The 141942-nt window shown below is 42.4% G+C and overlaps 5 protein-coding genes across 10 annotated transcripts; 3 read left to right on the top strand and 2 right to left on the bottom strand.

The window, feature by feature from the left end:
* Window positions 1–675: 675 nt before the first annotated feature.
* Window positions 676–41414, top strand: ano8b (anoctamin 8b). Of its 2 annotated transcripts, XM_026146450.1 has the most exons (20): window positions 676–1233; window positions 21059–21169; window positions 22221–22353; window positions 25316–25454; window positions 25546–25642; window positions 25793–25909; window positions 25997–26124; window positions 26215–26376; window positions 27871–28023; window positions 28278–28404; window positions 29060–29115; window positions 29200–29274; window positions 29364–29498; window positions 31664–31911; window positions 32200–32359; window positions 32442–32816; window positions 35432–35623; window positions 35789–35920; window positions 37180–37290; window positions 37611–41414. In XM_026146450.1, exons 1-20 carry the CDS (start codon window positions 1056–1058, stop codon window positions 38358–38360), a joined length of 3579 nt encoding a protein of 1192 aa, XP_026002235.1. In that variant the 5' UTR covers window positions 676–1055; the 3' UTR covers window positions 38361–41414. The 2 variants fall into 2 exon arrangements, with proteins under 2 accessions (XP_026002235.1, XP_026002236.1); XM_026146451.1 differs by lacking the exon at window positions 29364–29498 and having other exon boundaries at window positions 681–1233.
* Window positions 41415–41470: 56 nt separating this feature from the next.
* Window positions 41471–45123, bottom strand: dda1 (DET1 and DDB1 associated 1). 3 transcript variants are annotated; one of them, XM_026146454.1, is made up of 6 exons: window positions 45041–45123; window positions 44769–44895; window positions 44134–44214; window positions 43981–44032; window positions 43794–43855; window positions 41471–43375 (listed from the first exon to the last, which is right to left on the bottom strand). In XM_026146454.1, exons 2-6 carry the CDS (start codon window positions 44775–44777, stop codon window positions 43271–43273), a joined length of 309 nt encoding a protein of 102 aa, XP_026002239.1. In that variant the 5' UTR covers window positions 44778–44895; window positions 45041–45123; the 3' UTR covers window positions 41471–43270. The 3 variants fall into 3 exon arrangements, with proteins under 3 accessions (XP_026002239.1, XP_026002238.1, XP_026002237.1); XM_026146453.1 differs by having other exon boundaries at window positions 44769–44960; XM_026146452.1 differs by having other exon boundaries at window positions 44769–45123.
* Window positions 45124–54478: 9355 nt separating this feature from the next.
* abhd8b (abhydrolase domain containing 8b) lies at window positions 54479–62859 on the top strand. The gene is made up of 5 exons (XM_026146056.1): window positions 54479–54689; window positions 57608–58417; window positions 60123–60293; window positions 60724–60940; window positions 61998–62859. Exons 2-5 carry the CDS (start codon window positions 57618–57620, stop codon window positions 62235–62237), a joined length of 1428 nt encoding a protein of 475 aa, XP_026001841.1. The 5' UTR covers window positions 54479–54689; window positions 57608–57617; the 3' UTR covers window positions 62238–62859.
* A 1867-nt stretch (window positions 62860–64726) lies between these two features.
* Window positions 64727–82252, bottom strand: ptprc (protein tyrosine phosphatase receptor type C). 3 transcript variants are annotated; one of them, XM_026147168.1, is made up of 32 exons: window positions 81989–82252; window positions 78920–78934; window positions 78720–78731; window positions 77323–77598; window positions 77050–77169; window positions 76840–76869; window positions 76348–76602; window positions 76024–76251; window positions 75811–75930; window positions 75559–75699; window positions 75308–75451; window positions 74748–74903; window positions 73774–73985; window positions 73611–73671; window positions 72435–72543; window positions 71956–71993; window positions 71162–71271; window positions 70874–70964; window positions 70710–70786; window positions 70585–70621; window positions 70405–70502; window positions 70115–70240; window positions 69840–69997; window positions 69433–69568; window positions 68546–68695; window positions 68163–68253; window positions 67940–68079; window positions 67642–67773; window positions 67444–67560; window positions 67174–67337; window positions 66266–66401; window positions 64727–65746 (listed from the first exon to the last, which is right to left on the bottom strand). In XM_026147168.1, exons 1-32 carry the CDS (start codon window positions 82047–82049, stop codon window positions 65429–65431), a joined length of 4059 nt encoding a protein of 1352 aa, XP_026002953.1. In that variant the 5' UTR covers window positions 82050–82252; the 3' UTR covers window positions 64727–65428. The 3 variants fall into 3 exon arrangements, with proteins under 3 accessions (XP_026002953.1, XP_026002954.1, XP_026002955.1); XM_026147169.1 differs by lacking the exon at window positions 77323–77598 and having other exon boundaries at window positions 81989–82251; XM_026147170.1 differs by lacking the exons at window positions 77050–77169; window positions 77323–77598 and having other exon boundaries at window positions 81989–82250.
* Window positions 82253–110672: 28420 nt separating this feature from the next.
* Window positions 110673–137158, top strand: LOC113008698 (receptor-type tyrosine-protein phosphatase C-like). The gene is made up of 18 exons (XM_026146314.1): window positions 110673–110721; window positions 110790–110967; window positions 111192–111385; window positions 128594–128608; window positions 128797–128808; window positions 131533–131808; window positions 131962–132081; window positions 132262–132291; window positions 132529–132777; window positions 132874–133105; window positions 133426–133568; window positions 133676–133819; window positions 134224–134379; window positions 135145–135356; window positions 135459–135519; window positions 135761–135860; window positions 136033–136064; window positions 136988–137158. Exons 3-18 carry the CDS (start codon window positions 111301–111303, stop codon window positions 137035–137037), a joined length of 1917 nt encoding a protein of 638 aa, XP_026002099.1. The 5' UTR covers window positions 110673–110721; window positions 110790–110967; window positions 111192–111300; the 3' UTR covers window positions 137038–137158.
* Window positions 137159–141942: the final 4784 nt, after the last annotated feature.

Genomic DNA, 141942 nt, shown 5'->3' on the forward strand with positions numbered 1-141942 from the left:
CACAAGCACTCCTAACATATGCTTTAGCAACTCCCCCACAGGTTGAAAAGGGGCAGACACAGCAATTTAAGACAAAGCACATATTTTACCTGCAGAGGATCATCTGACTGGCTCTGCTGTAACAACATTTATTTTGAGGGCCGTGTGTCTCTTTAGGGTGGAGGACTGCTCTTTGCTCTCTTTTCAAGACAGTGTGACCATGTAAACTGGCCTTAGCGATACAGTGATGGAATGACCAAGCTTATTAAGCAGCAAAGCAAACATTACACAGCCCCACGCCGTGTTTACTGTAGAGTGTTTGACTGAGAAGCGATATTACCGGTAGCCACACCCAAGTGTCACTAAAAATTTAATCCATGAAGATATTTTTTGCACAGCTTCTTCAGTTTTCCCATCATAGTCAAAGAAGAGTGATAGTCTATGAAAGGATTATCAAAGGCGTGCACATTAAAAGCACCAGATCATCTGATTGGGCATCTTGCCTGTGAAGTAATGTCATCACTGTGAAAACCATGCATTTTGAATGAGTTTTCCTTTAATGTAGCCATTTGGATTCTATTTTTGGCCTCGATCTGCAGCCTGCGAGGTGATAAAAATACACTTCTCTCAGAGATGGAGGAACCGCTATTACATGCATGCATAAAATGATCCTAACAGACAGATTCTTTTAATTCCTACAGCGTGCGTAGTGCGGGTTTGTTACATTTAACATTTTTGGTAATGTAATCTGAGACAACAATCAGTCAGCGACCGTGAAGGTGCATGTGTGTCACACAGCCCCCTCCATCCACCCCTCCCTCCCTCTCTTTGTCCCTCCTCCTGTAGTGGTTGGAGGAGCGCTCTCCATCTAACCGCGCATCCTGCTCCAGAGTACCACCAGGATGATCCGCCGCTGCGCCAACGCCAACAACCTTCACTTCACTTTCATTCTCATTTAACCCCCACTCTGACCCCCACGCTACACCCATGCTTTGCCTTCCTCTTGAGATGCGACACCGCTGCACGATTTCCCGGAGAATACCTTTATCCTCAGTCGCTCCTCGCTGATAGAGAGCATGCCCGACACGGGGACGGCAGCGGCGGGCGCTGCTGCAGCCGGGGCGGCCGCCGGTGGCGCGACCACCTCCGGGGACGGCCCCGAGAGTTCCCGGCACCGACACCGAGCGCCGCAAGGAGACGCAGAGAGGCCGGATCCAGGCTCGGCTCCGCCACAGACCTCCTCCGGCGTGCTGGGTGAGTGAGAGGAGGCGGAGGGGAAGGACAGGTGAAGGCGACGCTGTTGGAAAACGAGACAAGAGGCGCACTGCCGTCGCGCACCTCGCGGTGGCACGGTTCTTTTGTCTCCACGAGGGCGTCCCAAAATCAACACCTGGTCAGGCAGCAGGCCTGTAAACGATGGCTCTGACTGGCATTTCGTGCTGTTTCCAAAATTCACTGCTGTGATAATAGGTGTTCAGGAAAAATGGCCACTTTGGCACATCCGAGTTATGACCTTCTGGTCGGTTATTGTCTGTTTAGCCCATTAGCCTGCCTCCTGTTATGAGCCCATTTGTTCCCTCTGGGCAGCTGTTGTTGTCCATACTATCCTCACACGCAGCTCACGGGCCTTGATTGGCTGATAGTTAGCCTATTTTTATTGAAGGGGGTTCTCTCTTGTCAGTCATCTCCTCTGGTTTAAGGTTGTTTACCTTCGAGATCACTTTCCTCGGGATTTCCGAACTATTGCAGGTGGACTGCACTATTGCACACCGCGTCGTGCACCTCAGTGTCAGTTTCCATGCTATTGGACAGACTCGAGGACAGGTGCATGTTTAATCTGCTTTGAGCTCGCAGTGTTTGCCTTTTCTCGGTTCACACCTCCTCACATTTCATTGTATTTTGGTCTCCGGTGCTGTTCTTGTATTGGAGGCTGCAAGAAAAAAGTACATCATAAAATCGACTTTTCCCTCCTTCTTCTTTACAAAGGATAATCAGAACCAGCCTGCTTCATGTTAATACTCCGTGCCTCTGACAGTGGATTTGAACAGCCCATATCTTAGTTGTCTCTTTGCAAGATTTACAAGTGAGGCTATTTTTGGATCAGACCACAATATTAGCTGGGACAGGGAGCCTCAGCTGCCAAGGCAGGATTGTTTTCCTGCATGCGGGGTGCAGAGACAGCCTGTGCCTCCTGAGTGCTGCTGCAGAGTGATGCAGTGGAGCAGTGGGCTGTCAGCAGATGAGACCTTCTTTCCACTCTTGGTCGAGGTAACCTGAGCAGGCAGCTGCCGAATGGAAGAGCAGCCTGTCATCCAGTTGAGAGGGTGGCACCCAGTGGTCCTTGAATGGGTTACAGGCTGTTGGAGGGCCAGTGAAATGGAGATGAGTTCAACTTTACGGTGGCTCGACTAGCTAGAGGCAGCGCCGGGGCAAAGAGAAGAAACCAGGGCTTTAAGGCTGGCTAGACACACATGTGTAGGACAAATCTAAATAGTGTCAAGTATGCAGAGCTGTGCAGAAAGCATTGAATGCTTGATCAGACATCTAACACTGTGTTTTTAATCGTCAGATCAGAGGAATCCCAGTTTTATTCAGATGTTGGCTTTGTTTGACTCGATATGTTTATTAAGTTTAATGAAAGAAGAGATGAGTTTATAGAAAGTCCCCGTGCTTCCCACAGTGCAGGGACAGTAACTTAACAGCAGACATAATAGCCCAATGCTTCCAAAGGTTTCTGTGACATGAACTAGGCTGTGAGATGTTTATTGTTCCCATCTGTGCTCGAGAATATTATGTGTAGAAATAAACATCAACATGCGTGGCAGGTGGTGTGGTGGTTAGCACTGTTGCCTCACAGTAAGGAGGTGCTGGGTTTGAATCCAGGTTTGTCCTGTTTTGTTTGCACATTCTGTCAGCGTGGGTTCAGCCTGGTGAATCTCAGGACGCGAGCGAGCGATTGGTGACCTGTCCAGCGAGCTCGCATTGCCTGAATTAAATAAGCATAAGATCATAAATGGATGGTTAAACTTCAAAACCATCTACAGTGTGGGAATCTACATGAAAACAGATGCTTTTGTGTAATAGTTTCGCCCAGCATTACAGAAACACGCATGTAGAGATGCAAATAGTGGGAAAGGATTTTCAGCACATCTGGCTCTACTATTACACCTGCAGTCGTTCAGTGAATCAAGACTGTTTCACCCATAGCAGCGATGATGAAATGATGCAGTGACGTTTCCATGAAGCAGTTCTTAAAGGGGTAGTTCACCACGAAATCCAGGGTTTTTCCTCTGAGCTGTGCTGCTGTTTATCGACACTGTTTCTGCTGTGAGCTCCCAGTGTTGGAGTTATCAGAGATGTCTGCTTTCCCTTAAATATGATGGAGCTATCTTCGAGAATGTGAACTGTACCGCTGTGCAGAAGCAAGGGTGCTTTCAACCATGAGGAGGGGCTCGCGCTCATGGCAGTGTGACACGATGTAAACATTAATGCTGCTGCCCTAAGCTGAGCTTAAATTTCAGCTTGCTGCCAGCTTCCATCAGCTGTTAGGTGAGAGAAACTCGTTCCTACGTGAAGGTTTGTGTATTTTCTTTGAGTAACTGGTTCAGGATTTCTGAAAAGAGACACTGCTGCAGAGTTTTATGTATTTTTCTGCAGATTTGCAATTTTGTTCTCCTATTTTTATATAAAAGCTGAAATAACTATAAGATTTTGGAGTGACCTGCCCCATTTACTTATAATAAATACTTGTTAATTATATACACAAAGGGAAAAGCCTTGAGGCCAATAGCTCAGGGGTGTCCAACTGTCCTGCAGGTTTTACATGTGTCCTTGATCCATCACAGCTGATTTAAATGACCTCCTCAACATGTCTTGAAGTTCTCCAGAGGCCTGGTAATGAACTAATCATGTGATTCAGGTGTGCTGACCCAGGGTGAGATCTAAACCCTGCAGGACACCGGCCCTCGAGGCCTGGAGTTGGACACCCCTGCAGTAGCCACTGTGTTTTTAGGGAACCAGCTACATTTTTTGTCCTAACGTTCTCCTTTAGTTTGGTGCATAAACAACATGCATGCTTACGAAACTCATAATCACTCACATCTGTCACAAACTACGAAATCAAAACAACAACCCGCTGTCAGTAGTTACTGCAGCAGTAACTCCTTCCTGTGTCTGTTCTCCTGCATGGGTTACGAAAAAGAGGCTCTGGGACTTCAGTGGGATTACTACGATATCACATAACGCCCTCGCACGTGTCAGTGTCAGTCAGCGAGCAAAGCACAAGGGCAGGGTGACTTCTTCGTGCAGCCGGGGTCTTGGTTGTGCTCTGGAACCGAAAGGCTCGGATGCTCGATTGTCTCCGTGCCTCCACCGTATTTTGCTAATCTCTCCCACCGCAGCAGACTGGAATGACTTTGATCCTCGCAGCCATCCTCCTTTGTAGCCTCAAAACTCAAAAGCCCGCGTCTCAAGGATTAATTAGACACCCAACGTTAACGCCTCAGCAATTAGTTTGTGTTCCCTCTGAGGCCAGTGTTGATAAGATTTGTCATGGAAATTAGGCCATGCAATTTGTGGTTTAGGATTAAGGACACGTATGTGCTGAGGTTATTCCTGCACTGATAACGGTTCACTTTTTTCACGGTGCTGTTAAAAGCTTCTTTTGACCCAAAACACCAGTTAGTGGATTGTAGATGTGGATGTTCTTCATAAGTTAGCCCAAAACTTGGGAATAAAAATAAATGTAACTTTGTGATCACAGGAAAACCTGTGTGATCCTTTCTCTGATGTAAAATCTAAATAAATTTGACAATAAGTTCACAGGTGATAGTCCGAAACCATCCTTGGACCCCTGCTTCTTTCTGCAACTCATTTCTATCCCTGTAAACTTGTCTGACCTCGTCCTCATGAGAACAACATTAAGCAGTCACCCGTGCACTCTTTGCCAGAGCGCCGCTCTCTCTGTATCTCCGGCTCTCTCGCCTCTTCAGCGAGTTGAATGCCTCAGCTTTGCCTCAGACAGATTTAGTCAGGTTGAGTGTCACACAGGCTGCTTTAAATACAGCAGCGTGAGGGGAAAGCATCCCACTGAACTTCCTAAAAGAAGAGCTGCTTTTCACAGCAGCGGCAGACGAGCCTCTGCTTTTGTGCCCTCCCACGGCTTCGTAATGAAAGGGCTGATGAATGTCGTGCAGTATGATATAATGACACATGTGTTGTGCCTAATGACTCTGAACTTAATGTCTCTCTTGCATCTGCCTCCTCGCCTGTGTCCCCCGATATTCATCGCACGCTCCGCAGAGATGTATTTCCTGTTCCTCCCTCTCTCCTCGCCTTCTGGTGTAAGCGCTGAGCTGCACATTAGCTGCATTAGCAATCAAGGAAAAATGCCTCTGTGTGGGGTGACCTTGCTGCTGTAGCTTTATCAGCCTTTCCCCGACACGTCACACGCACAGCTGACTGATCGCTTTGGCGACTATAAAATGAAACGGCCCGCTCTTTAGACGAGCAGCTTGCCTTCAAATTGTGAAGTCAAGCTGCCGACCAGATGATATTAAACACTGCAGTTAATGCTGCAATGATTTTCTGTCGATGGTGACAGCGGTGGTGTGTTTGTGGGGACAGTGGATCTTTGTGTGTGCCAGAAAAATGTCAGACTACAAAGCATCCCTGTGAGTTCCAACAAAGGGAGCTTCCCCAGATTGTTAAAGGAGCTGAGCTGAGCACAGGTCTTAAATTTGGCATCAGGAGATGAACCGAGTTATCCATGCTGACTGTTCACTGAACAGATCTGTTTTCTCAATTTATTCTGATCATGCAAACCTGCGGTGTCCAACTCCAGGCCTCGAGGGCCGGTGTCCTGCAGGTTTTAGGGTCAACGCACCTGAATCAGATGATTAGTTCATCACCAGGCCTCTGGAGAACTTCAGGACACTTTGAGGAGGTCATTTAGGTAAAGATCAAGGACACGTCTAAACCCTGCAGCACACCGGCCCTCGAGGCCTGGAGTTGGACACCCCTGATGTAAACAATATACAGAAAGTCATTTAGCAAAAAATCTATACAAGATAAAGCAAAATACCCTCTAACTATCCTCAGTTTACATATCCAAAAGCATTGGGAAGAAGTGCACACTTATTTAATTCCATCCTCGTCCATAATCTGTCAGCAATAGACATATTTCTAATAACACTGACTATTAAACTGCTTAAAATACAAATTATTATCATATTATTTAATTTTAACAACTCATAACTCCACACATTAAAGCCAATGACCTCCAGTTGTGGAGCATTCACTGTAAAATCTGAATAAGAACGAAGCAGCAACTTACTGAACCGAGACATTTACTTTTCCTCTTCTGTGGATTTCCTCTTTTTGAAGTGCTTTATGTTTGGACATTGTTTTAACTCCACACTCAAACTGTTCCACACACAGAAATACAAAAACGTTCCCTGATAGCCGCACGTTCACAGCTAAAGTCGGAAAAACGACTTAAAAGCACCTTAAATGATAAGTTGCTATAACTCTTTAGTGCACTGGCCTGATGACGCAGCCGCCTTTGCTCTGATTCTGCACTGCATGAAAGGAACAGCATCATTATTGGACCTTCGTGACAGGATGAGTTTATGATGGACCTGAGAAAACAGATTGTTTCTGTTTCTTTTTTCTAACGCAGGCTTTCGGAGGTGTCCTTTAAATATGTGTGCTGGTTTTACTGGCCCAGCCCCCTGTAGGTCATACTGGGACCAGCCCATGAGCTAAAGTCAGTAATATGAACTGAAACATGAACTAAAGAAAATCTAAAACAAACTGAGAGCGATCTGCTGTGATGAACGTGGTCAGTGTAGCCCCGCCCTTGGTCAGTGTAGCCCCGCCCTTGGTCAGTGTGGCCCCGCCCTTGGTCAGTGTAGCCCCGCCCTTGGTCAGTGTAGCCCCGCCCTTGGTCAGTGTGGCCCCGCCCCCACCTTCTTGTTACCTGCTTGTTGGTTGCTTTTTCTAAACTGCAGAGATGCTCCAGAACACACAAACTTGTGTTATCAGGCTTCCTGCTGCGTAGGTGTTTGTGTGTATCCAGCAACATTAGATGATATGTTTTAGGAAGTTACAGATAATTTCCCAGAGCTGCGATAAACCGTCTGTCTTGCCAGCAGTGATTCACTTGCCCTACATTCTCAAGTTTTTAATGGCTTAATCATATCCTCCATAATGCCTCTTTGCTTCTAGCCAATCGACTTCGAAAAACTCCATTCATGGCCTCTGGAAGTTTACACTCCTCCATTTATAGCCATGAAGATTATCGTTCCTGCACGCAGAAAACGATAATGCACACTCCAGAGCTTAATGCGCGTGAGGCGCGCAGAGCTGCTGGTGTTGCCCGTCCGCCTGTTTGTGTGGAAGCAGTGACACAATGCAGAAACCTTATCAGCGGGTTTAGGCTCCACTCTGTGATCAAAGCACGGTCCTGTGCAGGCTGATAGCTCGTTCCTGAAAGGAAAAAACAGAAATACGAGGACTGAGAGGAGTTGGGTCAGCGCACCCTTTATCCTGTGTGACTGCACTGACTAGGCCTGGATTTGATTCCCTTCTTTTTTCATCAGTTGCTAAGCAAAGCCAGGAGAAATCCAGTGACCATGGTGAAGAATGCTGTTTCCTGTCGCAGTCGTAGGAAACCGCTCTACATTAGCTGCTCCGCAGTGTCCACAAAGACCAAAGGTTCGTCAGAGCGTCGTGTACGACTCACCAGGGAGGGATGCTCTTTCTCCTGAAGCTCATAACCGGACATATCCGTGTCAGTGTTAGCACGGAGACAGTTTTAAAGCACAGTAACGTTGGTTCTTGTCCTATTTATCACTCACGGTTCTCAGTAAATACCCTCCTGTGACTCGTTTTGTTTCAGCCACTAAGTTTGATTTTTTTGTGGGTAGCGAGGTGCAATCAGTCCTCGCGCTCGTGTCCTTCACCCCTCTGAAGCAGCCTGAATGCAGACAGCGTCTGTCTGACGCACTGTCAGAAATGTTACAGCTCCCTGTGATTGCTTGTCTGGTTTTTCTTCGAGGTGCTTGTCACCCTGGTTGTCTGACGCGGCTCCGTGTGCATGTATATGATTTGGTTTCGTGTAAGGGAGACACGGAGCTAGTTTAGTGCAAATGAGGATCAGAATCAGGGTTTGTTGTTCCAAACTGAAGCAGCTGCATGTGTGAGTGTAAAAAACAATGTTTTTTTGCTTTGATATGAGCACAAAGCTCAGAGCTGTAGATGACAGATTACAGCGTCGCTCTGGGCTTTTCTTTGAATGTCCTCTTAAAATGCTCCACTTTTGTTCTTGGCAGAGAACTGCTGCTCATTGGATAGTTCGTCTTTCTCCTCCATTGTGGCGGAGTCACCAGGTTGGACTTCGGCAGGCCGTCTTGGTCATGTTTACATCCCTGAATGTCCCAAATTCCTGCAACGTGACTCGCTCATTAGATATTTGATGATATGAGCCTTTGAACAGATGTACCTAACAAACTGGCTGGTGATTCCAACCAGCAATGAAACCATTATATGTCTTTTAAGCCTCCATACGCTCACAGCTGTATTCTTCAACAGGATGGAAATATTCTTTATTTATGTGTTACTGTTTGTTTCCTGCGATACAAGTTGATATATTTGAAGTCTTTAAAGGTTTCTGACCTCCACCCGTGTTTGAAACGATGTTCTGTGAGATGTGATGAAGCTCGGCCGTGTAGCGTGAGTCTGTACAGCCTGATGGGCTTGTGGGGTTGAAGAGTGTGTAACGAGGTCTTTTTCATTCCTCGTTCTTTGTTTGCGTCCTTTGTTCCTTATCTGAAAAACGTGAGTCAGATCTTGGCCGGGGCCTTTAATGTGAACTTGAATGTGGTGAAAGTCCACAGCTGAACAGGAACACACAGTTCCAGGTGTGATGCAGCAGAGGTTTCTTCCTCCTCCGTTTTCTTCTTTCTCCTTGCTTATCTTTACTCTTGAGTCTACATCATCACGATATATATATATATATAAAAGGACACAAACTCAGCGTGTCCTCTGCGGCTACGCGCCCTTTGTCTTCCTGGTAGCTTTTACTCCAGCTCGTTCGATGTGGAAAAGCGCGCTGAGGGACAGGATCTGCATTGCCACCGCTATAACACCCGTATGTGGCTGTGAGAGAGGGTGATCTCCCGTTTCCACGTTTCTCCTGATCACTGTTTATTCAGGCAAAGCAGCTGAGCGCCTAACGTTTGCTTTAAGGTCTTTGAGTGCGACTATGTGGCCTCCTTCTAACAGAAGAGGATTCGCCAGCTCAAAGATGCTGCGACTTTGAATTAGGCCTCACGCCGACCATTTCCATGAGTTCAGCTACATCTGTTTAAACTGTGTTAGCTTCTTGTAGCGTGCACGGTGGCGTAACCGACCATCCCAACATCTCTCTCTCTCTGCGCGCGCTGCCAGGCTAAATGAATTATGATGATTTGCTGCATTTCCTCCTTTTGAAAAAGCTGAAGAAATCAAAGCTGACTAAGTCATTAATGATATCCTCATGGGAGGAATGGTGTCGTTATGTCCAATAATCACTGGTTCCTCCGGGGTATTGATCCGACTCGGAGCCTCCTTTCCGGCTTTCCTGTCCAGGAATAGATTATGGTACCATCGTACAGACAGAGCTCCATCAGACTGACTGACTGTAGTACCTTTTCTCCAAATTATTTAATTATCCTCCCCTTATGCTTTCTGACATGAATAAAAGCGCCCAGTTTGCCCAGTGTTTACTGGGATCTCTCACTGCACCACAGTATCTGATTATCAAATGATTAATAGTGTTTTCTGATCTCCCAGGATGCTGGTAGGAGCTGGATCCTCTGAGTCATTGCAAATACGACGTCAGAGGATCTGACAACAATTCAATCAACCTTCCCAAATAGCTCGGTCCAACCGCAGTCCCACTGAAACGACTGCTAAACTCTAAGCTTAGTAAAGTCAGTCCCTTTCACGATAACAGAGCTTGTGTACTTTGGACACTAATGCACTAAAAGCTTTTTAAAAATGCATGAGTCTGTTTTCTCTCCGTGCCTCAGCTGTTCAGTTGTCCACACTCTGCACGATCTCTGAATAAAAGGTCGTGTTGTTGATTCTCCGTGAAACTAGGGCTGCTCGATTATGGCAAAAATGATAATCACGATTATTTTCACTGAAATTGAGATCACGATTATTTGACGATATTTATTTAACCCTTTAAGACCTACCATAGAACCAAGTCCACCAGAGCTTATATTATTTTTTTACATGCTGTAGTGCCATTTGTGGGAGCATTTCAAGTTGCTATACATCAATACAACTGTTATAGCCCATATTTTAATAATATGTATGCATTAAGTGCATAGTAATTACATAAATTGCAAAAAAGTGCAATAAACTACAAAAAAAATTGAAAATCGCTTTTGTTTTGTTTACATATATTTCTACTTGGAGAAGTTTAAGAGGCTTATCCCTCAAAACTTTAAATACAATAAAGTTGCAAAAAATAGTTTCCCACCACAGGAAATTTATTTTGAGTGTCTTCATAGTTTTATTTTGGAGATACAGCAATTTTTATATACTGCAGGAAAAACAAAAAACAATCCTATGATGCAAATTTGCAAAGAAAACAGCAGGTGCATCATTTCACTGTGGGAAGTGTTACGAACAGCTGATCGGATCGGCAAAGCGTGTTTCTGGAATATTATGTTTTTGTTCCTGCAAGCGCTTTTTATGCAATTTTTGCAAAGCTATATGTGGAAGGAAACCGTGACCGAGGACAAGCTGATGGCATCAGATGTAAGTACAACTCCTCCGGTTTCATATGCAAAACAAATTATTGCGCTAGCTTACACGGTTCAGATTCTACAGGGATTTAAAAATAGTTACGCAAAACGGAGCGTGCTGCTCTGACCGGCTTTAAAGGGTTAACAATGACTTTTAAAAAAATAATATAAAATAGTGTGCAACACCACTGAAGTTTTTTTTTTTTTTTTTTTTTTTAACTCTTTTCAACCAACAGCAGTCACTCTCCAAATAACTTCTGCTTAGCTTTCCGAGCTTCCCTCGGGTCCTCTTAATCAGCGGTCTCCAACCTTTTTTGCGCCACGGACGGTTTATGCCCGACAATATTTTCACGGACCGGCCTTTAAGGTGTCGCGGATAAATGAGGGAGGGGCTAATAATCGGCTCAGTCATTTTTAATGATCGTTGAAAGCCCAGATCGTAATCGTGATTAAAATTCGATTAATTGAGCAGCCCTACGTGAAACCATCACCAGCAGGACTTTGTCCAGATTTCACTTTGCACCTCATTTAGATAAGCTGATGGCTTTTACTAGAGGTGCAACGATACACAAAATTCACGGTTTGGTTCGGTTCTTTGGTGTCACGGTTCGATATTTTTTCGATACAAAAAAATATTCATGCCTTTTTAATTTGTCATTTATTAAAATTGTAAATATATATTTTAACTCAAAAGTACAGTTTTTAAATTTAATGTTGCTGAAACCACAAAGTAATAAAAAAAAATCTGATTGAGGAATCCCTCATCTTTGGAAAAGAGAGTTTATTACAGAGAAATGGCTCTTTCAAAATAAAAGCTCTACTATACGCTTCTTCTGGGCTATATTCTCAGCAGCACATTAAACATATCAGGTCCCCATAATGAGGATCACGTGCTAACGGCTGTCTAAATGACTCGGGTAAAGTTTGTAGCATGCTGCTTGTTGTTTTTGTCTGCTTCCACTTGTCTTTGCACTAGGATGATGTCGGAGTAAATGTGCAGTCATACTCGTTGTGTTCCCACTAGTGCTGTCAGCGTTAATCTGAAATGACGTTAACGCCACAACACGGCAAATCTCCGTTAACGAGCTACCGCGGATCGCCCCGTGCGTGGGGCTGGACAGTGTCAACAAGCTAACTGCGCTAACGCGCTAGTTCCCAACAATGTAATTGAGCATTGCGTGGCACATCCGACATGATGTTTTATTTTTGTCCATGACGCGCTTACCTTCAGGGTCATACTTCACCTGAAGACCAAAATAGTTCCAAAGGCCAGATCTGAATGAGGGTGGGGGAGGTTCAATTTGCCATGTTGCAACGAGCTTAGCTTCTGTCTTGCTAGCTTGCGCTGCGCTCAGTGGATCTGCGCTCGACAGTGCAGCCTAGGCGGAGTAGTCGAACGCAGATCCACTGAGCGCTCAACACAGACAGCATCGTCAGAAGAAAAGTTGATAAAATTAATTTAAAAATGTTGTATTGTTCGATACATATGCGTACCGAACCGAAAGCACTGTATCCAACGGTTGCACCCCTAGCTTTTACACACCAAGAACTCGTATCCGTGACGTTTGTGACGTGTCCAAACGAAGCGAATCGATGTGTTTTCTCAAATAACATCTCTGAATATTTTTCTTCCACGTCAAGCTCTTCGCCAGAAACTAACAACGTTGTCAGTTCTTAGCAAGTTTATTGTTTATTTTGTGATCAAATGTAGCCAGAACTACATCTAATCTGTCACTGAAGTGAAAACGTTGCTGCTCAGAAAGGCCCGCTTGCCCGCGTTGCCTTTTTGCCCCCCAGAAAAGCCTTCCTCCACACTGGCAGTTGTCCACTGCTCAACAAGGAGGTTTGTTTGCTTCACAAAGGCTGCTATTCAGTCCACTATATTCATCATCACCACTCAGTTATTCATGATTCGTAATCCTTGCTTGACAATGTTCAGTTCATGCAGTTAGATAACCAGTCTGTGGTTGTCTGAAGGCGTGCTCTGCACCGACTGGGCACAAGAGGGATTCTGTTTATGATTATTACCTGATGAATGCACACAGCCCCTAGTTTTATATTGTAAACAACAGCCGAGGCCCTGCTTCTCTGCTTTTTCGCTGCGGTTGCTCATTTAAATTAACCAGCTAACCTGAAATGAACCAGCGATCAGCCCACTTGGCAGAAGAAAGAGAGTTGGAAATAAAGGCGTCACATTTAGAGAGACTAGGTTTGAAGTGCAGGGAAAAAAGTGATGTAAAGGGTAGAAAGACGCTGGGATGGGAGACGCCATGCTTTGATTATTCTGCCATGTGAGCGGTGGGGCTCTTTTCTTGCCTCGTCCTCTTGGCTCTCAGCCACAGGCGGCTCCAGTGTCATAAGCAATCATTGTCATTTTGAAGCCGAGTCTCTGTTATCCTCCCTGCGTCTGTTAATGAGGAAACCAGAGTTCTAACATCCACGGGCATTCGCGTCTTTATCCCATTTGTCACAAACGTGTAACAAACACAGAAATCTTAATCCGAGCGACGTCATCGATACGTGCTTTTATCTCAGGACAGCTCTCTGCACTTCTGTCTCTGTTGGAACCAATTTGTCACGAGTTTCAACAACATTTTATGGAAATTGCTTTCAATAAAACAACAGTATTGCAAATAAACACTGAAGGTTTTTTTCCTGAATATTCTCACGCTAAATATTTCATACTTGTAGTTTTGAATTAGATGTCCTAATAACTGTAATTCAGCATTAAATATGAATGTCCTTGGTGTCAGTGAAACACAGTCATTCTAATTTTAATCCAGCATCAGGAGACTGTGTCACTGGGTCAAGATAACATTAGATATTTTATTTATCCCATATTTGGAAAATGCTTTGGTGCAAAAACACGCTGCTAACACTAGCACGTTATCACTGTCACTACGAGTAGAAACGAATGAAGCTGCCTTTCCACAGTCAGTAGCTCTGCTCTCTGTTTGATGTGTCTGTGGCTGGAATTGAACCAACAACCTTTTACTTGTGCAGGTGTTGGAGATACATAAACTGTCTGATATATTGCTATCAGCATTAAGAACCGATGGGAGAGACACCATTCAACTATGTTATGAGCATTGATGTTGCGAGGTTTATCCACCAGAGGGCGCTCTACAGACCCCCGATGGCAACAACCAGGGACTGTTTAAAATATAGTGATAATTTAGCTAAGCACCATGTTTTAACAGGTATGCTGATATTAATTAAAAAAACCTCTTTACTCTTTACTTAATGACGACATGTTAAGATGTGGGAATTTCAAAGTATGAATCTTAGCTGTTGTAATTATTGTGTCTTAATGCAGCGGTCTCCAACCTTTTTTGCGCCACGGACCGGTTTATGCCCGACAATATTTTCATGGACCGGCCTTTAACGTGTCGCGGATAAATACAACAAAATAAAACTAGTACCGGTACCGAAAAAAAGAACATTTATTCATAACACACGTGAAAAGACCCAGGAAAACCGAGTTAACAATAAAAACGATAACAAAATAACGCTGAAAACCGATAAAAACCCTGAAAACCAGACATTTCACAGCTGAGCCTCAACTCTTGCGGCCCGGTACCAAACGACTCACGGACCGGCACCGGCCTACCGCTGTCTTAATGGGTCTTTTTCCTTCTGGTTGTAGTGCAACCAGCAGGAAAATGTCCAGGCTACGTAAAAGTTAAGAGGGGGTTGTACTGACGAATGTCTGTGGGTGGGAGTTTCATACCACGGCTCCACCCGTGGTTACTACTGCGCAGATCCTGGCTTCAAATTCAAGAAGGCGTCTCCCAGATCCGGGATATTTTAGCTTCATTTATACAAAATGGGAGGAGGTGGAGCCGCGTCATCCATGTTCCTTACAGTCATTGGCAACAACCAGCAGAGCGTAAAGGAATTAATCCACGACTTGTTTGAATTAAAACAGATTTAGTTTTAAACTGCATTGTTGTGCTAGCTAGGGACGGACTCACAAATAGCTACACGTAAAACAATGTCAGAAAAATCTGTTTGTGGGCGGAGCTCAGGGGGCCACGTTCAAGTCTGACCTGGAGCCCGTTAGCTTTCACTGCTCCTCTATCCAAGGAAGCCGAAAATGTAAAAAGAGATGTGTCTGAAAGAAAAAAATCTATCAGCTGATTTTAAATGATTAAATATGGGTGCTGAAAATGCTACATCAGCTCTAACTGTGAGCATGGTAGGACTTATCCCAAAGTAACATCCTGTGGTAACGGCTGTAAAAAGACGATGGCTCGTTGTCATTGGGCCTGGCTGTTTGAAACCTTAGCTGGTGCGTTTGTGTGTTTTAAATAAAACGGCGTGATCTTCCTCGCGTACCTTCAGTGATGAAGAAGGTTTAGGGTGAGGGTAATTTCGAAGGCAAGCTCTCTCGTAGTATTGGCTCCTGGAGTAGAGCACACTGCCTGTGTGAAGGCATCAGCCCTAAGAGCTCTGTGTACACAATGATGACAAATATCTCTTGAGACGACTGAGAGAGGAGGCAGGAGAGCTGAAGGAGAGAAACGGATAAAACGGAAGCATGGCGGGAAGGAGGGATTGATAGATTCTGCCTTGAGGGGCTGGAAAGAGAAGATTTAGATGGAGGAAAAGAGACGGTGGTGCCAAAAAGATATGAAGAGGAGAGAGAGCAGACTGAGGGGAAAGAAAGTGAGAGACTGCAGGAAGGCTGTGCTGCTTTGGGATGAGGGCCTTTCATATCCTCTAAACACATCTGTGTATGCAGCTGCCAGAAGGACGTGGTGTACGAGAGTCGATGTCGGTGTCTGTACGTGTACCTTGCGGTACAGAGAGGTGGCCGCTGCCACAGCGATGGAGTGAGTCAGTGTTTGGGAGCAGGAGGAAGCAGGACGGATCTGGTTTCTATCCCTTTCCTCGAGACGCGCAGGATCATTTTGTGCTCGGGCGAAATGATCGAATGTTTTATTTATTCCAAACGTCTCGGCGCCACGATTTGATTTGACGACTCGGTGTAAAAATGCTGTCAGTCTTTGTGTTGGGGTTACAGATCAGCTCTGGGTCCTCTGTGGCTGTTTGTGGACTCGTCTACACAGGATGGCAACAAGTCAGGAACATAAATGAAACTGTTGGGTGTTTGAACCCGATTAGGCTCGCTGTCCCACTTACTGATGTAATCGTTGTAACAGGGTCATTTGCACACTAGATGTGACAGTACAAGTATTTTCTGCCTGTTTTATATTTTGCCGTCCTTCCTCTGTCTGCTGGGAGCTGTGTCTGTCTCTCTGCCTTTATTACTTTATGTCTGTCTCAGGCTCTCTGTTGAATAGACGAAAACATCCAGTCTTCAGAAGCTCAATGCAGACTTTCATTAAGCTGATTTTACAGATTTCATCACCTGCAGCGAATCACCAAACCTGCTGTTTTCTCAGGATGTGATTTTTGAGGAAAATAATTCAGATTCACGGTGACAGAATCTCTCACGTGTACAATCTTTGATAAAGACTACATAATATTGTTACAGATAGTTTATTATGATGATGAAGGCTGATTGTGTGTGCTTTCTTTTGATGCTTTCTGTTTAAATGAAACCTGTTTATAAGTCGACGCTTCACCGAACTTCCTCCTGTGTGAAGCACAGAAGCTATTACTGCTAAACCATAAATGTGTTCCTGGTTGTTACTTAAAGCGACACATTTTATTTCTGTTCGGGACGTCTGTGACCATATTTTCAGGAATGTGGTTTGAAGCGATGAGCTGAAAGTTCGTGAAGAGAAATGTGCGGTCATCAAATGTCCTGTGGTTCATCATAGGACCTGAAAGCTGCAGTAAAAGTTTAATGAGATTTCTAAGGATGCTCATTAAGGACCTCTGTAGTTCTGCCACTCAAAGCTTTGCACCACAAGGTAAAAGCATCTTCGTTTAGGTTCATATTCCCACATTAATCAGCTTTATCAGTCGTAGGCTCCCAGCAGCTCTGGATGTTGGGGTCACATGACACCGTGTGCATATTGGTCAAGAGTTGTCTGCCATATTGGAAATTATACAACCTCCAGTTGCTAGGTAAAGATGTGTCGGTTGGGTGTGGTTCCTGGAGGTTGCGCCGGTTGCACAGAAGGTGCTGCAACAATAATCTGTGATTTCTTTAGTTTGGAGCCAATTTTCCGTGTCTCTCTGTAAATACTCATGAAATATCCCAGCAGTAGTGAAACTTGGAAACGTGCATTTTTAGAGTAACTGTTTGTAAAGTCCGGCTCTTCCATTCAAACCGATGCAGCAAAACAGTCACTGGGAGGTTTTGGCCAACTGGTTGGGGAAGGCAGGTGGTTGCCAGGGGTTACTGTAGGCCTCTGTGACGAGCCTCACCAAACATTTTCACTACAACTGCCATCAACTTCCAGCAACCGCTGGCCAGCGCTTGGGGACTCATTCAGTCATTTTTCACTCATGATCAGAAATTGCCAGCCGAGCCGTCTGCAGGCTGTGTGGGCCCTTATTCACTTATTCGTTGTCACTTGTTTATTTGACATTGAAATGAGGTTTTCAAGGACTTCAAACTGAAATCTGCTTATTCAGACAGTTTAATGAGGCTTATTTTTCCATAGCACGTTCATTTGATCTTTTTCCTGAATGCACATCTTTTGGCAGAGAACAAAAAAACCTCATGTCTAACCGGACTGAGTGAGAAACGAAAGAACATTAATTATTTGTGCACAAACTCAATAACACATAAAAACATATTATTATCAGTTTGCTGGCTTATGGAGTTTGAAGGCTTAACTTGTGCTGTGACCATGTTTGGTACCTGATGGAGTCACTGTTGCCGGCTTCATTTCTCAGGCTCGCAGGTTGCTGCTTGCTTTCAGTCCCAGCTTTTATCCCACGTGGAAGAAATAAGTTCATAAAACTTTAAAAACAAACGTGCTTTTACCTGGCAAAGCAAAATCTTTAAAGGAGGCTCAAGGTTACATAAATGGCAATCAGTTATCAAACTGCTCACAGAGAAGACACATCAGGTCTGTGACCTTCATTTAAAAGCTTTGCTTGACTTTCATGACTGAATTACACCCCATTAATCTCATACTTTATATCTCATGTTCACACACACACACACACACACACACACACGCACGCACGCACGCACACACACACACACACACACACACACACACACACACACACACACACACACACACACACACACACACACACACACACGCAGACGTCCCAGAGAAACACTTCAGCGAGCGTCTCAGATCACAGAACGACGCCCTGCTTGTTATGTCTGCCTGGCTGCTGTCTGATAAGCCCCACAGCAGCCGCCTGACTCTGAAGGCCGTGAGTGATGCAGGATTCATCTGTACGACTGCGAGTCCTGGACCAGCCGAGTCCACACTGACCTGGTTTCTGTTACGAGGCCAAAGGGGCTTTCAAGCTCAGACTCACCGACCAAAATGACATCCGGGATCTTTTGTTTTTCTGTGTAGCTGCTCCACAGTCTTTACCGAGATGTTGTTTAAAGATAAATATGGATCAAAAGAGTAAACAAACACACGACCCTCACTGCACAGGTCCTGTTTAATACCGTTATTATTTGCTGCTGTTTTACAAACCGTTACCTCAAAACACTCCAAAAATAGCTGCTTATCTGGCCGTGCTCTCATTTGTGCTGCTTGATGAAAATACATTTCTATGAAACTGACAACAACTTATTCCCAGAACATGAGAGGCGGGTTATTTCTATAGCAAAGGGGGGACGTGCAAACACAAAGCTGCAGCACGAGCCCGTCTGTGCATTCAAGCCTTGACGGGCGACGTATGAATCAAACATCGGGACACATGAAGTGAAGCTTTGTTGAAACCAATCTGTTAGCTGCTCCAAGTGTGTGTGTGTGTGTGTGTGTGTGTGTGTGTGTGTGTGTGTGTGTGTGTGTGTGTGTGTGTTGCCTTCAGCGATGAATACAGGACTCATTAGAATTGCTGTCATGTTGCAGCGCTGCCTGCAGCATCTCCTCTAAAGCACAGTGGAACAACCAGTCACATTTCAGTATCCAGGAGAAGCACTGAAGAATAAAAAGACAAACACCTCCGTCTCCTGTTTGGCCTGTTGAGATGTTTAAAAATGTTCTTCAGAGGAAAATCAGCGTGGAACCAGATAAAGCGGTTGCAGCCTCTTCGTAAGTACTCGAGGGACTCTTTAAATACTGATGTTGGTACTGAAATCATTATTCTCGACAAAAGACACCAGATAGGAGGCAGACAAATCTTTAGATTTCCTGGATATATTTGATAAATAATAATAATAATGGCCTTAATTAATAAAAACAGTAAAAAAGTAGGTGTTGTTCCTACAGCGTAACCTTAATGCTGTTATTTATATTTCATAATATCCAACTATGGTGGATCCATCCATTCTTAATAATACCAAAGAATGTTTCCTGCTTGCAGTGAAACGTGCTGCTCGTTATCGTCTTCGTCCGCGACGTTACTTGTTGCTTTCTGTTCAATTTGCACAAACTGAACTTGACAAAAGAGCTTTTGTCCATTTAGCATCCTCAGCTTGGAACGAGCTGCCGAACGACCGGAAAACGTCAGAATTCATTTCATTAAGTGCTTTTAAATCAAAACTCTGAATCCTGGAGGATTTTTGTAACTGCGAGATACTCGCTGCTGCCATCTTGGCCAGTTTTTAATCTCAGTGGGATTTTCCTGGTTAAATAAATTTTTAAAAATCACCCAAAGCTTCCTGTTCATACGTCTTACACATGTGCAGTGTTGTAGTGTATTTGTTGTAGTTAGCCCAGCACAGTGTGCTGCGTGCATGATGTGTGACTCACAGAGGGTTTTATCGGTGATCTGTCCGACATGAACAAACAGCTCGAGTGCCTGTAACACCTGCGTGGTGCACCTGGTAATTTGCTCTTTTTGTTTAAAAAAATAAATCTGCATTAATAGAGCTTTAAACACTGAGGGACTGTACCAGCAGATCTCATGACCTTTCATGAATACAGAGATGACTTCATAGTGCACGTTGATCCAGTGCTGATGCGCATACATAATGTGAAGGTGAAAAACAAATCTAGATGTGCAAATACACTCTGTGGCTTTTTCCCCGAAGCCCCACCGGGCGTCCCTCTGTTCACAGTTCCAGGAAGCAGGATGACACGCTGACTGGCAGCAGCGCAGAGATGCATTAATGTGACACTTTGAGTTAAAGCACCGTAATAAAATTAGCAGCCACTTCCCTGTTTGCCACATTTTAAAAGCATTTAAGTGATATCTGAACTGATAAGACTGACGAGCTTTTACATTTGTAAGATTCATTTTACTGCTTCAAACATACAAAAATAAACTTTTCATGACTTCGATTCCACCTTTCTTGACTTTGCTCTTCATTAAGGGGGGGATGCTGTGGGATGGCCTCTCCACGCTGCTGTCGTTGTTATTTAGGACTCGTAAACAGTTTACACAGACGGTCCTGTGACAGCTGAGCAGGATGTGAGCTTACGCCCATCGCAGTTCACTCGGCTTTCTTTTGACTCTTTGCACTGGCTCCGATTTTTCAGCGAGGTTGTTGAAAGATGAGCGAGGTGTCAGGGACAGCAAAGATTGCAGCGATGTTACAGGATCCAGGGAGGAAAATTTATTGTGTTGGTCTTCCTTCAGCCCGCCTGGAGTTGGCAGCGTTTTGAATGTCACATTACTGTGACAGTCGAGCTATTTCCAGTTTGCTCTGGACTTCAGGGACCAGAGATGAAGTAAATGTACACAGACCGAGTTCATGCATGTGTGTGTGTACAGAGCATTGCATTGTCTCTGAGACTCATTACATATCACAGCACTCAGAAATAACCGCTTTAAGTGTGTGTGTGTGTGTGTGTGTGTGTGTGTGTGTGTGTGTGTGTGTGTGTGTGTGTGTGTGTGTGTGTGTGTGTGTGTGTGTGTGTGATAAATCATAGCAGAGGGTGGTGAACAATGTGTGGCCTCTGGTCTTGGCAGGGCAGGATTATTTCAGTCAGTGTCGTGTTGTGAGTCAGAGCGGTGTGACATTTAAATCTGTCCTGTCAAGAAAGACAGTTGTGTGTGTGTGTGTGTGTGTGTGTGTGTGTGTGTGTGTGTGTGTGTGTGTGTGTCTTTGTGTTGTGGCAGCAGGGGTAAGGGTTTGGAGAAAGTGGGGTCAGGTGGCGGGGGTGTGTGAAAATGTTAAAAATGCCATTTCTGCTTACACCCTGTCTCTTTGAAAAGGTGACTGTCCCCCTCTCCGTGGGTCCGTCTGACTGTCCGTCTGTCTCTCCGTCTTTCAGATAAGCTGTTCGGGAAGCGGCTGCTGCAGGCTGGAAGACACATCATGTCTCATAAGTCTTGGATGAAAACGGTGCCCACAGAGAACTGCGACGTCCTCATGACATTTGCAGGTCAATCAAACACACACATTCCTGCTGCTTTCATACGTGTGAGAATCCTGACTGACAGCTTTCATATCACAAACACAGAACTATGTCTGCAGTTAACCCTCAGTGTGGAGCTGCTGCTCATCATCACTTTTTAATTTGCTTTTCATGTAGGAAAAGAGGGTAATCCCCGTGTTTGAAACGCTGGAACAATTTTCTGTTCTATCACAGAGGATCTGTGTCCTTTTTGTATTGTTCGGCCCATTGTGATGTCCTGGGAATGTCTTGAGGAAACAGTTTTGGCAGAAACAATCACATGGACCCAAAAACTGAAATAATTCATGTTCAGGGGACAGACACTGTCTCTGTTTTTAAGATGAGGCTTGCAGCGCTCCTTTTCAATAAAGCTTAAAGTTAAACCTGGATCAGATCTAACTTAGACTGCTGAGGGCTGCACTGTTTCTTCTTCTACTCTCTGTATGTTTAAACACAATTTGGCATTTAATCATTAGTTATTATTCCTCTCTGGCTCTCTTCCACGGGCGTCTTTAGTCTTGCCTTGCTCCCCTCACTCCCAACCGGTCCCAGCAGAGGGCCGCCCATCCCCGAATCTGATTCTGCTTTAGGTTTCTTCCTGTTACAAGGCAGTTTTTCCTTCCCACTGTCACCAAGTTCCGCCTCACAGAGGATCATGTGATTGTCGGGGTTTCCATGACTGCAGGGTCTTTACTTACCATGATGACTGTTGGGAGCTGATTGGCGGTGGCATACAATATGACTTATGTTACATGTTAACTTTGCAATAACTGCAGTGAACACGAGCTTTTACTGTGACGCTCAGTCAGTCACTGTAGTGTCGGTGGAAAAATGTTAGATGCGCTCTTATTTCCTAGTTTCACCTTCAGCTGTAAGCTTAGGCTGGCGCCCTGCAGGCCGAGAAGAACGTGATGATTCAGTAGTATGACCTCACACCTCCAGCTGCTGCTCAGAGATAAAAGCAAAGACTGTGGGAGTACTCGGCAGATCCTACGGGGGCGTCAACACGAACTCTTTGTTTTTCCACTTCCTGTTACAGATACTACAGATGACCACACGTTACTATGGCTACTGAACCACATCCGACTGGGAATCCCAGAGCTCATCATCCAGATCCGACATCATAAACACACGCGAGTCTACGCATTCTTCATCACCGCTACGTATGAAAAGTAAGAAATCAACCAATCAAATCAGAAAGGAGCCTCTGGTTCGTGCTTCTGTTCATTTTGCCTCTGTCAGGGCGCCCCAGGGTGGCTGTGGCAGCAATGTAGCTGCCATCACCAGTGTGTGACTGGATGTGTAAAGCGCTTTGGGGTCCTTAGGGACGAGTAAAGCGCTATAAAAATACAGGCCATGTGTTGGCTGATGCTGCTGACAGTAGGACCGCAGCACTGATTATCAAACTGTTCTTTTAGTTAATCAGTTAGTTCAATGTTTCACTCTCTCCTTTAAAATGATTAGAATATTCCAGCTTTATGATCGAACTTGCTTGTTCTCACCTTCACTGCTTCTTCAGACATATCATAGTTCGGGATGTTGGTGCTGTTTTAACTGTGATCAATAATTAACAAACGACCCATCGCAGATATTACTTAATATCGCCTCTTCCTCCACTGGCTCGAGGGGTAGTTATTTTTGAACGTTACTACGGGAGTCGGGATGTAAAAGGCGAGAATAACCCTGCTGTGCTGTGTCGGTGTGAAGCAGCGCCTCCGTTTATCATAGTTTTAAATGTAGTTGCAGCTTATAGTAGGCGCAGCAGTTTAGCTCGTACACTGTGAATCACGAGTGAAGCTGATGCCTGGTGAATCAGCATTGCTCCTCTGCTGCTGGTCTTTCAAGTTTTCCAGAGGCTTTAGCATCATGCTAACCTCTGTGTAGTGGATTTGCTGTGATTTCACTCCCACTGTCACAGACAGTCACAGGTGAGTGCAGGGTCACTTTAATATCAGTGCTGACTTTGACGTATAAATACAGAGAAATACAATCTGGGGATCAGGGCGGCAGCTGCTCCCGTGCTGCATTTCACCACAAATGTTGAATCCTCTGTGCTGACTGCGCTTTTAGACGACGGGCTTATCTAACATAAACCTTTTACCTGTGAATGCAGTAAGAGCGGACAGATTGTGGGAAAGAAGAGAGAGAGACAAGCGGGCGTGACAGAGAGAGAGAGAGATAAAAGCAGAAAGGATGCAAGGTAAAGAAACGCAAAGAGGAAGCAGTGAGGAAAGGTGGTGAGGAAGGATGGACTGAGTGCTCTTCTTAAAAGTGTGCCAGTGGGTTTTGGATGAAAAGCTCAAAGAAAGTGCTGCTTGACCACACACACACACACACACACACACACACACACACAAACGTGTTTTCATATCGTTGTGGGGACATCTCATTGGGATAATGCTTTCCCTAGCCCCTACCGTAACCATGAAAAATCAATGCCTAATCCTAACCGTAACCCTGACACTAAAACCACATTTTGAGTCTCAAACTCATTTGGTCCTGACAAAGATATGTAAACACACACACACACACCTGCTGTGGGGTCGGTTGACCTACATTTTATGTGGTAGAAATCATAACCCAGAAAGTGCTCCACGTCCTCTTGAATTCCCCTCGGATACTGATTCCCGGTCCACCATGAAGCAGCGTGAAAAATCCTTTCCTGTTTTAGTTTTGTTGGATATGTTCAGCTGTGCCATTTGTTCAGTATGTTTTCATATCGTCACATGATTTATAGTTGTGTTGTTATCATCGCTGAAAGAGTCAGGATGGAGCTGTACGTGTGGGAGTGTTTTGTGCGTTTTTTCAGAAAGGCTTCATTCATTTAACTGAAAGCAGCAAATTCAGCTGTAACAGAACATTTTCTTACCTGACATGTCATCAGTTACTCATTCTGCTGCTCTGACGGGCAGTTTACGGTTTGCCATTTGGATCTGCTGAGTTTCTGCATTACCTACATTAGCATAAACACGCAGAGCTCTCCATCAGCAGTGTTACTTTACAAGGTTAGCTTTGTCCACGCTTTGCGTACAGCCTCACTGTCAGACTTTCTCTCTTTGTGTTTTTGTATTTTCTTGTTAAAAAGCTGAACACTTTTTGATGAAATAAGAAAAGAGAGAATCTCATTAAGATTCCTGGCAGCAGCTGCTCACCTCTAAAAGGCCTCCTGGTTTTGGCTTCGATTACTAAACAGTTGGTTTAAACAGATAAAGCCTCGTTTTTTTCTTCCTCACACAAGCACCTTTATTGTGACGGTTCTGCGCTGTAAGCAGTATTCAGGCGTGAAACACAAGCTTACACCTCAGATTTCTGCTGTAATCCATCAGGTGCCGTCCGTGCTTCTTTGTGCTGCCCCTGCGAGTACATGGAGCTGCATGATGGATGGCTGTTACACATCGGCCGTACGTCTTTGTGCGTGCGTGTAAAGACTATATATACATGTGAGGGCGAGGTGAGCTCTTAGCCTGCGGGGAACAGAGAGGGAGCTGCATTATTATTGAGATTTCAGCACAAGGCCGGCGGGAAGGACAGACGGAGATGGAAAAAAGGATGATGGGATAGAAGGAGGGGAGGAGAGCGATGGATGAAGAGGGGAGGCTGAGAGAAGACAGCGTGGGCATGAAAGAGGACGAGAGCATGGGGATAGAAGATGTGCAGGAAGGCATGATGGGAAATGAGATGAGGTTCAGACATTACAGCTGAAGGACAAACCACTGTTTTTTTTAGTAATGTGGAAAAGTGGCCAAACAGAAGTGCTGCAGTGTTGTGAATTAAGATAAATCAGGTGATTATTGGGATTATTTTTAGTGTCAATCATCAGTTTAACCAACATGTTAGAAGAAAAAAGGACCATCCCAGCATGCAGGCATACATGTTTATAGCTCATAGCTGTAAAAAGAGAGACAACACCGCGTGTTGCTGTTACTATGCAATTACTCCCATTATTCCTCTCGCCGCCTCCATAATGTGCGGTGTTACCACCAGCAGAGTGAGAGCCCGGGCGTCGCCGCGTAGGCAATTAGAAACAAAAGATTTAATTAGACGAGATTAATGCACTGCAGATGACACAGATTACACGTGTAGCGTGGGCGTCTGAGGCCGGCTTAAAAAAACCTGCCCGATGTTGTCGTGCAGTTTGCTGCGAGGCGCCGAGGAAATGGGACTGAGGAAAGCAGTGAAGCCCGAGTTTGGCGGAGGAACACGGAGCTTCTCCTGCGAGGAGGACTACATCTACGAGAACATCGAGAGCGAGCTGTGCTTCTTCACCTCGCAGGTCAGTGCGACTCCAGTTATTCCCAGGTACCTACACTGGGAAAAGTTTTTCTCACGTTGCTTCCTCCTCCTCCTCTTCCCGGTGGCTGCAGGAGAGGCAGAGCATCATTAAATACTGGCTGGACAACCTACGTGCCAAACAAGGGGAGGTGCTTCATAACATCAGCTTCCTGGAAGGCCAGCCAATCAGTAAGTGATCAGAGCTAAAAGCTCCGTTGTCTTCAGCGGGCCGCGGCGTGTGTGATTGATGGTTTCCTCTCCTCGAGTGCTTCTCTCTCTAACTAAATAAAGTAAATCATCTGCTTAAATATGTTTTGCTGCTCGCTTTACTCTCTGCAGTCCCGGAGCTGAGTGCGAGAGGTGTGATCCAGCAGGTGTTCCCTCTGCATGAGCAGAGGATCCTCAGCCAGCTGATGAAGTCTTGGGTCCAGGCTGTTTGTGAGAAGCAGCCGTTAGGTTAATAAATCAAAGCTCGCTTTTACGCTGTTTCCATCTCTGACTTTGCTGTTTGCCTCACTGTTATCTTATCGATCTCACAAACAGATGATATCTGTGACTACTTCGGGGTGAAGATTGCCATGTATTTTGCCTGGCTGGGTTTCTACACCACCTCCATGTTATATCCCGCCGTGATCGGTTTCGTGCTTTGGATGCTCACCGAGTCCGATCAGGTGAGCAGAGATGAGCCGTGTGCTTGTGTAGGAAAAGGAAACAATGACACCGCCCAGTCAAACCGATAAATGTCTGCATGCTTGCCTCAGACGAGCCGGGACATCTGCTGCGTGGTGTTTGCCCTCTTCAATGTGGTGTGGGCCACTCTGTTTCTGGAGCGGTGGAAGCGGAGGGGGGCGGAGCTGGCGTATAAGTGGGGAACGCTGGACGCGCCTGCGGAGTCCCTGGAGGAACCACGGCCTCAGTTCCGGGTGAGAGAAATTAAAATCTGATTCAGTCAAGGTGCTTTACAGCGTTAGATAAAGACAATGCAGCAGAGTAACACTGAACAAAGCTTTGCAACAGGAATTAAAGGCGAACGATGTGGATTCAGTTCAGTTATAGCTGATGAGAAACAGGAGGACAGATTTAAAGCAGAGCATGGAGCAACAAATAGTCCAACGTGTAAGGAAGCTGAGTGATATTTGCTCTATAGTGGGCAAATATCCAGATAATATTTAAAAATGAAGAAGCTCCCAGTATAACACACTGGAGAAACTGGTTACATGCTGTCCTTGTTATGGGAAAACATCCCTGCAGGACTACAGCTGAAAATAGACGACCTGTTGTTAAATGCTCACCAATGATAGCGAGCGAATCAGAATGATGCTGACAGCTGCACAGTTTCCTTTTTTCTTCTGCTTTATTCACAAAAACTTTAATTATGTACTTTGGGAACAGCTTTAGTTACTCTTCCATTACAAGGAGATGTCAGAACAGAAGTGGAACTGAGGATTGATTGATTGATTGATTGATTGATTGATTGATTGATTGATTGATTGGGGTGGCTGTAGCTCAGGAGTCGAGCAGGTCGTCCACTAATCGCAGGGTCGGTGGTTTGATCGCTGGCTGCTCCAGCCTGCAGCCGAATCCTCGGGAAAGAAAATAATGAAGTATGACTGTTAGATAGAAAGCACTTCAGTACAAAAAGCATAAACAGTGTTTGTGAGAATTTCACTTCAAAAACAACATCACAGCTGATCAACGTGCTGTACCAAACTAAGAGAACAAAAGAATAAATGGGTACACAGGGCAAAAACAAAGACGACAACTCACACGGGCCGAGGAGGACAGGTGTGTTTTTAAATGAGCTTTAAAAGCAGCGAGGGATGGAGCCTGCCTGAGCTCCAGAGGAAGCTCATTCCACATTTTGGGAGACAAAGCTGCAAAGACTCGGTCTCCTCGGGGTTTCTAAAATGTTTCTGGGACAGCTAGCTGATCTAAGAGCACGAGACGGAACTTAATGGAAGCCAATGAATTGCAGTAAATGCTCAGATCAGAGTGTCAACAGGACGGGTTTAATGTTTGACGGCTGCCTCAGCTGAAAGAAGGAGAACTTCACCACAGTGTCGATGTGAGTCAATGAGGCGAGTTGTTTAAAGTGCTTTGAGCAGTGAGAGTAGAAAACAGTCCGTTTATGTGAAACGTGCAAATGCAAAGAGGAGAAAAAGCACAAAACAAATATGTTACTGTGATTATCTAACAGCGTCACTAATGTGGGGTCCAGGGTCTCCTGACCCACCCCTAAAATATTGTCTTTATCAAAAAGGAGCATTTAAAGCCAACAACAAAGGCAGCGAGTCTCCTGTGTGACGGCTGGCTGAAGGCTCCGCTTCACATTTTACCTTTGAGAACTCAAATGAGTGCTTTGTGCGTTTTCCCTCCAGCCTCTCCTCTTTACGCTGTTTCATATCCTCTGTCTGCAGGGAATCAAGCGCTGCAGTCCTATAACGGGATGCGAGGAGTTCTACTATCCTCCGTGGCGGAGGCGTCTATTCAGGTGGCTGGTCAGCCTGCCCATCTGTATCCTCTGTCTCTGTTTTGTCTTCCTGGTCATGCTCATCTGCTTTGAGCTGCAGGTCAGTCCAGCTGTCAGCATCTGTTCTCTTTGTTGTGTCCCGCTTTGATGAATACAGCAGCAAATTTAACGCAAGAAAATCATCTTCTTTTGTCAGATTTCTTTTAGAGTTTGACGTAATGAAGCATTTTAAAGAAGCTACGAAACCAAAAACCACAGACAGTAACTAATAATAAACAAATAGACTCCACGCTTCATAGAATGGGAGTGTTTATTGCCTTTGGGGGCTGAGAAGTTGTATTTGTGTCTCTGCAGGAGTTTGTGATGGGGATCAAGGAAATGCCTCGGCTGGCTCGCTTCATCCCCAAAATCATGCTCGCTATCACTGTGACTGCGTGTGATGAGGTGTACAGGAAGATCGCCTGCTGGCTCAATGACATGGGTGAGCGCCGAGCTTCTAGGCCAGCAAAACGTAACCGCAGATTCAGAGCAGAGCGTCTCTTACTCAAGATGATCTCCTGAAAGTCGCGTCCTTAATATTAGTTATTAATATTAGTTATTAATATTAGTTATTAATATTAGTTATTAATATTAGTTATGGATCGCTGGCAATTCCTTTTGAGCGCTGAGCTGGCTGTGGCTCGAGAGGTCGAGCAGGCTGCACGAATCAGAAGGTTCCTGCGGTCTGGACACGATGTGTCCATCAGTGTGTGTGCGAGTGTGTGAGTGTGTGTGAGTGAGTGTGTGAGTGTGTGTGAGTGTGTGAGTGTGTGTGTGTGTGTGTGTGTGAGTGTGTGTGCGAGTGTGTGTGTTTGTGTGTGTCAGTGTGTGTGTGTGTGAGTGTGTGTTTGTGTGTGTGTGTGTGTCAGTGTGTGTGCAAGTGTGTGTGTGTGTGTGTGTTTGTGTGTGTTTGTGTGTGTGTGTGTGTGTGCGAGTGTGTGTGAGTGTGTGTAGAAGTGCTTTGAGCGCTCAAATAAAGGGGTGAAGCTCTACGGTTCATTAGTTACTAATTAAGCAGTCAATGATTGAAGCTTTTACTGTGCTGCATGTTTTTAATGGCTCGCCAGGTGTGTTACGCTGATGTTGTGTTTCCACAGAAAACTATAGACTCCAGAGTGCCTATGAGAAAAATCTCATCATCAAAATGGTTCTTGTAAGTGTCGTCCTTTGCTGTGGGATTGGGTGGAGCTAATTCCTCTTCCTGTTTAATCACACCTGGCCTTTCTGTCTCTTGCAGTTTCAGTTTGTAAATTCCTATCTCAGCCTTTTTTACATCGGATTCTACCTCAAAGACATGGAGCGCCTGAAAGAGGTGAGACGTTTCCGCCGCTCAGACACTCGCACTCACTCGTCGACGTCGTCATTAATCCGCACATCCGTGCGTTTGTCCGTTTGTGGAAGATGCTGCTGGTGTTGTCTCTGATCAGGAGTCTGCAGCGGCAGGTCCGGGTCAATGTGCTGCCTCACGTCTCCCTGAAGATCAAGATGCTGGTGGTCTCTGTTCCCTGGTTCTTCAGGGCTTTGCTCGGGAACAAAGTACGATCCCTGTTACGCGTAGGGAAGGTCAGAGGTCTGTTTCTGACCACCTCCGTTATGCCTTTGCATGCCAGCTTGGTGCCAATCGGTGAGCAGGTGTGCTTGGAAAGAACGTGTGCTGGAGCTCCAAACCTCCACGCTGTTAAATGGCTGCAGGGCTGTTTTCATTACATCTCTGTATTTGGGAGACTTGGGACTTTGTAGCTGTCAGCAGATACTGTCTGATTATCTAAAACCAACTTTATATTCAATGACATCAACTCTCAAAACGCGCCTCTTCTTACTTCTTCTATTGGGTCCTTTCATCTGAAGATCGGTCTTCCTGGTATTCCTTGTGATGGGAATTGTGGATTTCTTTCTTGGGCTTTTTTCCCTCTGTGAGTCATCTTGTCCCTCAGCTTCTCACCATCTGCTCCACCTTTCGGACTCTCGATGTCAGCTGACTTCCCAGTTTTCCCAGTTTACACCAGCACAGCTCAGGCTCTCCACATGTCGGTAAAGCTTTCTGATTTACTGGAAGTACCATGAAAGGCTAAAATCATTTAAAACACGTGAGACTTTTCTTGTTTCCAGTTGATGAGAGAGACGTCAGCTGTTACGTGACTGAGATGTTAGCAATCAGAGAGCAGCGTCTCCGCCTCTCAGTCCCTGTGCTGTCCATTATTGATTATGTCCTGTATGCTCTCTGTTTCTGTGCTGTAGCATCTTCTGCGCAGCGTGTTGTGCATCAGCGTTTGACCTGAAGGAGCTGCTTTCAGATTAAAGGCAACAATGGATCATGAGCTTTGTGGTGATGCAGTCGCTGTCTAACCTCTGCGTGTGTGTATTATATGATTGAAGACATATTAAACTCTTGGCTTTGACTGTTAAAGCTCAGTTATGGTTTGATGCAACTCGGTTTCTTTTTCTGTGCTTATTGACAAGATCAGAGAAACAAAGAAACATTTTTTGTTGTAGAAACCAGGAGATCACTGAGTTTGACCAGATTAAACTCTTAAGAAACTTTATTTTGTAAAGCTAAATAAATACTTTGTGCACAGAGACACGTTCACATGAAGGTTTATTAAAAAATGGTAATGAATCCCAAAATGATAAGAGTATAGTTGTGTTCAGTTACCCGTTTAATCTTAATCTCTGTACTTATTGTCATGCATAATGTATATGTCTTCTTCCAGATGACTTTTTCAGAAACAAAGAACTGTGTCTGTGTTGGACTCAGCATGAGATTTTATTTGTAGCCGTTCTGCTTCCCGTCAGTTCCTGTTCTGGACGCCTCCCGTTCGCCCACAGGTCAAAGTATTTGGACGAGGGACCGGGCCGTGGGTGCCGCAGCGTCTCCTGTTGCATGAAGCGTCCGTGACAGAGCCGGGAAAACATGACAACTTTGAGGTTTCTAGTCAGCTGTCCACAAATAAGCCCGTCGCACGTCTTGACTGCTGCGTCTAAAGAAACTTTAGTTTCAAGACTGATGAACTTTTCACTCGAGCCTGTCACAGGGCGGAGGTGTAATTATTGTGCGTCGCTTTGTGTCTCGGCTTGGTGGAGCAGTTTAGTTGGTTCGTTCGTGTCTGCCGTGTGCAGCGAGGCCACCATCGACACGGTGGCCTCTTTTAAAAAACAGCTTAAAACTCATCTGTTTAGACAGGCATTTGGGTAATGTTAATGCGTAATATGTTGTTTTATTTTATATTTATATTGTACTATTGCTTGTTTGATATGCTTTTATACTTCCTTTATGTTGCTATATTGTTTGTTTGACATGTCTTCTTGTGAAGCACTTTGTAACAGCGTTTTTGTCTTAAAAAGTGCTATATAAATAAATTTTACTTACTTACTTACTTACTGTAGGTGAGAGGCTGCTGTGCTTTTTAGAGTTCGAATGTGACACAGCGATTGCTGCCTAACACCTCAGGACCCCCGATTACAGGGTCCCTCCTACTGCTTGGAATAGGGAACCATTCAGGCGGAGCTTGCCTTGAGCACACAGTCTGCATACATGTCTCTTTATTTTAAATGTTTTCACCTTATTTTATTAAGTCCTCTCTCGCTGCTCCTCCTGCGCTCTGTCCACTGTCATCTATCCTGTCTTGTTTCTTTTAAATGCTCCAATCAGTGCGCTGTGATCTGTGGGTGCTGCAGCTGTTTCTCTGCCTTGTGTTTGTCAGATGCTGGCCACTCTACTCATCATACGCCAGTTCCTTCAAAACGTTAAGGAGGTGCTGCAGCCTTACCTGTATGAGCGTCACAAGCTGGGAGAGCTTACGCTGCGAGCCGTGTGGGACCTGCTGCTCTCAGTGCTGCTGAAATACGCCCGGCTGGCAGCTGGAAAAGCCATGGCGTCTCCCACTGACCAGACCATGCCAGGACCCGGACTGAGGGGCACCAGGCCTGGAGTGGGGCAGCCAGAAAGAAGGTGGTGCTCTGAGCCGTTCAGTAAAGATGATGCAGTAAAGAAAGCGTGTGCTGAAAGATCCGTGACGTTCATGTGTTTAGCTGTCATTCACACCAACACTTACTGCGTTAGTCACTACAAGCAGAGCCGCTCGGCTGCAGACAGAACGACACTTTATCGTCCTCCGCTATTGTTCACGCACCGCATGCAGTTATGATTCATAGCTATCAGACACCGAGTGCACAGACCGCCAGAACAGGTTGGCACACAGTTACTCTGACGTTTATCTGTCTCTTCACCTGCTCTCAGGGAAAAGAAGTGTCTGAACGGAGGATGTGGAGTGCCTGATGAGGAGGAGGGAGCTGAGAAGGACGAGGCTGACAGCGGGAGGTTCAGCGAAGGAGAGACGGAGGAGGAAAGTTTGATCGACTGCGGCTTGAAGCTGAGGAAAGTGAGCTTCATAGAGAAGGTACAGTGCCGCGTGACCAGCGTTAGCACGTTCACGCTTTAGAGGTTGAATCATGTAACTGATCAGCGATGTCGTGGTTAAGGTGGACAGAAAGGCGGCGTGCAGTGGGCCCCCTGTGGACAGCAGCTTTCTGGAGGAGGGAAGCCCCACCATGGTGGAAAAGGGAATGGACCCGGCCTCGATGTTCGAAATGTGCGACGACGACGACGACAACGGAATTCATGATGTGAAGGACTCGAGCGGGGGCAGGGCTGAGGCCGCTGATGCTGCCGCCGCCGCCAGCCCGCTGCCTTCTGGATCTGAGAGCAGCGCGTCGCTGCGTCACAGAAGAAGAGGCCGGAGCGCCGAGAGGGTCGAGCCGAAAACGAAAAGGGAATCGTGGATGGATCCCCCCGAGGAGAGAGAGAGCACCACGCTCACTCAGGCGGAGATGGAGAGCTGCATGCAGACGTACTCAGTAAGTGCACATATGTACTCACCCTGCACGTACGGCTCAACTGACACCTTGGCTGATTGTGATTGGGTAGAGGATCAATAGGGGGTCCATGGCACTCTTTGGGACACTCCCACAGGGCTTACATCTGAGATTCTCCACCAGTCGCATTTAGAACTGAAGAAGCTTCTCAGATGAGAGGTCTTTCCAAGCTCCTTAGACTACTGACAGAAGGGAAATGCAAGTGAGGTCAGAGGTCAAATGTGACATATTTGGACCCAAACTGTAGTGTGATATTTAGTATCGTTTTAAAGATCAGAGATTTTCTTGAAAGTTTGACCTCATTTGAAGAAGTGATCAGAGGTGACTGAGTAACGTGATATTTACAATCACTATATGCCTGCATAGTTTTACATGCTCAGTGCAGCATTATTATCACTGAGGTTCAGATCAATCAAGTCAAATGTGATGTGATATTTTGAACCTTATAAAATCGGTACTTTATAAGTACCAGATGTTGACTGTGTGATAATCATCCCCGCAGACCTCGGTGGATGTAAGCCAAAGTTTCCTGGGTCGTTAACAGTTTACTCTTCGGCCGCCCCTCATCTGTTGTTTTTTTTCGGCAAAATTATCCACACCCACCGCCGTGCTATGGATTCTGGGATATGTTGGGCCACGAAGTCTTCACCGCCACGTCCTTAAAATTCAGGGAAATGAAGGACGCATTTGAGGGCCGCATTTCGAGCAGCCTTTGAATTGGGACAGCCTTCGTTGCGTCAATGTGACGTAATCGGCCTTACAATGCGGCCTTTAAGGCTGCAGACCCTGAATCGGGATATATTTCAGTTCTGCTGAGCCAAATAAGACAGGTCAGGGTGAAGAAGTGACAGCCAAAGAAAAGCTTACCACAAAACGGAGAAGTTATGACAAATCAGACTATAAGGCAAAAAGAAAGTGCAGCTTTATGGTTTCATGGACAAAAGAATTTCTGTGGCTGCAATATGACGAGCTAAATAACCAGGGCTGCACATAAGTGGTCCGCAGGTGCGCATTCGCTGTCAAAAAAAAAAAAAAAAAAAAAAAAAAAAAAACGCGCACAAGATATGAAGTTGCAACGCGTGTTTGCGTACATAAGATTTTCTGGAGGACAGACATTTGTTTAGAACTCTTAAAGATGTCGAAGAAGCTCCTTTAAGCAATTACTTTGGTGTTCCTCCACCTCCAAACAAATGTCAGAAGGAGTCCGAACCACAAAAGAAGCGCGTATTCTCGGAAAAGTGGTTGCAGGAGGTGAGCTGGCTTCAAACAAATGATGAACGCACAGAGATGTGGTGCAGAATGTGCCGTGAAAATCCCACTCTAGCGGACAAAAACAGCTTTTTATATGGACGCAAACGCGCGCTGCAACTTCTTATCTGGTGCGTCTTTTATTTTGACAGCGAATGCGCACATGCGGACCACTTATGTGCACCCGTGTAAATAACATAATGTTCTGCCGGGTGTGTTGTTGGATTTCTCTCGATTTCTGAGTCGACAAGTGCCTTTGTTACTGGGACCAGTCATTTTAAGAAAGGCCCCCATTAGAACCCATGAGAAATGCAAGAAATGCATTATTGCTCAGTCTGCAATATCTTTCCCAGAACAAACACCAATTGCAAATAACAGACTAAAAATAAACCTGAAAAATCTGTTTAGAACAGCTACTATGTTGCAAAGAGTGAACTACCTCTGGCACAATTTAGCAGTCTTTGCAAACTTCAAAAAGCAAACGGCCTCGATCTTGGTTCCACTTGTCTCTTACCCGTGACTTCAGTGGAAATTTAAAATCCAGGATCTGACACAGACGGATTCAAGTCCTACACAGTTCTTACAAGTTCATAGAAATTTCTGTTCAATTAGAACCAAGTATTTGAGTTGATGACTGTAATTTTTATACAATGTTGTAATTTGTTTTTCAACAATTTTTTGATTAATGTTTTGTTTCCTTTACAATATTATACATTAAAGTATAATATTGTAAAGGAGACAAAACATCAATCAAAAAATTGCTCTCTTTTTTTATTCGGGCTGCTTAAATTTATTTTGGGCTACCAAAAACTGAAGAGTCCCTGCCCGAAGGGCTACCAGGGATTTTGAAATTTTGCGAGCCCTGAGATATATTTATTTTTTTAATTACTTTTGTTTCAGCAACATTAAATTTAAAAACTGTACTTTTGAGTTAAAATATATATTTATAATTTTAATAAATGACAAATTAAAAAGGCATGAACATTTTTTTTGTATCGAAAAAATATCGAACCGAACCGTGAATTTTGTGTATCGTTGCACCCCTACACCACATGGCCTGTCTCCGCAGACCGTGACAAGTTCATTCTAAACATCTGGTGTTTACAGGCAGAACGACTCGTTCTCTGTTATTCTCTTTAAAAACTGGTCACTCTTTGAATCCTAGAACTACAACATGAATCCTACAGACCTTATAAATGCTTGTATGACTGCCATATCTTATTATATCTTATATATCTCATCTACAAATGAGTTTAGTCCACAGAAAATGCAGCGTCGTCCGCAGCAGCCATGTAGTCACGTACTGTACAGACTGCATTTGGCTTATTGCTCCACTTTGTCCTTCTTAGGACACTTTCCAAGACTACCAGGAGATGTTTGTCCAGTTTGGCTACGTGGTGCTCTTCTCCTCTGCCTTTCCTCTGGCTGCCATGTGCGCTCTCATCAACAACATCATTGAGATCCGCAGTGATGCCTTTAAGCTCTGCACCGGCCTGCAGAGGCCCTTTGGAGTCCGTGTGGAGAGCATCGGCCAGTGGCAGGTAAGAAATGCACTGTGTGAACATGGGGAGCTGACTAACACACAAACGGCATTACTGTTAACAAACCAATCAAGTTCATCAGTAATCAGAGTCTGGCTGAACTTGATTTAAGAGCAAAGCACAAAGTCAGAAAAAAATGGAAAGCTTTTATTTTCCCGTTCACAGACTGCGATGGAAGCCATGGGCCTGATTGCCATCATAGTGAACTGCTACCTGATTGGTCAGTGTGGTCAGCTACAGCGTCTCTTTCCATGGCTCAGCCCTGAGATGGCCATCATCTCCATCGTCATCCTCGAGGTACCGCAGCTACTTCCTGCTCAGTCTGAAACACAGCGGCGCTCTTTCAGTCTTTTCCCGTCACACAGTTGTCCTACCTGTAAAGACTGGGACGGACATTTAACAGAACATTTACTCAAACCACTTCATCAGTCGGTAAACTGTTTAACACAGATTTCACTTTCATGACACGTAATGAAGTAGAAGCCCAGGAAATAGTTTACTAATAGGAAGATGAGATTGGCGGCCAGTCATGACATCAAACCAGTTTTAACTCTCCAAACGCGTGAACAAAGGAACTGAAAGATAAGATAAGATAAGATAGAACTTTATTAATCCCTCGGGTGGGTTCCTCTGGGAAATTCGACTTCCAAAAAAAGCACAGCAACGACCGAAGTTACAGTTACAGAATTGTTATATATATATATATATATATATATATATATATATATATATATATATATATATATATATACACACACACACACACACACACACACACACACACACACACACACACATATATAAATACAGAGACAAATATAAATAAAATATACAAAGGGGATAAATAGAATAAATAGGAATAAAAAATAAAAATACAAGTGAATTGCACATTTCAAGTATTGAGTCTATTGCACTGTTGACTATTTACAAAAGTATTGCACAAGGTATTGCACAGTGAGGTGAAGAGGCACTACAGCTTAGTTGTTCCCTCCTTTGTCCTCCTGTCTCCCCTCCCTCTCCCCTCCAGAGAGGAGTTAAACAGTCTGATGGCGTGTGGGACAAAGGAGTTTTTAAGTCTGTTAGTTCTTGTCTTGGGGAGAAGCAACCTGTCACTGAACAGACTCTTCTGATTGTTTATGGCCGTGTGCAGAGGATGCCCAGCATTGTTCATAATGTCCAGCAGTTTCTTTAATGTCCTTTTCTCTGCCACTGTCACCAGAGTGTCCAGCTTCATGCCGACCACAGAGCTAGCCCTCCTGATCAGTTTCTCCAGCCTGAAACCGTCTGTGCACAACGCTGCTGCTACAGCTTGTCACATATTTAGAAACAGGCTGTGCTTCACTGTGCCGGCCGTCTGCATCCAGAGGGGTCAACAGCCTGCAGCTCTGTGCTGGCCTGATAAAGAAGTTTGAGCCCAAATGTTGCAAGAATGACCTCAAGTGACAAGTTGCTTAAAGAGGGCGTTTGAGGCACCGTGTCCTATTTACTGTATGTGAATTACTTTATAATTGTTTGACTTCACCTTCCTTGTTTTCCACCTCTCTGTCTGTTTGCAGCACTTTGCCATCCTGTTGAAATACATCATCCATGTGGCTATTCCCGACATTCCTACATGGGTCAAAGAGGAGATGGCTAAGCTGGATTACCAGCGCAGGGAGGCCTTTAAGGTGACTTCAGGGAGTTCGAAGAAGCCCTTTAAAGTCTCCCTCATTAACCTTATGATGCTACAGCACTGCAGTTGTTTCTTTTTGGAAATAAATGACTAAAGTTGCTTTGATATTGTAGCAAAATGACTGTTACTGTAAAGGTTGTCAGCTGTGCTGCACAACACAGGAAAAGAGATTAGCTTGTAGCTGCCCCGGGAGCACTAATGCAAGATTCTGACTGCAGTAAGGGCTTTTAGACAAGTCGCGCTGCGGTAGTGTAGTAGTTGACTACTGCTGATTCTTTATGAATGCATTGTGAGAACGTTTCCCTTCCTCTGCAGAAGCACGAGCGGCAGGCGCAGCAGCATTACCAGCAGCTGCAGAGGAGGAAGAGGGAGGAGGAGGAGAGGCAAAGGCAGGCAGAGCACATGGCTCGCAGGGAGAGGGAGCGGGACGACAGCAAAGGCGACGTTTCGGGGGATCACCACCACGACAAAGGTCACGGCAGCAAATCACGTTCTGGGGGTGGAGGCGGAGGAGGGAGCGGCGGGTCGGACAAGCCCAAGAGGCCCAGCTCCCTGCTGGCCAATAATAATGTGATGAAGCTGAAGCAGATCATCCCGCTGCAGAGCAAGTTCTCCTCGGGTGGCGCCCGCTCCCCACAGTCACCCACGGGCAGCGAGCCAAAACTGCCCGGCTTCTTGAGCTTCAAATTCCTCAAGTCGCCTGAGAATAAGAGGGAAGGTGCTGCGGCTTCTGCGGCCGCCGGCACCACATCTGCCAGCGCCACGGCGACAGCGGCGCCGTCATCATCGTCATTATCAGGTAGCAGCTCTCAGGAGCGTTCTCAGTCACCCAATAAAGCCTTCAACCCCGGGAAATTGTTTAACTTTGGGAAATCCGAGGGAGGGACTTCCACGAACGGAGCTCCGCTGCCCAGGTCAGGAGAGGGGTCATCATCGCTGACGACAGAAAGACAGCCTTCCCGGTCTGACTTGAATGGCGTTCCGGACGAGATCCCCTCACCCGGAGGGGAAGGCGCAGAGAACGGACATTCATCAGACTTGGACGTGGCTGGTTTTAAAATCTAGAAAACGACGACAAAAAAAGCGCAACTTGTCTTTGGTTCCATCTCACCTGAACAGGTGACGTGTTTACTGTGAGGAAGGCCTGACCTGCCCTCTGTGCTGTCACAGGCCGGTGCAGGAGAGCAGAAGCTGATGAGGCGAGACTTGTTCTGGTTTGCTTTTTCTGCTGCGAGACAAAAAAAATAAAATAGAGAAAGAAACAAAAAAAAACAGGCTTTGTAAGAAAGACGAAAGCCCTTCTATCATGACCGAACACACACACACACACACACACACACACACACACACACACACACACACACACACACACACACAAATATTCAAATTCTTCCTTGTCTGCAATACATAAAGAAATGCATGAGCTGCGTTTCTAATATTTTTACGCCTTTAAAGCAGAGCTTTGTTTCCTGATTTCTTCTTGTCAGAAATTGTAAACATCTCGGTGGCTTCACACCAACAGTCTGTCGTGGAGGGGAGGAGTTTAAGGGAAAAAAAAGCTTACATGGCGGTACGAACGGATTAGAGATTGTACATCAGATAATTCCTGAGTGTTTTTTAGCTGTCACCACACAAGCGATCGTTAGAAATCGGTCTCATTTTTAAACTGCGACGAGTTGTTGGGCCCTTCGCTTTCGTGCTGAAGCTGAAGAGTGGAAAAGCAATATGAGTCAGTGTTTTTGTTTTTTTATTAAGTGTCAATCATCGCATAAGCCCCTCCTTAACAGTCGCCCCTGATGTATCACCAGCTTTATTTTCAAAGCAGAGGTGAGGTCTGAGCTTTGCAGAACCCGGTTTGCTCCAGTAGAAAGCGGCGAGCTTAGTAAGTCGTAAAAATCACAGTATTTTGGAAGAGCGAGCGGTTTTCGAGGAAAAGGAGCAGAGATGCCCGTTGCATGCTGTTCTCCATCCGAGTCCGTAGAGCGCCTTGTAAACACAGATGGTGCCTCATGCCACAAACTCCAGCTAGACTTGGCAAACGAGCACAGAGTTAAAGAAGTAACATTTGCACTAAAGCCTGACGCCCTGCATAGAAACCACCTCGGCACAGAGGGCCCACACCAGCCTGCCTCATCATTATGCAAAAAATGCATTTCTGTTCATTTCCCCCTTTCACATGGTGCATGCAGTCGGCAGCAACGAGCTTTCAAAATATTCACGTTTTCTTTTCTTCTTGAACAGCTGTTTTTATTGGCAGAAGATGGAAATTCCCTTTTTTTTAACCAGTGCAGAACTTTTCAGATTATACTGTTAACCCAAGACGTACAGTACTCTATAAAGGTTTTAGGCACTAAAATATGTGAGAATACTTTGAAAGATGTCAGTTTACCTGACAGGAGTTCGGTAAATAGAAAAACCCTACATTAGTGGGAGCTTCATTTGACTACACAGTCGCTCAGTCATTATGAGATCTTACCCAGAATCCTTCTCTGGAGTCGGGCTGTGTCTCTCTTCATGCATTTACTGGCTCACTTGATGACGTCACCACAGAGCTTCTGCAGGGACCAATGCATGCGTTGCAGGACTCCCTTTTCCCACTGAAGATACATTTTAGGTCATCGTCATTTTTCAAAAAGCAGGATGGCATCATGTGATTTACAAAAACATACAAACATCTTAGAGTACCTAAAACTTTTTCACAGTACTGTACTTTGCATATTGTTTGCATGATCCATGTATTTTCAATGAGCCCAGCATCTACCCTTAGCTGGTATTTCACTTCTGCGGGGTCTCCAGAAGGTGGCGCTGGTTATTTAGTCACCACAGGCAGCAAAATTAAAGCAGTCTGACAAGTTTATGATGATATGAGACACAGAGAGGATTCAGAAGCCGCCGCACTGCCGAGATACGGAAACATTAACTATGCATTTCCACACGTTCACCTCCGGCGAGGATTTGGGCAATAACACAGCGTTGAAGTTGACGTGTAGTACTAAAGCTCGACACTAACCCAACCTCAAACCCCAACTCCAGCGCATCATCCTCATCCACTCTATGCATTTTCTTTCCCTTTATGTTTTAGTGTCAGCTCTCTCAGATCGCCTGTTTCCTATTTAATGTTAAGAACCTGCCCCGACCTGCATCGGCTTAACAGGTTTTTGTATTCTGTTACAGCTTTAATGTGTTAGTTTTAGAAGTCTGGTCCATTTTTCGCTCACACGCCTGCAGAAGAGACGAAAAATGTTCTTTCCGGGAGGCAAAAAGTTCTTACTGACATCAAATGCAATACTGAAATAGTCTGTGCAGTCATGTTATCATTTTTAGGAATATTTGGAAGGTACTGTTCATTATAAATGTAAATGGAGAAGGCCGAGGCTAAGAGAAACGTGACATCATCAGGGTGTGATCTTAAGAGCAGCAGAGCGAGACGGTGACGACGTAGCTGAGCACAGTCTCATTAAAAACCCTTGATATTCTTGCAGCATCAGGATTTCAGGGATAAGTGGCTTCATGGTGCGTAAGAGTCCATCGTTTGAAAAAGTCCCATAGAGAAGCAGAACTGGTGCGCTGAATAGCTCCGCCGATGCCGAGCGAGGTCACTTCCATGTGTGCATTCCCACCTTATTCAGGTAAAGCTGAAGAGCATCACAACAGACATCGGCTTGTTACTTTTTTCGTTTTTGCAGTGAAACATGTTCTGCGACGGAGATCTGTAACGTTTGGAGGAACGGCAGCGTCACGGCGCAGGCATCGCCTGCATCAGGACACAAGCTCGGACTCGTTATCAGAACAGCTTCTTTGAAAAGTTCGGACATCGTCTGTCTCATTTGGAATAAGCAGGAAAGGACTGAATGGACGTATTAATGTTTGTGTTTCAGAGTGGATGTGAACAGGCGAGACTCACCGCAGCTACATTACAGCCCGACCCGAACCTCAAAGACGAGACATTTTCATGGAAGCCTCACTTACACAACATCATACGCTCTTCCAATGTACCACTGTACAAAAAAGATCTTTTAAAGAAAAATACTGGGGAATGGGATTATTTATTTCTTTTAATTTATTTTGTCATATTTTTGTAAGACCTGACAAATAGTTAATAAAACTATTTCAAATGCATCCCATGTGTTGTGAACCGCTTCTTTACATTTTTGAAGTACCACAAACCAAAAGTGTTTTAATCCAGTTTTATTTCAGCAAAGCTAAAAAGAACATCTGATCTAACACATGTGGGGCAAGGCTTCGGGTGGTGTAGAACAGTCTGAGCAGAAGCATAATGAGGTTTTTATACTTGAAATAACAAGACGGGGTATTTACAGTGTAGATATGAAGATGACTGACCGCACCGTCGACCCACAAAACAGGAAAGAGGAGGTTACGTCGTGACTCAGCCGGGGAGTGATAAGAACGATTTTTTTAAAGGACAGAAAAAGAAAAGCTTTTTTTTGGGTGCATGGACACCAATACAAACTGAATCTCATACAAGGAACAAGGCAGGATGGCAGCTGCACTTTGCTGTGCATGCTTATTGTGCATTCTATGGCTGAAAGTATAATACTCTAAACGCTCACAGCAGCCAGCTCTCCATCGAGAAGGGAGAAAAATAAAATAAAAACCATCCGGAGCTGTCACAAAGATGAGACGAGCAGTAACGCTGACCCGGGCCCTGAGCTGGATCCGAGTCTTAAGGCCTCTCGGCTAATACCTTCCACACAAAAACCCCCCCCCAAACACTTTATTTCTGGTCCAGGATTATAACATCCAGCCACTGAAACAGTAACATGCAAGGCAAGATAACATCCACTGGACACTGGGGCTCTTCTCTACTTTATTCTGTAGTCTTTTACAAAAAGGCAGACACACAGATACTAAATCGGATAAGCTACTGTAACTATTTACACACGTTATGCATTCTTTTCCCTTTCCCACACGTTACTATAGACATTTCTCTTTAGTGTCTGTGCTGTTGCCAAAGTTGCGCGACTAAAAATGAAATCTCACATTTCTGTATTTTCCTATTAAGACGTAACAGCTCTTTCTTTTTCTTCACATCTTTCGGTGAAAGATCTGCTAAAACTTAAAGAGAGAGAATCCCCTTCTTACTCGCCTCGATCAGCCAGAGGGAGGTGCTAGACGTGACGCTGCTTCTCAGCCACGCCGACACAACATTAATCCTACAAGCACGAGTCCCAGGATAGAACACAGATATTAATATATTCACCATAAAACAAACAAAAGAAGCCACACGTTTAAAAAGGTGGGGGTCCGGAAGAGTCGCTTCTACTTTGTGCTGTTCTTCACAGTGCATTCTTGGTTCTGTCGATTCAAACAGTGTGGAAAAGAAGTCGCAATGCCCCCGTGTGGTTGCAGAGTGGGCAGTGAAACTGAGATGGTGGGCACTGTGGCTGGCAGGAAGCTCATTGCCATTTACAAACAACAACAAAAACATCATAAAATAAAATTAAAACAGTAACAAAATACTCACAAATCAGAACAGACTGTCCGGACGACAGAGAGGCTACACGAGTCTTGTACCAGTTACATTTTTAAGAGTAGTGTCTGACATTTTCTGTCCAGTCCGTCTCATCTTAATCCTACCATCCACTCGCAGTCCGCACTCACAGCTCAGCATGCACACAAACATATACATGTGTACTGGCCCACATGGGGAAGAGCCAACACAATCAAAACACCAGTAATGATTTCGCCTCCACGACTTGAGATCATTTCTACCAACGTTATTTTCATACACTGTAAATGGCGGCTTTGTGAGTGGGAATTTCCCGCAATTCTCTCTGGAGTGACTTAACTTCATGCCAGGAAAGACATCCTGCTCTAGTCCAGGAAAAACCAGGAAGTCTGCATGCAGGAGGGATTATCCTATGGTTTTGCTTATATTGGCTATACCCTATTGATGCAAACACACATGTATACCCACCCACACACACACACACACACACACACACGACGCGCACTTATGAGTCCTCGTTCATCTCTTGGCTATCTGTCCTGGCGATCTTCCTCGGGGGCGCCGGGCTGTCACCCTCAGCTTGTTCCTGTTCCCTTTTCTTTGCTGCATTCTGTTTGACACAGGATTACACAGGAATCAGCAAAATCACAGCCTCGCTCTCTTTCAACACGTCAGTGACAGAAGCACAGATGAACAGTTGCTTCATAGCACGTGATTATTTGAGACATAATAAAGACTCCTTACAAAGACTTTTGAATTTCAGGAGTGGGACCGCAGCTCATACTCGGCCCTGCCAATTCCATCAATATATTTCCCTTCCTACATTATACACAGCATTTATTGAGGTTCTTGCATTAGTACCTGTTGCCACTCTTTACTGAGGCCTTCCCCAAACTGCAGTTTAAAATCTAAATCTTTATTTCATCTGCCATTCTCTTTCAAGAAATACTGTCAACTCTTAGCCCTAACCCTAGTTGAGGATGTGGTCTCTGCCAAATGAGAGAAATGAAAGAACTGCACACGCTCACCTTTTTGTCCCACTGCTGGTGGAGGTAACGCAGGAGAATGTTGGTTTTTTCTGTAACAATGACTGTAAACAAACACAGGCAAGATGTTTTACATACAAAACACATTACACAGGGTGCTAGTTTAGCCACAGTTAGTAAGCATTTGAAAACATCACCACAGCAGTTTTACAGTTTCAACTGTACTTACTCTGTTCAGAGGGGTATTCGCGTGTTGGTAGGTACACGGAGGGCCTGCGGTTCTATACGAGAGATCAGAAAGAGGCTGTGAATTAGAGCTGTGCCTTCTAGACATGAACAAACCTTTAAAGAACTGCATCAAGTGATTTTAAAGGCTACTTACAGATGCTTTACAAACTGAATCTGCATGAAACCTGCTGAAGTTGCTCTTGTTGTAGACAGGAAGTCCTTTCAAGAAATCAGCCTGTGGAAAGAAGGTGAGGTGACCGTTAGACTCTGCAGCTCTCATTTCATTTGTCTTTCATCTTCAACTTCATACATCCAAAGATCGCAAGTCTGAAATCATCTGACTTTCAGCAGTCAGACTGCTGTAGTTTACTCGTGTCGGCTGACAGCAACAGTGTAAGTCATCACCACCGACATGAGCGTAGGTGTGCTCCTCTTAATGCAGATGCTGCTGAGCAGGTGACAGGTCCCTGCAGATGACTGGATACAGCATTCAGGGCGTTACCTCATCTTTCACGACAACAAACCTGCCGCCCTTCGACGTCGCCATTAACCTTCAAAGTGGATGCAATATCGCACAGTGTCCATCAAGAGGTTTCAAATGGGCAGGATAGAGCTGAGCAGCTCAGAGCACAAATCGATGCCGGCTTGGCCTTGAATACCAACAGGAGGAGCAGGTGTGGCTAGCAGCTAGCCGGTAGAATCAGTTAGCTGGCTTACAATTACTGTATGCCTTATAACACCAGCTATACAGCTTAAACCACAGTAATAAACATGGGGTATGCGAACTACCTTCTCCATGATGGTGGCAGAAACGTCCAACTGCCAAACGCCGACTTGTGGACTTGGTGTGTGTTGTTCTGGTCGTGATGGCCGCGCTAGCTTACAGGCTAGGAAACCGAGACCGCTGTCCTACGTCCTTTTCGAAAGCAAAAATCACCGTCCTCAAACACAAGTTGCTGTTTCCATTTTACTTCCCAGTGACTGTGGAAAAAATGACACTACGCGCATAAAAAAGCCAAGACACCAAAACGCTCAGTACACGAGTTCGCAAAGCTACTTACACAGGACTTCTTCAGCTAGCATGATGGCACCGACGCTTTTCTAGGCCACGCCCCAAGTAGCGCCTATTGGCTTATTCTTACCCCCACCTGGTAGTAGCTTGACCGGACAACCAATTGTTAAAAACAACACAATTTAGCCCCTCCCTAAACCATTGACCAGGCAATCTGCTCTCACTCATTGAGTTTCATTATGAAAACCATCAGCCACTATTGATCCGAGCTAGAGTCCAAGATTGATGTCATCATGTGGGCGCACGTATCTCCTGCACGCGCCAATGTTTATTAGTGTCTGCAGTAAAGGCTTCAGGAAACTGAAGGACTATTTAATTCTTTTGACTTTTGTTGTAAGTTTACACCAAGTTGAAAACTTCAGATTGAAAGGTGAGAAATTGAAAACTAGGGATAAAAAAGGGTTTTCATAACACAAAGTCATTCAGGTGTTTTTGGTATTTTAAATCCTTTCAGATCTGAGTGTAGCGGAAAATTTATCTTTGTATCATAAGAAATATCTAATTTATGATGGGTGCACAGCAATCACTGAAATCAAAGATCCACAATATCTTTATTCTTGTCATACAAAATCACACAACAGTCAAGCAAATGCAATAAACAGATAATAAATATACAGGACTGAGCAACATTAACATTAAGAATATAATGAATTATTTTAAAGACTGCATGTCAGTATACTGTGTCTACACCCAGACTCTTCTAATAAGGTGTTGTTAGGATCAGCCAGAATAAACTGGGCCCTCTAGCCTTATACAGGTGACGAAGGCCATTTTGCTGCACACTCTGACTATACTCGCAGTCTCTTAGTCTGCTTCTTAGGTTCACTGACTTGTACCTGCACACAAAAGAGAAAGTCAGAATGGATTCAATCAAACAGGAATCCATATGAGTAAAGAGGGCAGGAGTATTTACTTTGTCCAGGAGATGAGATTTAAATCACATGATGGTAAGGGCTTAAGAAGCACAGTTGAAGAGTCACAGTACTGTGCTCTTTATTTTAAACAGTGCTCTTGCGTAACATCATAGACTTTAAAGGAGGAAACCTGGTCTTGTTAGGAGAGACGGCATCCATCCCACTTTGGATGGAGCAGCTCTCATTTCTAGAAATATGGACAAATTTATTAAACCCCCCAAAATATGACTATCCAGAGTTGGGACCAGGAAGCAGAGTTGCAGTCTTACACGCCTCTCTGCAGCTTCTCTCCTCCTGCTACCCCCCCCCCCCCCCCAAAAAAAAAACCCATCTCCACACAGACTGTGTCAGCTCCCAAACAGACAAAAAACAAACTAAAAACCATCAACAAACAACTTAAACATAAACAATTACAAAGAAAGAACAATACAGTATCCACATCTGAACCAAAGAGTAAAACAGTGAAATGTGGATTATTAAACATTAGGTCTCTCTCCTCCAAGTCTCTGTTAGTACATGACTTAATAATTGATCAACAAATTGATTTACTCTGCCTTACAGAAACCTGGTTGCAGCAGGATGATTATGTTAGTTTAAATGAATCAACACCTCCGAGTCATTCTAACTACCAGAAATCTCGAAGCACAGGCCGAGGGGGAGGTGTGGCAGCAATTTTTCACACCAGCCTATTAATCAACCAAAGACCCAGAAAGACTTTTAATTCATTTGAAAGCCTGATGCTTAGCCTCGTCCACCCCAGCTGTAAAACTCAGAAACCAGTCTTACTTGTTATCATCTATCGTCCACCTGGGCCTTACACAGAGTTTCTGTCTGATTTCTCAGACTTTATATCTAATTTAGTTCTGAGCTCAGATAAAATAATTATTGTGGGTGATTTTAACATCCATGTAGATGCTAAAAATGACAGCCTCAACATGGCATTTAATCTGTTATTAGACTCAATTGGTTTCTGTCAAAATGTAAAAGAACCCACCCACCACTTTAATCACACTCTAGATCTTGTTTTAACATATGGCATAGAAACTGAACATTTAACAGTGTTTCCTGAAAACCCTCTGCTGTCTGATCATTTCCTGATAACATTTACATTTACAATAATTGATTACACAGCAGTGGAGAGTAGACTTTATCACAGTAGATGTCTTTCTGAAAGCGCTGTAACTAAGTTTAAGAATATAATCCACCCACTGTTATCATCTTCAATGCCCTGTACCAACACAGAGCAGAGCAGCTATCTGAACACTACTCCAACAGAGGTCGATTATCTTGTTAATAATTTCACCTCCTCACTACGTACGACTCTGGATACTGTAGCTCCTGTGAAAACTAAGGTCTCTAATCAGAAGTACCTGACTCCGTGGTATAATTCTCAAACACGTAGCCTAAAGCAGATGACTCGTAAGCTGGAGAGGAAATGGCGTGTCACAAATTTAGAGGATCATCATTTAGCCTGGAGAAATAGTTTGCTGCTTTATAAGAAAGCCCTCCGCAAAGCCAGAACATCTTACTATTCATCACTGATTGAAGAAAATAAGAACAACCCCAGGTTTCTCTTCAGCTCTGTAGCCAGGCTGACAAACAGTCAGAGCTCTGTTGAGCCAACCATCCCTTTAACGTTAACTAGTAATGACTTCATGAACTTCTTCACTAATAACATTTTTATCATTATAGAAAAAATGACCAATAATCATCCCACAGATGTAATATTATCTACAGCTACTCTTAGTACCATTGATGTTAAGTTAGACTCTTTTTCTCTAATTGATCTTTCTGAGTTAACTTCAATAATTACTTCCTCCAAACCATCAACGTGTCTTTTAGACCCCATTCCTACAAAATGCTCAAAGAAGTCCTGCCATTAATTAATGCTTCAATCTTAAATATGATCAACCTATCTCTAATGATCAGCTATGTACCACAGGCCTTCAAGCTGGCTGTAGTTAAACCTTTACTCAAAAAGCATCTCTAGACCCAGCAGTCTTAGCTAATTATAGGCCAATCTCCAACCTTCCTTTTGTAGCGAGTAAAAGCCACCGAATAACCGCTAAGGGCCTCTATACTACTTGTGCAAACTTTCAGGCCCAAAGCTCTCACAGGAACGAGCCCAGAATAAACGGGACAAGAGGGTCAATATCAGTCAGATATGTTAAAATTTATTATTTTAAAAGAACACAAAGGGTTTGCAAAAGGCCTAAAACATCGAAATGGGAAAGGTCACTAACGACCACAAGATAGTCTTGGTGCAACCTGCCAGCAATGCAGCCATCACCTGAGGGCTTGCTTTACCCCGGTGGTCCCAGATGCTCGTTGCTTTAAAAGAAACAAATCCACCCCAAATAAATACGAGCCCAACAGAACACTTATCGCATGCACTAAGTGTTTTAGTTCAGGCAATAATCGGTGGCACTAAAATCACTCTTAATAAAACTTATTCACTGCAAATCCACACGGAGCACCTCTAAAAAGACCTACTTCCCCTAAGGTAAGAGCCCAGCTCAGGGATTGCACATTGCCCAACTAATATTGCACCAGCCCAGTAGAAATAAAAACAAACCCGGCATAAAAAACAGTTTTAAAAGGTGACCCTACTAAAACCAAAAATGCAACAAAAAGGAGGAAAAAACAGTGACAAATTCACATGTGCAGCCTGCCCTGCAGCAGACAACTGTGTTTGCTGCACACCTGGCTTATCTTGGCTTATCTTCTAAAATCACTTCTCGAACCTCTGCTGTAGAGGTTTAAAACAACAGTTTGTGTAGCAGACAATTAAAACTTCTCAGGCTCTTCACCTACTCACACAACCATTGTTCACAGCCGCTTGTCAGTGGAAATCAAGAACACCTGCTGCTACTTCCTCTTTTATACCCTCCATTGGGTCCCCTGGGTCCTAAAGCCTTCCCCATTACACTTTCATATCAGAATCAGAATCAGAATACTTTATTAATCCCGTGGGAAATTAGGTTATCAAACATCCTTGAAAGAGTAGTTGTCAAACAGCTAACAAATCATCTGCAGAGGTTTATTTGAAGAGTTTCAGTCAGGTTTCAGAGCTCAGCACAGCACAGAAACAGCTTTAGTGAAGGTTACAAATGATCTTCTTATGGCCTCTGACAGTGGACTCATCTCTGTGCTTGTCCTGCTAGACCTCAGTGCAGCGTTCGATACTGTCGACCATAATATCCTATTAGAGCGATTAGAACATGCTGTAGGTATTACAGGTACTGCACTGCAGTGGTTTGTATCATATCTATCTAATAGACTCCAGTTTGTGCATGTAAATGGAGAGTCCTCTTCACACACTGAGGTTAATTATGGAGTTCCACAGGGTTCAGTGCTAGGACCAATTCTCTTTACATTATACATGCTTCCCTTAGGCAGTATCATTAGAAGACATAGCATACATTTACACTGCTATGCAGATGACACCCAGCTCTATCTGTCCATGAAGCCAGATAACACACACCAATGAGTTAAACTGCAGGAATGTCTTAAAGACATAAAGACCTGGATGGCCGCTAACTTTCTGCTTCTTAATTCAGATCAAACTGAGGTTATTGTACTCGGCCCTGAAAAGCTTAGAAATATGGTATCTAAGCAGATTCTTACCCTGGATGGCATTACCTTGGCCTCCAGTAACACTGTGAGGAACCTTAGAGTCATTTTTGACCAGGACATGCCCTTCAACGCACATATTAAACAAATATGTAAGACTGCTTTCTTCCATGTGTGCAACATCTCTAAAGTTAGAAATATCCTGTCTCAGAGTGACGCTGAAAAACTAGTTCATGCATTTATTACTTCCAGGCTGGACGACTGTAATTCATTATTATCAGGAAGTCCTAAAAACTCCCTGAAAAGCCTTCAGCTGATCCAAAATGCTGCAGCAAGAGTCCTGACAGGGACTAGAAAGACAGAGCAGATTTCTCCTGTTTCGGCTTCCTGTTAAATCCAGAATTCAAAATCCTGCTCCTCACATACAAGGTCTTAAATAATCAGGCCCCATCTTATCTTAATGACCTTGTAGTACCATATCACCCTATTAGAGCACTTCGCTCTCGCTCTGCAGGCCTACTTGTTGTTCCTAGAGTATTTAAAAGTAGAATGGGAGGCAGAGCCTTCAGTTTTCAGGCCCCTCTTCTGTGGAACCAGCTTCCAGTTTGGATTCAGGAGACAGACACTATCTCTACTTTCAAGATTAGGCTTCAAACTTTCCTTTTTGCTAAAGCATATAGTTAGGGCTGGACCAGGTGACCCTGAATCCTCCCTTAGTTATGCTGCAATAGGCATAGGCTGCCGGGGGATTCCCATGATGCATTGAGTTTTTCCTTTCCAGTCACCTTTCTCACTCACTATGTATTAACAGACCTCTCTGCATTGAATCATATCTGTTATTAATCTCTGTCTCTCTTCCACAGCATGTCTTTATCCTGTCTTCCTTCTCTCACCCCAACCGGTCGCAGCAGATGGCCCCGCCCCTCCCTGAGCCTGGTTCTGCCGGAGGTTTCTTCCTGTTAAAAGGGAGTTTTTCCTTCCCACTGTCGCCAAAGTGCTTGCTCATAGGGGGTCATATGATTGTTGGGTTTTTCTCTGAATCTATGAAGCGCCTTGAGGCGACTTTTGTTGTGATTTGGCGCTACATAAATAAAATTGAATTGAATTGAATTGAATTGAATTGAATTGAATTGAATTGAAAAGGAGATGTAAATTATAACCGTGCATGAGTGGATTTGCCAGTCCTTCCGGTTTCTCGTGGATTGCTGGGTTTTGGTTTCTGTATGTTCTCCCACCTCGCTGTCACCTGCCTCCTTGGACTCCTTACAAGTAGTTACATAGCAACAACAGCCATGGCAACTTACACAGCAGCTCTGTATGATGTAAAAGGACAAAAAAATAAAATAAATTAAAAATAAAATCAAACATAAAAAAATGCTAAGATGGGGAGAATATTATTTGTGTATGACATCTGTTTTCACTGTAACTTAAGAAGATTTGTGCAAAAAACAAACAAACAAAAAAGCAAAATATCTGGATTTAAATGGGGCTTCTGGATAACAGGGACACTTAAATTATAACTGGCTGAGTGGCTTAGTTACATAGCAACAGCAGCCACGGGGCCTTATGATGCTGGAGGATAAATGCTAAGTAGATGGAGAGAGTATTCAGATTCACAAACTAACGTATTTAAGCTCTTTTAGATTATTGTTGTCTTGAAGGATGACTGTATAAATGAGTCTGAATTGAATTTAACTGAACTGAATGTTCTGTGCTTATGACTTCTCATTAACTGGAGGGGTCATCTGAAATGGTAAAATGCCCTGTATTTGTATTAGGGCTGCCACAAACGACTACCGATTAATCAGATCATCATCCATTGGACGTAAAAAGTACAGCTTATTGCACCAGCAGCATCTGCTCTTATATAACTATCATTAGCTTACAGCTTTAAGTGTTTAAGGTCTGTGCTAACTAAAAATAAAGACAAGATGATAGTTTATTAAATTTTAATGAAATTTGCAGATTGTTTCGGTGAAGTTTAATAAACTCCTTGCTATCTAAAATATAACAGGACACAGGAGTAAATTCTCGAGCATCTCACACTTCTGATAATCAGCTGTCTGCTTGACGTTTATTCAGCTGTGTAAAAACTATAACTTTAATCTCAGCCAAACCGATTTACTCAGGAACAAATAAAACACTGAAAAAAGCCAAACAATAACATTTTAAGTTATCTTAGTGACTTATATATCATTTTTAACCTGAGTAGTGAAAGACGGCGGTGGGTTTGAAAACGATTTGCTGGGAGTCCGGTGTTCTCACCGGCTCTAGTGAGCCTAGCCCCCGGCTAGCTATCGAGCTAGTGGGTAACAGACGTCTCCGAAAACGTCGGAGCGCTTTTGAAAATATGCGGTGTCTTGATAAACTGAGCAGATATTTGAGGTTTACACAGCTACATTCTCGCCTGAAAATATGTTAAACGTTTATTTTGTGACCCAGAAAGAACAATAAGAGTAATATTAAAACTAAGTAGCTGCCGCCATTGTTGGAATGGCGGCATTCATAGCTGGGCCGCGCTATGAATTCTGGGACAGAGCTACTTCTTCTTTGGTGTTTAACGGCAGCTGGCATCCTTGTACATGCAGTGCTGCCATCTTCTGTTTCAGTCCGTTATTACACTCTTAAATCCTGCTACTTATTCCTGCGTCTTTTGGGATCTTACAAAGCTTCAAACGACGCGTCGACTATTAAATCAGTCGTGGACGATTTTGATAGTCGACTAATCGTGGCAGCCCTAATTTGTATAGTGCTTTACTTTGTCCCTAAGGACCCCAAAGCGCTTTACACTACATTCAGTCATCCACACATTCACACACTGGTGATGGCAGCTACATTGTAGCCACAGCCACCCTGGGGCGCACTGACAGAGGCGAGGCTGCCGGACACTGGCGTCCCCGGGCCCTCTGACCACCACCAGTAGGTTGCCTACAGGTGGTGGTCAGAGGGCACCGTTGCGGGTGAAGCGTCTTGCCCAAGGACACAACGACCGAGACTGCCCGGGGCTCGAACCGGCAGCCTTCCGATTACAAGACAAACTGCCAACTCTTGAGCCACGATCGCCCCTGTCATTGATATTCAAACCAAGACACTTTCAGAATTTGACCTTTCAAGTTAACCAGTGTAAAATCTAGCTTGCAAAATGCTTGGTGAGAATAGAATAGAATAGAATAGAATAGAATAGAATAGCCTTTATTGTCATTGTACAGAGTACAACGAAATTGGAGTGCCACTCCCTTGGTGCAAGTTTCAATAATAAATATAAATGTAAAATATAAAAAGTACAAAAAAAACAATCGTAAGTACTCAAACAATAGTATGTACAATATATACAGGATAGCAGCATTAATATGATGACAGTATGAATAGCAGCATAATATAATGACAGTGACGGTATGGAATAGGTTCAGTTGTTTTTGTGCTTATTTACTACGGTGATAGCTCTGGGAAAGAAGCTATCCCTGAATCTGTTTGTCCTGGTTTTATGTGACCTGTACCGTCGGCCTGACGGTAATAGTTCAAACAGTTGGTTGCTGGGGTGAGAGTAGTCCTTGATGATATTGCCAGCTCTGCTGAGGTACCGAGAGTTTGCAGTGACCTCCAGGCTGGGCAGAGAGCAGCCAGTGATCTTCTGGGCTGTGTTGATGACCCTCTGCAGTACTTTCCTGTCTGCAGCTGAGCACCCTGCATACCATGTTGTTATGCCGTACGTTAGGATGCTCTCTATGGTGGCTCTGTAAAATGTCACCAGCAGCCTCTCCTCCAGGTTGTTCCTCCTGAGCACTCTCAGAAAGTGGAGACGCTGCTGGGCCTTTTTTTTTTTACCACCGCCGTGGTATTTGTAGTCCAGGAGAGGTCATCAGAGATCTGCACGCCCAGAAACCTCATGGAGTGTACCCTCTCCACACAGCTCCCGTGAATGTAAAGTGGGGCCGGGTCTGCTCTGCCCTTCCTGAAGTCCAAGATAAGTTCTTTAGTTTTCGTGGTGTTCAGTTGGAGGTTGTTAACTGAACACCACTCAGTCAGTCTGTTGACCTCATCTCTGTAGTCCGACTCATCCCCCCTTGAGATGAGTCCAACCACTGTGGTGTCATCCGCGAAAAGTGAGTAAAGAGAGTTATTTAAAAGTGAGGTGAAGGAAGTATTATTAGAAGTGAGTGAAAGAATTCATGGTTTTGTTAAGCAAGGCTGTCTAAGAAATTGACCACATTTAAAGGGAAACTGTGGCTCAGCTAATTTGCTTTCCTGATCAACAAAAGAAGAGAGAGAGAGACAAAGGGGTGTGGCAGAGAGAGAGAGAGAGAGAAGCAGACAAGATGCAAGGGAAAAACAAAGAGGAAGCGGTGAGGAAAGGTGGCAAGGAAGAATGGACTGAGTGCTTTCTAAAAGTGTGCCAGTGGGTTTCGGATGAAAAGCCACCTCCCCCCCCCCCCCCCCCTCTCTCTCTCACACACACACACACACACACACACACACACACACACACACACACACACACACAGGCAGGAACACTTCATGCCCTTAAATGTATGTCGACCAACAAGATTTTTATTGTCAATTGTTCAAACATTTATGCTTATATTAACTTTTTATTTTATTTTAGAAAAGCCGCAGGTATTGTTGTCCGTCCCCCCCTCCCCCCCCCCCCCCCCCCACACACACCCTTCTTTACGTTTCTTTTTCTTTGCTTTTTTAATTGATTTAAATGTTAATCGGTTTTACTTCACTGGCACCTTTCCCGCCGGACATACAGGTTTCTCTCCAATTGTCTGGTCTCCCCTTACATAGCAGCGGGGGACAAGTGTTCACTCCCACTAACAGAACAGGGAGCCAACGGTGTTTGTAAGACGATCAGCTATCGATGGATTAAAAACATCCGCGGAGCTCCGGTGGGTTTCTGAGCGCACGCGCAGATATTTCAGCGTGGACGTGGAGTTTCTGGAGCGCGCAGATATGTGGATCTACCTGTGACCCACAAAGAGATGCGCTGTCAGTCGGTCGATACTGGCCGCCATGTGGACAGGGCAACAAAATCCAGATAAATTAGATTACTGGATTGACCGCAACAGATTATAGTTCTCCTACTTCCCCGATGCTTGACGAGAAAACAATCTGAAAAATTAGACGGAATTTGAAGGGAAACAGGGAAAGGTAAGCCTTCTGATTTAATTAGTGTGTTTATCCCATTTTTTTCTGCGGACTGTAAATATTCAGATTATAAAGTAGTTTAAGGATTTCTGCAGGAGGCAAGACGAAGGTTGCTATGTAAAGGTGAGCTCCGTCATTGAAGATGCACGGGTCATTCGGTGTAAATAACGGAAAGGATTTTTATTTGACGTTACATTCTAGTGTACACTGAAAAGAGAAACCTTCTGGCACTTGCTTCACCTGATGCATCAGACAGTGAGTCTATTCAAAGAGCTTTGATTGTGTTTAGTGAATGGATGGGCCCAGCAGCTTTAAATACCAGGTACAAGACTCCTATTATTATTAGTAGTAGTAGTAGTAGAAGAAGAAGACCACCACCCAAACCATTAGAGATGCATTTTCGTTGTTGTTTTGCTTAAATTATTTCTTAATGGTCACTTTGATGAATTTGTAGTTACAACAAACTGGTTATAAAAATGTATAACTTACTAACATATCACATTTCAAAGCTTCAGTCCACACCTGCTATGTGATTCTAGTTGTGTCAAACATGTCAGCAAATGCAATGGATCTTTAATGGTGCAGCACAACTAATACACTGATTAAATAAACAAGTGTGAGACTATAGCAACAGTGAAGCTAATGCAGTTGTTTTTAATCCGAATTACAGTCTCTACTCGTTTTTCTGGGCATCAGTCCCACTGTGATTGTGTCTAACCTGCATGCAATGTTATATAACAGCCAGTCACAGTCTCTGACCGCAGGGCCCGAGCAGGAACTTTAGCAAGAAGCAAACTCACTAATAGGGACGACTTTAATCAGGTGATATTTAAATGGACGGCACAGCCACAGGGAGGATGTTGTGAATATCTGCCTGTGAACATAAGCTCATCATGGTTCAATCAATAGATAGTAACACCCTGGCTGTACTTTGCATAAAAAATATAGTGTTAGATGAATGTAGGTACTTTCATGTGTGACTTTGTGTTACAATATGTTAAAAAAAAAGAGTCCTTCCCACTCTGCATCTATGTGAATGTGTCCTGATTGTGTTAAGACCTTCTTTGTGTTCAGTTCATTTACATCAGGGGTGTCAAATTCGTGGCTCGGGGGCCACTTGCGGCCCACGTCACTTGCGGCCCGTATATTGACGTGAAGAAACATAATGCAATTTGAAGGGACTTCTTATGTTTGGGAGGATTTGTTTGTTGTTGAGTGCGATGCTAAAATAAGTTCTTTAAAAAGCCAAAAATGATTCAATATGAAGGCAACATGAGCAGAGAGCACAAACATGCTGAGGGATCGGCTGTCTGCTGTCACAGACTCATGTGTGCACTTAATACAAACAATAGCAGAAGTGATGCCACGTGTGAAAGAGAGAACGAGTGTCATTATTTGGTATTTCAATCAAAGGCTTCAGTTAGTTATGAGTTTGCAGTTTTGTCTTGTTATACAATATTTGAAATGTAAATTCTGGTGAGGGGGATGAGGGGGGATCGGACTATGTGACAGGGGGCGTGGTAGATGGATAAATGTTTATCTTTTATGCTTGTAAGCTGGTTCAGGTTATGATCCAGCCTCGCCAGTATTTTATACAAATGGAACAGGAAATAAAATGCGTCACTCCTTCTGCCTGATCAAAATGATGCCTTTTGTTGTGAGATGAATGGGCGACCCTCACTTATGTGAAAATGCCGCTCTCAGCCTCTTCCTGTCAGTACAGGCAGCACCGCACTGTTATTTGGAGAGTGGATGTGCCAGTATAAGCAGAAAGGACTAAAAGGGCCAAGCAGGAATATTGTTTTACGTTGTGCTTATAATCCCCACATGAAAACAGGAGCTGATGTAAAGTTGAGAGAAAAACGCAACAGTATAAAACTGTCTCTGCACAGTGCCATAGTTTCCTGTTTTTATCCAGAGACAGATTGTGCTCTGTGGACTTAAACAGAGAGACTGAGAGTATAATCCTTTGTAGTAGGGAGGAAGGTAGGATAATGCAGCCAGCAGAGACGCTTGCAGACCCTGCATGGCTGCTGTTGCCATAGCAGATAATCAACCAACAACTGATACTGCAGGAGGACCTGTGTAATGTACAGGGACACCTTTTGGGGGCTGTTTAGTTACAAAATTGTTGCAGAAGTTTCAAAAGAAGCAAGGAAGTAGAAAGGTGGTTGTATTGGAATTGAAGAATATGATATACAGTAGAAGAAGAAGAGCGTGCTGTCTATATGAGCTTAATTTACACCAAAGTAACACTGGCTTTTCTTTATTCATGAATATCCTTCAATAATCACTGAGCAACGCTTCAAAAAAAGCACCTTTAATCACCGATGGGTTGTTGTGTGGTTTTAACCAGTAGCGCTGCTGCGTGTTGCTCCTGCAGAGCGATCACATGGTGGACAGCTTTAACTCAGGGAGCTATTACCATCCGTTCATGTCTATTAATACCACGAAAGGCCGTGCTGAGTAAAGATGGTGATCAGTTACGTCTGACAGAAAGCAGCAAGGCTTTAAGTTGTAAACAGATGCCGGGTTGTAAAGGCACCTGAACTTGTTTATTTCTCTGAATGGTACATTTAAGCTTCCCAGATAGTCAGTTGATGTAGAGAAGTCTTAAATGACATGCAGCATATATTTAGTTAATATTTGCCATTTAACTCTGCTGTTTCTCCAAATGCATGTGCTTGATGCATGTATGCATGTGTACTGTGCCTTCATCTCCTCATATTCATCTTCCTGAGCGAATTTCTAATGACATGAGCAGAGAATCATTTTGCCATAGTTTTGTGTTCTTATTCTGGCTTAAATAGAGAGCTTGCTTGTATGATAAAGGTTCACATTGCTGCCTGTCTGCATCTCTTCAATGACCCTCTTCGCTCGTGTTTCTTATGTGTGTTTTTATGTGACTATATTCCCTGCAGACTGGCAGCCATGCTGACCAGCTTTCTGGAAGGTCTGCTCTGCTGCTTCACCTCAAAGCCGACCAATATTGTGGTTCCTGTAGAAACCTCAGAACCTGCTGATGGCTACGAGTTTGTGGAGGTAAAACCGGGCCGCATTCTGCGAGTTCGGCATATCATCCCCGACAGGCCGGTGGTGGAGGAGCCCACCGGGCTTGGTGGGAGTGTGAGCTGCAAACGAAAAATCACAGTTTACCGTAACGGACAGCTGTTCATTGAGAACTTGGGTGACAGGGCGAGTGCAGAGCTGAAAAGCTGCCAGAATGGAGAGACAGAACCCAACAGCACCATGGAGGTAGAACTGACGGACTGTGGTAATTCGTCGCCGCCCGTCAGCATTCCTGAGGCGAGATCAGACTCTCTCACGGCTGGAAACAACGGCGCATCCGACACAGCAGCAGCAGTGGGTGAGGCTTCTGCTGCTGGACAGACTGACCAATCTCAGCAACCCAGGAAGCGCAGGCGGAAGCCCAAGCGCACTGTGGTGATTGACTGTGAAAGGAAGATATCAGCCTGTAAAGGGACACATCCAGATGTGACGTTGTTCTTCATTCACGGAGTCGGAGGTTCGCTGGATATCTGGGGAAGCCAGCTGGACTTCTTTTCTCGGCTGGGCTACGAAGTGATTGCCCCGGACCTGGCAGGACACGGAGCCAGCTCAGCACCGCAGATTCCTGCAGCGTATACGTTCTATGCGCTGGCTGAGGATATGAGAATCATCTTCAAGAGATACGCTCGGAAGAGGAATATCCTCATAGGACACTCTTACGGGTGAGTCCCAGATCACAGCGTTCAAACAGAACACGGTCCGGAGGTCATCCAGAAGTGTTCAGGAAACCTCAGCGCCTCTTTGTTTCAGTCATTTGTCAGGCAAAGATCTGAGATCTTACTGGAGGTTCTGAAATATAAGAATTTACTCTGCAGTTTCATTAAAATTCAACATATTTAGATTTCATGAAGATAAAACAAGAATTTTACCAAACCAACTTCAAGCACTTTAACAGTCACAGCAGTTATAAAGTGATACACAAAAATGATTAAATACATTAAAAACAATCAAAAGTACAAAAATAACACCAATTAAGCTACAATAAAAACAAATACACTGGTTCAAAGACCACAAGGGATGAATAATTTAAAATGTTCAAAACTAATTCTAAAAATAGTTTTTTTTAGACACATCATAATAAGCTATGGAAAATAAAGTTGCCAGTAAACAAAAGGTGTAGCAACATACAGTGGGACATGCTATACAGTAACAAAAGATATGTTAAGAAGAACTGTTAAACTTCTATAATTAGAGCTATAATTAAAACCACAAATGTAAATTATACAGCACAGACATTTAGTATGTGAATAACATATATATTTAATTTCAAAGGGACTTTCTAGTCTAACTAAATAAATGATTCTTTGCCCTCATAAGCATGAAACAATAACTTTGAGTAAAATACAACAGAATAAATGGTAAACAGACTGGTTCTTATAAAGTGCTTTTCTACTCTACTCAGCACTCAGGTAGCTTTATACAACTTACATGATTCATCCAAGCAATTTTTTCTATGCATATGTGCTTTCTGACTAACATTTACACTGATGGATGCATCAGAGAGCAACTTTAATTCATTTTTATTTAAATAGCACCAAATCACAACAACAGTCGCCTCAAGGTGCTTTATATTGTAAGGTAGATCGTACAATAATAGATACAGAGAAAAACCCAACAATCATATGACCCCCTATGAGCAGCACTTTGGTGACAGTGGGAAGGAAAAACTCCCTTTTAACAGGAAGAAACCTCCAGGAGAACCAGGCTCAGGGAGGGGCGGGGCCATCTGCTGTGATTGGTTGGGGTTGGGGACTAACTTGGGTTTAGAATCTTTCCCAAGGATATTTGGCACCACCCACAAACCGCCAGCCTTCAGTTAGTATGTATGCTCTGCCTCCTGAATAAACCTGTAAACTGAATCTATGCCCATCCAGTGAACTCCTTTTGACCAGATTCTAATAAGTGTGTTTTGCATTGTATGTAACAAAAATTACATGGAAAGTTTACACGTAATCAAATTCCTGTAATTTCCTGCAAACAAATGACTTGAAGTCGGCATTTTGTGCATAAATACTTTTTCGAGTGTAGTGAATATAAATAATGCTAAATTTTATTCTGTCTGTTATTTAGCTGGGTCTTATGCTACACTAACTTCCTTTTACTTCCTGTATAGCCATTAAAATCAGTGTTATTGCTGTTAACTGTGATAATTATTGCTCAGTTTCTTACACACTATATTTAATCCAGACTTTAAAGACGTGCTGACTTGTGAAAATGTGAGCAAGTGAAAAAGTGAGGCACAATATTTGGACTCACACATAAAAAAAGGCCAATTCTGAACAGTAGATTTCAAAGATGACTACCACAGCATGATTACCTGGTTTTTTCAGTCTGTCCTGTAACCGGCCTGTTGTTCTTTTTGTCTAGTGTGTCGTTCTGCACCTTCCTGGCTCATGAATATCCAGAACAAATTCACAAGATGGTGATGATCAACGGCGGCGGTCCCACAGCTCTGGAGCCCAGCCTCTGCTCCATCTTCAACCTGCCCACCTGTGTGCTTCACTGCCTCTCCCCGCTGCTCGCCTGGTGCTTTCTCAAGTAAGACAGCGAAATTGAAAGATCCTCCAAGGAAGGAGGCACGACTCAGTTTGTTTTCTGTTTCTCTAAACAGTTGAAGTTCAGGTTTGTAGCCTCCTAAACATAAACGCAATGAGTCCAGTCAGATGAAATGTGCACACAGTTGGGTATTTTGCAGTGTTATACATTGCTTTTTCAATATTACATCATAGTGCCAATATTTATTTAAGACCAATCGTATTTACACATTTTGCAGAAAGAGTGTGAGTAAGAGAGTTTGACAAAGAAATAAAAGTCGTGCAGACAGTAAAACTGTCTGTAGTAGCAAATCCTGTTTATTGTATGTGTAATATCATGTATGTAGGATAATTCTTCTTATGTTTAATCTGCTGTTAAATTAATGTTTAAAATAATAATTTTTTCTTTGGTATAAATGTCGTCTACTCTGCAGGGCGGGCTTTGCTCGGCAGGGCGCCAGGGAGAAGCAGTTGCTGAAAGAGAACAATGCCTTCAATGTGTCGTCTTTTGTGTTGCGTGCCATGATGAGCGGGCAGTACTGGCCTGAGGGGGACGAGGTCTACCACGCTGAGCTGACAGTGCCCGTCCTGCTGGTGCATGGCATGCATGACAAATTTGTCCCTGTTGAAGAGGACCAACGAATGGCAGAAGTAAGTGGGGGGTCTCACACTTCCTAATGAAGCTATTATTATTATAAATAACAGATTGTGGACTGAAAACATCATTCTGTGGTGAAAAGGATAAGAAATGTGTCCCAGTTTGGAAAGAAGAAAATCCAGTTAAAAAACTTCATTAAAACAGACGTTCAGCTTTATTTATACAGCAACAAAGCACAACAACAGGTGCCTCAATGTGCTTTATATTGTAAGGTAGCGAAAACCACAACAATCAGAAGATCCCCAATGAGCAAGTGCTATGGTGACAGTAGGAAGGAAAAACTCCTTTTTAACAGGAAGAAACCTCAGAACCAGCTCAGGGAGGGGCGGGGCCATCTGCTGCAACCAGCTGGGGTGATTGGAGGAAGACGGGACAAAGACGTGGAAGAGCGTCATAATTTCAAAGCTATGTAATATAAGATAAGAATCATCACCTTGCTTTGTGTTTCAAGTTGAACTCTCTGGTGAACATTTGATAATCTTTCAGCCTGGTTCTTCTCTCTGATGAAAATAGCTGCTCTGCACGCAGCGATGAAATTAGCTTAGGAAACAGATCGTTCCCTCAGGGGTCGGTAATCAAAGCAAAGATAGAAATATAATTCTCAGGTGGCCAGAAAAACAACTGAATCAGTGCTTTGCTAAACGAGCAGCAGTTTGCAAACAAATTCACCGTAACAAGCTGAAATATGAAATCAGGTCAGTTTACAGCATCCAGTGAATGTTTAAAAAAATCAGCTGCTTTAACAAATTCTCAGGTAAACAGCAGCTAAAACGATGATGCAGCGGCTGAACTTTAGTGGCTGATTCATGAGAAGAGACACAGAAATTCATGTAAATGCCAAATCGTGTCCTTCTGTCAACTTACACACATAATGTGCTTGTTTTCCGCCCACTAAAAAGGACCAAAAGGTTTTGTTTGGATTCACACTTTGACTCTGATTCATTCATTTGAACTGTAGTTTGTTATTTGCAGAAATATTTGACAATATCATTCAGAAAGTGTTGAGCTGGTGATGAGTCTAACCTTTATTCTTATCCTTATTTTTATCAGATACTTCTAATGGCGTTCCTGAAGGTCTTGGAGGACGGCAGTCACATGGTCATGATGGAGTGTCCGGATCCTGTTAATACGCTCCTGCACGAGTTCTTCCTCTGGGAACCGCTGACCCTCCCAGCGCCAAAGAAAGAGTCCAAAACCCGTCCAGAGACCGCTAAAGCTCGAACTGATAACACTCAGGCGATAGCTGAGCCCAGCAAGGCCCGGCCTGCGACTGCTAAACCAGCCCAATGAAGCGGCAGCAGGTTCACATCAGAGCTGAAACACTGGTTGTTACGGTGAATCGTGGTCGGCCAGTCGGTGCATCACAAGCATCCCAGTGCATCTGGTGCAAGCTGTTAAACCTGATGGTGAGCCAGTTAACTGGTCCTGCTGGAGGCGGGACACTCTGCAGAGGTCACTGATTCCAAATAAACACAGCAGCGAGGACGCGTTTGTGCCTTGAACTGATGCGTTACAGTGACGGTACCTGGATCGGGGAAGCACAAATGGAAACAGCCACGAAGGCAACGATGAAAACAGCTGCCAAGTGGGAAAGATGATAAACTGGGACAAGAACATGTGGCTCCTGGTTGAGCACAAGCTGTAATTAACAGCTGAGACTCAACCTTATGAAGTGTAGCTGGATAGTCAGTCATTGTTTTTATTCCTCATAAGTATTGCAAACCTTACCTGTTGTAAAGGTAAGCATGTGAAAATAACACAATGCCATACGCAAAATAACTAATTGAGAAGATGTTTTTTGATGAAAAACAAAACCTCCGTCCATTGGCCTTTTTCTTCTCTCTTCTCTTCTTCTCACTGATGCATGAAGCTCAGTGTAGCTATGAAAGCAGCTGCTTCTGGTATTTAATAGAAATGCATTAATGGGGGTTTGGGGGGGGGGGGGGGGGGGGATCCAGAAAGAAGTGAAAGTAAGTTTGCTGCTTCTGAGACATCAAGAAAATGATGTTCAATCGAGTGTGCACGGCTAAACTTAGCAATGACTGCAGGTCATCACTGAGTCCTACATTTACAGGAACAGCACGATCGCATGTATGCAGCGAGGTGTAACTGCAGCAGGAAACGAAGCATGTCGAGCACTGCAACAGAGAACATGTCCAAGCTGAACACCACAAAGTATTTGCAGACACTATTGATTGTGTAGTGCTGCTACGTGTCGGTGCTGTAGCACCTCTGAGATTTCATTCCTCACTAAAACTGACTGAGAGTCGCTGACAAACAGCTTCTACGTGTCCTTTATTACACTGTGTTGTGTTATTGTGTCTGCTGAATGCACACAAAAGAGTTTAGCTTGGAAACATGTTACTGTCCAGTGCACCGACTGTAACGTTTGAGTCCTTCGTAGTTTAACGTGGACGTCTGTGACGCCACAGCGTAAACAATCAACACTACGAAGCTGTTAAATCCTCTGTGACTGTAAAGGTTTAGTTCGTTAGAGGATTTAAATTCTGGCATTTGCTGTGTTCACAAACCCTCACAGGGCCTCAGTCAGCTGTACAGGGCACAGATCTCACCCTTTTCTTTCTTTTCAAACATATTTGATTTCGTAGGACAGACTTTTTATACTTTTGACTTCAGGTTAGGATGAATGTTTCTGAGATTCAAAGCAAGAAATGTTGCTTTTGATTCAAATAGAAGGAAACTGTCTGCTTTGTGTCTTGTGTGTCTTAAATTTTGTAACTGTTGGCCTTTGTCAAAGAAAAACATGATAAATTATTTACATGATCACAGTAAATGTGAATTTTCAAAAAAATAAAAGATAAATCTTCTGTTTTTTCTACATTTGGAGCAGCTGCCATTTTAATTTTCTTAAAATCAGAAACAACCTTCTTTACAGTTATATTGTTGCACACAAACAAACAGAAGCTGTCCAACCACAGCGAATTAGCACTGGGAGTCACAACGTCCCCCCCACACGTGCTCGAGGATTAAAGTGCTGACATCTGTGCGAGTATTCACAAAGCTTCCAAAGGTACAAACAATAATCGAAACTGTAAAATCTTGATATTTCTCACATGGTCCCGTCAAAGTTGAGACTAAATCTCGATAAAACAAAAGTAAAGACATAAAAACTGCTTCTAAGGTGAGACTGAAAGAAGGACTTAAGAGAATTTTAAGCAGAGAGGAAACAGAATATTCATAGTTCATATTATTCACTTAAATCATATTTATCCATTTAAGCAAAGGAAGATCCAAAGCACAGGTTATGCAAGACAGCCAATAAAAACAAGCCCAGCGGTTCTCACACATTAAATAAATGTAAGCAAACTATAAATGTCAACAGTGAGCAAAGTTTCTACATTTTTAAGGCAGAATGAATAAATGGTAAATGGCCTGTATTTGTATAGCGCTGTACACACTCACACACTGGTGTGAATGAATAACATCCTATTTATTGAAATGAGATATTTCTATTTATGCGTTTTAAAGAGATTTAATTATATGACTGAGTCTATTTTTTGCACTGTCAGTTTTCTATTTTGTTTTCCCATCTTTTGAAACAATCACACACTTAGCAACGACTTTTGATGAAGCTCGAGGTTTTGGTTTCTGGCTCAGAGCCGCCCTGAGACGAGCTGAGACGTGTTATTAGTGTGTTCTCTCTGATCGGCTGCTCAGCCCTGAAACTAATATGTAGAAACAAAGACACGTGTATGATTTTAACCTCCTGAAGATTTGAGCTCGTTTTCACATTTTTCTATTCAAGGAAAGATCCAGAGTAAAATGTCATCAGGTAAATTTATTGCAAACGAAAAAGAAAACTGTTGACCCAGTCTGCTCCACGAGTACGTTACTGGTGTGACTCAAAGAAACTCAGCACAACCAAAAAATGTTGATTCAAATGTTGCTCCAACTTCATTAGTGGGAGAAATATACAACAGATACTTCAAACCTTTCAGTGTTCCTGTAGTAAGAAGCTGAGTGAGGAACATATTTATCTTTTAAAGATATGCTTAACAAAGCCGATGACAGTGAGCAAATACAACGCATAAATACAACTGTAATAAAAAACGCAGTGTGCCATAAAACACTGACTTTAACTAAATGTTCAAAAAATGCTTGTTACTATGTATAAATGAGGAAACAGAAGATGAACTAAATAACAGCGTAGAGGACAAAACAACTCGTCTGCTGTATATTTCAGATTTAGTTGTTAGACCCCTTTAAATATCCAGTAAAGGGTCCAGTTTGATGACAGCTGTGCTGGTAAACTTTGTGAAAAGAGAGAAATTACATTTGCATTCAGAAACATTTATAACTTAATTTAAATCAAACACTTTGGAAACTGACGTGAGATATTTGGTCAAATTCTTCCACAAATCTAAAAGTTTTACAACGTTTATACATTCATAAGGTAATTTAAAAAAGCATAAAACTGAAGCGCTTATTTCCATCAGTGGACACAGTCACGGCCGGCACCCTCACACCTCCACCGTGACAGTGGGACCGTTGCTGGTGTCGTCCAGCGGCGTGGTCTCCGTGGGTGGGGCCTCTTTCTCCGCCTCCTCTTTCTTCTCTTCTTTGTCAGGCACCAGAGGAGTGCTCTCTGCTGCCGCCTGCTGCTCGTTGCTGGTAGTGCTGGCTGGCTCCTCAGCCTTGCCTTCGTCTTTCTGCTCGGCCGCTTTCGTCTCGTTGACGATCTGCACCGAGTCGGCTGCAGAGGCCTGCACCGGTTTCACTTCCCCGTTTTGAACGGGGAACACGGCCTCCACGGCGTCATATATAAACTGGTATTGCTCCTGTTAGAAACACAGGAAACAAATATTGTTTCAGTGTGTTTCTTGTTAGAGTGAATCTTGCTTTCTTTGCTGTCTTACACACTTCCCTAAATAACCAGCAGGAAGAATCCCACGAACACAACACAAACACTGAACCGATACTACTAAACTCTGTGTGGACAAGCACGGATATCACAGTGCTTCATATCAGACTTCTACTGTCGCCACAAACTAGTCATTACAGTTTCCAGCTGCTGTAAAAGTTCACATAAGCCTGAACACACTGCTGAAAACAGGCAAAATGCAACAATGACTCAAGTTTACATCAGCAGCAGGGAGAAAACAAATGGGCGTGGCTTTTTCATAGATTTGTTATCAAATAGAAGGCAGAAATGATCTTTATACTTGAGCTTACTTTTGTTTTTAAAACAGTAATATAAAATATACATTTCATAGTGAGCTAGAACAGGGAACTGGTGATGTGCAACGCTGATCTCTGGTTATAAGCAGAGTGTGAACGATTGTGTTCCTCTTTCTCACCAGGCTGGAGACCATGCGCTGTCTCTCTTTGCGCAGCGTTTTGACCACTTGGAAAACATCCACCAGCTTCTCGCTCTCAGCGTTGTCCAGCACGTTCCACAGGGCGCAGAAAACCCCTGAGCGGGACGAGCCGTCGCTGAGGAGCACACAAGTTACAAACAGGAGTTTATTAATTTATACATATCCATTTATGTATTAGACAGCTGTGGGCCTGTGAAGGACATCACATGAAAAGTGGATCTGTTGTCATAGGAAATAAAAATATAACTAATTAATCATCAAACAAAGGATTTCCTTAAAAGAATAATTGATGTTGGGTTAAATTCATGGGAATACTCAACTATTCCTGATCAGCTGACCTTTACTGTCTTTCACACTAACATAGATGCATTTTACTGTGTACACTCGGTAATCACACTTTGTGTGAGGTGTCTTTAGAGAGTGCTGTTGGGAGTGTTCACACTATTTTTATAACATATTCATGCCTGAAAGGAAATCAAATGCATGGTTTCCTTGAAATGAGGTGAGGCTGCAAAGCAGGGTGAGCTCATTTTCATCAAGATCTTTATCTAAAATTTGCAACGTAAATGATTGCTGCATTCATGCATGCTCTGTCAACTGTAGGGCTTGCACCAAAACATGTGGCAGCATCTGTATATGCGCAGAAATGCAGCTACGTAGCTGATTTCTCTGTTTAAAAGACATCCTGCTGCTTAGATTTTACCGAGCTCTTTATTTAAAAACACTGATCAAAGGGACACTAGTGTCCGCCCTGAAACCCAGCGAGATGGAGAAGTCGGCTGTTGCGACACATTTTACTGATCTGAACGCTGAGAACGATGACTCGTCCTCGCTGCGTGCTGCCCCGTTCTCATCTCGTCACTGAACTGTTCCCCGTGTGTTCTTACTCGCAGTGGACCACTATGGGGTTGTTCCTCTGTGATCTGCTGGTGCCGCAGTTTTGCTTGATGTCCTTGATCATGTCTGTGAGGTCTTGAGGTTTCTCCGGCACCTCCTCTTTGCTCGTCCACTTCAGGAACTGGAAATGGTTTATCTCCCGTCTGTCTTTCCTCTGTGGATAGAAGAGGACGAGAAGAGCACAGCTGGCTTACAAATGTCCGGTCTCATCAGTGGGCGAGGCTCGCTTACAGAGGCAGAGTAGGTGGCGGCTGTGTTACCTTGACGTGGCGGATCTGCATGGTGCGTCTGATGAAATTTGGCGAGTTGTCTGTGCTCGTCACCTCCACCTCAATCTCCCCAAAGCTCTTCTTCTCTTTGTCCCAGTAAATACAGTCCTGTTGAGCAGGAGAAAACAAGCATATTTACCACATGTACATTTAATGTGTGTCACTATAAGTATGTTATATTGTATGTACCGCTGCTTCACTGCTGTCTGAAAGCATGACGACAGTATAAACTTTCTTCTGGTAAATCATCGACCAGAAGTCCCCCGTGGTGTCTGCCAGTGGGGTCTGCGCCACTATGAAGACACGGCAGCCCCAGTATCCCTGTGTGGGAGACAAACACATCGAGTCCAAACATAGAAGATGAGACATTTCATTATCTGGTGCAACAGGAAAGAAGGTGGCAGGAAGCAGTTTGTCACAGTTTGACATCGGCTGGTATTTTTAGTAGTTTACATAGAAACGGGTTCATAAATAGGCTGAACGTTACCGTGATGTGCGAGGCGTTGATGTATTGAGTGGAGTCTTCATCCTCTTCATCTGAAGAATCTTCCTCCTCATCGTCTTCGTCAGGGTCACTGTCCTGACTTCGTCCTTCATCCAGCTTCAGGAGCACGCGGTTGAAGTCATCTGCAGGTTTGATATGAAAGAAGTGGAACTGAGCAGATGTAATCTTACATGCGAGCACACGCGTGCATGCAAAGCAAACTCACAGGGGATGACCGACGAAGAACGATTCTTCTTCTTGTTTTCTTCGGTCACTCCTGTGTTGAGCGTCCTCCAGTTTTTAAAGGTGGGGAGTCTCTGCAAGATCATTTTGTCTATTAAAACTTTGCTTCCATCCAATCCATCGTGCAGGATGTGATGGAGAAGAGGACGACAGGCACACTTGATGATATTTTTAGATTTCAGACGTTTGTGCTACATCAATGTTTTAGGGTCATTTACATTATTCTGTCAGAGCTCTGTCAGACACTCTTTACGTGAGTTCTCTGTGACTCACTCAGCGACTTAAACACGATCAAAGCTGCATTTTCGGTCCCTCGCACTGCTTTTCTGTAGTTTACAGCTATAAAAGTGATAAGATACGGCGTACCTCAAACTCCTCCTCCATGAGCGTGGGCTCGTCGTCCAAGTTTTTCTCTTTGAGCGTGTTCATTGTGCTGTGCAGCTCAGACAGGCTGATCTCTGTCTCTCCAAACTGGTTGTGCTCCAGCAGGGCCTGGTGAATCAGGATGTACTGGGCCTGTGTGCACACAAATGCACTCATGTTAATGCACGAGAGACAAACCTCGAATGTGCCGCAGCATTTATATCTCATTTACCCTCATTTATTTAATACAGGATTTTAAAAAATGAAGCTTTGTTTATGTGCAGTGTAGTCAGTGTATGTACATCTAACACGCGGTGTTCCTCACATACATTTCTTTACACAGTAGGTGAAATATAAAGGTGAATGAGTCTATAATACGAACATGCAGACTAAAGAACAGGACCACATGTACACACAGAGGGCTGACTGACACAGAGCTGCAGATGTAGGTGAAGAAAAAGAGGGCGGGGCCAAACACAAAGAGGAGAAACAAACAAAAAAAAAAAAACAGGAAGCAAAACCGGAACAAGACAGGAGATAATAACACCGAGGAAGACAGGAAATGACAGAAAGAGTACGGTGTACATGTTTAAAATACAACTTTTTATAAACATAACATTTTTAAAAATATATTAAAAAATATACATAATATATACAACTGTACATATTTAAGTTTAGCTGATTTAACTAATTGTTAATCTTTGTCATATAACCTTCCATCTGTTGTTCTGTCTGTCTGTAGATGCAGATAAGGTGATTCACTTTCCTGAGAATTGGCATCAAACTCGTTGTATTTACAAGTATTCTTCTGTTTTACACACACACACACACACACACACACACACACACACACACACACACACACACACACACACACACACACACTTTACCTCGACTTGGACCATGAGGCATCTCTGTCTGCGGAGTCTGACCACGTAACCGTAGATGTCCACTCTGCCCTCTGACTCCAGACCTTCCATCATGGCATCGATGCCAATGTAGGTTCCTGTCCTGCCGACCCCCGCGCTGCACGAGAAAGAAGTATCACCTATGAGTGCCGTTGTCTTATTTAACCTGATGTACAATGACGCACTTTAGATCTCAATTAACAGCTCGTGTTTTAATCTGAATTAAACTAAGAGGCGGTGATCTGAAGAAGTAGGTGTGGCTACAAATAGACGTCCATCCAGTCAGACTTTGCCTAATATCAGCCTACAGATGTACTGACATGGCTGATGGAACAAAGTGAAACAAACTTGTTAACCTGAGCCGAGCGTAGAGTGTGACCTCTTCATACCTGCAGTGAACAACGATCGGCCCACTGAAGAAATTCTTGAAGGCGTTGACGCGCCGCCTCAGTTTCAGGAGGAGGTGTGGCTCTCCAGGGACTCCGTGGTCGGGCCAACTCATGAACTGGATGTGGGTCACCTCCCTCTCTGAGTTCTTCTCTCTCTTCTGCAGGTGCAGTTATTGAGATAAATGTGCATGCTGAGCAACACTTCTACACAGATATGATTACAGACATTAAACACTTTTACAGTTTTGTCGGTTCAACATGTGACGGAGGCTTACGTTTGTCAGGCTGAGACGGCGGATGGTGTAATCTGGGTAGTGGTCCTCTGAGTTCAGCTTCACAATAAACTCCTCATAAAGCTCAGTCTCTCGGTCAGGAGATGGCCAGTACTGAGCACATTTGACCTGTGAAACGATGTGAGAGGAGAGAAGCTGACTGTCGCTCAGTGAGGAAGGAGAACGGAGCAAACAATACGAAGGTCTAAGATTTAAGCAAATCAGATAAGAAGCTTCTCAAAGAAAGGATATTTCTCTGTGACTCATTTTAAAAACTTTAAACACGATCTTACCCTGTTTCCCTCCTCACATCGTGTTACCATGACGATAATTGAGGACTGCTGTTCCCAGATCATCCTCCAGAAGTCATTTATAGTTTCTTCCTTTGGTCCTGCAGCGAGAACACCCTAGATAAGCATCATACATCACAGTCATTCAGTGCAGCTGTGTGAAGAACGGCAGCGTGACTTTACCTTGAGCTGCGATGTACTTTTTGGACTCTTTGAATCCCTGCAGGAAGAACAGGAGTGATGTTTGACTGTTTTATCGAACAGATGTCATGAACTTTATGTTGAACAAGCTGAACATTTTTACATACGTCAACGAAGCTGGCGTTGATGTAGTCGCATCCTGGCTCTCCATTTCCTGTGGTTAGCTGGACACGGTTATAATCATCTAGTTCAAGACAAAAAATAAAATAAAATAAATGATGACAGTCTTCACAGTGACTCTCAGTGATTTTGATAACATTGATCAGCTCACAGGGCAGAATGTCCACGTAGCGGTTCTTGATAGAATTGCAGGACTTCTTTGCCTCTTTCACCGTGTATCTTGAGAAAATTCTTGGGATGCTCTGCAAGTAAATTAAAGCAATGTTCTTTAAAAAACATACACTTTGGACTCCAACCGTCTAACATGTATTCAGATCAAGTTTTGGCCTTTTGTTTTCCATTGTCTGCTCCTCTGACATACTATGGTTAATCACCCATTCCTGAAAATAAATAACAGAAGTAGAAATACCCCCTACCAAAGACCACAGAGTGCACTTACCTGAAACTCAGCCAGGAAAAGTCTCCCCTCATCAGCGAGCTTCCTCTTGTAGGTTTCCAGCAGGACCTCTGCTGCGATCGGCTCAACAAGCAACAGGTTTTCTTCATCATCTACAACAAGCAGTCAGCAAAAAAATGAGCTCGTAAAAAAAACAGAATCTTACAGTATTTGTTAACATACATCATAATTTGTATGCATAGTTTTTATATAACTCTTTCAGTCACCCGAATTCAACAAAGTGATCTGCTGTTAGATAACATAAAAATACATATATGAGGTTAAAAGGCAGGTTAACTCCGCCTACCTCAGACCGGCCATAGGACACTTATGTAAATGAGATTCTTGAGCTCAAGAGTTTCACTTCTTGCTTAAAGGAGTTTAAAGAAAAATCCTATTCAAGCACAATTTCACTGCATTCATTTCATTTTCAAAGAAATGAGTAAATACCACAGTCATCATATTTACTCATAATGTGATGAAATTTAACTTTGAACTTTAAATATTAGTACATTTTACACTTTTCCCAAAAGGGTCTGAATTCTTCAGATTTGATATTTCACAGGATGTTTTTATGTGCTCTACAGCTGCTTTTACAGCTGTTCCAATGATCATAGATGAGAACCAGCATGACTTCACAGTCAATTCAATTTTGAAAAGAGGAACATAGTTTACTTGATCGTGTTCCTGTCATCCTGTTGTTATCTAAACCCTAAAGGTTTTAGTAAAAACAGTACAAAAACATATGAAAATAAGTGATGCCAGGAACCGAAACTCTACTATTAAATAAAACTCACTTGTTGTTGAAATAAGCATCATGCTTTCTCCCAGGTCACTGTGAAGAAAAGAGCATAGGAAGGTTTTTAAATTCAACAGAAGCAGTGCAAAAATCTTATTAACATTTTTATTTGTGAAAAATGAACAAATCCTAAAAAAGCGAGCGCAGCTCGGCTGTTAAAATAACAAAGGAAACGACATATTCAATTCAGTTTTATTTATACAGCCCCAAATAACAACAACCTTGAGGTGCTTTATATCGTAAGGTAGACCCTACAATAATACATACAGAGAAAAACCCAACAATCATATGACCCCCTATGAGCAGCACTTTGGTGACAGTGGGAAGGAAAAACTCCCTTTTAACAGGAAGAAACCTCCGGCAGGTTTCTTCCGGCAGGCTCAGGGAGGGGCGGGGCCATCTGCTGTGATTGGTTGGGGTGAGAGAAGGAAGACAGGATGAAGGCATGCTGTGGAATATGCACAGAAGTTTTCTTACTGGGACTGTCGGCGTTTCAAAATGTAGATCTTGTAGATGACAAAAAGTAGAGCCACAGACGTGAGGATGATGAGGAAGACCAGAAACCCAATGACAGCTTTGTCATTATCTGTAAAAGAATGGGACGAGTGAGTGCATGTATGTAAAACATAAGGTAAAAACAAAGTACACCTTATGTTATTTCTAAGGTTTGACATCAGGACATAATAAACAATAATCTACCCCTCAGCAGTGTGTGAAAAATTAAATACATCTCATGATTCAGTGCCTTTAAGAACCACTTCTTAAAGGCACCACAATAACTTGAAATAATCCTTCTCTTGTAGACGTTATAAGTCTCTCATATCATTGAGGAGGAATTTTGGTCCACTCGTCTTTACAACACTGCTTCAGTTTATTGCACTTTATGGGCTTTTACTTCTGCACAGTTCTCTAAAGGTCTTGCGACAGCATTTTAATCATATTGAGGTCTGGACTCTGGAATGGGTCATTGGAACACTTAGATTCTTTACCTTCCTGGCCTCTAAATTCTGTTTTGAATACTTTGTGCTCATTGTACTTTTTCGTTAACTATTCTTTGTTTTGTTGTAGCATTTAACATGATATCTGAGACCTGTAGAGTCTGAGATGCAGCACTTGGGTTGTTGTAGTTTCCATGAACACTGCACAGTCTGACACTGAGGTGAACTTTCTGGGACGTCCACTCCTGGGACAGTTGGTAACTGTCCTGAGTGTTTTCTTTGTGAATAATCTCACTTATTGCAGAATGATAGACTTTCCAAATGGTTTAGAAATCCTCCTTGGCACGGTGTTAATGTAAAACCTAAATGCTCCAGAAGTGTTAACATTTGCTTGTACCTCAGTTAATGAAGTGCATTTGATCAGCAGCACGTGGCTGTTACTGAATTCCTATGGAAGCAATAAGGCTGTACTTAGTTTTTTACACACTGCTTCTGAGTTTTGGCTTAACTTGTATTAAGTGAATACAGATATGATGTAAAATGTCAGGTGTTGTTGTTCATCTTACCTAGGTTAATGTAAAGATGATCTTTATTATGTCATAAAATCTTGGAGAAGGTGTACTTTTAAAAAACTTGGCTGTACAATGTGTAAATTGAATTTGTAAATATGTAAACTGATTTATCCAACAAACTGTGTCATTGAATCCATACTTACAGCGAGTATCAGCTGTTCCTCTGCCCGGTTGGCTTTCAAAGTATCCGTTGAAAACAGTCACCTATAAATACAGATGTTTCAGATGTTCATTCATAAGAAATGACACCATTAAAATAAAGCAGCCATAAAATAATCATATACTTAAAAGTAGGATGATACAAACCTCCACTCTGTATGCTGTAGAGTAGCTCAGATCCTTGAATTCAAACTCACAAACTGTTTTATTCTGTAGTTTGTTTTCACCACCAGGATGAAGACGTGCTATGAATCTTCTTTTTTCTATTGGTCCTCTAATCTTGTCTCCATGCTTACACTCTACTTTAATCACATTATTCTCCGGCACAGTTACAGTCACTTTAGGGGAACCGTCGGGTACTGTAAGGAAATGAAAACAGGGATCATAGTTTTAAGATTCATTTTTATGTCCATCAGCAACGAGACAAAACATGTGAAAGTAAACATGTTTATGTTTGCAATGTTAAAACGATTCATAATAGAAATTAATTATTAATTATTGAAGAATTAATTTATCATTTTGTTTTCATGGAGCCCAGCTTACATTTAATGTACAGATATGTAACTTTAAAAAACAGAAAACATGTGAATGAACTTCAGTTATCTCTTATCATTAAACACATTTTCCCTCCAGAATAATATGAACGAGTAAAGAAAATTAACAAACACATTTCTATAAGTCCCAGAGAACAAGAGTCTGAGTCAGCGCTGCTTAAACGACTGAACGTCATAATTACTGTCACGTTTCTTCACTGATGACTCAGCATGTTTTAATGTTCACTGTAAAGTTTCAGAGAGTCGGATTTAGTTGATATGAGGGATGCTCTCTGTTTCATGGCATTTATCTTAAAATATATCTAAATCACATTAATTATGATCAGGACTGTCACACTGAAAAACACATTTGTTTCCAATCTTTCACTAAAATAAATGAGCTCGAGTTTATTCTTCTTCATGAAAACATCATTTTGTAACTTTATTTTCTGCTGTTCACCACCAAAGTCTTCATGTTGTGTTTTAGAAGGATATAAAAAATAAAGCTAAACAAAGTTTGATTTTGATCAATTAAAGGTTCAGCTTTGTTATGAAGTGTAATTCTGAATATTTAGTTTGGTAACTTACCTCCAGGGGCAGTTCTCAGTGGAACTTCCCTTTTCTTGGAAACCGTCTTGCTGTTGTATTTGGGTTGGACTCCACAGGTATAATCAGTGAATGCTTCGAGTCCAGTAAAATCACACGTTCCTCCGTCAGACTGAGGCTTTGGGATTCCTGTGATTCCTGTAACATAATGTTCATGAACTCTTTGTGGTTTAAATCAGCAGGTCCAGCTAAAGAGACTTCAGGTGACTTTGACCTGCTGGCTTTAGTAAACACGACAACGACATGAGCAGCAGACTGAACATAACAGGTTGGAGATCTGAGTATAAGATAAGAATGCAGTGACATATCGTTATTTTGGATCATACTTCATGTGTTTAGTTATAATTATGTACAAAAATTAAATCGATGTTATATTGCCAAGTAGTTACCTTAAGAACAAAATAAATATTCTGTATATGTAAATTATCAATTAAGTTGATGTTTTTAAAAAATAAACAAACCAAAAACACGAAACAAATAAATTTTAATCTAAAATAGTTATAAAAATGTAAGTGAATTTAAATTATTATTATTGGACTTACCTGTTTTATCATTGGAAGAACAACTGCAGTCATATGAAAGATTGCGAAGGGTGTGAAGGACGTCCTTGCAGTTATCACTGGTTGTTTTCCAGCTCAACTCAATAGATTTCATGGCTGTTTTGTTCTTAATGTTAAATTTAAGATCTGTTGAAACAAACAGTAACAGTGCAGCAGCTGTTAGTTTGTGTCGCTTCAAACTATCTGAGGAGGAAAAGCTTCATCCCTCTGAGGTAAGTTAAATATCAACACACCACAGTCAGTGTTAAGGTGGACGGGTGGAGTTGTCTTATCCGTGCTGATATTGTTTTTTGAGATCAGACCAGTACAGCGGTAGTTTCTGAAGGGATCCAGCTTAGACAGCGGTTTGTTCGTTTGACCAGGTTTGTCTTTTTCTGACGAGAAACAAAGACGACATCATTTTTATAACTCGGTGCATGCAGCAGTTCATCTTTGGTTTTATATTCAAAATAAAAATTGATCCATGAAGCGGATGTTTCACTTACCTGAACAAGTGTAATACACTGTGATATTTTTACACTCTTTGATCGTTGGTAACGTTGGCTGTATCACTGCAGGAAGTCCAGTGGAACCACTCAGTTCAATTTCACTTGAATTATATAAATCTGAGGAAAAAATTAAAAAGAGAAAAGCATTAAACATTAAATCAGTTCTAAAGAATATGAATTTCAATTCAAGGCATAATGTTTTGTACGAACCAACAATGATGTTTGTGGTGATGTTAAATGAAGAACAGTTTCCTGAAGTGAAGGTTGTTTCAAAATCAGAGCAAATGTCTCTGTGTTTGACACAGAAGCTTTTACTGCCACTGCTGCACTGATCAGCTGAAGTTACATTTGGTGCTGATATTGAAGAGCTGATGTCCCAGTTACTCTGGTAACAAACACATCCATTTATGCTGCTTTGCCCTGTAATGTCTGTTTTACCTGAAACACACAAGTGATGCACAAATATATTTGATATCAAGTTTGTTAAACTACAAGAAGGTGAAACACAAAAAATCATGAATTATTTGTACTCACTCATTTCTTTTGTTTTAGTTTTATTTCCAGTGGAGGTACACTGGAGTGTTTTACTGCCATCACTGTGAATAAATACAACTTGATGCTCATATTCAGTACAGGGCTTCAGGCGTTGGATGTTGTGTTGAGTAGAGTTGACCCTCTCTTCAATCACTCGTCGACCTCCTTCAGTAATACTGATGTTGTAGTCACCAGGGGTGAAGTTCATCACATTAATCTGCAGTCCAAACTCGATGGGTGTGACAGTGTAGGAACCTGAGCACGAAATCAAATCGATTGTTACATTTTGTTCATGAACATCAATCAGCTGCTGAAATGTTTCATCTCAGTCAGTTTGTTCATGCAGATGTTGACCACAGTCCAGCGTTGGCTAAAACTAAAACACAATCTTTACACTCGATAGAAAAATAAACTTTCACTAAGTAAGAAACGCTCGACAGCATCACTAGTGTTTGAAAGCAGACGACATATTATCTTTAAACTGACACTCACACTTTGGAGGCTCAGGAGTCGTCTCGGTGGCTGAAACGATGCATTCAAATGAGATCAGAAAAGAACAAAATTATTAGTTTGTGATTATGCAGCATGAATGTACAACAGCTCAGAGCACCTTACAGGTACTTGTAACTCAGCAGCGCCGTGTTCTTTGCTTATATTCACATCAATGTCATCACAGGCCTGTATAATAAAGAAACGGCCAACCTTCAGTGGTAGCTGTCACTGTGGTGCCTGTAGGTGAGGCCTGAGAGTCAGATGAGTTGCTGGGTGGAGTGGGTGTGAGTGAGGTCTCATTTGAGGTGCTTGCAGGAGGAGCTCTGGTTGCTGTGTGAGAGCAGGCTGGAGGTCAACTTCAGGCAGAAATACCTAACAGCTAGCAGACTGGTTGTACCTGACACGATGCTAAACTACAAATGTAGCATTTTATCACACAGCTGTGCCAATAATCCATGAAACTATAAACTCTGAATACATTACCAGACATGGCAGTTGAATTCACTGATGGACTAACTACTGTAGCATTTGGGGCCATGGATGAAGGTGAGGAGTCAGACAACGTGGCTACTGTAGCATTTGTGGTCGTGCGTGGAAGTGAGGCTGTTGAAGTGGCTACTATGGGATATGTGGTCATGCGTGGAGGTGAGACGTCAGACGACGTGGCTACTGTAGGACTGGTGGAAATGCGTGGAGGTGAGGAGGAGGCTGTTGAAGTGGCTACTGTAGCATTTGTAGCCGTGCGTGGAGGTGAGGAGGCTGAAACAATTTTCATTCCAAGAAAAAGAAATCAGCCTGACATAAAGATGTTAGCTGTAACTGTAGCAAATGTAAAATGTTCTCACTGTAACATTTTCACTCTAACAGTCGTGTTTCATGTTGTTAGAAAGATGCTGTGCTACTTGTCACTGCTATCCCATTTCCTATGCTAGCAAATTAAATATAGTCCTATTAATACTAATTATTGTTTACAAAACACAAACAAAATGATCTAAGGATAAGAGTAAGATGGATCAATGATAAGTTTTTATAGACAATAAAAGACTAACTGTTGTGTTGGATAATCAGAGACTTTGTGTTACACGTTACTTACATGCAAATTTGATCTAAATCCCAACAACAGAGAGCTGCTGCTCTGATTTGTCCAGACTCACTGAACTTGAACTCAAATGCATCTAAATTAAATTACAAGGAATCTAAAGTCAAATTTAACGTACAGGGACTTCGGGCAAAAGAAAGTATGGAACAGATACATTATGTGCAAAGCTATGAATTATTACACATAAATATAGTTCATTATAATATGAGCAAACAGAGCCTGCCCAAGAGCCTCAAATCACGCAGCCCGGTACCAAACGACCCGGACCACAGAGCGACTGGAGACCGCTGGTATACAGCATGTTAATTTGCTTTCATTCAGCTTCACAGAGGGTAAAAAATGATTAGGAAAATACTTGATCACATATATGTGATTACCCATTCATGGAAAATTATCTGTGCAAAACAGCTGCTATATGAAAACAAGGATTTCACCTTTTTCACAGTAAACCTATGATTAAATGAAGACAAAGAACAATACATTTTACACATTTTGCAAAAACATAACTGTTTTTTGTTTTTGGTGTTTGCGTTTAAATTCTGTCTGACACAGATGACCCAGATCGAAGCTTCTGTTCATCAGTTTAAGTAAGAAGACACATGTCTGTCATTTCATAGTAAGTGTTTGAGGACTGTGTACATTTACACATGAGGCTGAGGGAGATGCATGCTACATCAGGAAGCACAGCAGGGGGACAACTGGAATTAAACAAGTCTGAAAACAACATAATAAGAAGTAAATGTTATAAACTGAATAACATCATAAATATATTGGAACTCACGTTTGTTGTTATCTGGAATTACAAGAGACAAGAATGTCAGAATTAGTGTTTTGGTCATGAAAACATTCACTGTGTATGCAGGAAAACACAAACAAACAAAAACACAAACAATGAGTGATTACTAAATATTTGTCATGATGACTACGAGAAGTGAACGACTATAGAGATTCAATAACATGATAAAGTATAATGGTACTCACTTTTGGTGGTTTGAGCTGTAATTAAAAGAGAAAAAAAGTGTAAATCAGTTTGATTGTGATTAAATAATTTATTGTATTTGCAGGAAAAAGAAAACAAAACACATAAACAACCAGTGATTACTAAATAGTTTTACACATCCCTCTGTTGAACACAGCAGGGTGAACTTTGTTACCCAGCATCGTGTGGATGAGGTATCGCTGCTGTGTAACCTGGTTGCTATGACACTGTGACAAAGAGCCACAGTTGCTATATCAGAAAGCAAACCGCAGCTTCCTGCCTGCACTCCAACCTAGAACCGCCCCATACTTACAACACTGGTGTCGGTTTGGCCGCGTCACTGAACCAGACACAACCAAAAATACATTTTTAACCAAAGTGTTTCAATAAATACGGTTTCAGATAATATTTGTCAGGTATGAAGTTCTCTTTTGTTCTTTGTTTCAATTTCTCTTCTCTTAAAATCTGTATTTTCGACATTACAAAGAATAAAAAACAAATAAACACATTTGGATCATATTCACAAGTACATGAGTTAGTTTACTTTAAATGGGTTTGTTGATGTTGTCCATTTGTTCTTTATAACAATAGAAATGAGAACTGAATGACTGGGTGATTGGGGACAGTCAAACAATGAGACTCAGGATGTGGTTTTGGCGCGTTGTTGTTTCACTCAGTCGTGCAGAGATGCAACATGTTTGCAGCGACATTTCAGCGCCTCGCACAAACGCAGCTCATCGATTATTCGTTTGGAGATGACTGCAACAGGTTTAGTGAAGGTTTAGTGAAGGTTTATTTATATCATAACTATGTCGTTATGATGTGTTTGAAGCCCAGGAACGTAAACATAAAGAAAACCTTTTCTTCACTATTTAAAGTCGTTATTTAAACTGATTTTAAATGTTTTCAGGAGAGTAGGTTTGTGATTTGCATGACAGTGTTGTAGTATTATGACAATCACAAATACAATAATGTGATTATCCCTGAATGCAGTAAAGACACGGACACAGTAACCAGCTCTGTCTCTAATTCATTGATTTTCTCTGTTTTACTGTTTTTCCTCCGTCTCATGTTTTGCGTTCACCACAGAGTCCTGCTCTGTGACACTCTCCTCCTCCCAGAAACGTTTTAAAGTCATGCTTAACATTTCTGACCTCATTTCTTCATTTTACACCCTGTGCTTCCCTTTTTTTTCCGCAAGTCATTTGCTGCGCGGTGCCTCGGCCTGCTCGGCCCGCGCTGCGCTGCCAGGAAATGAAGACGACTCAGAATGGCACACGGAAGTGGTCAAACTTTTTGATCACACTACTGCTGCTGCTAATGCAGGCGGCCTGTTAAACAGGGCCCAGCTTCTCTCGCCCAGTTTAAGCAGAAGACGTGTGAACTTTGGTATTTACTACTGAGCTGACACACGCGTGTAGTAATTCTTTAAAAGTAGTGAAAAAAGCAGGAAAATATAGAAAAAGATGAAGAAGTCGAGCAGAGTTTTAAACTATTTTTAAATGCGTTTAATATTAAAACACAATCATACACTGAGAGACATCTTTTTGGGAGATGTCTTTGAACTTTTTAAGGGACTTTCATCTCAAAGAGACATTAGATTAATAATGGCACAATCAAATTTAACTTTATTGATTAAAAATGTGGCTGTTTAGCAGTGTTCCTAATATTTTGTCTGTAACGATTACACGTATAGCTCGCTAAAGATAAATAATAAAGGATAAAATCAAATGTTATTAAAGTGAATTCAGATTCTTTAAACGTAATTAAGTTCATGTAACTAAATAAAAGTATATCTGCATTTGTTAAAGTAAATATTTAAACACAGTTCACAGTGTTACGATGAACTGATACAATTTAATGTAAAAATCTGTTAAACTGTAAAACAATGTTAGTTTAATAATAATAACAGTGAGTTAGAATAATAATATTTCAACATGAGTGCATGATGAGTATATAGTACAATAATTAAAATGAGATACATCACTAAACAGAAAATTTTGACATTTTGGTTTTGGACACTTTTATGTATTTAATTTTTTTTAATAACGGCTGATCAGTTAATTAATTAATGTGACTGAAAGGAAAACAACAATCATGTTTTGGGTGGATGATGACACACCTTCACACTGGCTGAGAAATTCTGTATGTTAGAAACGAACGAGCCAGACTGAGGGCAAAGACGATAAATGACAGATTTTATTTCAGCTCATCAGCACAGACTGGCTGAAAACAGCTGAGTTATAGATGAATTATGAGTGATGATGGAGGCAGTGAGGTCAGTGTAACTCAGCGTGCACACGTGCACACGCACACACACTGAAATGTTTATCACACACAGCACCCACAGTCACTGAGGTGAAGAAGCAGCTTGCAGGGACACACCCCAGAAAATGTCTCTGCTTTCAGACAGACACAGCCCCCCCACCCCCACAGCTACACATATACAGTACACAATCACACATTCATACGTGCACGGTATCAAAGCAGAACAGAAACACGATTGCAAAAATTCCCAAAGCACCAAATAAAAGCATATGTTTTAAAGAGCGTCTTCTTCCTATTAACAGCCGCCTTTGATTGAACACGAGTGTTCGTTCTTTTGCCAAAGGGCTCAGAAACCTGTCATTTTTAAGCTTTCACATCACAGGCGTGTGCAGTTCCTGTCTGCTGTTCTTGGGGTTGGAAAGTTTAAGAAACGTGAAGTAGCTCAAACGCGGATGCATCTCCAAAGCGTGCTACAGCGTAGCCTCTGCCCTCGGTTTTTATTTAAAAGGTCACATTTTGCTTGATGATGTTTTACAGTTTTCAAAAAGTAAAAAAGCTTTTCAGCTGACAGATTCACGTCTCCATCTCACACAGGGATAATAATCCTCATACACAATCACAAGCTCAACATCCGACTTCAAACACAGCGAGTTTAGGGGGGAGACTTCATCACCTACATGATTTGCATTTGCAGACGTTTTTCTGTTATTTCTCCTCAGTTTACAGACACAGAGAGAAACTTCAAAGTCTTTCTACAATCCTTAAAGAAAGCAGCACCGAGAACACTGCAGATGGTCACTTACAGTAGGTCAAACCGATGATCCCGGCCCAGAACAGCATCTTCAGACCCCAAAGACCTGCCATGTCCAGGAGTCAGGGTGTGTACAGCCACACACCGTACAGTGAAAGCAGCCGGCAGGTCGTCGCACGCCAAAACCTATTTCCAAATCTTACCTCAATTCTAACCTAACATAGAAAAAGCTGTCTGTGTTAAAGCGACATAAGTTCTCTGTCTTATCGGTTGACACAGCTTCCTGGACTTGTTCCCCAAACTCTAAACCTCGCCTTTGGTTTCGAGTCGAGCAAGTGGCAGTGACGTCACACTGAAGAGACTGCCTTTACCTTAACGTCTGCTGACAGGAAGCATCATTTCAACTACGCCACTAAGAACAGGAAGCCTTCGCTCGTCTAATGTTCACTTGAATTTGATGAAGGGTGAAATCGCTCTGACCTTTGAAAAAGGAGGCTGATAGCTGCCAATACGGTCAAGATTTCAGTTTTAGGGTCGCGTCTGACATATTAGGCTCAAATAACACGAGGCACACAAATGGATGATGAGACTGATGAGAGCGCGGCGAAGCCTCCAGGTTAAAGTTTCAGGCCCGAGTAATTTCTGTTTTATTCTTGTTAAACTTCAGCAACTTTGCTTGTGAGACGCGAGACAGAGAGTTGTGAAACTTCTTAGAGCACCTCGTCTTTTTCACTGACTCCTCCCCTGCAGGCCCACGACGGCTCGTCCGTGCAGTCAAAGCTAACAAGAACATATCACTGCAACATGCAAGAAACCAGAGGCAGTCTTTCCTTTGTTAAACTCTGTTCTCTTTTTTCTTCTTCTCTCCTTCTAAAGACAGAAAACACACGGCCATTGGCTCCAGAAATGAATTTCTTCATTGCTGCAGTTCATCTCGCGTGAACGACATTTATAAGAGGCGTTAGATCTCTTCAAAGTCATTGATCGAGGATGGTGTTTGATCACCACGCTTTGCCTCGGAGCCCTAAAATGCTTTACTTCTGTTTACATACACAAGAAAATAGGGGATAAAAGAGGAAGGAGGGGAGTCGAAAACTCTCCAGGGAGACTCACACACTGGGGGGGGGGGAGCTGATGTAAAAATGGATGAAACACAGTCAGCTTTTCATGCTCTTATATGAAATAATGCAGGGAACTAAGCAGAGCCTTCTTTGTGCTGAGACGGTCGTACTGAGCTGATAAAACCTTTTACTTAAACTTACACAGCACACTTTGCATGGCGTGACAAGCTGATATGAATCACACAGTTATATATAGTCTATTTAAAAAAGAGCAGCAGTCATCGTCACATGATCTCCTTAATGTTTTCAGTCATTTTGAAGAAGAGAAAGTTTCTTCTTTCTTTCACTCTGAAACATTCGGTGGAAATTAGTTTGACTTCACAAACCCGGCAGAAACATTGTTTCCGACAAAGACATCAGCTTTTTTGTAAAAAATCTAAATATGGATTTCCTCCTAGACAAATGAAACACATGCATTTGGCTGTTTCCACTTCTCACAGTGCAGATTCTTGTAATCAGGAAGTGACTCTTAAGCAAACAGCCCAATGTTCATGTAATCAAATTGAAGCTGTTGTTACAAATAAAATGTGTCACTGCAAGACTGCATGAGGAGCACAGTGTTGCTGTTAGTAGCTACACAGAAATGTAACCAGCGTAACCGCATGTCATTCATTAGATAGACACTGTATTTAGAAATGAAGGACATAATGTACCACGATGAAACCTGTGAATGTTGCTCGTGTTCACGTGTACGCCCTCCCCCCTCCCTCGCCAGACAGAAAAATACTTTTAATCACATTTAACTGCTTAAAATGCTGTCAGCACTCGAGCCTTTCAGAGCGAAACGATCGCAAAATCGGATTAAATTATTTTATCACAAGATATAATTTAAATATGATCTTTAAAGTATGTGCAGTCTGTTAAATTTAGTAAGAAACTACAAAGTTTTGTTGTTTAAAAAGTGAACAGTTCCTCCTGTGAAACCACTGAAAACTTGGGTTTCTTAAATATTGTATCAAAGTTAGATTGTTATCATTATGAAAAGAGAAAGAAGAAGTCGTCTGGCTACCTTTACCATCTATTAACCAACTAGTGACATGGTTACATGTAACATGGTTTTCTTGCAACAGTGGTTTTAATAATAGGACAGCGGAACAGTCCAAAGAATTACAGCCTCCTGACCGTCAGTATCCACGACAGGAAGGCCCGAAGCATTTTGTAATGTGACATAAATGTTACATAACAAACTTGTGTTTTAGTCAGGGTTAACAAGTCGGCAACAGCTGCCACTGAGGCAGGTGGAAAAGAGCCTGGAAGGCTGGAGGTATGCATTGGAGAGAGGAGGAGGAAGGCTGAAGATGTTAATATTTTCATTGGGAGTGAAAACGATGGACAAGTTCAGACATTAGTATGTCAGAGGGACAGCTCAGCAGCAGAGTGTAACGAGGCAGCAGCTGCAGCTGGAGTCCAGAGACACGAGCTTCTCGAGATGTAGCTGAGCATTGGGGAAAGGAGCCACACTGACAGGAACTTCCACCAGGCAATGCAAATAAAGACAAAGATGTTTTTTCTGCAAGTTAAAATATTTCAAATAAAAAAAACCCGCTGGCTTCACACTGCACTGTGAAAACCATAAAACCATTAACTCGTCATCAGAAATAAAATAGACAGAAAGAAAACAGGGCCTGTGGAGAAACGAACAAAATCACAGGACTTCATTGTAAATTCTTAAAATAAGTTCCTGTAGCTTGATTTCACCTCTCAGTTCTTGGTCCCGTCAGCTCTAACAGGTGAAAGTGCATTCATGCACTCACATTTAGGTTTGGTGTGAGAGCTGTCTGACACCAAGTAGCAAAATCTGGCAGTTAAAAAAAACGAAGCAAAGCCAAAGTCACTCTAACGGTCACTCGTGACACACACAGCATTGAAGCACGTTTACGGTCCTCGCGGTCCTTTTTTCACTTTAAATTTTCAGGGTGTCGTTGCATCAAATCATTCCACACACATCCACATCAGAATATGTACCCAGCAGGATTTTTATTTCCCATTGAAGTCTGATGTGTTTTCAAAGTGCTCCTTTTATTTTTTGATCACACAATCATATTTAAAATTTCCCCACGTGCCCGTGTGCTTACAGGTCTTTATCCTCCAAGCTCAGGTCCTCTAACAGCAGCTCGGAGGTGCTGCGCAGGATCTTTGCTGTTCTGGACAGAGATCTTGGGTTTCGTTCCTGGGATCTGCTAAAGCTACTCGCTCAGCTTGGGGGTCAGTGCCCCACACGAAACTGTTGCCTTCATTCGCCGCATCATCCTGATCTCGCCTCTCACCCTTTGTACTTCGAACTTCTCTTGTTCCTTTTACCTGATGGTGCTTTTGCTCATATAGCTACATCTATCAGTACGAAGCTCTGCCTCTGCTTGTCCACCACGACTGTGTCTGGTTGGTTAGCCTGTTTGTCCTTCTGTATGTGGAAATCTAACATACAGACAGACAAGATCTAAGTTCAGCCATTCTCAACCACCATAGGGGGCGTGTCCTATTTTTTTTTTTTGATCAAGGTCTTTTTATTGAACAAAGAATTGCTTCCAACAACAATTATGGCAAAATTAACAGACAGTTGTGCCCCCACCCCCCCAGAACAGTGTAACTAAAACCCAGCCAGAGAGGAAAGGAGAGACAAAATAACATAAAATAAAATAAAGTTACAGATACAAAGTAAATAATAAAATAAATGAACAACAGCAAGAGAAAAAAAAAAAAAAAAAAAAAAAAAAAAAAAAAAAAAAAACCCCACTCACACGCACATTAAGCAATAGTATCCGGACTTAATCTTTCAAAGTAAGTAAGAAAAGGTTGCCATGTGTCATAGAACCGCCGAACCGAACCTTTTACAGTGTAGCGGATCTTTTCCAGCTGAGTATAGTACATGACATCCTTAACCCATTGCCCATATACAGGTGGAAGTGGCTCTTTCCATTTCAATAATATCATTCTACGGGCCAAAAGAGTGCAGAAGGCCAGAAGATCAGAGTGTGATTTGGAAAGACTGGCATCACAAGGCGTCACTCCAAAAATAGCTATAAACGGGCAGGGTGCAATTGGAACACCAAATATGTTGGATATGGTTTCAAATATGCTTTTCCAAAAGCTACCCAGTTTTGGACACGCCCAGAACATGTGAAATAGGGAAGCAGGCTCTCGTCTGCACCGGTCACATGTGGGGTCAAACCCATCCTTGATTTTGCTCAGTCTAGTTTTAGACCAATGGAGACGGTGAACCACTTTGAACTGAATCACCACATGTTTAAGGCAAATAGATGATGAAGAAATGCTATTGATTATCTTGTGCCAAGTCTCATCTGTAATCCGTTGGCCAAGATCACTTCCCCATCGTTCCCTAAGTGATTGCAATGTGGACAGCCTAAAATTACTCAACAGCACATAAACATCACTTATAACCCGCTTAGCATTTGGCTTAAAATCAAAAATATCATCCAAAAGGGATGGTGGTGGACAGGACGGAAAGCAGTCAGTATTAGAAGCAACAAAATTCCTGAGTTGTAGATACCTGAAAAAGTGTGACTGAGGGATCTTGAACTTGTTCACCAGCTGTTCAAATGAGGAAAAGATATTGTCCGTGAAAAGAGCAGCCATTGACGTTATTCCCAGCTTTGTCCATATGTTAAATGCCTCGTCCGTCAAGGATGGGGAGAACATGCAGTGTCTATGCGGTGGTGCATTAAGAGAGAGTTCAGTCTGTTCAAAGTGCCGTCTGAGCTGATACCATAACTTCAGTGAGTGGACAACAAGAGGATTCGTGGTGAAGCTGGAGATCGGTCTCGCCAGAGGTAATCTGGCACACAGCAAAGACACCAGGGAGGATTGACTCACCGATAGCCGCTCCAGTGTTACCCATGATGATGATAAATTATCATGGTCTTTCATCCAGTACAATAATGCTCTTATATTAGCTGCCCAGTAATAAAACAGAAAATTTGGGAGTGCCAAGCCTCCTGCGCTCCGCGGTCTTTGTAATACACTCTGTTTCAGCCTAGGTGGTTTTTTGTTCCAAATGAAGGAGGAGATTTGACTATTTAGATTATTAAAAAAAGACTTGGTTAAAAAAATTGGAAGACACTGAAAAAGATATAGAAATTTAGGGAATATAGTCATCTTAATGATATTTAATCTACCACCCAGCGAAAGAGGCAAGGACTCCCACTTTCCAAAATCCTCCTTTAGTTTAGACAATAAAGGAAGATAATTAGTTTTATACAAGTCTCTATGATTCTGCGTAATCCAAATGCCCAAGTATTTGAACTTGTTATAGCTGAGCTTGAAAGGTGCGAAAATAGACGAAAGTTCCCCGGTTATTGTACCTAAAGGCATTGCCTCACTTTTCCCGAAATTCACCTTATATCCGGAAATTGTCCCGAATTCCTTAAGTACATCTAAAAGTTTAGGGAGGCTATTTGAAGGGTTGGAAATAAACAAGAGCATGTCGTCGGCATAAAGAGAGACTTTATGCTCGATATCCCCACGACGTATTCCCTCAACCTCAACACAGTGTCTTAGAGCAATAGCTAGCGGTTCAATTGCGATGGCAAAAAGGAGAGGTGACAAAGGGCACCCCTGTCGTGTGCCACGCTGAAGCTGAAAAAAGGGGGACAGACTATTGTTGGTCCGAATGGCCGCTACAGGGTCACAGTACAATACTTTTATCCAGGATACAAAATTACTCCCGAGGCCAAATTTTTCAAGCGTATGGAAAAGAAAGTCCCATCTCACCCGATCAAACGCTTTCTCAGCATCAAGTGAAATAACAGTTTCCAATACAGTACCTTTGACGTGGCTATAGATTATATTTAATAAACGTCTAATATTAAAAAACGAGTACCTGTTTTTGATAAAGCCTGTCTGATCAGGTGAGATAATGGAGGGCAGATGTTTCTCTAAACGGCGGGCCAACACTTTAGCAAGGATTTTGGTGTCGGTGTTCAGCAGAGATATTGGACGGTATGAGCCACAATCTAAATGATCCTTATCCTTTTTTAGAATTAGGGAGATCACTGCCTGACGCATTGTTGGAGGCAAGGATTGTGAGAGGAAAGATTCTTCAAAAGTCGATTTTAACAATGGATTCAATTGGTTAGAAAACTTCTTAAAAAAATCGGAAGGATACCCGTCGGGGCCAGGTGATTTTCCAGACTGCATACTCCGTATGGCCATTTCAATTTCAGCATCAGAAATGGGCTCCTCCAAACTGGTGGCCGCATCTTCTCCTAAGGAAGGGATATCAAGTTTCTCAAAGAAATTTTCTAGAGCCAAGTCATCCTTAGCCGGGGGGGAGCTGTATAAAGTCTGATAGTATCTAAAAAAACTATTATTTATACCTTGGTTATCCGTGCATCTTATTCCCTGGTCATTCCGGATCTCAGGGATAGCTTGATTAGCTGTTCTTTGTCGTAGCTGATGAGCTAGCAGCTTGCCTGTTTTTTCTCCATGCTCATACGAGTAGCTACGCAACTTCGAAATTAGATACTCAGCCTGTTTTGTAGATAGAAGATTATATTCAGTTTGTAATTTCAGCCTACGTTTATATAATACCGGGTCAGGGGAATGGCTATATACAGCGTCTAGTTTAGTAATTTCGTCAGCCAATAGAGAGAGTTGCTCAGTATCCCTCTTCCTTTTGTTCGCACAGAATGAGATTATCTGGCCTCTCAGATATGCTTTTAGAGATTCCCAAACAGTTGATGGTGACATCTCTGGAGTTTGATTGATGGCAAGAAAGAAATCTATTTGAGACCTAATATAATTAACAAACTCTTCGTCTGCTAACAATACGGGGTTGAACCTCCATGGCCGATAATTGGAGTAGGCATTGGGAATACGCAGTGAAAGAACAACAGGTGAATGATCTGAAATCACCATGGCCTTGTAATCACAGTCTGTCACCAAAGGGAGGAGTTTTTTGTCCAGAAAGAAATAATCTATACGAGTATATGTTTTATGGACATTAGAAAAAAAAGAATATTGACTTGAAGTTGGGTTACGAAATCTCCATACATCAGCTAACCCGTAGTTATGAAGAAAACGCTGTATAACACGTGCTGATTTTGAAATAGGCGTGCATTTGTGCGAGCTGCGGTCCATAGCAGATAATGAGCAATTTAGGTCCCCACCAAGAATAATATTATGCGTTGCCATGTTGGGAAGCCGTGCAAAGACATTAGTGAAAAAACTATGATCGTCCCAGTTAGGGGCATAGACATTCGCTAAAATCAAGGGGAAACCATATAAATGTCCTACAACTACAACAAAACGGCCTGCAGGGTCTTCATCTACAGTTGTGGCTATAAATGGTAAAGTTTTGCTTATCAATATTGCTGTCCCCCGAGCTTTAGAATTAAATTTAGAGTGATATATCTGGCCTACCCATCCAGACTTGATTCGAAGATGATCAGAGGTACGCAGATGCGTTTCCTGGAGAAATGCTATATCCGTTCTAAGTCGTTGTAAATGAGTAATAACCTTTTTCCGCTTGACTGGATGGTTGAGTGATTTTACATTCCAGCTTACAAAATTTACCACCCGATCACTAAATGATCGCGCTGTGCTCATCCCTGCTCAAATAGTAAAATATGAAAGCTCCAGATGCACAACAGGCATAGGAGAAGAGGAAAGAGAGGGGAGGAAGAAGAAGGAAAAAAAAAGAAAGAAAAAAAAAAAAAAGAAGAAGGGAAAAACAAAAAACACATTGATAAGTAAAATAAACATATCTGGCTGAAGCCCAAACCAAGAACACAATGAGCAATTACACCAGATCGAACATGGTGACTGCCAAACCCCCTGCAAACAGATCCACACATATAGCCTAGTGCTTGTTTGGGTTACTATAAGCCAGACTCTTAGGCTCCCGCTGGCCGCTTGACATAACATATCCTACAAAGAAAAATAGTCAATAAAATAGAAAAAGAAAAAGAAAATATATATATATATATACACATACATATATCGACATCCAAACAAAGTATAGAACTTTTCTAAACCCAATGGTATTGCCATGAAATAAAATGAACCAAAATGTGTTTATGAAATAAGTTTAAATGTCTGAACAAGAAGTGTCTCTTCAAGCTTTTCATCACCGTGCGAACGCTACAACAAACAGTCATGTACACTCAGCCGTAACTGAGACAACCAACCGTAGCACTGGCGCTCCCACATAGAGCGACAGGCGCAGCCTCCTCAAACGTTGATAATATGTTCGTTAACATATTCCATTGCCTTCGCCGCATCCAGAAATTCTTTCTCCTCCCCGTTGTGCGTGATACAAAGTCGCGCTGGGAACCTGATCCCAAAACGGATACCTTCCTGCTCGCGGAGAAGTTTCCGGACTTCTGTAAAAGCAGCCCGAGCTCGGGCCACCGAGGTCGTAAAATCCGGGAATATTGCAATCGGTTGTCCATTGAACCTCAGCGGAGCTTGGGTCCTGGCACGGCGTAGAATTTCCACACAGTCCTGGTAGTAATGAAGCTTGGCTATGATGGCCCGCGGGTTACCACCCGGCCTTCTCGGGGCCAGACTCCTGTGTGAGCGGTCGACAATAACATCTTTATCCATACCCAGCGCTTCACGTAGTAGCGCGGATACGGCCGTGGTGGAGCTCGAATCCGGGCCCTCCGGGACCCCCATGATACGGATATTGGATCTCCGCATCCTGCCTTCCATGTCATCACATTTATCTTTCAGGTCAGATAGCTCCTTCCTCAAAGTCTTCACCGTAGATTGCAAGGTGACCACCTCATCGCTCCACATTGACAGCCCGTCCTCTACTTCTTTCACCGTGGCCTTAACTCCATCCATTTCAGCGCGCGCTGCCGCCGTATTGTTAGCAATCTCATTTCTCACTTCTTGCACGTCAGCCCTAATGTTATCAAAATCTTCGGCGTGTCCTATTTTGACCTCAGGACTTACAGGCCATACAGATGTTGCCTGCTAGCATCTTGTACCCTGCTGTTATGTGCTGAATAGTCTCAGATTGTCTCACATCCCCACTGAATTTCTGATGGAAGCTCATAGTTGATCTTGTAAAGTTGTAGGCATTCTAGGATCCATGTGTGGGGCATCAAGTCATAGTGCCATGGTCCGTGGCCCTATGTCTGAGGAGTGTGTGGGATGCCCTGGTGGCCACACCCCCGAGCTGGGCCATCACCTGCACACCTGCTTTCCATTCTGGGCAATTACCTGGAGGACTCTGTAACCCTGCGCTGACGGATGCTCCACACCAGTCTGTTAGTCACCCCTCAGTGGTAACTAGGCTTCCCACAAAAGCTTTGTACATATGTGTCACTTGAACTACGTTAATTCTGCCTTCGTGTGCCTAGGTTACGATCCGGCGTTTGTGTCTGCCACCTGCCTGCTCGGATCACTCAGTCTGTCCTCATCCCTGCCTCCTCGGATTCGCTTACCACGGACACACCTCCCCCCCTTCCGAGTCCCACTGTCCCGCTCTGATCGTAAGCCAATTAGTAAAGCCCTGTCTTGTTGTGTCTTTCTATTTCCCGGCTCACTAGTATTTTCTCCCCTTTCTGTTGCATCTCCCACGGTCCCGATTATGGCTTCCCTGTGTCGTTTATCTTCCCGGTTTTTCTTCAGTTCCTCGTTTTGCTTCCTTGGTTGTTCCGGGTCACCTTTTGTTAAAGCAATAAACTGTTTCTTGCTCGCATTTGACATATTGAGGCTGCTGTTGGATCCCGCTTGTGTGCGTGCACTGCGGTGCATGACACATAGGCTTTCTTATAGTCATTCCAGGTGGTCCACAGGTTGGTGAGCCTGGTCTTGCAGTCTTGGGTGACTGCTCTATTAACCAGTAGCTGGTGTTCCTGCCAATCCCTTTCTGTATTGAGCCATGTGCCCCATCATCTTAGCCCCTATGATGCCTGACAGGAGCTTCCATGTGGTGCTGAGGCAGGTTATTAGTAGTTGGATGGGACCGGACTGATTTTGCCTGATTTTAGGCATTTTGGGTGTCTCTCATCATTTAGCATTGGGTTCATTTGTGCTGCCAGATGCTCGTGGAGTGCAGTCAGCTTCTTCAGCCAGTAGGCGTGAACCATGTCGGGGTCTGGTGCTGTCCAACTCTTCATACTGAGACCCTTTCTTGGGTATCTGCCACTGTGATGGTTACTGGAGATTGCTGTGGTCTGCTGTTAGAGCTGCTAGCCTCTGAGGTTTGTTCTTTCCCTTCCTTCATCCCACCTGTCTGCAGCTCCTATATTTGCTACCTTCCCTCTGCACTGCCTTGATCTTCGCCTCTAGTCTTCTTCTCCATGGAGGGTATTGCTCCTTGTGGCTGTTGACCTTGTAGCATCTCAGTGATCATAGCTGCCGTGGTGTAGATCAGCTGATTAGTCTTGGTGATGTACCAGTAGGGATTTTTTTTAATGCTGCATCCACATCTTCTAGTAGCCCCTCAGAGGGTACTTCTTGGTAATAAGCCATGAATTTCTAGCTTGATCATGATCTCTGAGGTCAGCTGCTCTTGCATTCGCACTTTCAGTTGTACTGATCACAGACGAATGCAAGGAGCACACTGATGAACAGGCCTGACGTACCACCGTTTAAAGTGCTGGAACAGCTTTGCAGAAAGTTAGACAGATAACCAGGTCTTTACACACTGCAGTTAAACGGTTAATGAGGAACAAACGTGTCAGCTAGGAATCCAATAGGAAATGGAACTGGGCCCACCTTCAGGAGGATTTTTTAACCACAAGCTCAGCAGATAGAAGGTGAAATTAAAAGAGAGAGGCAAAGGAGTAGAAGAAAGAGGAAGCGAAAGAAAGTAGCAGCGAGCATGAAAGACATTTAAATAGAGATGTTGGCACTTGTATGTGCAAAATTGCTGTTTATGGTTTAATGCTCATGCCTGTTTAACAGCGTATTCAATACTGTAAACCTTTACAGTATTGGGACCCCTGAGAACAGGGGACCCAAATGCAGGATCCAAAGAATAACTCAATCTAACACAACATGGTATCAGAAACCAGACACAAAGAGCTTAAATGACACAGGACAAACGTGAGAGGAGGCCCAAAACGTGGCATAGTGCAGCACACTTTACTGGACATGTAGGTAAGTGATGGGGACCAGCTGGGTAGAGACGGTGTTAAGGAGAGAAAAATGAGAGAAAATACAGACGTACAGATGGTTTAGCAAAAAAAGATTGGAAATGGCTGCAGTGAACACGAACTTTAGCATCTGTCAGCCCTTTGTCTCCTTGTACTCCACCCTATTCTTAAAGATACGTTGGAGGAATATGATCCATTGTCCAACCTCCTAAAGGGAGCATCCAAAAGAAGAAGAACTGAAGGTGTGGGTACTACGAACGTAAGTTTATGGCCTGAACTGAACTTTTAAAAAAGGAATTAAATACAATTACTTCTTTAATTAAAGTAACTAATCATCCTGTCTCACACAAACGTAACAGAGATCTGTGTAAAAGTTTTATCCTCATTCTGGGTGAGAAGAGAACAGAAGCCATACCACACTGTTGTTTGCTATGAACCTTTGTATGAAATATATAACAACACACATGACTGCAGTAAGACTTCAAGGTAGAAATGCTTTACTTCTTTTTATCCATCACACACGTTGGCATACTAAATGAAAGCTTTTCTTTGAAGTGAGTCACACCATAAAAATGACACACTGCTACGCTGCCCACTTGGGTTTCTCACTGCTATTTCTAAAAAAAAAAACAACTAACCACAAATTGAAAACAGAAGTCACATGGTCTGAGAAACGTCTCAGTCAGTGGAGTCAGCAAACAGCCATGTCCGCTTGTGAAAGCCTCAGACCTCCTTTTGGTACGAGGCTGATTAAAACCACGAGTATTTTACTTTGGAATCAACTGGAACCTTTCACACACTGATGGACTTTATTAAGTCCCCTCATCAGCCAAACCTGACCAAAACCTACAGTGTATGTGCTTTCATGACACCTCGACGAAAGAAAGAAACAAAGACCTCTGCCTCATCTTTGCACTGCACAAAGCATTTTATCAGAAGCATCAAAAAATAACACCAACTTCCACAATTTCCTGCTTTCTCACGAATTACTTCAACAATCTGAAAGCATTTATTCTAAATGACCAACTTCTTTTCGATTAGTGCAGTGCTTTCTGATGCTTATATACATATTTAGAGATTGGTATCCAATCATTTGACTCGTGGCTTTATTTTGCATCTTAATGCAGACTATTAATCATTTTTGACATTTTCATTATTCAGCACTAATCGCTCTTGCATGCGCAGGACAAAGTTGTGGTTTTGGGATGATTGTTTCTAAATGTCGACAAGCTCAGCTGTCATTGAAACTATAGTTAAAGGAAGAAGCACACTATACTACAGTAAAGAAAATTAACCCTCAGTTTATGTACAACGGAGGCTTCAGGTTTTATATCACAATATCACAGTCGCCTCAAAATGCTTTATAATGTAAGGTAGACCCTACAATAATATATGCAGAGAAAAACCCAACAATCATATGACTCCATATGAGCAGCACTTTGGCGACAGTGGGAAGGAAAAACTCCCTTTTAACAGGAAGAAACCTCCAGCAGAACCAGGCTCAGGGAGGGGCGGGGCCATCTGCTGTGATTGGTTGGAGTGAGAGAAGTAAGACAGGATAAAGACATGCTGTGGAAGAGAGACAGAGGTTAATAACAGATATGATTCAATGCAGAGAGGTCTGTTAACACATAGTGAGTGATGATGAAACACCCAGTGCATCATGGGAATCCCCGGCAGCCTACGTCTATTGCAGCATAACTAAGGGAGGATTCAGGGTCACCTGGTCCAGCCCTAACTATATGCTTTAGCAAAAAGGAAAGTTTGAAGCCTAATCTTGAAAGTAGAGATAGTGTCTGTCTCCTGAATCCAAACTGGAAGCTGGTTCCACAGAAGAGGGGCCTGAAAACATACTTTAGGCAAGCGAGGCCAACAGTTATTTAGATGTTGTTCTTCGTTCTTTTATGACCTCCTGGAAGAGTCAGATGGTTCATCAGTGTTCTGAGTTTTCTCCAGTTGTGGATGACGGTTCTCACCGTGGTTCAATGCTGTCAAAGCCTCAAACGTGGCTTTTTAACCCAGCTTAGACTGTAATGTCCCTACTTTACTTTGTCAGGCTCTAGTTAAGTGAGTTGGTCCTGGTGACGCCGGATCACTGTGTCCCTGTATTCTTCATGAAACTTCAAACCGTCTCCATCATTATTCATTTCCTGCTGTTAATATTAATGCAATTTCCTTCTGCCTCTGTGGGCTCAAACATACGTGAGTAGAACTGGATGTGGTGCTTCGTCACATCAGTGATGCTGCTGTCCCTCAGGGTCTGATGTCACTTTAAAAATGCCACATGCCTGCCAGGATCATTGTACCGAGATTAGTGAACAAAAATGAAAACAAGCCTTCAATGAATTTGTTACAGTGAAAGAGAATTTTTAAGCAGAATGTACAGTAAGCATTTTGCAAAAGACTCAAAAATATTTTATCATCTCATGGGGCATCTGGTGTGTGTGTGTGTGTGTGTGTGTGTGTGTGTGTGTGTGTGTGTGTGTGTGAGAGAGAGTGTGTGTGTGTGTGTGTGTGTGTGTGTGTGTGAGAGAGAGTGTGTGTGTGTGTGTGTGTGTGTGTGTGTGTGTGAGAGAGTGTGTGTGTGTGTGTGTGTGTGTGTCTGTGTGTGCGTGCGTGTGTGTGTGCGTGCGTGTGTGAGTGTGAGTGTGTGTGTGTGTGAGAGTGTGTGTGAGAGTGTGTGAGAGTGTGTGTGTGTGAGAGTGTGTGTGTGTGTGAGAGTGTGTGTGTGTGAGAGTGTGTGTGTGCGTGTGTGTGTGTGTGCGTGCGTGCGTGTGTGTGTGAGTGTGAGTGTGTGTGCCGTGGCGTGTTGTGTTGTGTGTGAGAGTGTGTGTGTGTGTGTGTGTGTGAGTGTGTGTGTGTGTGTGTGTGTGTGTGTGTGTGTGTGAGTGTGTGTGCTGGATTAAAGCACTAGAATGGCAGTAAAACCTGTCCCGTCCTGTGTGCTTTGGTGCTGTATAAATAACATTGAATTGTTAAACTGTGGAGACAATTCGAAGCTCTAACATAAATATGCTTTAGGATGTGGTTACTGTGTGACTGACAGTCACTGGCATATTAGAGCACAGTGTCCCTGCGTTCTCACTCCTGTCAGTACGTGTAGTTTCAAATAACCAAGAAACCCAAAATGCAAAGACTGAGGCTTAAAGTCCACAAACCAAAAAATCACAGACAGACATTTTCTTACAGTCAGCACAAACTTCCCATTAAAATACTTTTATACTGCACCGTAAGTTTACCAGCACCTCATCTTAGAGCTCTCATTGTGCTTTTAATTGGTGACGAACTTTCCTCTTTTCAGGAGGTGACTGGATGAACAACAGTCACATGTGGCCTTTGATAAGGTGCATGATAATAAGGTTTACCATACATAGTAACACTTATTATTATTTGCACTACACTTTGTTCATAATACTCCAAAAACTATCACACACCATTTTCTTTCTTTCTTTGGTGAAAAGCTGTGGAATCAGTTCAGTTTTCAAACTAACATCCAAAGGTTAAACTAAACCACGTTTATTAAGATCTTACTCAAACTGTGATTTCCTCTAAACTTTACCAACCCCTGGTTTACTTTTATTTAGTGGCTCCCTGTTTCACATCCATCAGTCAGAAACTTGTGAGGCTGAAAGGTGAAGGGAAACAATATGTCGTCTTTCCTCCCACTCGACAGAACTTCCTTTGTTTGGTAAGATTTCAGGGGGAAATACTGATCTCACCTCAGACGGGGTACATTCCTGACGTGAAGCACGTTAAAAAAAGAGAGAAGATCTGTTTTATTGTACAACTGTTATCAGTCAGCAAATGTAAAAGTCATAGGAAGACTGAGGTCAGATAGATTTTAGTGATTTCCAGCTACTACACAGCAGGAATTAACATAATTCACAGCGTTAACAGTAAAACTATCTCAGGCCTCTATTTTAAGGTCTGAATGTTTAAGTAGGGGACGAGGAAGAGGGGGCGGGGTTTGAATGAGAAGCCGTGCCACAGCTTCCCTAATTTCTTCTGCAATTTTGGGTTGTTGCATCAAAGTTTCATCTTCCTTATTCTCCTCTCCTCCCTCTGCTCTCTAAAGGTCTGAGGGGCGAGACGATGGCAGTGAACATATTATAGCGGTGCTAGGACACAAACTATCTACTGAAATGTGCGCCGTTAGTTCCTCTGTGCAGTCACAGCTGTGACCACAGGGAGGTGAGATAAAAATGGATTGCTAGCGATGCGTGTGCATGCCTGTGCATGTGCTACACCCAGATAGATGCATGCAGCTTCTTCTCTACTCTTTGCACCCTGCACCTACACTTTGTGGGTTAAGGGTTTCAGATGATGCTTTTTTTTTTAAATTTGGGCTTTTGAACATCTTCCTGTTGTTTTGAAGACTTTATTATTTTTAGATAGTTGACAAAGATTCCAGCCACAATGGAAACAACACAATGGAAGCAAGCAAACTAATAAAAATATATCTATTGGCAGTCTTGGTTTCTTTTCATAAAGATACAAGTTTTCAGGAAACCTGATTAAATAGATTTATTTTTTGTTTCACCGTCAGATTCTGAGCAAGTACAAACAAGAAAAGCAGTTGAGTTGAGGGAAGAAGATTGACTCTGTCTTTATTACAAAAGGTCTAAACTTATTATAAAACACTTGCGGTAAACTTGGCGTGCTGTGCTATTTGCATTGATAGGTGTGCTCTTAAAAGCATCTAGCGCTAAAAGCTGCGCACCATGTAGGTGGTTACTACAGCCCAGAGCTCTGGATATCCGGCTTTGGACTTAAAATACACACTGACACCATTTCACGTTAGCATGAGCCATTAGAGCACAACAAGACCTGCTCACACATCAACACGTGAACTTAGAAACTTGTACTCTCAGTTCTCATCAGTGTTTCACCGGATCCAAAAGAAACAAACATCCTTTGTTTCTTTTCACATATTTTCCCACGTAAGACACCGAAATGGAGACACGCTTGTTTGAAGGACTGTGCTGAACGATCGCTGTCAGAACCTCTTTTTACACTTCCCCTTTCTCCTTCCTGTCTCGGCTCTCTGCTGCGCTCTGTGCGCACTGTAGCACTACGACATTTATTTATGCAAACACCGAGTACTTCCACTTGTAACGATACGTTCACTTTCAAGAAAAGTATTTTGCATTTCGTCTAGTTTTCGAATCTCTACAGTAAATTGGTAGCAGGCTTAGTGTTTTGTCACTCGAGCCTCCACAGTTTCACAGCACGCTGGTTTTCTGTGGTGAAGCAACAGAAAACCACTGGAGGGCAGTGTGGCTTCACGTTGCGGCACAGCCGTTCCCTTTCACACATATCTCTCTTCTGACTTGTTTTTGGGAATAGCCAAGTGGCTGAATGCATTTTATACACACACAAACATGTGTACGCACACATACACACCCGCTCAGTGTTGCGATTTGGACTCCTTTTGGTTCCTCTCTGCCGATGACTGACAGGTTCTTAACGAGAGCAGCCTAGAGCGTTTGCCCTCCAGGCCTGTACATCAACTATCAACATACAACACACGCACACACACTCCCATATTTATACTCGCACACACACACACACACCCACAAACACATCTACTCTCTCTTTCTGCACGCATTCTCCATCCCACTTCTGAGCCTCAATCAGTTCGTCCATTGCTGAAGGAACGTTTGACCGTCTCCGGGAGACATGGCAGGTTTAGCAGCATTATTTTGTCTCTATGAAGCGGCCTTATCCAACACAGAAGGAATGTCAGCTGCACCATTGTTCGATACGGTTCAATACAAACACGTTACGGCAGCAAACAATACGGGCTGGTGGAGGTGCAGGTGCACGAACGAGTGTGTCTGTGCTGTGAGGGCCTCGGTGATGAGATGGCATAGCTGGCGAGGTGAAGATGGAAACCCGGAGAAGCACATTTTCTCCCCCTCCACGCCTTCATGATTCATCCCTCCTCTCACCTCTGTTACCTCCTTTCTTTCTGTGAGGGAGCGAAAACCCAATTAAAATACTATGTGGATGGATACGTTGAAGAAAGACATACCTCCTCCATGACATTCTCTCTACCCCCCGTGCGGTGACAGATCTGGTGCATTGAAAAGGAGGTGGAAAAATGTGCAGGCTCCCACCCTTCTGCTGCCATTAAATGTTGATGTATAGTATCAAAAATATATGTACGATATGTGTATAAATCAAAATCTGCTGCAGATTCCCTCACACGCATGCATAGGCTATTATCCTATAGGTTTGTGCAGGAGATTCCCATATGCCGAACAAATAGCCGAAACAGAAGGAGGTGGAGGATGCATCCATTTTTTACATTTTGCACACGCGTGTGCGTGCACGCAGGAACACACCAATGGAGTCATGTCTTCCATGTCTCCTACCCCTCTTCCCTTCCTCCATTCTTGTTTTCCTCTTTTCCCGACCCAACACGCGGCCATCCCAGGAGATCCTGCTTCCTGCTGCTGGTCTGGGCCTCTGCAGCACACACACCTACACTACTGTACACACTGCCTGCATCTCTCTGCACGCACATACGAACTGCCAGTCAATCAGGCAGCAGCGCAGTGCAGACCTCACTGCCTCTCTGTTGTGGGGGTCAGGAGCTGGATGTCTGTGTTTGTGTGAATGTGAGCATGTACACAGACAGACACAGGGTCAAGGGGCTGGATGAGACCCCCTAAATACTATATGCGGCTGATACTTACCCGCCTTAATATTGCAACAAAGCCCCTCAGGATGGTGTGTGTGTGCATATCCCCAGCTCAACAACTCTAATCTCAAATCAGCAACAGTGCAGGAATACAAACATCCCTATTAAACACTTCTCCCCTGTGAAGACATGCTGAAGGGACTCGGCTAACTGCAGTAAACACAGCACCCTTCAGTGAGAAAGTCCAGGGAGTCGGCAGTAACATCGTTCTCACGCACACACATCCATACAAATCCAGTTCTCGGCTTTGAGTGGCCATTTAGAAATCTGGACGGCAGTTCACTGACCCAGCACTAACGAGGCAGCTAGCCCGGCCTTTAAGGATCCGTGTCTCTTATCTAGTGACCACACAGAGACGGCTATCTCCTGACCGCGTTTGACCACCGGCTCGACTGATTAGCCCGTCATCCAGTCAAGATACAGTAAGCAGAGGCACAGTCATGACCACGCGGCACATAATTGCTTTTCCGTGTAGGATTTATTTTTTTCTTGAACAAACTGCGTAATTTTCTAGAACTTTAACGTGAACGTTTTACAGTGTAATACAACAGCAGTGCAGAAATCCCAGTCTAGCATCCTGAGAGGCAAACAATCCAGGGATCTCTCCACTATCTGTCCAGTTGGATTGGACAAATGGTCAGTAGTGGTAAGATGGCAGAGTGGACATGTGATGGCCCAAGTGTCAGGGACTGGGGATTCACCCGTTTAATGAGGATCTATGGCCTGGACTGATAAATTGCCCTGACTGAAAGGCTGTGACAAGTCCTAATGCTCACATGTATAAATGATGTGGGTGGGTGGGTTGTTGAAGGGGGTGTAGGATGTGTGGCTGAGTGGACACAATCCTCAGAGAGCGTGGGTGGGAGGAACAGGCCAGAAGCTGACAAATGGTGGAGGACAGAAAACCCCAAAGTGCTCCCAGAGCACAGAGAAGAGCAAAGATATGCAAAGAATGGCCAAGGAGGCCTTAGAAGTAAATGCGTGTGTCATTGCATTGTAGAAATACACCGTAGAAGCACTATGACTATTTTACTCTGGAAATTTAGCCACTGCTAACTAACCATACAATCATACAATCTCATATTTCCCTGTATGCAGAGAGGACAGCTTGTGGTTATAGTTACTGTCGATTTCTTAGGCTGCATCCACACGTACACGGGTTTTTGAGAACGCAGATTTTTCTATGCTTTTGGGCCCAAATCTCAACGTCAGTTTTAAATAAATTTAATTAAAAAATATTAATTTATGTATGCTGTATGCATTTTGTTCATTCCTAAGTTGTGAGTCTACACAACAACAAAATGCTGTCTTTTGTTATTAACATGTGAAATGATGAAGGCACTTGAAAAATAACACAAATTATCTGCCTTTCCAGAAAAACAAAAACGTTTCAGAAGTACTTAATGTTTTGTGAGGGGACAAAAACCCTGTTTCCCTCCCAGGCTTCTAGACTTCTGATTGGCCAACATTTCATTTTAGCGATGACAAAACTGCACGTGTGGACGGGATTTCAAAAAAACGCGAAACGGAAAATCTCTGTTTTCAAAAATACCCGAGTACGCGAGGAGGTAGCCTTAGAGAGCAGTTAGCAGGGAACCAACAGAAACTTGAGGATGTTCTTGTCTCCATCCCTCTCGGTGGTTTTATTCTTTGTAAGTTAGTTAGTACTCAATGCCGTTTTCTTTCTGCTGAACAGTCGAGTTAGCTGTTTTCGCTTAGGCTAACTGGATGCTCTAATTTTCCACATTTAAAGGACATATTCAGCAGTGACATCCATCCTCTCACTGAGCCAGCTCTATCAGAAATCATATTTCCCAAAGCATCAATTTGTCACATTAAAAACTGATTTCAGGGCAAAAATGAAGTAAAAAAGTGCATGCAAACATAAATCATTGTTTTATTTTGATTTGCATTGATGGAAGTGGCATTTGTACTCCCCTGTGTGGTGATTATTCAAAAGGCTACACATCTGAAACAGCAATGCAAAAAGCACACACACACACACACACACACACACACACACACACACACACACACACACACACACACACACACACACACACACAAAGCCTTTGTTATGTTGAGAGCATTTGTCTCTGTACGGCAGAGAGGGGTTAAAATCCGACTGAGTCGATATCACTGGAGAATAACAGATTCAACTCGCAGTCTGAGTGTGTGTATGGGTGTGTGCTTGTGCACGTGTGTGTGTGTTTGTATGTGAGCAACACGGCGCCTTGGGACTTCCTCCCTCTTCGTCTGCAGCCCTCAGTTGAAATAGAATTGAATAGTCTGAATCCTCAGTGGTAAATGTTCACAAAGTCAATACCAACTGTTAAGTCTCCCCTGCATTGGGGTTAAGGGCATTACCATTTCTGAGGAAAGCACACACACACTCACTCACACACACACACACACACACACACACACACACACACACACACACACACACACACACACACACACCAGATGCCCCATGAGATGATAAAATATTTTTGAGTCTTTTGCAAAATGCTTACTGTACATTCTGCTTAAAAATTCTCTTTCACTGTAACAAATTCATTGAAGGCTTGTTTTCATTTTTGTTCACTAATCTCGGTACAATGATCCTGGCAGGCATGTGGCATTTTTAAAGTGACATCAGACCCTGAGGGACAGCAGCATCACTGATGTGACAAAGCACCGTATCCAGTTCTACTCACGTATGTTTGAGCCCACAGAGGCAGAAGGAAATTGCATTAATATTAACAGCAGGAAATGAATAATGATGGAGAAGGTTTGAAGTTTCATGAAGAATACAGGGACACAGTGATCCGGCGTCACCAGGACCAACTCACTTAACTAGAGCCTGACAAAGTAAAGTAGGGACATTACAGTCTAAGCTGGGTTAAAAAGCCACGTTTGAGGCTTTGACTGCATTGAACCACGGTGAGAACCGTCATCCACAACTGGAGAAAACTCAGAACACTGATGAACCATCTGACTCTTCCAGGAGGTCATAAAAGAACGAAGAACAACATCTAAATAACTGTTGGCCTCGCTTGCCTAAAGTCAGAGTTCATGGTTCAACAATTGGAAAGCGACAATAAGAACAACAATAAGAAAATGGCATCCATGGAGAGCTCATGGTGAAAGTGACTGCTGACTGAATGAAACAACAAGGCTTATCTCACATTTCTCCCCAAGATGTTTGGGAAAATATAATAGTGTGACGGTCTGGGACTGTTTTACTGCTTCAGGACGACTGGACTGGACGACTTGCTGTTATTGATGGAACCACGGATTTGGCTCTCTGCTGGCAAAATCCTGAAGGAGAACATCTTCCAGTCAGGTGGGACCTCGAAGCTCAGGCACACTTGAGTTATACATCAGTGTATAAAGCAATGCCCTGAATACTGGAGTGATTGACAGAATCTAGCTATTAATGCGCTGCTATTAATAACTAGTGCATTAACAATATTCACCAGAAACTCAAAGGGACCGCTAAAGACAGGACACATCAACTCACTGATCTACCCGACTAAGGACTATAACAGGAAACTGGGATGCTAGTTGGATACATGTGGCAAAGAGAGGGAAGATGATCCGGACTAAAGTAGTGGAACTGCCTGAAGGTAGAGTAGCAGACATACAGGATACAACAATTACCTGGGTATCCAACGGACCAATGGGAACTATGATAAAGGTGCACAAAGATCAGCCACAGCCAAATAGCTATTGCAGGTACAACAGACGCTGACAATCCAGCTCAACAGTAGGAATAAGATCCACGCCACCAATACATACGCCCTACTGGCCTTACCAAGCTGGAATAATAAGATGAATGTAGGAAGAGATAGATATCACTGATGTCAAGACATGAAAACACCTCCCAGTGCACGGGGGTCTCCACCTGAAGTCCAACACCCCGAGGCTCTATGAACAACAGAAAGAGGGAGGGCGAGGATTAATGAGTGTCAGAGCCACAGTTCAGACTGCTCATGGAAGACCAAGCCGCTGCATGGGATGCACCATCAACAGAGGAAGAGGCTCACATTAAGAAATCCTATCAGTGGCTAGAAAAGGCCGCCTTAAGGGACAGTAGAGGCACTGATCATGGCAGCACAAGAACAGGCCCTGAGCACCAAATCCACTGAAGCTTCAGTTTGCAGTTACAAACTGTGCAAAGGTGCTCCAGAGACACTAACAAGAACAACCAAGTGGATGGGATAGTGCCACATATGGATTAGAAGTCCCCAGGTCCCGATGGTAGACACCACCAGAGGTGGCAAGATTATGTACTTAAGTAGAAGTTTATATACTTATGTTAAAAATACTCTGTTAAATCTGAAGTTCTGATTTAACTTTTTTACTCAATTAAAGCAAAAAAAGGTACACTTGAGGACCTTTGTGCAAAAAAACCTTGTGCTATGTTAATGCAATAAAATTGTATTAGTGCACGGGAATGCAAACTTAATTTCAGTCTAGATTTTGATTCTAATGAACTCTAATGTACTCAGCTTGAATCAGTTATGCAGAATATGAACATGGAATAAGAAGGACTTTACAATTTTTTTCAATTACATTTTTTAAATTTAATTAAAACAAATTTAATTAATTTTATTAAAATCTATTTTCTGTTGCCGACATATTAGAAGGTGAATTTCTCTCCACACCTAAACAGGAAAAAGAACTACAGCCCAGCCCATGCAGCAGTATATTAATGACTAACCTCGTACTGTGGATGGATTATCTCAGTTGTTCTCCTGACTGAAGTTTGGTCCGTTTACAGCATCCTGCCATGCGACTGCATTTGTCCCTAACCATCAGGAACCTTCACGTTAACTTTTATTGAGTGGAAAAAAGTTAGCGTTCATCCTCCAGCTTGTTTTCAAACTCCATTGCGGTTTATTTCACACCTGAAACCTTTAGTAAACAATTAAACAAATAAAAGAAAACTGCAGTAAATTACAGGTAATAAAATAAACTACTAACTCTTTTACGCTGCGTCCGCACCTACACGGGTATTTTTGAAAACGCAGCTGTTTCGTCCACACGTAAACGGCGTTTCGAATCACCGAAAACGGAGATTTTTTAAAATCTCATTTTTTGCGTTAAAGTGAAGACGAGGAATACAGAGTTCGTCACGCAACGTCAAAGGTATGTGCCTTTTTCACGTCACGCTGTGCACCACGTTATTGTTTATATGGGATGAATTGCAGAACGGCAGATAGAGACGAAATACTGTTAATCTGACTTTCTGCAGGTTTTACACGCAGTTACTGTCCCTCCATTTACAAAGGCAGAGGCGTCACGCTGTGATTATTTTACATGTAGTTGTTTTTTCCTGTGTAATAATGTTCAACATTGCTGTCAATACATTTTTCAAAAATGCCTCTCTGTGCAAAATGGGTTCAAAAACATAAACAGCTGTGGGATCCTGTTTGTCCGTGATTTGGAGAGCCCAGCGCTGCTCCTGACACAGGGGAAACTAATTCTGTCGCAGAGACCTACCTCGGCACTTGTGCAGGTGAAGCCAAAGGGAAGATTTGCTTCACCATATTTTCTAGTCTTTGGCTTGGAAGGAAGTTGGTTTGGAAACATCAGCGATGCTTCATCTCCTGCTTTGCGTTTGTGTGGGCACCCCGTCAAAAACCTGTCCATGATGCAAGCATTCTTTTTTTTTCTTTTCATACCACACCCCCCCTGCAATGGCTCTCTTTGGCCTCTTTATGTTGTTCGATGCACTAACCCTGGTGACTGATACACTTTTCATGTGTTAGGCAGAAACAGGTTCGATGTTTGAAGGCCTGCAGTGACTCCCCTTAAAATGTCTTAAACCAAAGGTAAAGAGCCCGTTTTGAAGATGTAAATGTAAAAAGTTTGTAAAAAGTACAGACACCTGAAAACTACAGTAGCAAAGTAATTGTACTTCATTACTTCCCACCTTTGGACACCACCAGAGGTCGCTGAGAACAACAGGGCTAAGGCCTCTTGGGACCAATGATACATAGTGATGCTTTATGAGGAGCAGAAGGCCACAGTTGTAACAGGAACATGAGGAGCTGTAATACTGAAACTGGAAGAGTGGCTCCAGCAGATTTGATTTCTGGCTCAGCATCGAAGCCCAGGTAAGGAGCCTCAATCTAGATCTTGTATTAGTATATCTATTTTTATTATGTTTTTACTATTAAATCCCACAAATATCACTTTGTTTCCCAGCAGCACTCTAACCCCCAACACTGAACCCATTAATCCAATGTATGCCTTTATTGTTCTGACCTTGTGAGCTATATGATGTTTACAGGTGCATTAAATATTTTTGCGTTTTATCTTATATCGTGTTGAAATCCTTTAAAGCTTCTGTGACAGTCTTTGTACCTCAGACACATATATATTCAGGTTAGCCGAACAGTTTGCCAAGCACCGTACATTCAGGGCTCTCCGGGTCTATGCAAACCTACATAAAGCATCGAGCTGCTCTGTAGCTCAGGTGTAGGTTAGTTCAGTATGCACAGTGTTCACACAGCGCTTCCGTGTAGATCCACAATAAGTTAATTTGGGCTCATTTGCTGCTCAGTGTGGTAGCTAGCATTTATGAGTGGTGCTTCCTCTAATACGTCCTGCTGGTCATTAACGCAGACCTTCTACCATGAGCGCAGTGTCTCATATGAACAGTCAGCCATAAAACCCCAGGCTCTGTCACTCAGTGTCATTTAAACCAGGGCTGATTGGAACTATCTCTGGCCTTTGCGTTCTCATCCTCCTCCCCGCTTGTGTTCTTTCCTGGTTGGTTCATGAATAATGAATGAGGATATATGCAGGCTGGAGCTCAGATATTAATGGAGCTAAAAAAACAGAAGGAGAACCATCCTTTGTGCTGCCAGCCCTTCCTTCTCTGAGCTGCAGCGAGCTGCCCCTGCCCGGTTGCCCCTTCTCCTTACCTTGCCTTTTCCTTCCTTAGTTTTTCTTTCCTTCTGCTGCCGGTGGGCCGAGATGAGACATCGCTCAGCCTCTGTTTCTCTCTTTAATAGAGTTATTCCCGTCTTTTTTGGCTGTCACTGTGGGGGCAAAAGGTGGACAGTGACTATGAAATGAGACAGGATAACTTTCAAAATGTAAAAAAAAGAAAGTAGACAAAACTGTGGGAGATAAATGAAAAGTTGACTTGGCTTGAAAGTGCAAGGTGGCTATTGTCTGTTAGACCATCTCTCATTTGTTCAAGGGCACAGCACTGAGCTTCCTCCTTTGTTTGCCCTCATCCTGTCTTTATTCCAGCCTTTCCATGATCTGTTGACTCTGGCCAGAGAGGCCCCTGGCCAAACTGTGGCATGCGAGGGCTCGAGGTTCAGTGCTGTCATGTGGAGGTCAACTGAGTGAACGCTGGTCTCACTGTTATCACCCTGCTCCAGAATTTTACAGCTTTTCTGTAAATAAATTGATCGAAATAAAATGTGATTTATTTTCCAGCAAATCTAAATCGGTTTGTAAAAAGCAAAAAAGCAAATTCAAAAAAGAACCAGCTTGCTGAAGCAGTCCATGTGGCACGAGTAGGCTGGCAGTCAGCAAAGTCTGGCCCCAGGCTGGCAGAGTCGCTGCCCATCCTTGGATGACTTGCCCAATAAGGCCAGAGGGCACAGATAATGGGCAGAGTCTTCTAACCCTTTATTTGTGCCAGAATGTCTCCACGTTCAACAATGTCAAATCCACACCTTATAAGGTCACACAGAGTCACAATTCTGTGGTCCAGAAAGCTGTGAATTGGCTGTGGATGGAGGGGCGTGGTATTCAGGCCAGACCGAGTGTCCTTGACCTCTGCATCGCAGTCAGAACCTGGTTTATTTAAAAAAATGAACTTTTGGCACCCGAGAGAAACAATCAGACAGTTTAAACATGAATGCAGCTCATTCGGTAGAATCAAAACAGCTTTAAAAGCACAACTTTTTGGGATCAGACCTTTAAAAACAGCGGTCAGTGGATTCAGTCACTCATCACTATAATCGCGTTTTCTCACAGGCACTACTTTTTTGCACAGTTTTAACTTTGCACAACTTGTTAATAGGACTTGCAAGTTGGCAGCACTGTTTTGCTGTCCACATACTCCAAAGACTCATATAAAATATATTTCTACCACGCAGCAAGGTTTTGATCTCGGAAGGGAAGCAGAGTGTCAGTGAAATACCGCTGAAAAGAAGTATAGTTCAAAAAGTTTAAAATTTAACTTTCTGTGCTCGCTCGGGTGAGCGTTTCAGCTAATTACGCACAAATCCCTCACGCTCACAGCTCCAATCCACCGGCACCGCTGTCTCGGCAGAGGACAAAGAAAACAAAGGAGACTGACAAACAAACAGTGAGTGAAAAAAATATAAAAGAGAGGAAGCTTTCTTTCCATATAGCAGCTGAGCTGAGGCGACAGTGGCGTTTAATCAGTTGGTATTTGCAGCGCCGTCAGCGCGAGCAGCCTCGGCGGTGCAGCCCTCTGATCAGTGCTGGGAGAGGAGCTCCCCACCGAGCCGCCGCCGCCCCTGAACCACAGGTCAGTCCTTGGTGAGTAGGTTTCATTCGGCTGTCGCCTTCACAGTACCATCTCCTTCTCTCATTAAGATACAGTGCGTGTCTGTGTGTACATGTGCACATGCATGTATTTATGGGCTCGTGTTTGTTTCTGTGTGTGGAGTGAATGCACCCCAGGACTAGCCTAAAGGGGATGTGAATTCCTGGCCTCCGCTGAGATACGGCAGCGCAGCTAGGATTTCTACCAGTGGGGGGGTTGTGTGGGTGTGTGTGTGCGTGCGCAAGTGTAAATGTGAGTTAGAGAGAGATGCAAGACGCATCAAGTGACTCGGTGCCTCGGGGTCAGACACACATACATGCAGAGAAGGAGCTGGTGCTGCGGCGGGGTAAACAAGAGCAGGCTGTTAGATCTCATCAGCCTCATCACACGCTTTATTATGCTGATTTGGGAGTATACTGTAAGCTAATCAGGAATCCGGGCGTCACGGGGGGCGCTCAGCTTAAAGGTTAGGCATATATGGAGAGAGGAAAACTAAACTCCAACTTTATCTGCTTACTTCCACCTTTCTTTTTCTTGTTTTGAAATCGCAAAACTGGAGTATCGTGACACAGGAAAAAGTTGGAGCTGGAAGGTTGGCACCTTTCACCCGGGTTTAAAGGGTGCGCTTCATGTTTCACAGGTGTGGGGTGATTGGCACCAGAGAGTTGATGTGGACCGGGGATTTCGACTTGAAGTCAGGACTCTGCCTGTCTGTCGCTATATGCTAATATTGGCCTTTAGACAAATTCACAAAACAGCCTCCCAGGCTCATGTTTGTTCACTTGCATAAATGCATATGATTCTTATTCTGCACCGATTTACACCCCAACACGACATTGCAATGTTACAAAGTTCAGACGTCTATTAATTCTGACGCATCTGAAAAATATTTCCGCATTTATTCGATTTTAAAACATTAAAAAGTGACCCCTGGCTTTGAAGATGCGACTTTTTAATTATTTTCGTTAATGAATTTTTTTGACAAGACATCACTCATTTTAACCTTTTCCAAAAGGTGGATGTGAAAGAAAATACCGTTTTAATTTGGCTCTCTCTCGGTGACAGCCCATTAAACAAGCATGGAAGAGGAACACACGCTCACATGGAAATGTGGCAGATTAGCAAGTTAGAAAACAAGCGGCAAATGAGCAGGAATGCTGGTGAGAAGCGGGAGCGCTTCTTCCTCTGGTGACACATCAGAAACAAGAGTATTAATTAGGAGTTAAATGCAAAGATGGACTGGAACAGGCAAACAGCCACAGGCAGGGCTGTCACCACCGTCACCCAGTGTGAGCGTTAAAAATATAGGAACATTAAATAATAGAAAAACAGTGAGAGAGGTACGAGTATTGGATACGTCGACATTAAAAACAAGTCTAACTGAACATCAGACATGTAAACAATCACATCACTGCTGCACAGTAAGGCAGGAACAGTCGCTGCTGCTGACTGAGAAAATTCATTAGCCCTGAAACTCAAACAGCTACACTCACACTAAATAAAATACATGCTGCGTTTTTTCATTACTGTGTCACCCTCTGCCAATTATAAATCCACTGACCTTCAAAAACCTTTTCCCTCTGGATCGGAGCTGCTTCACCAAAAAAGGTTCCACTTATATCTGGTTACTGTGCATCCAGGAAGTCTTCACAGCATTTCATCACACAGCCTTGCTCTAAAATGCTGCATACAATATCCCATAATAACAAATTTAGTAATAAATATACCATGTGCAAAGTGGCCAGGAGGCCAGTACATGGGATTGGACCCAAAGCAGACTTAACGACAGGAAGATTTTAACAAAGCTTTACTGAACACAGTGATATGAGATGGGAGACATGGGGAACGCTGGGAGGTCCTCTGACGTGGAGACACTGAAACAGACGGAGAGGGTGGATAAATCCAGAGAGGAGCCGAGGTTGACCGAAGGTGAGAATGAGTTTAATAGTTAAGGGATTACTCGCAGGTTGAAGGCAAGAGGTTTTCGAGGAGGGTAGCCGAGCGAACGTCTGGCTAAAGAGCAGGGCTTGTGAGGTTCTGACTTTATCGTTCCAGTGATCCAGAGGTGACAGCGAGCAGGTGGGACTGGTGAGTAGTTACGCTTCCAAGGAATGAGTTTGCAGGCTGACTCTGTGAGTTCTAACAGGAGCGAGCAGCATCCGGTTGATTGCACTGCAGGTGAGTTGAAGCCGAGTCTTAGCAAGAAAAATGGAGGCACAAAGAGAAGAAGGTAAAGTAGAAGGAAAAACACCAGACACTCATTAGGATAATGACAATAAGTATTCATAGCTTACGCCCAGCCTGTTTCCACTGATCATCTGTCAGATGTTTCTACAACTTGATTGGAGTCTACCTGTGGTAAGTTCAGTTGATTGGGCATGATTTGGAAACGCACACACCTGTCTGACACCCGTCTATATCCACAGCTGACAGAGCATGTCAGAGCACAAACCAAACCATGTCCAAGGAATTGTTTGTAGACCTCTGAGACTGGATTGTGTTGAGGCACAGGTCTTGGGAAGGTTACAGAAAGATTCCTGGACCACTGAACGTGCCAATGACCAATGGCTTCATCCCTGCCTCTGATTCTGCATTTGGTTCCAGGTTAGACAATGATAACAGTTCACACCTTATTATCAAGCTCTAATGTTTAGGTTCAGTAAGTTCATTGAGATGCAGTGAAAAGGTCGTTAGTCACTGAATGAAATCTCATATTATAATAAGGGTAACTTGAATAAAGTAATTGGTTTTTAACAAATTTGTTTGCCTCCTGTAGCAAAACTCAAAAACTCAAAATGTCCTTTTGGGTTTTCTTTTGGTTTTTGCAGAAACCTGTAAATCCAGCACTTTGGACCAGACTTAGACATTAATGCAACCTGCTGTTGTTGCATTAATGCTCAGGTAACTGACTGGAGCTAGCTCTGAAGATCTGAAAGGATGAGTGATAACGTCGTATCAGCTGAGTCATCAGTCACACGATACTTGAATATGAGAAGTTCGTGTTCAGCTCATGGTGTGATAGGTAAGGACATTAAGTTACATTAGCTGTTGCCTTGCTCAGTTTATGATGAATGTGTGTATTTGCTATAATGCTGCAAACAGATGCAATGATTAAAACTAATTTTATCTGATTTAATATGTACAACAACCTTATGATGAGATTATTGTTACTTAGTTATCAACCTAACTAAGTAAGATAAATGTAACTAGGAATACAAAAAAGGTATGAAAGAAGAAACAGCCGCCCCGTGCGTCCGTTCATATGATCTATTTTGAAGTTTGGGCAGAACCTGAATAAATCATGTTAAACTTAAGAGTAACAAAGTCACTAAAGCAGCAAGTGGAAACATTACGATTCAAAATGAAACACTGAACAAAGTGATTAGGAACAACAACCCAACAAACGTCAGGACGCTTTGCTGATTCAAAACATCAGACATAAAACAACAATCAGACCACACACGGTGCTCCAAAACTATATACGTATAAATATGGAATAATATTAAAATAATATCCAAAATCATTAAACAAAACACTAATAACTAAATAACTAATAAAAAATAAAATCAGTAGGGGGCATCAAAACACAACAGGAACACAATGACAAAAAGAAAATGCAAAAGAAGAACACAGGACAGCAAAAACCTGAATGTAGGTAATGAAACGACAGGACAGGATAAGAAAGAAAAAATACAAACAAGACAGAAAAGAAAATATAGAAGAAGGTCAGAGAGGAAACGATGAAAAACTAACATTAGGACAAAAAAGAAAGTGACAAAGAGGAAGAACCAAAAACAGGGAAGACGACGTGTTAGGACAGCAAAAATATGTTTGATACAGAAGAAATTCATGAAATACATAAGACATTACTTAAAGGGCCTTAACATGGAAAAATACGGGAAATAATTAAGACAAGCTGAGGAGGAAGAGACGGGATCAGAGAGAGCAATCATGATGATGGGAAACAACCAAAGAGGAAACACTGAATTAAAACGAAGAAGACACACGAGCAACAGAGAGAGGACAAAACAGGAGAAATTATGGAGACGCACAGCAAAGCAAACCCCAACAGTTAAACACGTTTAATGCAGTGGCCAGAAACCCGTGTGATGACCTGCCAGCTGACAGCATGACCTCGCTGTGGAGCTCCTCTCTGCCAATCCTATAAAAGGTACTATTTTATTTTTGTTCGTGTGCTCATGTATGCGCACAAAAAACAAAAGAGAAAGCATTTTGGAAAGCTTGCACACACACACACACACTGCTCACCTGGAGGTGGTGGGTGGGAGTGGGAGGATGGGGTCTGTGTTTAGCTGTGGGCCCTGCAGACAGGCCGATCAAAGGCTCCTCAGTCTTTGTCTGCTAACGTTGAATAGACAATAGTAAAGAGGGCTCACTTTGATTTCAGCTCACTTTTATTGATCACAGAAGAGCAGGGATTGAAATATGAGAGACAACCCTGAACTGGATTCTTCTTTAGCTATTGATTATATCCAGAACAGACGGCATTTCACGGTGATCCAAGTTTTTATTTTATCCCCTTTTTCTTTCTTTCTTTTGAACCATGAAAACGTGTGTCTGGCTCCTTGCCTGTCTTTCAGGTGCAGCTTGTGATACATTTTTTTTTACCAGACAATGCCTTGTCTTAAGTCTCATTTTCTAACTACTTCTCAAAGTTGACATTCAAACCTTAACTAGGATGTGCTGACAGAGCCTCAGACTCCCTGTGTGCTCTCTCATCCATCCTAACTGCCTTCTTAGCAACCTTTAAACTGCAGTTTTAGGCAGAAGCTTTGTTTCCATAACTTCAGAGGCGGTACAGTCGGTGTACACAGGAGGCAGGGAACCAAGCACAGGGGGTGGAAGAGCTGGCTGCTGCACAGAAAGGACCGTGGGAACATGGAAACACAGCATGGCCAGGTACATCAACCCCTCCCTTTTTCCTTTTAACAGCACACAGTCATGTGGAGCTCTTGTCCCTTGCGTATAGGACCTAAACACATCTTAGCTTTGTCAAAAACACTCCTGAGAAGCAGACTGCGTGCCCTAAATCTGAGACCACCAATCATTTTACTGTCCCAGTCGTTACTGTTATGAGGCGAGATACAGAAATGTCTGTAAGCTCAAGTTGTGTGCACGTGCGTGTTGGCTTTAATTTTGCTTTGTTGTTAATAAAAGCAGTTCACTACCACAGTAATGAGAGGGGAAGTGCAGTATTATAAAATGCTGCATGAGTTATAGGTCTGAACAGTTATAATGTGACAGATGAGTTTACAGAGAGCAACTCAACTTTGATCTTTTGTTCAGAAACAGATTTAAGCAACCTATTTAGCTGTGTCCTATTTATTATAAAAAAAAAATTAAAAAAAATGACAAAGGATGAACTGAAGCTCTGCCATCACGTAATGTCGCATACTGCTGTTTCTGATGTCATTTAGAAAAAAAAAAAAAAAAAAAAAAAAAGATTTAAGCAACCACCTGTTTTTAAGTAAAGTGCTTAAAGGTCTTATGATAAGATAAGATATTAGTCTTTATTATTAAGCAGCAAAACTTTCCTTTTTCAAACAGACTCTTCAGGGCTGTCTAAGTTGAGCTGACAGATTTGATTAGTGGAGGACAGCTAATATTTTGGCTAGAGTAGTTATTTTATCGGGGCTGAGCACATGTGCATGTGGCCACTATTTGGAAGAATGGCATACAATTAAATATTGTAGACGTAGGAAAACATAAAGCCTGTGAGCTGATCACTGCAGGCCCTGACATGATTCAGACCTACTGGCTAAAGAAGCTAACTGTAGAGTCCCAAGAGGCCAAAGGCCTGTACCAAAACTGGGCTCAGGTGCTGAACCAAGTGTGGAGATGGCTGTTAGCTTCACACAAGCTTTCTTCATTTTTGCACCGAAACATAAATGGCGTGGGAAACGTGACAGCGTGGACACAAAACACAGCAATGAGACAGACGTGAGATTCATGTTTAAGGAATCTAGCATGGAGGTCTAAGGCAAGCACAAGGCGAGGCTGGTGCAAGATGCTAGCAGGCAAGGCATACATGGAACGCCATAACCAAGTGGCCGGCATAGTGTACAGGAACATCTGTGCCGAGTATAACCTGGAAGTCCCGAGGTCACAATGGGAGATGCCCCCAAGGGTGGTGGAGAATGACCGAGCTAAGATCCTGTGGGACTTCCAGATACAGACGGACAAAATGGTGGTGGCTAACCAACTGGACATAGTGGTGGTAGACAAACAGAAGAAGACGGCCGTAGTGATCGATGTAGCGGTTCCCAATGACAGCAATATCAGGAAGAAGGAACACGAGAAGCTGGAGAAATACCAAGGGCTCAGAGAAGAGCTCGAGAGGATGTGGAGGGTGAAGGTAACGGTGGTCCCCGTGGTAATCGGAGCACTAGGTGCGGTGACTCCCAAGCTAGGCGAGTGGCTCCAGCAGATCCCGGGAACAACATCGGAGATCTCTGTCCAGAAGAGCGCAGTCCTGGGAACAGCTAAGATACTGCGCAGGACCCTCAAGCTCCCAGGCCTCTGGTAGAGGACCCGAGCTGGAAGATTGAAGACCGCCTGCAGGGGCGAGTGGGGATTAAAAATAAGGATATCTATCTACTTAAATATCTACTTAAAAAATATTTTACATATTCTTGATTTCTCTCATGTTTACATTTGCTTTGAGTATTTAGTGTCTTAGGTCTCATTCTTAGTTCACAGTTGGTTTCGTTTTATTGATCATTGTTTCTTCCTCCTCCATCAAATTCTCTCTGTTTAGTTTATTCGTGTGTTTGTAGTATTCATGTTTAGTTTTTGCACTTCTGCTTAATTTGTTTGTTTGTTGTTTGCTTTTAGCTTTGCTTCATGATCTTCACGTCTCCCCTTGTGGCATTTCATCATCTCCATGTGTTGCCCAGCTCCAGTGCGCTCTAGTGTGTGTCTGTCCCTCATGTACATATCAGGCTACATTAGCAGTTCTGTATTTCCTCATTAGGTCCCCTCCTCCACACAAACATGCAGAGCGTGATTTCTACTTCCTATTTGACACCAATAAGTAACCATAGAGGAAGTAAGTCTTTAAAAATCGATAGCCGTGTGTGTGTGAGAGTGTGTGTGTGTGTGTGTGTGTGTGTGTGTGTGTGTGTGTGTGTGTGTGTGTGTGTGTGTGTGTGTGCGCGAGCGAGTTTGTGTGCATTTTCTACATCTTACACACCCCTTACCACCTATAAATTGTCCCTCTGGTTTCTTTTGACCATGTTTAGAATTTTTGAGTTTAAGTTAAGCTTCTGAGTTTTGCTCAGTGGTTTTTTATAACCCTCCTGTAGAGCAGCTGGATGGGCGATAGAGATGCAATGCATGCCTTTCAGGACCCCCCGTTGAGTTTAGTGGGTCACTTGGCTTATTATTTTGGCTCAGCTAACTCCAGGCTGCCTGGGCCTCCTCTGTGCTGGCTTGATGGATGCATGTTTACAGACGTGCAAAAGTCGTTCTAAATATGAATGAAACCTGTGTAAAGTTACTGAAGTTCAAACGTATTTTTAAAATGAGGAACATGACTGTGCTGCTGTTGCTGCCTGTGAGACCATCTTGTGATTTTTCTCTTCTTAAAAGTCACCAAACATGCACAAAAAATATTGATAATCCAGACTTTAAAAAAACTATTTGGGCTGCGTTCAGCCCAAATCAGTGCCCACCAAACAGCTACATATTTCTGCAAACAGGGCTCACTTGCAAACAATGTAAGATTATTATATTTTTATAACTACTTTCTATAATAAACATGATGCATACAAACCTGAATATAAAATACTATGAAAACGTGATGTGTTATATGTTCTAGTTAATGTGTGTAATCCTTCCTGTTTTTCTGAATCTTATAATAAACAAGGTCATGATCTGCACGCTCACAGGAACCGAAGCCTTTTAGAGCAGGTTTGACAGCAGTACTTCCTCTGTCATCTCTGCAGTAATATTTCATTATAGAAATTCTGAAAAACAAGTCGTCAGATGAATGTAAAGGTTTGAGTTTGTGTTTTACTAATTAATGTTCTAATAATCTAATGGTAGATTAAATACATTTCCTGCAGGTGTTATCATTGTGTTTTCTTGCAGGACTCTTTGATGACTCGTTGGTTTCTCTAAGGCCTTTTGGTCTTTTAGGCCCACTCATATGTTTCTAAATGAGTCACTAGTTGAAGTGTAGTAAGAACTTTTCACCACAAGATGGACTTAAGGATGCATGGATTTGGGATGTATGGCAAACAGCTAGGATACAAACTGAATACTTTTCCAGTCACTACACCTGAACTGCAGAGCCACGTTCTATCAACCCATATATTTTGAAGCAAAAGTCTCCTTGAGGCTGGAATCACAGGTGAAAAAGAAATAACCAAATAACTTGCAGGTTGTGCAAAGTGCTGCAGCGAGGCTTTTGACAAAATCCTCCAAGTACTCACATGTCACACCGTTGTTATCTCAGTTACACTGGCTTCCTGTTAAATTTAGAGTCAATTTTAAGATCCTGGTCTTGACCTACAGAGCTGTGCACGGTCTGGCACCTGCCTACATCTTTGATCTGCTACAGCCTGATGTCCCCAGCAGGTCTTTGAGGTCATCTGATCAGGGCTTACTTGCTATAAAAAATACTAAGAGGAGGACTAAGGGTGATAGAGTTTTTGCCACTGTGGCCCCGAGACTGTGGAACTCTCTCCCCCAAACATTAAGAACTGTGGACTCAGCAGCTGTTTTTAAAAAACAACTCAAAACTCATCTTTTTAAAACTGCTTTTGGTTAAAGTTTTGCCTGTTTTATTTTCTTTTTAAATCTTTTTATGACTTGTAATCTTATGTACAGCACTTTGTGATTCTGTCTTGAAAGGTGCTATATAAATAAAAATTTATTTATTTATTTATATTAATTCCATATATTTACTTTTGTGTGTTTTTACTGTGTTCAGGGCTCCATGGGAGAAATCTCTGGAGTTTATTACACGGAGAAGGCCAGTGCCCATCCCCACTGCTCCCTGGCCAGTCCTGTACATCCCAGTTTGATGGGTGGAATAGAGGGAACCTATATAACCTATGAGGGGTGGGAGGGAGGTAGAAATGGGATGCAAGGAGGAAAGAGACCATAAACACTCTGCTAAGCTAATAAGCTCAAGCACAGCAAACATTAACATAGTGGCAGAAAAGAAGAAAGTGGCCTCTGGAACAAGTGACACAATATTTTAGCTGTGAGGAAAAAAGAGAACGTGTAATTTGTAAATGGTGACCAGGCCGTGCTTTGGGAGTTTTTGTAAAGCTAAAGTTCGGTGCAAAATATCATGAAAGGACACAAAACCTGCCATCTACAATCCAGTTTTGAGATCCTCCCCAGACGCCTTAACGCCACTCACATCCTGGGCCATCTGACCTCAGGAAATCACATGATAAGGTGGGGCCAGGTTTCACAATGAGCTCACCCGAAACTCTGGCTGATTGGGACCCACGCCCAGTTTCCCACCTTGGCTCATGTGATTAGAGGATCATCAGGGGTCCTTTTGTCCCTCTGTGGGGGGAAACTCCCACTGGGTTTAAATCTGGGACTCTCCACCATTTGACCTTAGAACTGAAGAAGCTTCTAGGATGAGAGGTGAAACGTCTTCAAGTAACTTAAAGAAGTCCAGACGCTTTTCTTTGCAAGCTCCTTTGACTACGATGACCTGGATGACTGAGAACCTTCACATAGACACAAACCCTTTGTTAACTGCTACTACTTACTGGCATTTGTTTCAAAGCCTAATATGGCAAAATAGTGGTTTTGTTTTTTCACCCTCCATACTAAGAGGAAATAAAGCATCTTTGTGGTGTGTGAATAATTTTCAGTGGTTTCCACACATTTGTACATCAACTGCTGAACATGACAGACCTCTGCAGCCCCAGGACCCTGCTGTTCTGGGCTGGGATCATCGCTTCGGCCAGCTGTAAGTAAATTTTCATTATTTCAAATTCAGACCTGATGCAGAATGTTGTAGAGGAAGAAAAGAGATGCTTTTCATAATGTTTTAACAGTTAATGTTGAGTAGTTGCCTTATTCTTCATTCGTCAACATTCGCCATCCTTCCCATTTGCATAGTTTATCTAAAAAAATATTTTACAGTATAATATGGCTAAAACACACACACACACCGTTATATATATAACTGTAATCATCTGCAAGCCTCGGAGAAAACATGAATACCTAAATATTTTATATTTCCAGCACTGGGGTAGAGGAAGAATTATAGAAGCAGCAATTCATCAGAAAACTGTGGATTTTAACAGTTTATCAAATAATCTGAAACTTGAGAAAGCTTCTTCAGTGAGGGTGGTTTGTGAATGCTGGAGAAAAAGTAACATGTTATCCGCATAAATGGGAAATAGCCTGTATTTGTAAAGCACTTTACTTGGTCCCTATGGACCCCAAAGCGCTTTACACTACATTCAGTCATCCACACATTCACAGCCACCCTGGGGCGCACTGACAGAGGCGAAGCTGCCGGACACTGGCGCCACCGGGCCCTCTGACCACCACCAGTAGGCAACGGGTGAAGTGTCTTGCCCAAGGACACAACGACCGAGACTGTCCAAGCCGGGTTTGAACCGGTAACCTTCCGATTACAAGACGAACTGCCAACTCTTGAGCCACGATCGCCCCATGAAGATGATTTCATGTTCCACATTGTTCCATTTTACGCCCTTACAGGGACGGATCTCGGGAAATTTTCTTAGGGTGGCAAAGGAATCAAATGGGGGGGCAAAATCAAAGCGTATTTTTCCAAACATATGCAGGTGGTTACATATGGTTAAAATGTTTCAAATGCAGTAAGTACACACGTTTTTCATATAAATATAGTCTGTAACTTAATTATTTTCTGTAGCCCACATAGTTAAACACTTTACTTACATAAAACAGTTTTGATGTTATGTACTGTACAGCCTGTATAATAAATAAATATGTAGCCCAATAAGTATAAAATCCAGAAAACTACACAACATGGGGCGCTTCATTTACAAACACAGGTCTAACTTAAGTTTCACACTTTTTGTTAGAAAATAATCAAATTGTTAAATGTTTAAATTACACAAAATGTCAGAAATCTGCACCGTCATGAACAAAAACTGAAACCTAATTTTTCACGATTTGTTAGATTAACCCTCTGAGGTCCAAAATATAACTGGTCATCTTTGACTCCTTTTGATTTTAAGTTTGTATTTCACCCTCAAGTTGTTTCATTTTATTTTTTCCTGCCTTGTTTGGCATCATTCCTTTCAGCTCAACCTCACGTGTCTGAGTTCAGTTGATTTTTCATTGACATACTGTATTAATATTACTGATCTGAAATCACACAAAAAACTTAAAATCCTAGTAGTAGTTTTCTTACTGTAAAAAAAAAAAAACACAGACATGTTGAGTAATTTTTTTTTATACCTGCAAATATAGTTGTACATTTTGAAAACTTATGCACGCATTTTGTAAATATATACAACTATTTATCTAAAAATGCAGCCAATACACCTGCTGTCCTTTATTTTGTGCAACCATTTAAAAATATTACTAAAACTAAAATGAGAGAACAATCAGGTGTCCAATAAGATGCCGCACAAATGATGTGTGTCAGTAAGAAAAGAAAAGTTTGTCCACCAGAAGACAGAGGAGAAGAGGCAGGGATAAACCTGCAGGCCTGACAGCAGGTGTATCACTCCGCTGGGTTTCTACCTGGTGACAGTGTTTACAATGCAATGTGCCTTTGTGACATTCATTAGCAGATGGGCAGTAACGCATCACAAGTAACGTGTTACTGTAATCCGATTACTTTTTTCAAGTAACGAGTAAAGTAAGGGATTACTATTGCAAAAAAGGTACTTAGATTACCGTTACTTTCCCGTAAGCATGCTGCGTTACTAAAACCGCGACGTTGGTGACAACAGCTGTGTGCAGATCAACAATGGATAATATATCGAGTGCGGGAGAGAGTATGAGCGTGCAGCGTTTAAAGCCTGGAAGTACTGACCTTACTTTGAGTTTGATTCCATAAAAAGTGACAAAAACATTAGTGTCCGCTGTGCGTGGGAAGAAAACTTCTTTTTACAGAGAAAAAAACCCTAAACTTCCAACAAGCACCGAGTAGCTACGACGTAATGGGAAACTCACAGAGAAACTCGCGGATTCTTCCACTGACCGCGGCACACCTGCACCAGGGTAAACCTCCGCCTACCCCACTCCTGCTTTACAGGTGAAAATAGAGCAACAGGACCGCTGAGTCTTTGACTTTATTTATTTTCTGCTGTGTTTTACTTGCATCTATTTGAAAGACTGAGTGTAAACACAAAAAATATTTTATTTTATATGCTGGAATGTGCAGAAAATAGGTTTAAATGTTAAACTAATTTCTTCCCGTCAGAGAATGTTGCATATAATTAAATTTTTGCTTGATGCATAAAGTTAAAAGATTAAAACTAATAAAACAAGTTTTAAAAAGAGACTTTTTTTCATTTGATTACATTTTATATAATGTGTAGCGGCAACCTTTGGTCCGTTTTTGCCGCTTGTGCAGGACGTAAAGTTTCTGACTCGTGCTTTTCTTGAATCGCTTATTTGCCTTTCAGTAGCAAAAATGAGGCGAAGGTAAAAAGGGCAAAACATTTATTCTCCATACAAACTGAAAAATACAAACAAATGCTTCTGATGGGAGCTCCGTCTACATTCCCTTTATGTTACAACGAAAACAACATTAAACGGCGACGGTCAGAAAACTGTTGCTCCACGTCCTGCCTAACCTTTCCTCCCCCCCACATGTGGGCAAAATACACACCCCCTTTACGACATCTATCAACACTTTACAACAACACAAAAGACTAACAAAGCAGGATTACTTTATGGAGCGCAGCATATTACATTATAACATAAAATGATCAAGATCATAACTAGAAACTCAAAGATCATAACAAATACTTAAATATGGCCTGAACTGTTTAAGCTCCAACATAATGGATGAGGCAGAAAGTAGAATTGGGCTGACAGATCTATCACTTCATCACCTATTCAGGTTGTAAATCATGCTTTTAAAAGGAACTAAGTAACTAATTACTTTTGAAAATAAGTAATCAGTAATTAGTTACTGATTACTTTTTCCAAGTAACTTGACCAACACTGTTCATTAGTGCCCTCACTGACACACAAAACAAAAATCCACGACTACACGACAGACTGTACACTCCACGCTAAACGTCACAAATCTCCCACTTCTAAAAACTCGCTCGCTCGTTCTGTCTCGCCGCCATTACCGTCACTCCCAAAACTTTCCCGCCTTCCTAAACAACCAAATCCCACGTGGTGACTTTTTTTAAAATTGGTCGATGTGGTGCATTTTGCCACGCATAGGAAAGAGGTGGCTCCCCCCCCCCCCCCCTTTCATTACTGTTTTCACGCTGTCCTTAGAAAATGCTTAAAAAAACCAACAAAAAACATGATGACAGCATTTAGAAAAAAGCATGGCTTATATATTTTTTTTATCATAACTCTCGATTTACTGGCCTGTAATTAAAATTTTAAAACTTTGAAGTCCGAACTTTCAACAGACTGAAAGACTCAGCGTGGCTGCAGCTTGTTGCTGTGTCAGCTTAAATCAGTCATGTGATTTGGAGGTGCAGCGTGTCCGTGGACCACAGAGGGCTGATAACACTCACTTTCATTCCATTTCCAGAGCGCAACAACCAACCACCTGTATGAAATCTGAAATTTCCATGGTGTTGTTCAAAATGTGGTCTGGCACAATCCGCCCCTGCGCCCTTAATCACTACATCCTGTCTAATTGCTGCTTCTAGTGGTTCTATAAAAATTGCAAACAGTGGGGAGGAGAGTGGGCATCCCTGCCCGATGCCCCTCTGGAGACAGAAGATGTTTGGTCATTTGTCTTGACACATCCTTCCAGTTCGGGTCGTCTATCGGAGGCCTCGGAGCTTGAGGGTCCTGTGCAGCATCTTTGCTGCCTGCTTGGGTGTTGTTCCTGGGATCTGCTGGAGACATTCGCCCAGATTGAGGGTCACTGCACCGAGCCCTCTGATAACCACTGGGACCATTGTTGCTGCTCCAGCTCCTCTCTTACATAGTGGTATTTCTTCAGCTTCTCATGTTCCCTCTTCCTGACTTTGCTGTCATTCAGTATCACTGCAAACGTTTCCTCTGCTTGACCACCACTATTATGTTTGTCTGTATGTCGAACAGGATCTTAGCTCCCTCTTGACCACTGTAGGGGGCGTATTGCATCTTGACCTCATGACTTCCATAGACCATACTTCTTAGGTAAGGTAAATATTTTGTAAGGTAACCAGAAATTAACGTTCTTAGCTAAGACAAGCAGTTGGCTCTCAGGGAAAGCCATGTTCGCTACTTATTCTGTGCACATTAATGAATTTACCCAGACTAAAGAAATCACCCTGAGCTTGAATGTAGATTAAAGTCATTGCTGTAGTTCAGACATTAGCTCTCCTGCTCTGACTGAACTAAACTGAGGGATGTTCAGAGCTTCAACTGAAGATGAGGAACTGAAGCAACTTATATGAGAAACAGAAAAGTCACGGCTGCTCAGTCACTTACTAACGTTACAGTTACTTTTAAGGCTGGACTCTCCTTCAGGTCCTGTGCACAACTAATTGTTAAATATGTGCAAACAGCAGCATGTTTTAATCTTCACATCTGACAGTGGACAGTAACACCTTTTCCTTTTCTTTTTAAAGTTGCACTTCAATATCTCGCCATGACAGATTTAAGCTGATTCACTGAGGATTAAAAATAACTCTCGCGGTATTCCTGCCTGTGCAATCACTTTGTTTCTAGCTGATATCTCAGTTTGTTACTAACACAGTTGATGTCTACAAAATAAAAGAAACAGGGTTAAATTTGCAAAGACTAATATTTATGTACTGGAACCAAGTCAAAATGTATGTTTAATCTTTCACTGATGTTAGTGTGTATGCGTTTAATTATTTAATTATTTATTCCATTTAAAAAGCACCAACGACTCAAATGTATCTATCGAACAGACGCGTATAAAATTAAAGACAAAAAGTCAAAGACATTAACAATTTATGTAACTGTAACTATATATGAGCATTAATAGAAGTCAGTTTAGTGTTTAGGAAAGCTGTTGGTCTCAGACCTCTGTTTCAAACACTTTTTAAAGGTCATAAAAAGACTTAAATTCAGTGTTTAAAACAGAGGCTTCATGACGAGGGCGTGACATTTTCTAGACCAGTGGTTCTCAAACTGCGGTACGCGTACCACTAGTGTTACTTGGGCTCTCTCTGGTGGTATCCAGGAAATCTCCAAATTTTTTTTAAGATTAAATAATACACCATTGTGGAGGTATGCAAAGGAGACATGAGAGTTCCCGAGGTTCTTCTGGGAGCCGAAGTCGACCGCAAAACATGTCCCCAAGCGTGAGTCCTCTATGAAGAGCAGCCTTTCCTTATCGCCAGCAGTCGCGGCCGCTACAGAGCACTGACGGGCCCGTTTCCCTGGGCCTTAAAACTGCAAAGGTGGCAGGGTGCTGTCACGCTGATGGTAAAAACACAGCTCTTTTCCACCATGCCACGATCCCAGCCACCATCGATGAGTCGGAGGCTCGGGGGAGAATAGGTGGGGGCACGGGAGATGCCGTCGGTGAGTCGGGAACTATCGCCTGGATGCCGAAGCTCCTGGTAGCCAGCAGAATGCGATCCGCTTCTTCGGTGAGTGGTAATCCTTCGCGGCCAGCAGCGAGGAGGGAAGATGTAAGAGAAGAAGAATCCGCCGTCATCCGGTCCTAGCAAGGACCGCGTGCTCTCCGTGAGCCCAAGAGCAACACCATCAACCAGGCCCGAGAGAGAGAGGAGTTTCTCTGCGTCAGAGAGGGAGTAGCGCCGCAGCAGCAGCGCCCTGAGAGCGGGGCATTTCCCTTGGGTGGAGGGATCCTGGAGGAGGGTCATCACATGGCGGGTGGACAGCGGATCCAACACATGATGGTATTTCATGTCGTCGGATGAAATGCACCTGTTTGCGTACGTGCCGTCAGGTTTAATCATTGGCTGTTTGGTGAATCGGGGAAGTCGATTTCAATTTTTTAAACCCAGGCCTACTAATCTCAGTCTCTCGCTGGACCTGCTCCTGTGGTGGCCAGCACATGATGGAGTGAGTAGGAGCTGTTGTCCAGCATCGTCCTTGTCAATTGTCTTGGACATCTGCCTCTCCAACACCACCTTAAGGGAGTTCAGCTCCATCCCCACAATGTTATTGACCTTGCAGGTCAGTTTATTGAGTCTGTTGGCATCTGCGACCCTCATCCTCATAGAGTGCAGTGGTGTTTTTAACCCAGTCCAGTTCATTATCAGAGTGTACTCTGTGGTATTTTTGGTTCTCCACCATGTCCACATAGACCCCCTGGATTCAAACAGGGGTCACTGGTTTCCTGCTCCTCCTAAAGTCTGCAATTCTTTGATCTTTGTCACACTGACAAAGGAGTCGACCACAGCCCGGTGCTTTGTCTCATCACCATCAGTGATGCATCCAACCACGGCTCATGACTACAGGTACACGACTGATCACTGTTACAGTGACTGTAATAAGAGGAGTCTCCCTGGTTTTAGTTCAGACTCTCAGCCAATGAGCTGAATAGATTTTATTTGAGATTCAATGATAATTAAATTTTTAGAAACACATTTGATTTCTTAAAAGAGAGCACCTCACGGGGATTTATTATTGTGTATTGTTTAATTCACTGTAAATAAATGCACTGCATTATTCGCACAAAGTTTCGCATTTTGGGTCCTCCTTCCCCACACACCCACGGTCTGCCACGCAGACCATGACAAAAATAAAACTCAATCTGTCTCTGGCCATGGTGTATAGGTTTAGCCTACTCTTATGCTTGTGTCTCTACGCATCTGTCCAGGAAATGTATCAATATGATGTGCGCACGTTATGTATTTCGTTGCCACAAATGCCTAATTCGTTGCCACGTTATACCCAATTTGTGCCCACTAATTAGCATTTCGTGCGCACGTTATACCTATTTCGTGCCCTTGAAATAATATTTTGTGGCCACAATTTATTTATTTTTTGGAGCATGTCATCAGAGGGGCTCCGTAGGTTCCAGAGGTATGGAGAAAAAAATCAATTATTTCTCTATTTGCTAAGACCACAAAACCTACTGTCGCTCTAACATCCTTAGTGATGAAGTCCTTTGAAAAACGTATCAGGAAGGAGATCCTGCAGCAAGTAGAGAAGCTTATCGACCCTCTACAATTTGCAAACAGGCCTTGTAGAGGTGTGGATGATGCAGTGGTCACTCTGTTGAATTTCCTTTATCGTCATCTTGATGGCGCCAAAGCTCATGCTCGGCTCTTATTTATTGATTTTTCTTCAGCTTTTAATTCTATCCAGCCACATCTTTTAGTTGATAAGCTTCTTAACCAGTTTAAACTTGATTTTAATCTCGTTGGTTGGATTTTAGACTTTTTACCTGACAGATCTCAGTGTGTGAGAGGAAACGGCTGTTTTTCCAAACAGCTGAACTCTTCTACTGGCTCACCACAAGGTTGTTGTCTCTCTCCTCTACAGTATATTTTGTACACTAATGACTGTCGCAGCACACAGGCCAACAGGCCAACAGGCATTTCATTAAATACGCAGATGACACAGTCATTGTAAGCTTCCTTCATGGTGAAGAGGATTCCCATGGGCCTGTTGGGGATGAGTTTGTTTCGTGGAGTGATCAGTCCTTCTTAATGATCAACACCTTGAAAACCAAGGACATGGTTATTGACTTCAGGAAGTCATCCCCCCATCCTGCACTAACAGTGGTAAATGTGCAGCCATTGAACTGGTGGACAGTTATAAGTATTTGGGGGTTGTTCTTGATTAGACTCTGTCCTTTGAGTCACATCTTGCTACAGTGAAAAAGGTTCAGCAAAAACTGTTTAAGGAGGTTGAGAGGTTTTAATGTTTCATCTGAAATGATGACTCCTTTTTATAAAAGTTTCATTGAATCTGTTTTAACCTTCTGTATCATTGCCTGGTACGGTAATATGTCCTTGAATAATAAGACCAGACTTAACAACCTGGTGGCTGGTCAGATTTCAGGGAGGTCTCGGGTCCAGCTTGTGGACTTTTATAACAGGCAGGTGCTGAGGAAGGCAACCTCTGTCCTGTTGTGTTCAGATCATCGTCTCTTTAATGATTTTCAACTGCTTCCATCAGGTCGTTGTTATAAGTGCCTGCAGTGAAGACAAAGAGACATAGACTGTCTTTGGCACCTGCTGCTATTATCATGGTTAATAACACTAAACCACAAGTGTTGCTGCCATTGCACACGGCACCTTTTTAATGATAAAATGTAGGTTGTTTTCTCGGGGCTTATATTCTTTTTTGTGTGTATGTGATGTGTTTGTTTGTTTGTGTTTTTTTACATTTCTGTATGGACATACTGCAAATCTATTTCTCGTTAGACACAATAAAGTTACCGTTGACCACTGTCAGTAGGGTGGTGAGCACGCCCTGCAGTGTCAGATTTGTTAAAAACAAAACAATTCAACTCATTGACTCTGTCCTCACCGCCCCCACCTCTGTGGTGTTGGATGGCATGGCTGTCTTCATGCAGCTCCACACCTCTCGTGCTGTAGTTGTCCTTAGCCGCTCTGATCTTGCCCTTTTATAATGCCGGATGCATCCATGATTTGATGAAACACATCAAGCTACACTCTCGATATTCCCTCTGACACCATGCTAGCGCTGTTAGCTCCTCCATCTTTCTTGCTAGCAACCGAATGTTTTCTTTTATATTAGATGGGAGACACAGTTTGTACCTCCTTCTTTCTTTAAACCTCCCCTGTCTCGTCGTCTCCCTCTACATCCACGCTGTGCTTCTCCAGATTTCAGCTGGTAGGTCCGTGAGACTGGCCGACAAGCTGGCGGACATCAGGCAATCAGCTGACCTCTGGAGTAAACAGTGCGTGTGGTGTGTAGCTCCTGAGCCGCCATCCCAAGTAACAGCTCTGTGGCAACAAGGAGAACCAAAACTCTCTCGATCCACATGTTTGAAAAGAAAGAATTATTGTTTTTGCAAAATGTATAAAATTTCTTGTTGCTTGTGTTCATTTCATCATAACATGAAATCCTTATTTTCATATAGTGGCTGTTTTGCACGGCTGATTTTCCATCAGGAAAGTGTAATCACATTTTATATGTGATCAAGCATTTTCCAAATCATTTTTACCCTCTATGAAGCTGAATGAAAAAAGATTAACATGCTGTATAAGTCTAATTATATCTGTGAAGGTTCTCAGTCATCCAGGTCATCGTAGTCAAAGGAGACGCAGACGCTTTTCTTTGCAAGCTCCTTTGACCAAGTCTAATTATAATTAGAGTGGTTCATCTTATTCACTAATCTACGGAGCCCCGCAGGGGACATGGGAGAAAAAAAAATTGGGGAGAAAAAAAAAAATTAGGGAGAAAAAAAAAATTAAGACGGACTTTTGCGAGATCTCGCAAAACTCCAACAATGGCGGCAGCTACTTAGTTGTAATATTACTCTTTCTGGGTCACAAAATACACTTTTAAGATATTTTGAGGCGTGAATGTAGTTGTGTAAACGTCAGATACCTGCTCGGTTTACAAGACATCACATATTTGCAAAAGTGCTCCGACGTTTTTGGAGATCTGACACCCACTAGCTCGAAGCTAACGGGAGGTCGAGACCTACTACAGCCGGGAGGAACACCGCTTTCCCGGCACATCGTGCCTCGACCTCCCGCTCGGCTTCGAGCTGGCGGCCTCCGAAGAATGCGGCTAAAACTTTTGCGAGATCTCGCAAAAGTCCGTCTTAATTTTTTTTTTCTCCCATGTCCCCTGCGGGGCTCCGTACTAATCTCATCTTATACAATAAACTGTCAAAGTTTATCCTCACATAGATGTTTTTAAGCTGCGGTTTGCTTTCTGATATAGCAACTGTGGCTCTTTGTCACAGTGTCATAGCAACCAGGTTACACAGCAGCGATACCTCATCCACACGATGCTGGGTAACAAAGTTCACCCTGCTGTGTTCAACAGAGGGATGTGTAAAACTATTTAGTAATCACTGGTTGTTTATGTGTTTTGTTTTCTTTTTCCTGCAAATACAATAAATTATTTAATCACAATCAAACTGATTTACACTTTTTTTCTCTTTTAATTACAGCTCAAACCACCACAAGTGAGTACCATTATACTTTATCATGTTATTGAATCTCTATAGTCGTTCACTTCTCGTAGTCATCATGACAAATATTTAGTAATCACTCATTGTTTGTGTTTTTGTTTGTTTGTGTTTTCCTGCATACACAGTGAATGTTTTCATGACCAAAACACTAATTCTGACATTCTTGTCTCTTGTAATTCCAGATGACAACAAACGTGAGTTCCAATATATTTATGATGTTATTCAGTTTATAACATTTACTTCTTATTATGTTGTTTTCAGACTTGTTTAATTCCAGTTGTCCCCCTGCTGTGCTTCCTGATGTAGCATGCATCTCCCTCAGCCTCATGTGTAAATGTACACAGTCCTCAAACACTTACTATGAAATGACAGACATGTGTCTTCTTACTTAAACTGATGAACAGAAGCTTCGATCTGGGTCATCTGTGTCAGACAGAATTTAAACGCAAACACCAAAAACAAAAAACAGTTATGTTTTTGCAAAATGTGTAAAATGTATTGTTCTTTGTCTTCATTTAATCATAGGTTTACTGTGAAAAAGGTGAAATCCTTGTTTTCATATAGCAGCTGTTTTGCATAGATAATTTTCCATGAATGGGTAATCACATATACAGTGGGGTAAAACAGTATTTAGTCAGCCACCGATTGTGCAAGTTCCCCCACCTAAAATGATGACAGAGGTCAGTAATTTGCACCAGAGGTACACTTCAACTGTGAGAGACAGAATGTGAAAAAATAAAATCCATGAATCCACATGGTAGGATTTGTAAAGAATTTATTGGTAAATCAGGGTGGAAAATAAGTATTTGGTCAATAACAAAAATACAACTCAATACTTTGTAACATAACCTTTGTTGGCAATAACAGAGGTCAAACGTTTACTATAGGTCTTTACCAGGTTTGCACACACAGTAGCTGGTATTTTGGCCCATTCCTCCATGCAGATCTTCTCGAGAGCAGTGATGTTTTGGGGCTGTCGCCGAGCAACACGGACTTTCAACTCCCGCCACAGATTTTCTATGGGGTTGAGGTCTGGAGACTGGCTAGGCCACTCCAGGACTTTCAAATGCTTCTTACGGAGCCACTCCTTTGTTGCCCGGGCGGTGTGTTTTGGATCATTGTCATGTTGGAAGACCCAGCCTCGTTTCATCTTCAAAGTTCTCACTGATGGAAGGAGGTTTTGGCTCAAAATCTCACGATACATGGCCCCATTCATTCTGTCCTTAACACGGATCAGTCGTCCTGTCCCCTTGGCAGAAAAACAGCCCCATAGCATGATGTTTCCACCCCCATGCTTCACAGTAGGTATGGTGTTCTTGGGATGCAACTCAGTATTCTTCTTCCTCCAAACACGACGAGTTGAGTTTATACCAAAAAGTTCTACTTTGGTTTCATCTGACCACATGACATTCTCCCAATCCTCTGCTGTATCATCCATGTGCTCTCTGGCAAACTTCAGACGGGCCTGGACATGCACTGGCTTCAGCAGCGGAACACGTCTGGCACTGCGGGATTTGATTCCCTGCCGTTGTAGTGTGTTACTGATGGTGACCTTTGTTACTTTGGTCCCAGCTCTCTGCAGGTCATTCACCAGGTCCCCCCGTGTGGTTCTGGGATCTTTGCTCACCGTTCTCATGATCATTTTGACCCCACGGGATGAGATCTTGCGTGGAGCCCCAGATCGTGGGAGATTATCAGTGGTCTTGTATGTCTTCCATTTTCTGATGATTGCTCCCACAGTTGATTTTTTCACACCAAGCTGCTTGCCTATTGTAGATTCACTCTTCCCAGTCTGGTGCAGGTCTACAATACTTTTCCTGGTGTCCTTCGAAAGCTCTTTGGTCTTGGCCATGGCGGAGTTTGGAGTCTGACTGTTTGAGGCTGTGGACAGGTGTCTTTTATACAGATGATGAGTTCAAACAGGTGCCATTCATACAGGTAACGAGTGGGGGACAGAAAAGCTTCTTACAGAAGACGTTACAGGTCTGTGAGAGCCAGAGATTTTCCTTGTTTGAGGTGACCAAATACTTATTTTCCACCCTGATTTACGAATAAATTCTTTACAAATCCTACCATGTGAATTCATGGATTTTTTTTCACATTCTGTCTCTCACAGTTGAAGTGTACCTCTGGTGCAAATTACTGACCTCTGTCATCATTTTAAGTGGGGGAACTTGCACAATCGGTGGCTGACTAAATACTTTTTTGCCCCACTGTATGTGATGACGTATTTTCCAAATCATTTTTACCCTCTGTGAAGCTGAATGAAAGCAAATTAACATGCTGTATACCAGCGGTCTCCAGTCGCTCTGTGGTCCGGGTCGTTTGGTACCGGGCTGCGTGATTTGAGGCTCTTGGGCAGGCTCTGTTTGCTCATATTATAATGAACTATATTTATGTGTAATAATTCATAGCTTTGCACATAATGTATCTGTTCCATACTTTCTTCCCGAAGTCCCTGTACGTTAAATTTGACTTTAGATTCCTTGTAATTTAATTTAGATGCATTTGAGTTCAAGTTCAGTGAGTCTGGACAAATCAGAGCAGCAGCTCTCTGTTGTGAGGATTTAGATCCAATTTGCATGAAAGTAACATGTAACATGAAGTCACTGATTATCCAACACAACAGTTAGTCTTTTATTGTCTATAAAAACTTATCATTGATCCATCTTACTCTTATCCTTAGATCATTTTCTTTGTGTTTTGTAAACAATAATTAGTATTAATAGGACTATATTTAATTTGCTAGCATAGGAAATGGGATAGCAGTGACAAGTAGCACAGCATCTTTCTAACAACATGAAACACGACTGTTAGAGTGAAAATGTTACAGTGAGAACATTTTACATTTGCTACAGTTACAGCAAACATCTTTACGTCATGCTGATTTCTTTTTCTTGGAATGAAAATTGTTTCAGCCTCCTCACCTCCACGCACGGCTACAAATGCTACAGTAGCCACTTCAACAGCCTCCTCCTCACCTCCACGCATTTCCACCAGTCCTACAGTAGCCACGTCGTCTGACGTCTCACCTCCACGCATGACCACATATCCCATAGTAGCCACTTCAACAGCCTCACTTCCACGCACGACCACAAATGCTACAGTAGCCACGTTGTCTGACTCCTCACCTTCATCCATGGCCCCAAATGCTACAGTAGTTAGTCCATCAGTGAATTCAACTGCCATGTCTGGTAATGTATTCAGAGTTTATAGTTTCATGGATTATTGGCACAGCTGTGTGATAAAATGCTACATTTGTAGTTTAGCATCGTGTCAGGTACAACCAGTCTGCTAGCTGTTAGGTATTTCTGCCTGAAGTTGACCTCCAGCCTGCTCTCACACAGCAACCAGAGCTCCTCCTGCAAGCACCTCAAATGAGACCTCACTCACACCCACTCCACCCAGCAACTCATCTGACTCTCAGGCCTCACCTACAGGCACCACAGTGACAGCTACCACTGAAGGTTGGCCGTTTCTTTATTATACAGGCCTGTGATGACATTGATGTGAATATAAGCAAAGAACACGGCGCTGCTGAGTTACAAGTACCTGTAAGGTGCTCTGAGCTGTTGTACATTCATGCTGCATAATCACAAACTAATAATTTTGTTCTTTTCTGATCTCATTTGAATGCATCGTTTCAGCCACCGAGACGACTCCTGAGCCTCCAAAGTGTGAGTGTCAGTTTAAAGATAATATGTCGTCTGCTTTCAAACACTAGTGATGCTGTCGAGCGTTTCTTACTTAGTGAAAGTTTATTTTTCTATCGAGTGTAAAGATTGTGTTTTAGTTTTAGCCAACGCTGGACTGTGGTCAACATCTGCATGAACAAACTGACTGAGATGAAACATTTCAGCAGCTGATTGATGTTCATGAACAAAATGTAACAATCGATTTGATTTCGTGCTCAGGTTCCTACACTGTCACACCCATCGAGTTTGGACTGCAGATTAATGTGATGAACTTCACCCCTGGTGACTACAACATCAGTATTACTGAAGGAGGTCGACGAGTGATTGAAGAGAGGGTCGACTCTACTCAACACAACATCCAACGCCTGAAGCCCTGTACTGAATATGAGCATCAAGTTTTATACAATTATGGCAATAAAATAATCAAGTGTACCTCCACTGGAAATAAAGCTGAAACAAAAGAAATGAGTGAGTACAAATAATTCATGATTTTTTGTGTTTTGCCTTCTTGTAGTTTAACAAACTTAATATCAAATATATTTGTGCATCATTTGTGTGTTTCAGGTGAGACGGACATTACAGGGCAAAGCAGCATAAATGGATGTGTTTGTTACCAGAGTAACTGGGACATCAGCTCTTCAATATCAGCACCAAATGTAACTTCAGCTGATCAGTGCAGCAGTGGCAGTAAAAGCTTCTGTGTCAAACACAGAGACATCTGCTCTGATTATGAAATAACCTTCACTTCAGGAAACTGTTCTTCATTTAACATCACCACAAACATCATTGTTGGTTTGTACAAAACATTATGCCTTGAATTGAAATTCATATTCTTTAGAACTGATTTAATGTTTAATGCTTTTCTCTTTTTAATTTTTTCCTCAGATTTATATAATTCAAGTGAAATTGAACTGAGTGGTTCCACTGGACTTCCTGCAGTGATACAGCCAACGTTACCAAAGATCAAAGAGTGTAAACATATCACAGTGTATTACACTTGTTCAGGTAAGTGAAACATCCGCTTCATGGATCAATTTTTATTTTGAATATAAAACCAAAGATGAACTGCTGCATGCACCGAGTTATAAAAATGATGTCGTCTTTGTTTCTCCTCAGAAAAAGACAAACCTGGTCAAACGAACAAACCGCTGTCCGAGCTGGAGCCCTTCACCGAAACTACAGCTGTACTGGTCTGATCTCAAAAAACAATATCAGCACGGATAAGACAACTCCACCCGTCCACCTTAACACTGACTGTGGTGTGTTGATATTTAACTTACCTCAGAGGGATGAAGCTTTTCCTCCTCAGATAGTTTGAAGTGCCACAAACTAACAGCTGCTGCACTGTTACTGTTTGTTTCAACAGATCTTACAATAAACTTGGAGAATAAAAAAACCAATACTTCCATTAAACTGAGCTGGAAAACAACCAGTCAGAAATGTAATGGTGTCCTTCACACCCTTCGCAATTTTTCATATGACTGCAGTTGTTCTTCCAATGAGAAAACAGGTAAGTCCAATAATAATAATTTAAATTCACTTAAATTTTTATAACTATTTTAGATTAAAATTTATTTGTTTCGTGTTTTTGGTTTGTTTATTTTTTAAAAACATCAACTTAATTGATAATTTACATATACAGAATATTTATTTTGTTCTTAAGGTAACTACTTGGCAATATAACATCGATTTAATTTTTGTACATAATTATAACTAAACACATGAAGTATGATCCAAAATAACGATATGTCACTGCATTCTTATCTTATACTCAGATCTCCAACCTGTTATGTTCAGTCTGCTGCTCATGTCGTTGTCGTGTTTACTAAAGCCAGCAGGTCAAAGTCACCTGAAGTCTCTTTAGCTGGACCTGCTGATTTAAACCACAAAGAGTTCATGAACATTATGTTACAGGAATCACAGGAATCCCAAAGCCTCAGTCTGACGGAGGAACGTGTGATTTTACTGGACTCGAAGCATTCACTGATTATACCTGTGGAGTCCAACCCAAATACAACAGCAAGACGGTTTCCAATAAAAGGGAAGTTGCACTGAGAACTGCCCCTGGAGGTAAGTTACCAAACTAAATATTCAGAATTACACTTCATAACAAAGCTGAACCTTTAATTGATCAAAATCAAACTTTGTTTAGCTTTATTTTTATTAATATCCTTCTAAAACACAACATGAAGACTTTGGTGGTGAACAGCAGAAAATAAAGTTACAAAATGATGTTTTCATGAAGAAGAATAAACTCGAGCTCATTTATTTTAGTGAAAGATTGGAAACAAATGTGTTTTTCAGTGTGACAGTCCTGATCATAATTAATGTGATTTAGATATATTTTAAGATAAATGCCATGAAACAGAGAGCATCCCTCATATCAACTAAATCCGACTCTCTGAAACTTTACAGTGAACATTAAAACATGCTGAGTCATCAGTGAAGAAACGTGACAGTAATTATGACGTTCAGTCGTTTAAGCAGCGCTGACTCAGACTCTTGTTCTCTGGGACTTATAGAAATGTGTTTGTTAATTTTCTTTACTCGTTCATATTATTCTGGAGGGAAAATGTGTTTAATGATAAGAGATAACTGAAGTTCATTCACATGTTTTCTGTTTTTTAAAGTTACATATCTGTACATTAAATGTAAGCTGGGCTCCATGAAAACAAAATGATAAATTAATTCTTCAATAATTAATAATTAATTTCTATTATGAATCGTTTTAACATTGCAAACATAAACATGTTTACTTTCACATGTTTTGTCTCGTTGCTGATGGACATAAAAATGAATCTTAAAACTATGATCCCTGTTTTCATTTCCTTACAGAACCCGACGGGCCGTCTACAGTGACTGTAACTGTGCCGGAGAATAATGTGATTAAAGTAGAGTGTAAGCGTGGAGACAAGATTAGAGGACCAGACAACTATAGAAGATTCATAGCACGTCTTCATCCTGGTGGTGAAAACAAACTACAGAATGAAACAGTTTGTGAGTTTGAATTCAAGGATCTGAGCTACTCTACAGCATACAGAGTGGAGGTTTGTATCATCCTACTTTTAAGTATATGATTATTTTATGGCTGCTTTATTTTAATGGTGTCATTTCTTATGAATGAACATCTGAAACATCTGTATTTATAGGTGACTGTTTTCAACGGATACTTTGAAAGCCAACCGGGCAGAGGAACAGCTGATACTCGCTGTAAGTATGGATTCAATGACACAGTTTGTTGGATAAATCAGTTCACACACACACACACACACACACACACACAGGTGTCTGTTTTTAACAGACAAGTTGAAAGTGAAGCCAAAGCCAGCACTCGCTGTACTGTTCACACAATGAAATAAAGTATAAATATCTTTACTCTGCTGGGTAACATGACTTCTTTGTATCTTGAATATTAAAGCCACTGTTTGATATTGTTTGAACCTGTTTTCAGACAATGACAAAGCTGTCATTGGTTTTTTGATCTTCCTCATATCCGCCGCTCTGCTTCTGGCGGCCTGCGTGTGCTACAGGAAGCTCAGAAAGCGTAGGAGGTAAAGGCCACGCATCCAACATCGTTAGTTTATATTCATCTGTTATCAGTGATAAAACTGTTTGTTGTAAATGAATTTCAATTTATTATAGATGACATTTATCTATGGTGATAATTATGTTCTGTTTTCACACAGTAGGATGTTAACTGTTAAGTAAATCTTCTCTCCACAGTGACGAGGATGAAAATGTGGCCTCAGAAGCAAGTATGTAGACATTCAGCTGCTGTTACCATGAACTATGTAAATGTTAATACTTTGCTACATTGTTACTATTTGTAGTTGTAAAGAGTCTTATATTGGTTTAGAATTTTTTAATTATTTTGTATTTATTTTATAATTTTGTCCTTCTGTTTTAAATCCTCTTTACCTTCATTTAGTTTCAGGAGTTGTTTTGCTTTCAGTCTCGTTTTTATTGATTAAAATATTTAGTTTGAATTTAGTTTTTAGTTTTTAGTTGTTATTTTTCTCTTTTTAATTATTACACAGATTTAGGAAATATAGGCTAAATAATTTGATATTTCCATAAAAACACAACCCTTTGTGAAAGCACGTCACTCACATAAATCTAAATGTCACAAGTCTTAAAGCATCTGTACCAAAGCCTCGTCAGGTTTGTTGTGTTTCGCCAAAACTACAAAGACTCAAACTGAGACTATTTCCTGTAAACCAAAGGATTCCAACTCGTCCTCGAGAGCTGCTGTCCTGCAGCTTTTAGATGCATCCTTGTTCCAACACATCTGCATCCAATGAATGGTTTGTTATCAGGCTTTTGCCAAACTTGATGACATGCTGAACAGATAATCCATCCATCTGATTGAGCTGTGTTGGAGCAGGGATGCATCTGAAAGCTGCAGGACAGCAGCTCCCGAGTTGGACATCCCTGCTGTAGGCATTCACTTTATTTTAAATGGTTTCAACAGGTCACAACATTATTTTGTTGGTTTAATTTTGCAGATATTTTTTTAACTGGCTAACTAAAATGTTTCATCATACCTAGTAATTTTATTAGTTTAGTTTTAGTTACTGTAAGTATAATAAAACTGGTTGCAGCAGAAGTTATGTTTCATAATCATGCTGTGGTTTGATGCTTTGTCATGTTTATTGTTGTTTCCTTTGTCTTATCACAGTTTACATGAACACACGACCTCCTGGGTGGCGTCAGAAAGAAGCTCAGTAACCAAGAACATCTCGGAGCATCAAACTAAATCTCCATAAATTCTTTATCTTTAGTATTTACGTTGTTCAGTCTTCATTTGGTCATTTTTCCATTTTAGCAATAAAAAAATATTTTGTTTACATTAGACCCAAATCTCCATGTTTTTTTTTCTTAAATAAACGATTAATTACTGAAATAAACATTAAAAATGCACTATAAAAAATTATGTGTACAACGTTAATTAATATAATTATTTGGGTGTTTTTTGTTTTTGTTTTCAATCAGCGTTAGATTACAGGTAAATAAATGTAAAGATAATTACACATAATAATGTGTGAAGGTGTTGTTGATTATTTAACATTGTTCAGATTTACCTTGAAATCACCAGAAACTCCAGCTGCAGCTTCACTACACACGAGCAAACTTTTTTTATGACAAAATATCAGCTCTGACTCATAATATTTTACACCAGCCTAAAATAGGCTTTTTATTTTTTACATTAATAAACTTGATAAGATGAAGTTTCAGTTCTTGATCTGAAATATAGAAATCACAAAAAAGCTAATTCTCTATAAATAAATAAAAAAAACAAGCAGCTGTAACTGTTCTGTCTAAAAGTTATGATAATCACTTGTGTCATAAGTTGTAATAATAACATAATAATAACATGAGCTGAGAGAATATATGTGACAGTGATGGACACTATCATGAACTGTATGATACAGTGAATGCATTTAAAAGCCACTGAAAGCACTAAACGCAGCTGGCTGTGTCTTTATTATTAACATCGAGGCTGACATTAACATCGACTAATAGAAAGTTAAAAGAAAACTTTGTGGTTTAGATCGAAGTTTCCTGTTCGAGGTAGCAAAGCGGAAATGTGACTTTCTGTAAACAAAGTTTCAGTTTGTGAAAACTGACAGTCAAGTATTAAGTATCTGCCCTTCCCGATTTCTTGGTTTTTGCATATTTATAATGATAATAATAATTCATGGTATTTAAAAGTGCCTTTAAAACACCCAGGGACACTGCACAGAGCAAATAAGACAAGCGTCAAACCAGGAAATAAACACAGTAATAAAAGAAAGTTTAAGATGGAGACGTTAGAGTAGACTGTCTGGAAGAGGTGGGTTTTGAGGATGGACTTAAAAAGGGGGGAAATTTATCACACTTACATGTTTAAGATCATCAAACAAATTTTAATATTCAACAAATATGAAATTCACTTTTTAAATGATGATTTTATTTATTAAGGGAAAAAAGGCATCCAGACCTACCAATCAAACCTATGTGCCCCCCAATAATGATTTAGTTCGTTTAGGTTCACTAGCCCCGCCCACATCTGGTTACTGCCAGACCAGCTGAATCACTTAAAAGAATCGACCTGAGAAAATGGAGCACACTAAAAGATTTCAACAAGCCTTCGTGAGCCTGTCTGTCAGTCATTTCCTTTATTCACAAATGGAGAAAACCCACAACAGTAACAGTAACAGCCTCCTCAGAAGTGACCTAAACATCTGAACAGCTGCAGTGTTCATAGTTCAACAATGCAGGGCATCTATCCTGATAACCACCAAGACCTGCTGGAAAATATTCTAAATAAGTGTATAAAGCACATCAACTTAATCATCCTTTGTCAAGTATTTTTCACTGTCTTAATTATGGAGCTAATATTTATTTATATAATAAAAAATACATTTTTGCTTATTTGTTTAATAAAATACTTTTTTAAATCCGATACTTTATTGATTCTGTGTTACATCAGCAGTATAAGTCATAAAAATAAAAACAGTATATAATAAAATAACATGAAGCACAGGCCCATACTGAAGGCCTTTTTGTGTGAGGCAGTGCAAAATTTGATATACAACAGTAATAAAATAAAAATAAAAATTAAGTGAAAGAAAAAGAAAAGAAAAGACTGAGACAGGGCAAAAAGGAATTCTAGTAAAATTGTTGCATTTTTAAATGAAGTTTTATAAAATTCATTTGGAAACAAGGTTTTATTATTCAGTTTGTTTCAAACAGGAATAAACAGGAAGCTGAAGTCGTTTAACTTCACATTTAAGTTCCAGGTTCATCGTTCTAGCTGTGTTCAACAGCCGTGTGCAAACCATGATTTCCTCCATCCAACCTCCAGAAATGTAATGTTGCTTTGTGGCAGAGCCATGAGTATTTTATTCTTTTTTTCCTTTCGTTGGTGACATGAGTGCAGACAGGTTTGTAAAATCGAAACATCTTTTTGTAGTAAGACAAATAAAGTAGTTGCGTACCCAGGGCCATTCAGCAGCATTTCAGTGTTGGAAGTTTGTGTGGTAATAAAATGGGACGTGATCAGTAACAGTAAGGAGGCCTGCGTTACTCCTGCTGTCTAACAGAGGTACATGTAAGTGTTTCACTCTTTGATGGATCCTCTGGCCACCAAATCAGCCTCCATCTGTACTGTACATCATGATCTGTTCTTATACTTCACCTTATCTTTATTTATCTCTTAATTATATATAAATAGCACTAACTGAAGATTTTCTCATTCTGCTCCACATCTGTCACCTCCTCACCACAGCAGCAGCTACTGCTTCAACAGCAGTCCCACACCCACACCCACAGCCATCTCAACTGCCATCTACCCACAATCAAACAGCTCATTTCAAACGGCCACTTAACATCACATTCAGCCATTTATATGACACTGATGATTCAGCCCCTGGTGACTAAGAACTGGTGAAGAAGGCCGACCATTATTCGGTACGTCAGTGACAGCAAGGAAATCCAACAAGATAACAGAAGGAGTAACTATGAGCATAATGCTGCATTTATTGGCGCTGAAAATAAAACTAACAACTGTGATGAGTGAGTACAATTGTTCCTGTTTTTGTGTTTTACTCTATTTTAATTCAGATTTTTATTTTTTAAATAAAAGTAATATTTGTGCATTTCAGATAAGAATGACATAGAAAGCACAGATTAGTTGGATCCTTGGATATGTTTGATATCAGCTCAAACCCAGCATCTCTGTCACACCTGCTTATGAGGACATTTGCTCAGTTTTGACCAAAACCTTCACTACAGGAAGCTGCCTGTGTTCTTCCTTTAGTCTCACCAAAAACATCAATGTTGGTGCCAGTCTGCACTTTAAATCCACCTGCTTTAAATGTAATGAGGTTTTATCAGGTTTGCTTCGTTTTAAAGTATGTTGTGCAGAGTTCTTAAATCCAAGTGAAATACATCAGATTCTTCCTGCAGAAATAACACTGGTGTTTCCGTCTCAGTGTAAAAGTTTTGGCAGGTGGTAAGTTTACATCTTAGCTACATTATAAGACGATCTGATCCGAATGGTCTTTTGCCGTAAGACGAGTGAATGCCCTGCGGTCTCTGAGAAGCTCAAATCTTTTGAATGTGTCCACATTTGAGTCAAAACCCAAAAGATATTGGTTATGTCTTCTTAGAAAGCTGTAAACAGAGGGAGGTTAATCTAACTGACCTGGAGCCTGTTGCAGCTAAACTGGTCTGACTGTAGAGCACAACATCGTCACAAATAAGATAACTCCAGCTCTCCACATTAACATTGACTGTGGTGTGTTTCATTTCATTTACCTCAGAGGAGTGAAAGCGTTCCTCCCGAGATGATGTCATGCAAACTGACAGATAAAGTCACTGTTTGTATTTTAACAGATCTTACAGTAAAGATGGAGGAAAAAACAGAAGAAACTGATACTTTTATTAAGCTGAGCTGGAAAACAACCAGTGAGATGTAAACTTGTGCTAACACTTACTTTATTATGACTGCAGGTGTCGTGCCCAATCTATCAGTGACAGAAAAACTAGAAGTAAGTTAAGTTTTGAGATACTGTGATCTGCAACCTGTTATGCTTTCTAAAGAGTTGCATGAGAAGGATCTGCATTCATGTCATGCATGCTGTACAGGAAAGCTCACAAAGAGAGCATCTCTGATTGCTATAACTGATGTTTTCATCTTCAGCTCCTGAGAACCAGTCGTCTGAAGTTTAAACAGATTTCAAATCAGACACCACTAATGAAAATTCTGTTACAGGCATCATAAAGCTACAGCCTGATGTGGGGACCTGTGATATTACTGGATTACAACCATACACTGTCTGTACCTGTGAAGCTGACCCTAAATACAACAGCAGGCTAGTTTCTGGCAAAAGAAAAGTAACAAGGAAAACATTTACTGGAAGTAACAACAACAAATATTCAAAACTGCATCACTTAGCTACATAATACAAAATCTGTGCATTTTATTTATTAAAAGAAAACAGTGTTTAGTTGTGTTTTGACAGGGACTAGAAAGAGAGAGCAGATTTCTCCTGTTTTGGCTTCCTGTTAAATCCAGAATTCAAAATCCTGCTCCTCCTTAAATAATCAGACCCCATCTTATCTGACCTTCTCTCTCCTGTCATCCTTCTCTCTCCCCAACCAATCACAGCAGATGGCCCCGCCCCTCCCTGAGCCTGGTTCTGCTGGAGGTTTCTTCCTGTTAAAAGGGAGTTTTTCCTTCCCACTGTCGCCAAAGTGCTGCTCATAGGGGGTCATATGATTGTTGGGTTTTCCTCTGTATCTATGAAGCGCCTTGAGGCGACTTTTGTTGTGATTTGGACTATATAAAAAAAAATTGAATTGAATTGAATTTTTGTTCATATCTTTCTAAAACACAAGACTGACAAGTTGTTGGTGAGAAAACATTCTTACAAAAATATATTTTCAGAAAAATTGAAGGTTTGTTTATTTAAATGAACGATGCTGTTTTATCAGTGTAACTAATTACAACTAAAAAGAATTCATTCCCTGATATCAACATCAGTGTAACATTTGTATATCACACTCTCCAGAACTTTACAGTGAACAAAATATGCTGTAAATAGATACTTTGAAACCGGAGAAAGAACATGTTGATACTTTCTGTAT

Source organism: Astatotilapia calliptera, chromosome 17 (assembly GCF_900246225.1).
Source record: "Astatotilapia calliptera chromosome 17, fAstCal1.2, whole genome shotgun sequence".
NCBI lineage: Eukaryota > Metazoa > Chordata > Actinopteri > Cichliformes > Cichlidae > Astatotilapia > Astatotilapia calliptera.

Bases quoted from the DNA above. Each gene is read 5' to 3' on its own strand.
- dda1 (XM_026146454.1), bottom strand. The intron at 44,033-44,133 runs GTAAGTAGCCTT...TCTCTCGTATAG, and splicing joins ATTCAGTTTGTAAAGCATCT to AACCGCAGGCCCTCCGTGTA. The intron at 43,376-43,793 runs GTGAGCGTGTGC...TGTGTCAAACAG, and splicing joins ACCAGCAGTGGGACAAAAAG to AATGCAGCAAAGAAAAGGGA.
- LOC113008698 (XM_026146314.1), top strand. From the start codon at position 111,301: ATGAGTGATAACGTCGTATCAGCTGAGTCATCAGTCACACGATACTTG. The intron at 135,520-135,760 runs GTAAGTATGGAT...ACCTGTTTTCAG, and splicing joins AGGAACAGCTGATACTCGCT to ACAATGACAAAGCTGTCATT. The intron at 135,861-136,032 runs GTAAAGGCCACG...TTCTCTCCACAG, and splicing joins AAGCTCAGAAAGCGTAGGAG to TGACGAGGATGAAAATGTGG.
- ano8b (XM_026146450.1), top strand. From the start codon at position 1,056: ATGCCCGACACGGGGACGGCAGCGGCGGGCGCTGCTGCAGCCGGGGCG. The intron at 25,910-25,996 runs GTTAATAAATCA...TCTCACAAACAG, and splicing joins TTGTGAGAAGCAGCCGTTAG to ATGATATCTGTGACTACTTC. The intron at 37,291-37,610 runs GTGACTTCAGGG...CTTCCTCTGCAG, and splicing joins AGCGCAGGGAGGCCTTTAAG to AAGCACGAGCGGCAGGCGCA.
- abhd8b (XM_026146056.1), top strand. From the start codon at position 57,618: ATGCTGACCAGCTTTCTGGAAGGTCTGCTCTGCTGCTTCACCTCAAAG. The intron at 58,418-60,122 runs GTGAGTCCCAGA...CTTTTTGTCTAG, and splicing joins CTCATAGGACACTCTTACGG to TGTGTCGTTCTGCACCTTCC. The intron at 60,294-60,723 runs GTAAGACAGCGA...TCTACTCTGCAG, and splicing joins CTCGCCTGGTGCTTTCTCAA to GGCGGGCTTTGCTCGGCAGG.
- ptprc (XM_026147168.1), bottom strand. From the start codon at position 82,049: ATGGCAGGTCTTTGGGGTCTGAAGATGCTGTTCTGGGCCGGGATCATC. The intron at 69,569-69,839 runs GTATGAAGAGGT...TTTCTCGTGCAG, and splicing joins CCGATCGTTGTTCACTGCAG to CGCGGGGGTCGGCAGGACAG. The intron at 67,338-67,443 runs GTAACACAGCCG...TTCTATCCACAG, and splicing joins TGCAGATCCGCCACGTCAAG to AGGAAAGACAGACGGGAGAT.